The sequence below is a fragment of the Corapipo altera genome, unplaced genomic scaffold, assembly GCF_003945725.1.
Source record: "Corapipo altera isolate COAL_440 unplaced genomic scaffold, ASM394572v1 49, whole genome shotgun sequence".
In the NCBI taxonomy this organism is placed as follows: Eukaryota; Metazoa; Chordata; class Aves; order Passeriformes; family Pipridae; genus Corapipo; species Corapipo altera.
Window position 1 is genome coordinate 19653984 of NW_020884879.1, and position 144179 is coordinate 19798162.

Here is a 144179-nt window from a genome sequence, read left to right on the forward strand (position 1 = left end):
GGGATTGGGAAAGAAATCATTTCTCTCCAGCAAACAAAAAAGGGGAGAGTTTGCCTTACAGGGTGTTCATATGCTATTTTGATGGCAAGTAAAAATTTCTGAATTCACTGTGCAATTCAACAATGCAGAGCTCTTGTAAATTACTGTATCAAGTAGAATGCTGCATGCTGATTCATATCTCCATAGATATGAAACAGGGACCTCATCTTTTCTGCTGAAACTAAGAAATCTGTTATACACAAAAATAGCTACACAGTAATTGTAAGCCATCGGCAAGAAAAAAACAATTGCCTCAAAGAACATCAGTGGCAGCGTTTGCTTCTAATTTTTGTTTTTGTTTTCTGCAGAAATAATAATAATTTTGTTAGCAACAACCAGATGTTTATGCATCAAGCATATTAACTGAACTGGCACAGACACAACTATAGGATAACATACACAAAAGATGACTGATTAAGAAATTGGATGATTAAACACATAAGCTGATGGAAATTACATTTGAGATTTTTATAGAGGACTTAGAGGGAAGTACAGAACTTGGAAGAGCTAAAATGGAAATCTGAATCCAAGGTTCGAGGTCCAAAAAGTTTGGGGTCTGAATGTAGGAAAACTGAATGACCTGAGAGATATCTACTCATTCATAATACACTGTGGTCCTGACATGGAAATAATAGTGCAATGGGATTTTCAGGCTCTGTCAGGAACTGTTCTGAACTTTTATGTTTGAAATGAATTATAGAACCACGACATGGTTGAGGAGGGAAGGAACCTCTGGAAGTCATCTGCTCCAAACCCCCTGCTCAAGCAGGGCCACATGTAACAGACTGCCCCAGGACCATGTCCAGGTGAGTTTTGAATATCTCAAAGAATAGAGACTCCATAACCTCCATGGGCAACCTGTGCCAGTCCTCAGTCACCTTCACAGTGTAAAACTGTTTCCTGATGTTCAGAGGGAACCTCCTGTGTGTTGGTGTGCACCCACTGCCCCTTCTTCTGCCACTGGGCACCACTGAAATTAGCCTGGCTCTGTATCCTTTGCCCCCTCCCTTCAGGTATTTATACACATTGATGAGATGCCCCTGACTCTTCTCTTCTCCAGGCTGAACCATCCCAGCTCTCTCAACCTTTCTTTATTAGACAGATATTCCAATCCCTTCAGCATCTTGATGGCCCTCCACCGGAAGGCCCAGTATCTCTGTTGTACTGGGGAATCCGGAATGGGACCCAGTACTCCAGGTGTAGTGTAATACTCATCAGTACTGAGTACCAACACTGAGTGGAACAGCAGGATTCCCTCCCTTCACCTGCTGGCAATGCTTTGTCAGTGCAGTCCAGGACACCACTCTCTTTCTTTGCCGTAAGGGCAAAGGCACCAAGACTTGAGGTAACTTGATCTTGTAGGACTGGTCATTAGGGAGGTAATGTCTATCTTTAATATGGGCTAAAGGCTACATTCAGCAGGTATACAGAGTGCTGACTTGTAAGACACAAATGGACCTTGCTTTACAGTGACTCAGATACCATGCCCTAAGCAAAACTCTGCATTTGTCTACTTGCACTGCAGGCACTTTAAAACCCACTTAGTCACATATTTATCTGAAGTGCAAATAGCTCTAGCTCCCCAAGGCATGGCTGAACAGCCTTCATCTATCCCAACTGCACATGGTGATTTTATGTTGGACACTGGGTGGATGAGAGAACCTGGGGTACTTCAAGATGCCCAAGAATCTCCCTTCACAACATCAAATCACATTTGTATGGCACTTTAGCATAAGTTGGGTTTCAGGAAAAGGTAAGTACAAGCAGTCAAATCTCTACTGACTGTGCTCTCCCAAATTTTGTTTATGGTGCATAAAATGTATACATAAGATGCATAGACATAGTCATCCAAGCCAGATCAGAAATGCAAATGAGGAGCTGGCCTCATTTGTTTCTGCTTATAACACAGAAATCAGTGAGGGGAATAATAACCAGAGGAAAGCAAGGAACCTGAAGTTGCAGGAGGAATTCTTGAGAGCAAAGTTCTGGAAACATATTTGAAAACCTGCATACAGGACACAGGAAATAGCACAATCTGAAATATTGAGAGCAATTCAAGCCAAGAAAGTAACACAAGAGACTGACTTTAAGGCATTCAGAGAAGTAATAGAATTCAGTGGGGTTTCTACCTGAACTGCAGGTTGCAAGGCATTGCTAAGTCAGCTCTTTCTGTTTTATTGCTAATGAATTAGGTTCACAAAAAGCAAGAATTTCACACCAGTGGAAATTGAACAAAGTGGTCCCTAGAACCAGAGGAAGGTAGACAGAAATGCAGGTAAGAGGACACTGTGTTGCAAATTTTTCAGGAAGTCAAACCAGTCAGTAAAAGGTAAAAGGTTTGTGCTGGCATAGTGGCAGTTAGATGCACACAAAAAGCGTATTTGAAAATGCAAAACTGGGGTTGAAGCTCAGTTTAATTTCCTTGTTTCTCCTTTCAGTTCTAACTAGACTTTTCAAAGAATCAGTTCTCCTATAGTATTTAAAGAAAAATCAAAGAAAGGAATCAATAAGGAGGGGGGAAACCAGAAGTACCTGCTAGCAGAACACTTCTCTTTCATTACTGCCTATGTTTGATCTCTGACTAAATCCTTTACATTTTGACAATACTTAGCATCACTTGATACATTTATGATCTAAATGACCTTCCCAAATGGACATAAAAATCTACTGAACACTTAAAACGTGTTCATGAGTTAAAGACTAAGAAGAAGCACATAAGAGATACTGATGTACAGACATATGAAATAAAAAATGTTTATTTGAAGAATTTTGCCCTGCCCATTTTTTCTTAATCATATTTTATATATTATCTGTTAAAAAAAATAAAATTGAATCCCATTTAAAATCAACAAACTCCTCAGGAATAACATAAAAATGGCATAAGGAAAACAAAAGAAACACACAAAAACCCCCATCATAAAGTGTTATAATCAGTGTGGAATACTGTCTTCTCAAAATCTCCTTCACACCCAGTATTAAATGAAAACCAAAGTCCCATATTTCAGTTTATATTTTGCAAGTATTTAGCTTTCTTCAAGCAAGAGGAAGATGATTACGAGTAAGAGTCACGGGACAATCTCAACTCTTCATTCTGCTTGTGTTTTTTTGTGTGATTTCTTTTCCTCTTTCCTTGTCTTACTCTGCTAGTGTCAGTAACAGTTTGAGATCAAAAGCTCTCTGTAGTCGATGGCCATTATTTTCATAAGTAACAGATTCTATATCCAAACTGGGTTTTTTTACATGCAGTATCTTTGAGCAAATATCAGCTTAATTCAGGCTCTGAGTTCAAAGTGTGTTGGATAAAAACAGAAACCTTCACTCAGTTTCAGTTATGAGACCAATGTATGTAAATCCTTTAAACCAATATGAAATTTCACAGTAAACCAAAGAAGAGAACCAAAGAGAAGCTATGTCTAATCAAATACTATCCAGTGAATCAAATAATCAAAGATTTTTGCACCTCTAAATTCTACAGTTTGATCAAATGGCATGAAGTATTTAAGAATATATTGTGTAAATTATTCAGAAATAGCATGTGTCCCCTCTATTTCTGATTTCTATGATTAAAAATGGAACTATGTCACAGCCCAGTTGTTGATATAATCTAGTATGATGCCATCAGTGTGATGGGCCCATTCCTCAAAGTGAAAGCACTGACTCCTATTTCTGTGTTTCTTGTTGGAGCCTGTGTATATTTGGTGAGTTTTTATAAAGATGTGGAAAAGAAAACTTCTCACCAGATGGCAAATACAAATTAAAAAATAAAATGCAACATTTTGTTAGTTCTTTATATTAAAACTTACAGTAATCATTAAAGTCACTCATGAGCAACTATTCATCACCATGAATAATGTTTTACAATCTACTATGTGCCAAATGTGTGAAGACTCTTCCATAAGTACTCACATGAAGCTAGAAGGATTAGTGGAGTTGTATCATATGATGAAATTAATTTTTTATCCAAACATCTAACTACATAGAAAAGCCAGCTTATACAGAGAAAGCCATCTCAGAGGAGCTCAGACTGAGAGCCACCACATTTGCCATGGTAACTTTCATTTTGTTGATAACTTTCAGCATACTGATCTATACCTAAAAAAGCTATTTATTGCAATACCCTGTTGAGTTGGGTGTTAGAGAGGCTGAAGAGTCAATTTTTATCCCACACTCTAAGTAGATGTAATCACTGATATACCTTAATACTGGAAAACAACAAAGGGCATGCAGATATCTAGCATTTGGAAAAAAAATCACAAATCATTATGAGACAGAGGAAATTCTCTTCATGGCCGTGCACAACTGTTACCAGCAAGAGATAGAGGGAGAAAGGGCGAAGACACATGGAGTGAGGTTATGGCTTTGGAAGGAAAAATATTAAGAGACAATCACTGGGAGATCAGCTACAACTAGAACAGGCCTGGTTGGGCTCTTTGTTTAACTTAAGGAAAGTACATCCAACTTAATGACACTTGGATTAGACAAAACAATGTTCATCTAAAACTAGATGAAACTTAAATGTTTTCTCTCTTTGCAAAACTATTAGGTAAAAATTATTTGTTTTAAGAGGGACTTTTACCAGCATATCCATGGCTACGTATTCCCAAAGAGAAGAACTGCAAACGTGAAAATTTAGTCATATCTCACAACACAATAAGGGATGATATGCACTGCATAATCTGTCTAGATTTTTGTCAAAGAACAGAAGGATCACAAGATCACATTCTGAGAAAGAAAATGGCAGGAAGCTGAGTATGTTAGGTGGTAAATAAAAAAGGAAACTTTTCTTTCTATTCTTTGAGAATATTTGATTCTGAAACAAAATCTGAGTTCAGACAGAAATTTGAGTCTTATTATGATTTACTGTGATGTTTTCCTCTGAATAGTGGAGAAATACACTATCAAATTACAATATAAACATGGATTATTTTATAGTGCCATTTTAATTTCCCTTATTTAAAAAAAAATCCTAAAAGTGTGAAACAACCTCGTCCCATTGACAAGATCATGGTACATATGTAAAATTTTAATTTTATTTGCCCTGCAAGGCATTTAGAGAGTTCCAGAAGAGTAGAATACTTCACCAGCTGGGCAGTCAACTTGTTTGTACAATAGAGATACAGCCAGTTTTTACAAGCCTATCCAGCAAAGTCCGTCTTCTAAGTGAGCATTTAGGGAAGAGAAACACATAAACTGCTTTGTGCAACTCTCTCATATAAAATGGCTTTGCAAAATCAGCTTTTCAGCATTGCTTTGTTCTGCAGTAATCTCTCACTTTTGGCTTGTGCCATGTGTTAGGTTGTGTCCTAAACCAACAAGCTGAAGAGTGGAAGTATGTTGGAAATTAAACACAAACAGTGCAGGGGATTTGCTAGAAGTCAAATTGTTTGGTTTACATATTCTGTACTCTGAATTTCCCACTCATTTTTTAAGAACTAACCTGCAGTAGAACTGTAAAAAACTAGCATCCCAACATATGGAGACTGCTATACAGGTTGCAAAAGCCAATATACAGAAATAAGAGAACAGCAGGGGTACTACATCCAGTGACAAAGTCACAGTCCCTGGCCTCCTTCTGTTACTGGCTTCTTGGCTTGAGAAATTATACCTAACATCATGACATCCTAGAATTTAGACTATTATTTTCTTTGTCTTTTGTGCATTATTGTAACTCATTTGCTCCAATACTTCCAGTTTAGACTCAGCTTTATCAGTTGAGCAATTTATGTTTGGAGAGACCAAAAACTGTTCACTCCAGCACTGCTTACCAATTTTTATTGTGCTTTCTGGTCTTGTTCTGTCTAATTTAGGAGTACCACAGCAAACAAAACTATAAAACTGTTCTGAAAAAAGGACTTGGTAAAAAGATTGATAGCAAAATCACAATACTCCAATCCTGAATATAAATTGTGACTATAACCCACAAAAGAACAAAAGGCATTCTTGTAGTAATTTAATTGAGGAATTATTTTAGTAGGAGAGTAATCATTCTTGTCTGTAGTCCTCAATTAGCATTAACTGTAAGAAAAAGCTTATTAGGAATATTTAAATTTTAAAGTCCCCCTGTGCAAGCATATCTGAATTCCCAGAAGTTAGTTATAGTGCAAAATGTATTAATTAAAATACTGCTTTGGGAAATCCTTCTTTATCCAGTGTTCATTATTAAAATCAAAGATAGTGGAAAGGTTTTGATTTTTATAAAGATTTTAGTCATTGTGACAGGGATTCAAGTAGCGAAAGAGAGCATTTGAAATGTTAATGAAATTCTGATAATTTCACAGGACTTAGTCCTTTTATGACACTTCTGCCCCAAATGAAGGATCCTTGCAAATCTTAGACCACAATTCCACGTTTCTAGGCCCTTTTGAAAATGTTAACTTATGCAGCCAAAGATCCAGACTAATCTGTAACTTTTATCTATGCTCACAAACCACAGGAAAATAGGTTTTCCTAATTTATCACAAACTCCTAATTTGACACTCCCAACTTAACTCTGTGGGCAAACTCCTTTTTTTTACCAACAAGAACTGAAAAATTGTATTTTTACTGGCCAGCAGAAAAAGACCTGAGTCTTTTTGGAAACTGTCAATATTAGGCATTATTTTAGTATATCTATATAGTATTATCTACAGTATTATCTGTAACGCTGCTTAATGTTTGAGCATACCACAAATTAGCTTTTACCTCTTTTTTTTTTAATTCCTTCTGGGGTTTGGTCATAGGTAGTCATGTCTATGCCAGTTTTTGTATTTCAGTTCTTTAAAACAAGTGTGAGTGAGGAAGATGTGATTTCTGCATTTAGGGACGCATTTTCTTGCTGCTCCTCAGAGACACTGAAGGCTCCGAACAGAAGCAGTTTGGACTGCATTACTTTTTAGAGGCTAAAATTTCTGTCTCTGCAAAACAAGTGATAAAGGAAAGGAGTTAAATATATAAGAGTGCCTATAAGCTTACCATAACATAGCAAATGTAACCTAAGATGTATTAATAGAAATATTCCCAGCAGAGGCAAAGAACTCTAAGTGATGCAGTAAGATCACCTCTCAGAGACAGTTTAAGGTTGTGATCACATATGCAATATGAACTAACATGGAACAGGTGCAATAAGGGGTACCATGATGACTATGGAAATAGAAAGCAGAGTTTTTGAGGACAGTTCAAAAGAGCTCTACTTTGTTTAGGCTAACATAAGCCAAATACTGAAAACAGAATACATGCTAATTCCCTATAAATGCATCAAAGAGGTAAACAATAAAAATTTTAAGCCAGAAATAAATGTTGGCACAAGCATACACAGTGTAAACTAGCAATTAATAAATTTAGCATATGGTTTGGAAAGAAAAACCCTAAATGTTATAAGAATGTCATGGCAGAACATACTTGCCTTTGGCATAGTAGGTCTACAGAAGAAAAACAAAGACTTGGTTTTTTTTCAGTGTGAAGGTAAATTTATGAAGGCATTCATGTAGCACAGTGGCTATGATCATGAAGGACGAGTCCCTTGTTCCCCATATGGACACTACAATTAAAAGACAGCAACTTTTCAGCATCAGGAGTCCTTTAAGATACGCTGTCCATAGTCATAATTCCACAACAAATGTTCAGACACCATCCACAAGAGCCAGAAGAACCTTTTATCTTTGCAGTAGAATCCTACTCTGATGCAGGTGTTGACTATTTACTCGTCTCTCATCCTGAAGTAGATGTTACATTTGGCCAGGCAGATTGCACCCTCAATCCCATAGACTAAATCAACTACAGAGACAAATCTCTATAGACTCTACTAGGAAACCTGACAGGTAGCTCAGAGGTGAACACCTCACTGTAGACACTTAAAGGTGGGTGAGCTGAAGTTACCACGTGCCCCAGATTTTAACAAAAGTAACCTCCAATTTCAAAGAGAAAAAACAAACCAAACCAAACTAAATGCACCTCTAATACGAAACCTTTCACTAAACTGAGAACACCTACGCCTCTGGTTTTGAATTTGTAATCCACATATGGAAATACCATGAAAGGAAGTGCACTTGTGATACACTATCCTAATGGTTAGTTAAACAGCAAATGCTTGCTAGCTATGGGCTTATACAAGTTCTATGTCAAAGATTTAATGGATCATTTGCAAAGTTTAGAACTCTGCAACTTGGTAGTAAACTTGTTGCTTCTGGCCTGGCCTGTAATTTTATAAGCATAAACTCTATAAATCAAAAGCAACTCTGAAATGTATTTTTCTATGGTTCTAAACTAACTAGAAAAATTGCAGCTAGAATTACCATATATATTCAAGCTTTTGATCTCAAATGATGGTTTAATCATATATTAATCATGATTTACACACTGGCTGTTTGGCATGCAACATCTGGATCTATTTGTTCCATGCCAAGGGAATGCAGAGAAGACAACATGTTCAAAATCTCCAATTTAATGTAGTTTTTATGTATTTGGTTTGCTATCCTTGAGTTGCATTTGCAGATGAACTGTGATTGGGTCAGTAACTGTGACTCTATGGACAAGTAAATCTGTATCAACCAACTTGTCTAGCATAAGAAGAGAAATGATTTGCATGTGCCTGTCAAGACAGTAGTAATTTCTATGAGATTTATTATACTTTTTATAGAAAAACTTTAGGATTTGCTCATGGAATATTGCCACAGGAAAGACAAATGAAAGATCTCAAAAATTAGTTATAAAATAATGTCTTGAAGAAAAAAATCTTCAAATGCTTTTGTTGCTAAAAATGTGGAGAGGTTTTGTAAAACGAACAAAAGAATTTCAATATGTATCAAGCATTATTCATATTATTTAGCTAACAGCAATTTAATAGCACTATCTTCCAAAAACGTCTATTACTCAAATGTTATCCTGTAGCAGGAGATTCCCCCTCAAGACACTAATTTTATATAAGCATCTCTTTCAGTTAAGAAAATAAGAGGAAGAAGAAAGGGTGGAGGAATCCACTGTCTGCAACTATTTTCAGGATGTGAACCTGAAAACCACTTTTTTGTGTGTTTTTCCCGTGATTGTTCTGGTTTTCTCACAAGCAAGGGGACACCCATTACAGCCACACCTCAGCACCCGTCTGTTCGCGTCCTGGGCGCTGAGGGTGGAGAGCCCCTGGAACCATCCCAGCTGCCGCCCGTGTCCACACAGAGAAGGCTCAGATGCTTTGTCGACCGCACGGTCATTGCTCTTTGTATGTTTCACTTTAGTGTCCGGGGACGCCGTGGAGCCTCCCTCTGTGGAGACATTCAAAACCCACTCGGACACCTTGCTGTGTAACCTGCTCCAGGTGACCCTGCCTTGCTGGGAGGTTGGACTGGATAATCTCCAGCGGTCCCTTCCACCCGAACCATTCCGTGATTCATGTACAAGCGCTGCTCTTGGAAGAAGATCCCGATCGCAGCATAACCTCGACATATGGGCTATAGGACACGTCAGATCGCACCAGAGCCAGGATAAGCCTGTGTTTCACAGGGAGATGCCCAGATCCGGTGCCCTGCTCCCTTGGGAACACCCGACCAGGGCGCAGCCTGAGGGCGGGTGACACCACCTGGGCCCGGAGGGGCGCAGCGGGGCTTGGGATTCCCTTCGCCCGGCGGCTGCGAGAGGGCGGCGGGTTCGCGCTCCGGCGGGGTGGGGTCGGGAGCAGAGGCAGAGCTGGAGGTCGGGGCGGGGAGAGGCCGCCCCGGGGCTGTGGCTGTGCGGGGCCGCCCGGCCAATGAGAGCGGCGGTTGTTGCAGGGCCGGGAGGCGGCGTTGCCACAGCAGCGGCGGTCGGAGCGGAGCCGCAGCCGCAGCCCGAGCCCGAGCCGGCGGTCGGGGCGCGCCATGGAGGGGCTGGAAGGTGAGGGGCAGCGGCGGGGCCGGGGCAGCGGCGGGCGCCCGGGGCGAGGCGGGCTGGGCCGCGCCCCTGTGCTGTGGCGGGGCGCTATCGGGTGGTGGTGGCGACGGCGGGAGCCGGGCCCGGGCACCGCCTTCCCCGTTCGCGGAGCCCCCCGGCCGGCAATGCTGGGGCGGCGGGGCTGAGGCGGGGCAGTGCCACGGGAGGGGGCGGCGGACAAAGGCGAGGGGCTCGGTCCCGGCGCGGAGCCCGCGGGGCGGGGACGGCGGCAGGAGCGGGCTCCCCGCTTTGTCTCGGCTCCGCACCGAGCCCCGCCGGCCCCTCCCTGCGGCGGCCGCGCTCCGAGCCGCTCGGGGAGTGCCCCTTAGGCGGGGTACGGTACATCCTGCGCGCATCTTCGCCAGCAGCCCTTCCTTCTGCGAACAGATGGCTGAGGTGGGTGTTGGGATCCGCTTATCATGCTAGGCGAGCGTTGAGTGCGGTGAAGAAAACTAGGTATATGCTTGCTGACAGGGTGTTTGCAACTTTGTCCCGTGCTGCTTGAATTAATGGAAATATCCTTGCTTTCTGGAATATCTGTCCATAGATATCAGCCTGGAATTCATGAAGTTACAGGTTGCAATCTGAGCATTTTAGTAGGCCTGTCATTACTGTGTTTTGCAAGCAGCTTTTATCATACTACTTAAGAAAAAAGAAAGACCTGCTCTGAGAAACTGTCACAAAACAGTCATTAAGTCTTCCATGCTCTACTTCTCTAGAGGTAACTGAGTGCTTAAACAGGTGTAAGCACAAACTAGCCTTTGTTCTTTATCCCCTCTAGCACGGTTGGAGAACTGAACTAATTTTCACGGAATACTTGTGATCTTAGTAGATCTGTGTCTTTAGTAGATTTTACAGTAGTCAGACTCTTTTCTTGTGTTAGTGACTTCATCAAGATTATAAATATGGACAAAATTTGGCATTAAAATCCCAAGATTTTTTTCTTTTATTTGATTTACTCAACAATCTTTGCTAATGCCTGTGGAATCTGAAGGGTGGTGTCCAGCGTTCATAAATAATGCCTTATCAGGTGCTCCGACTCTCATGACAGTCGTATGTTATCTGTACAAAAGGGGAAAACTTGCTTTAATTTTGAGTAAGCTGTGTGTTTGACTGCATTTGAGACTGTACATCATGTGCAGCCCATCCATCAATTGATATAGCTTTGAGCTAATTTACCAAGGCCAGCTGTGCTAGCTGTGTTGTATAAGCTCTAGCACCTTCATAACACAGGGTAGAAGGAAAGTAGATCTACAGATAACAACAAAAACCTGAAAAAAACTTATGATTTTTTTTTTTTCAGTCGGATTTGTCCAGTTTCTGACTTTACTGGAAATGGTTTACATCTTGTTTGTATATCAGAAGGCACTGTGAGCAGTGGGAGGAAGAACTGCTAAATCATAGGTGAAATCTCACCTTTATACTGAACCTTCTTGTGAAAGTACTTTCAAAAGCAAGAGCTTGTCAAAGCATTTTTTTAACAAAATTTTTTTCAATGAAATAAAATACTCCCTTTCCTGTTTCAAAATATTTGAAGCAAGTGGGTTTGCTATTTTTTTACAGCTTTTCAACTTACCAACAGTTTAGACTGCCTCTCTTGATGCATATTAGCTTAGGCTCGGATTAAGTTTTTGTAGAAAGGTCACCCTAAGAAGGGAAAATGTAGGCAAAACCAATAACAATAAATTATTTCATTGGGTGTTATGCTTTTGTCCAGTCATTGCTCCATTGGCAACTCAGAAGAACATTACTGGTTGCCATTTTAGATTAAATTTGTGTTTGGATTTGTGGTTGCACAGTCATACCCATCTGACAAAGAAGTATGGGCAGCTTCTGAAATCTGGCTCAGCCTGCTGCATCAATATATTAGTGCTCAGGAAAATCATTTCCCAGAGCTGACTAGTGCAGGAGGTCCTTGCCAGTTGTGTGTAGGAGGGATGTGGTTATGGTGAAGGACAGGACTTCGTCTGTCGGCAGCACTCCTGATGTGTTTTTTATGACTGTGGAAGACCCCCTCAGGCTCAGGATGCTTGTCCTGGACTTAACATCTTCAGAAGCTGGTGCTTTGCTGAAGCTCAGCATTACAGATGCAAGATCTGTTTTATTTTGGTTTATATAAGCATGCTATTAATAAGAAAGAACTCTACCCAGTTTATAATGATTCTTTCCAAAAGGTGGAGAGTTGATGTGTAGTAGCTGGCATGTGGAGCTGCATTAGTGACATTTAAAAAGGTAAATAATATTTCCAGGGTTACAGTTGCATATTTTCACTATGTTCAAGTTTAAACTTCAGTGAAATGGCAAAATAAGTTTCTATGTAACATAAAAGTTTCTTCTAAAATTTACTTTTGTTGCTTCTTTAAGGCAGTTCCTCTATTATGCTATTTTTATCAGTATTGTTATATTACAAATTTAAAGCTACAGATTTGACTTGCAGTATCAAAGTTTTGTAAAAGGAATCAGTACATGCTTGTCATTATGGGTGACAAATCTGATGTTAAGTCTAAAGTTACTAGCTCAACATTTGCTACTTTGCAGCCTGTGTACTGTTTGGCTGTTTTTCAATTTTCATTTAATTTACTGGTGAAAATACTTAGAGCAATAGGCTGTCTCTGTCTGAAAATGTAGTGATCTCTAAGGTGAGCTTAAAAATCTGTGAGTGATTCACCATGTGCTGAATCTCAGGGCCATTTTTAATGGATTAAAATGTTCTTGTTGCTTTCAGTGTTGGATGGCAAGAAAAAAAGCTGTCACATTGGCATGTTTGTTGCTCTGTTTCGCTTGAGGGAGATGGAGGAGGGGATCCAAGCACTGAATTCCTGACTTCATTTAAACCAGAGCAGACCGATGGTGGTGTTTGATCGGCTTCTCTCCAGTCTGTTGTTTTTTCTGGGAGGATGCCGACAACAGCTGCTTGAGCCAACTGAACGCCGCTTCCCACACTTGTTCACAGCCCATCCCAGCCTAAGGAGTAAGGGGCAGAGGGGCAGCTGTGTCGGAGGGCAAAAGTCCAGCTCTGTGGTGGGTAATGGCAGCACTTACCCAGCCCCCAGCGTTCTCCTTCAGCCTGTGCTCTGGCAGCCGGGGAAGGCTGGTTGTGGTTGGAAGGGGACGGGTGGCTGCTTGCTCAGGAAATAGCCTGCACTCTCAAATGCTTTCCCTTGCAGATGCTGAGCAGGGACTCCTGTGATTAAGCATGTAGACTCTGAGCAGTCGGGGTGTGTCCCTGAGGTCTGGTAAGAATAAGGCTCAAGGCTCTCTGTATGGCATCTCCTGCTGGGAGCTGGGGTCTGCGCTGGAGTTGTCCCTGAATCCTTCCTGGCACGGATAATGTCTGAGCAGTGCAAGCATTCTCCTTTGGGCTTTTACATTAGTGATGTGACTCTTGAGAGCAAGTGCTTATGCTTGCTTTGACAGAATTTCTGAACAAGCAATTGCCCAGTCTTATTTTTTTTCCAAAATTATTGGGTTTTAAAACACAAAATAATATTAATTTGAGTCTTCTTTTCCCTTTAGAGTTCATCCTTGTCTTCCCTCACTGGATGCCTGTAGCAGCTTTCTTACTTTGGCAGCCATTTTCTTTAGCTCCATTGACTTCAAACTTCAGCTTTTTTTTTTTTTTCAATCTGTTCAACAGATGAAAGAATTAATTTTATTGTACACTATTCTCAAATCAGCAAGAAGGAGACTATTAAGGATTGAAATGAAAAACTAATATTAATGTATATTTTTTTTAAGAAGTTGTTTGTCTCTGGTAGCCATTAAAACAAAATGATAAATGTGACTTTGCATTGAACAGCTGTGTTTCACTAAGCATACTTGCAGCTCTGTTAAGTGATCTGATTTTCACATTTAACACAGTATAACTGTGGTCAATGTGTTTACTTTTTTAAAAGCAATTATGTTTCTATTTTTTGATTAACGTTTACATCTTGGGGAAAAACTGAAATTAAATATTTTACCTAAGGAACAATTCTGAAAGCTGAGTGTAGGCTGATACAGTAGGGGAAGAGCACTAGCAGAATATGTTTCACCTTTAAAGAGGAGGAAGTAATATGTGTAGACAGGAATGTTTCAGATTGGTTTCTTCAGCATCTTAGAACTAAGAGGTTTTATGCCCTTTTCTATAGTTTTTTAGAATTCTTGCAGTTTTAACTTAAATTGCAGAAACCAGAGTGACCTATTAATTGAATTCAGTTGGGTGAATATAGTGGAAAGATAAATATGTTTTACCTGCACACAGAAGTGATGTGGTTATCTTCAAAAGCAGTTGCTGGTTCCAGGAGTATATAAAGCTCTTGACTGGAGCAGGTCACATGCTTTTGACTGCCTCTAGTTGATCTTGAGCTTGTTAATAGAAGACCAGATGATGTATCTGAAATTCAAATTGATCAAATAGTGCTGCTTACATGCCTTTGGATTTGTTCCATGTGCATTATGGGAGAAGGTCTCACAGATTTTTTCTGAATGATTGTCATGACTCAGCACCACTGTAGAATGCCCACACATTAACGCTCATAGTATGGGAACAAATGGGAGGAATTTGAGGTCTGCACTCAGTTTCAGGGCTAGGATCTTGTTGGGGTCATGCATAAGTGATAGGACAGCTCATAGGGCTGCAGTGCTGTGGTGCATGAGTACAGGCTCTTCAGGAAGAACCAGCTGGACAGCAAAGGGGGAAGTTGTCCTTTATGTGGGAGAGCAGTGAGAATGCATGGTGCTTTGCTGTGGAGTCACCTAGGAGCGTATGAATCAGGGTTAGCAGGCAGACCAATGTGGGAAAAGCTGTTTTGGGTGTCTGCTACAAGCCACATGATCAGGAAGAAGATGAGGTCTCCCTCAGATAATTGGAAGGAGCCTCATATTCACAGACCCTGGTCCTCCTGAGAGACTTCACCACCTGATACCTGCTGGAGGGACAACTCAGGAAGGCATAAGCAGTCTAGAAGGCTTCTGGTGTGCATTGATGACAAATTCTTGACCCAGGTGATAAAGGAGCTGACAGGGAATTCCACTCCTGCTGGACTTCATACATACAGACATGTGAGATGTGAAGGTCAGGGGCAGCCTTTCCTCCAGTGACCATGGGATGACTGAATTCAGGATCCTGGAGGGAACTGGGTAAATAGCAGGATCTCAACACTGGAGTTCAGGAGAGCAGGCTTTGACATTAGGGATCTGCTTGGAAGAGTCCCATGAAATATGGCCATAGAGAGAAGTCCAGGAGAGCTGGTTACTTTACAACTGGCATGTTTTCGCACTAAAAGTTACGCTTCATATGAGGAAGGAAGGAAAGAAGGACAGACAGTACTGAATGATGTGAGTTGTGTGTGTGCTGCTGTTACAACCATTCTTGACTTCATGCAGTTCATTTCTCAGTCACTAAGAAAACCTTCTTTGTAGAATCCTCCTCCAGGTTGTCACTTTGAGGCAGTGGGTCTCTCCTTGATATGTTATTTTCAAGGAAGTAATAACAAACTCACTATCATCAGCCTCATGTTCAATGCAATAACAGTAATTTTGACAAATACAATGCATTTGCATTGTCAGGCAGAAGAACTGATATAGTAACATGGAGAGGTAGTATGAAAATCTTTTCAGCTCAAAGGAATGGAAGTTACGCTCCTTTTTTAGTTGTATTTTGGAAGGAGATGTGACAGGTTTATAAAAGATTGTCAGTACTGAAGTAGAGGAGAATTCATGAGCCTTTCCTCCAAAAGTAGGAGTAGATAGATAAAAGTAGTTTGATTTGCTATTTGTTACACAGTTGTGAATAACCTAATTGCATGAAAGTTTCAAAGTATATGAACTCTGTGAGACAGAGCTTTACTATGATTTCCTCATCCTTTCTCTGACACTTCCTGCAAACTGCTGAATAGCCGAGGTGAGAAGGGCTGTGCTCCGTGGGGTAAATCAGCCATGTTCTCAGTTACCAAGCAGACTTCACCAAAGTATGGCAAATACGACCTTGTTGTTAAGCAGTATGGTATATTTGTCTGGCTTTCATTTGCATTTCAGTATTCTTTTTGGAAAATAATGAAAACTTGAAAAACTTACACCTTCATTGGTATACTTTTTTCTTACTTTTTTATGTTCATATATCCATTATTTTATTTATTTCTCTTTTGTCTCAGTTTTAAGAGACTGGAATGTTTGCTAAAGAGGATGAGTTATGAGACAAACCAAACTCCTCTCTCTCAGCAATTGTAAATTCAAAATTAAGGGGCTTTAATCGAGGAGGTGTGGAAAAACAGAAGAAACAACCCTTTATTAAAAGATATATGTATGTTGGCAAAAACAGTAACAGAACACAAAAAAAACTAGACAATAGTCCTGTACCCAAAAGTCACCTTCAAACAAAAGTCTGAACACTTTTCTGTCTTTAGCTCAGTTCTAATCACGGTCGGCAGGGGGCGCTGTCGGGCTCTGGCGCTCACCGCGCAGGGAGGGGGGTCTGGGGGGTGGTCTCGGGTCGTGGGAGAAGCCGAAAAGAAAATGAGGACCCTTCCCCCAGTAGAAGAAAGGGGAAAGGAAAACAGTCCACACTCCGCCCCCCCGGAACTCACTGTTGTCCTCAGATGACGGTGTCTCAAGGCTTCTCTTTTTCTCCCAGTGAGCACGCGACTCTCCAGTGAAAACCCAGTAGGTCCCGGCTGGAGTCACGAGGCAGTGTGCGAGCCGACCGAGGCTGATGGTCAGGCCTCACCAGGATGAAAAGCCAGAAAGACCGGCTTCCAGGCCTTTTCTCCAAATTACCCGCACAAAAATAAACCCGTCTCTGTCTCAGAGAGAGAACCCAGCAAAACTGCCTTCTTCCCCCTGTGAGCCGGGCCAGTAGTCCAAAAAAAAAAAATCTCAAACTCCTCCCCCCCTCACTCCAGCGTTGGATGGGCCATTAGCCAGGAATCCGGCTTTGCTGGCTAGATCTTTTGTAAAGCTAATTGACTCTCTCCCCCCTTTCCATTCAAACTCCTACTTTCCTACAGTGGGGGCAGGGGAAAGAATAGCCTATAACATCCTTAAAACTACTTTTTAAAAAAGAATGCTGTAAATTGTATTTGGCAGTTCAAAGAAGTGTTCCCTACCTATGTCACTGCATTGGTATTATTTTTGGGTGACTCTTGTCATTAGCCTTTTCAGGCTATAGTTAATGTGTTGATTAAAAAATATAACCCAGTCATTACTGATTAGTGGACATATTTTAGAGACTGACAGTCCCCAGAGAGCTAGATGCTGTGGCTTGTTAATACTGATTCTAACTAATGTGGGGAATGTGCTGCTTTTTTTATCACGCCTTAAATATCTAGAACTCTTAAGTAGAAAATACCTTGCTTTTGAAGATGAGAGGGGAGTTACGCTAAAAGCAATAAATACAGTTTTGCAGAAGTATTTGGCAAGTGCTCTTTAAGAGATAACTTTGAACACTTGTAGATTACATGCTGGTTTCAAATAGGTAGTCTCAAGACAGGGAATTGTACTGGAGTGTTTCTGCAAGTTTGAATTTGGTGAGGCATTATGGTTCTGATTGTCACAGTTGTCTGGCCCAAGAGGTTTAGTACTGTCACTGTGGCAGAAAAAATAAAAGGTTTTTAAGGCAGTCAGATGAATTTTACAAAAAGGCAAAATACTGTTACTAAGTCTTGTTTGTTTGAAGCATTCTGCAGTTTATACCAAAGTGCACACACATTCTTGACTATATAAAGCTCTCCAAAAGAGAAAACTGCAATACTGAAGATTTATGCTCTCTCTAGGTGTGGAATCTGTTTCCACAACTGCTTTTTCTGTAAACATGACAGCAAGAACTAGTGTTAAGTCACGACTGTGTCGGATCAAACGTGTATGTATTGATGGATCATAGAATCATAGAATCAGCTGGGTTGGAAAGGACCTCTGAGATCATCAAGTCCAACCCTTGATCCACTACCACCACAGTTGCTAGACCATGGCACTAAGTGCCACGTCCAACCTTATCTTAAAAACCTCCAGGGACAGAGAATCCACCACTTCCCTGGGCAGCCCATTCCAATGGCTGATTCCCTCTCTGTAAAGAATTTCTTTCTAATGTCTAACCTAAACCTCCCCTGGCGCAGCTTAAGGCCATGCCCTCTTGTCCTACTGCTGATTGCCTGGGAGAAGAGACCAACCCCCACCTTGCTACAACCTCCTCTCAGGTAGTTGTAGAGAGCAATGAGGTCTCCCCTGAGCCTTCTCTTCTCAAGGCTAAACAACCCCAGCTCCTTCAACCTCTCCTCATAGGACTTGTGTTCAAGTCCCTTCACCAACCTCGTTGCCCTTCTCTGCACCTGCTCCAGCACCTCAACATCCAAGCATTGTACCAAGGTAAATCTGAGAACTGGCAGCTTGCACCTTCTGCCATAAATCAGTTGTGGTATTTGAACATGAGAGGAGATAAAGAAAAAAAGTTGTTCCCTGGAAATCCAGGTTTCAAGGAAGTCTGAGCTCATCTGTATACTGAAAGCACTGTGGTACATCTGGATACTGATGGTACAGCTGTGTACTTCAGTATGTACAGTATGTACTTCAAGATCAGAAAGTATAGGCAACTAAACTGTGGCCATATTCAGAGGAATGTGTGCAATAACTTACGTGTAGGTAGAAAAAAACTGGAAGTAGCTGGAGGAAGAGCTCTGACAGACAGTTTAGAAACACAAGTGATGAGATTATTGCTAATAAAACTTCCAATCTAGTTGTTTAGTTCAGATACCAGCTTCCTACTATGTTGAACTCAGTATTGAGACCTGGTCTCAGGCAAACGGTAGGAGAACAGGGTATAAAGCATTATGTCATAGTTCTGGCATCACTTCCACTGAAATACTGCTTCTGTAGTATTCACATAACAATGTTGAATGTATTCATCTTTTCCCTAGATATGTTTAGATTAGATGAACAGTAATAATGATGTCAATCTTTTTCCAAGTTAACAAGTTAATAGAAGCATCTAAACTGCTGGTGATTAGTGGTATTAAAATTGGTAAAAAGAAAACTGGATTTTGGGTGTTCCGTGAATGTATAACAAAAGTGATTTTTAAAAAATTCTGCATTGTTGCTAGGCTTAAAGAATGAAGAAAATTGCCATTACACTATCTTACTACCAATTTCTATTCTCAGACCAATTTGTCAAGCACATCCTTCTTCTGTTTCTTGATTTTAGTATGCCTTGTTTTTTTTAATCTCCTCCCCCCCAGTACGTCCCAATTTAACAACCATTTCTTTTAACTTTTCTTCAGAGATATCATGCACAAATGCCTTTTTAAAAAAAACAAACAAAACAAAGCCAAAATCAACTCTTTTACAACTTTCAAAATTCTCATGTTTTATTTTTAAATTCTATTCCCATGTTTTAATTTCTCAGATTTCTTGTTGATGACATTACTAACCCTTCTAAGAGAAGACTCATGGACTCCTAGAGGAAAGTGTTAAGATTTTGTGGTTTTGGTTTGTTGGGGATTTTTTTTTCTTTTAACCTTAAAGGTGGGGAAAATCACAGAGGAATGATTAAGAAGCTGAAGGGATAAGTGTGCAAATATAAAAGACACTAGGCTTCCTGTTTTCAACAAAACTTCAGGAACATTCTTTTTTTTTAAATAACTTCCTTTTGTGCTTTGAATCAGTTATTTGTGTTGCAGGGGAGGTGTTGGCAGTAGAAATAGCTCTGGGCAAATATGATTACCTGCCAGCAACAAAGGAGGCTAGGAATGCTGTAAGGAAATACAGCTCTGTAACTGTAGCTGCACTAAGTGGTAATTGGCATGCCTTATGCATTGGTATGTCCTATGTAAATACTGCTCAATCAGGTGAGCAGCTATCAAGTCTACTTCTTTTAATGGTGCATTTAAACACAAGCTCAGATTCCAGAGTTTAGTGAACAGTGAGGAAAATGGTGGGAAATACAGCTTTTCTTCTTTTACTAAGGCAGATGTTTGAAAGAATTCTTGTCTGTCAAATCTTCTATCTTAGATTATATACTTGATTTTAAGATCACTTATTCTAATTTATTTCAGCTAATTTCTGAAAGCTACAAACAGTGTCACTTTGTGTTGCCGTGAAGTGCCTTTCTCACTTGTTCCTACAAAGCTGAGGGTTGTATTAGAGTGATGTCATGGAAGGAAGTTGAACTCTTTAGCAGAAGTGAGTTTGTAGGTTATCGTTACTAAGAGTGCTGGGAACACTGAAGAATGAATTCATGAACCAAACAAACAAATCTGTGCATACCTTATATTTTTGAGTGGAATAACTGAGAAAAGCTTACAACCATTGCTATTTACCCTTGAGGTCAATGGTGAGGCACGTAGTGATCCCACAGCGCGGCCCTGGCTGAGCTCTTTGGGCTGGAAGTCAGCTTAAAGAAGACAGAAGTTCTCTATCAACCTGCACCTCAGGAAGTCTTCCATCATCCCCACATCACCATTGGCCAGTCAGAGCTCAGATCAGTCCAGCAGTTTAATTACCTGGGTAGCCTCATCTCCTCAGATGGTAAGATTGACGGAGAGATAGACAACAGGTTACCAAAGGCATATAGTGCCTTCGGAGAACTCCGTGAAAGAGTGTGGCAAAATTAACACGTGAAGAAAAGTACAAAGATCAGTGTTTACAGAGCCACAGTGCTGTCCACTCTCTTATATGGATCCGAATCATAGGTCGTTTACCGCCTGCATCTCTAGAACGCTTCCATCAACACTGTCTCCGTACAATCCTAAACATCCACTGGTCAGATTATGTGACCAATACATCTGTTCTAGAACAAGCAGCAGTCACAAGTATTGAGGCCATGTTGCTGAGAACACAGCTGCACTGGGCAGGGCACGTCTCCAGGATGAAGGACCACCGCCTCCCTAAGATCTTGCTTTATGGTGAACTTGCCACTGGCTGCCGCATGAGAGGAGCCCCGAAGAAAAGATACAAGGACTCCCTGAAACAACATCTCAGCCTTGGCCATATTGATCAAGATAACTGGTCTACTCTGGCCTCCAATCGGGAGGTCTGGAGACACACCATCTATAACGCAGCTGATGCTTTTGAGAACGCACACAGGATCACTCTCGAGGAGAAAAGACAACGCAGAAAGAATCGTACCTTGGAGAATATACCACCTAAGGAGTCTTTCTGCTGTGCCTTTTGCAACCGGACATATCTATCTCCTATTGACCTTTTTAGCCACCAGCGCGCTTGTAACAAACGTGGGTAGAGCCCTTCCCAAATCTTCGTTCGTGAAGCCCAGCCATGATGATGATGATGTCAATGGTGAGGGCAGGTTCCAGCCCTCTAAGCTATGTACAAACAGTGTGCATGTTATTGCTTGTGAATTTAGGAAAACAGACCTATGGGAAAATTTTTGGATATGATTGTTTAAAATTGAGATTGAAAAAATACGGTTAAAAAATCAGTTCCTGGTAAATCTTGATAACATTCAATTATAATTCAATGCAAGAATATAAGAAAAGCAAGATTTATCTGCATGTTTTGTATTTTTCTTACTTTTCCCTACTTGTGTACATCTAAACACAGACATTTAGATGGCAAAAAAAGGAAGCTTGATTAGGACTTTCAGTTTTAAAACTTGGTTACTGTCAGTGCAGTCCTGCTATGCTATGACAACGACGGGCCTATTCATGTCTACATGGAAAAGGCATATATATTAATTAAAGATATGAGCATAAATGTTTTAAACTGCACAACACTTCATATGATTATGATTCTTAAAATGCACTGTGCTCTGTAGTGTATGCATACAACTAATAATTATAGGTAGTTACATACTGCTAATGAATTTCCTTTAAGTAATTGAAAAAGAAATAGACAATAGTTACATATTGGTACAAAAATCTCTATCAGTTTTAATTTTTGGGGAAAAAAAAAGATTTTCAGTGGAACTCATGGTTCCTAGAATCTGTGTGTTTGCTGTGAAGCATTTTGTTAAATTATTCATTTTTTTATGACTGGTCATACACTTAATCAACAAGTGTATGTGTTTAGATGGAAAATAGTTTTCCACTGGGAAACTGGGGACAAAAGCTGATCAAATCATTGAACATTGCTGTTTATAACTTGGTTAGTTAAAGCCATTGCTTTGCCTAAAATACAAGTCAAGTCAAAGTGTTTTTTACTTTAATGTGGTATAAATAGAGCAGTTATGTTGTAATAGTCAGGTTGACTATAGAGAGGGCAACTAGTAAGTCTCAGTCCAGACTTAACACCTTTTTCTTGATGTATACATGATATAAAAATATCCCTGTATTCCTCTGATCAGTAGTAGGTATAATACATGCCTTTTATTGGGAAACTCTGGAGGTTTTCATCTCTACCATGTCTCCATTGCATAATGCATGCTGTATGAATATATTTGCTTGCATAGACCTGGATGATTTGATTTTTTGGTCTTTTGTCCTGTTCTGTGGATCTGCTGTATGTCAAGTATGGCATTTACATTTTTGTTACCAGTACTTGAATAGCAACATCAGAAATGCTTTTGTAAACCATCAATAATAATCTGAATAAAATATATAGTAAAAATAGCATCAAAGACTCTTTTCTTTACAAGAGAAAGTGGAATAGTTTAACTTAGTAGAGAAAAATAAGTGATAGGATGTGTCTTATGTTTGAAACTATTACAGATGATTCTCTTCCAAAGACAGAAATACCATGAAATATCATTATTCTTGGTGTGCGTTTGAGCTGTTATTGGGATTTAGAGTGGATTTGTCATTTGCATGTTGACATGTCTGTATCCTTTTAAGGGTGTGGAGTTACATATTGTAAATTATCAGAATTGCTGGTGTCATGTTACTGGACCTGACAACTTTCAAAAGCACCTAAGGACTTCTATATCTTATTTGCCTTTCTCATCTTCCTAGTCTCTGCACAGGTCAAAGGATGTATATTTACAGTAACATCTGTTACTTTTGCTAAGTATATATGAGGTTAGCATTTTTGAAAGCATGTTTTATCATTAATTTAACCAAATTTTCTTATAGAAGTATGTTGTTTTTTTAAGGTGAGGTTGCAGTGCAAACTGGAGATCTGTTGCCATGTAAGATTTGTGGAAGGACTTTCTTTCCAGCAGCACTGGTAAGTTCATAACAGTATGAGCACTGTTGGCTTTTAGATTTGATAAGTTGATATGAGAGTTAAACAGTAGTCACTATAGCTGAAAAAAGTAGATCAAGGTGCTTTGTTTTGGTGGGGGTTTTGGGGTTTTTTTTCCCCAAATAATTAATGATTCGAGTTGTCTCAGTTTGAAAGCTCCTTAAAGGGAGGTTAATTTTATTTTAAGATCCCATCACTTTCTGAATACATGGTTCTAAAAGCATCTTCTCTAGGGTTACAGAATCAGTCCTTGTCTCTGCAGCTTTATATCTTGGTTTATAGTCTCAGATAGTGAATGAAGTGTTTTGTCTTCAAAAGACTCTGTTCTCCCTTTTTAATAGAAATTGGTCTGTCCTTAAATGTGAATATGAATTTCAGGCACCTCTGATTTGTCTTGCCACTCAAGGCAAATACTGCCTACCTGTCATCAATTTTTTATGTGCAAGGAGCAAATATAGATGCCTCCTACTTTTTTTCATCATCACCCATGTTTTTGTGACCATGTATATGCATTCATGATTTCCTGTAGTTCTGTTTTAAAGGTAATAGCTGACATAAATGTTTGAGTGAAAACAGTCAGAGCTTTTTCATCAGGAGTTGGGCCTTTTTTGCTGACTGTTACATCAAGAGAGAGAGAAATAATGTGTTAATAGCTTCTATTTCAAAACTAAGTTGTGTATTCTCCTTTTATTTTGCTACTGCTTGTAGAAAAAGCACGGACCCATTTGCCAAAAAACTTCTGCCAAGAAAAGGAAGACATTCGATTCCAGCCGACAGAGAGCAGAAGGAACTGACATTCCCACAGTAAAACCTCTTAAGCCACGGGTATGTTATAATTGGCTCTGAATACAAATGTTTTAGGCAAACTATATATGCATTATAAGGCTTATTTCTGCTGGCAGTTCTTGATAATTAGATCAACTAGGATCTGGAAGAAATCTAACTATAATATCGTATACTGAAATAAGGCGTATACTGAAATAAGGCACATACTTAGCTTGAAGTAAAAACTTCAAACAGATAAAGCTTTCTTTTTTGCTTCTTAGCCAGAACCACCCAAAAAACCTTCCAACTGGCGACGAAAGCATGAAGAATTTATAGCAACTATACGAGCAGCCAAAGGACTTAATCTTAAAGATGGTGGAAAACTCCCTCCACCACCTCCGCCATCATATGACCCTGGTATGTGAAACAGTCAAATTCCATAGAGACTTTTTTTTTTAACTTAATTTGTAAAAATTTGAATTGGAAAGGAATTTGTTGGAATACAATATTCACAAGTTCTTGAAGATGACTTACCTTATTATATCTGTGCATGTGCTGGTTTGTGACCATGGGTCTGGCTGACTCGCATCCTGTGTAGCAGTCAAAGCCCATGACTTTGTTTTTAACGTGTCAAAGGGTGGTTGTGGCCAACTTCCAGCTTGCTTACCATCTTATAAGCCATAGGCTGGACAGCTTGTTTTAATACCTTGTTTGTGTGAACAACAGTGGAACAGCTGAGAAATAGCAGAGTATCTTTTTAATTAACTGGCACCCAAAACGTATTTACATTGTGGGAATGCACATCAACACTGTTCTTCAAATGTAGTCTCTCCCATTTCTTGCTGCATTCACATTTAGTTTCATGTATGCAGTGTATGCTTTAATGTGCATATGATCCTCATGTCATGGGAGTACTTGTGTTCTGGGTATGTGAGATGTGTGGAATTTGTATTATCAAGGGAGTGGCAGTCCTTGGGTACCTTCAGAACTGAGGCTGGGTAAAGTGTTGAAGCAGTCTGATGTGAGTGAGAAGGAAATATACTTTTCATGTAACTTCTAGAATGTGATAATAGGTTGGAGAGTATATTTCTTCCTCTTGTCCTCAGAGCTAAGCCATTTGATCAGCTCAATCAGCTATTTTCAGAAATATTAAGAAAAATGGAAAAAGGCATGTGTTTGCTTCTGCCTGTCTGTGATCAAGTGAGTATGTAAAGTGTTCCCTACCTTGTTTCTCTACAGGAAAGTGTTAGTGTAGTATGAGGATTGTAACTGTGTATTCACTATGAGAGGTTAAGTTGCATTGTTCAGTATTCTGTATGCAGGATCTTGAAAAGCTATATACATCTTAAAGTAAAGCCAGTAGCTAAAGCTGTGGATAAGAATCATGAGGCTTGATCATGGAAAGAATCATTAATCTTCTAGTTATATAGGTTCTGAATTAGAGGTGTAAAAGCCCAGAACTAAATCTAGCTTTAGAAAAAGCTACTAAAATGGTGCTCCCTTGGTTCCAGAGGCTGCAAATGAGTTTGAAGTGAAGGACATAACTCTATTCAGCCTTCTTGAGAACTGATAGGAGGTAAAGGGAAGATAATGTGTCTCTATTTCTCTTCCTTCCATTTTTTACGTTTTCCACGTTTTACTGTGTTTAGTCTCCTGGCTTCATCCTACTGCAGTGGGTAAGACTTAGGAGGAGGAAATCAGGAATGAAAAGATGCACAAAATGATAGTGGATTCTTGTCTTACAGAGCAGGAGCAGGTACTGTTGCTTCTTTTCCTCTTTAGGAAGGAGACCTGGAGGAGAGAGGGAATGTTGTGCGTGTTATCATGGAGTGTATCCATCCTCTCCTACTCAGCTCTATCTTTTGCACGCCTGCTTCTAACAAGCAGCTGTTCTTTTTCTTTTTAATGGAAAGAGCCTTGTATTCCTATTTCCTACTTAATTTAGTACTCTTAGTTCACAAACAAGCAGTACTTACTGTTGCTTTGATCTCTTACACTTTTTCCGCAAAGGTGTGGAATAGCCTCATGATGTTAAGAAGGACCTTAAATCGTCTTGAACTTGACTGCATATTTGTACTGCCCTCTTACTTTGATTAGTTTTTCTTTTATAAAGTGTACATTGAATCCTAAAAGTTCTTTCGGACAGTGTGAACAGTACTTGCAGATAGCCAGGTGTCTAACTGTTTTTCAGAAGGATGAAGATACAGTTCCTAATTCTTAAGAATTAGAAATTCATCCTCTACACTTTTCTGGGCTTTGAAAGTTTTCTGTAGGAACTGAGCTCTGCAGTGACCAGAAATGTCCTGCTATCTAGGGACTTTCATAGCTGCTTTATTCCTATTTTGCTTTTTTAACTTTATCTTTTTTTTTTTTTTTACTTTCTTGGTTTGACTAGATACTGTAGTTCTTTTTGTCTGAGCTTTTGTCTCTTAAGGTATAGTTGATGGTTGCTACAGTCAGAACACTCAGAGTATATGTAAAATAAATAAATAAAAAATTGTTGTTGTTACCCCATGAAACTCCTATTATGTTACTTCTCTCCGTTCCTTCTGTATCTTGTGTCCATGGTTTGGTGGTCATTACATCTTTTGACTTACTCAAAATTTTTTATTAATTTTTAAAGGGATAACAATTTAAGACAGATCTACTGCATTTGGAGTAGTAACATGGAATCCAAATCTTATTTTAGATTTGTATAATATCTAACTAATTTTGGGGGCAGTGACTGTTGAATCTCTGCTAACTTTCTACGATACATTTCTAAAATTACCTAATTTAACTTGCTCTGCTGGCGTCAGGCTTTTCTGAAGTTGATGTTTACATTGTTTTGAATACTGTAATCTGGAGAATACAGCATCACTATCTCTAAACACTAAAATATCTGTCTAAAACTACAGTCTGAACATTTTATTTTCCAGGGACACTGTATTTTAAGTTGTGTATTTCCAGCATACAGTTGATATATCTTTTAATATTTTAAATATTTGTGTAACCTTTCTTGTTTTTCCCCAGGGAGGGTGATACTATTTCCTGCATGTAGTACTGTTTGAAATTAATCTTGAAAAGTAATACAGCCACCAATTAGTCTCCTTTACATGTCTCTAGACATATCTCCTAATTTTGGCTGAATTTCTTCTGATTCTTTTTGTTTGTTAAGTTTATGATTTTTTTTTTAATGGTAATTTCCAGTATTGCAGTTAGTATTTCTCAGTCTTTCAAAATTGCCAGAGGAAACAGATTTTGTTGTCTTTTGCTATTTGTGTGTGAAAGGCTTTAATGTATTTTCGTATCTTGAACAAACTGAACTCTGTTTGTGATTTTTTAAATTATTATTATTTTTGTTTGTTTATTTGTTTAATCTCTTCTCCACTTCCTTCCAGCTGATATCCCTTCCATGTCCCTATACCTTTTAGGCTACCTTCTCTGCAGAATAGCACCTCTTAAAGTGTTTCTGATTTTGTTTAGGTTATTGCTGATCCTCAACCATTCTGATTCTTATCCATCAAATGAAAAACATCTTTTGTGTTACATGTGGACAATATTCTTTTCCCCAGCAATCCATATTTCATTTTCACATTCAAGAAACCATAATTTGCTCTGGGGGAGAGGCTGGTCTTTAAAAGACTTTAAAACACTCTCACCTTTAAAACACATTATTAATGTTAGATTTTTATGTTTTTAAGATTACATTCAGTGTCCATATTGTCAGAGGAGATTTAATGAAAATGCAGCTGACAGACACATCAATTTCTGTAAGGAGCAAGCTGCACGTATTACTAATAAGGGGAAATTGGCAGCTGATACCAAAGGGAAACTTCCTACTCGAACACAGGTGAGCTACAACATTTTTCTTAACTTGTAGCTTGCATTCAACATCAAACCAAGCTTTTTAAATAATGTGTTGCTTTTAAGTGGAGTTAACTATTTTGTTATGTAATTTTGTTGTTTGCGCTAGACCGAAACGCAACACTAAGCATGGACAAGGCTTTTGCTTTCTTACAAGAGCAAGAGATCCATAAATCAGATGGCAGCAGTTGCAAAGCCAAAAACAGTCATAAATGTAACTCAGAAATATGAAAATGACGTGTAAAGGTAGCAGCCGGAAGTAGAAATGCAGTTTTTATGAAGGAGGTTGAATTTCTGTTGTGCTAGTTTTCTGAATCCAATTCAAGACTGTTCCTTAAGGAGTCAAACAGAGGTACATGGCTACAGGACAACTGACAGCAATATTTTCCGTAATTAGAGGCTTTAGAGGGCTTCAGGTATATTAAGGAAAAAAGTGAAGGTTTAAAGTGTATATGTGTTTTCATTTGGTGTTAATGCTCTTTTTTTCTGGAAGCTGTGAAGAGTTAAACAGACACAAGCAGTTACTTAGTGATTCTTGTACTGCATTCTGAACTGGTGCTGGGACTGGTCCAGACTGCACAGGTGAATGTAAGATTTGGATTTTAAAGACAAAAATGATTCTGCCCTTCAGTAGTCTTTTTAAATTAACTAGTAATGAGGTCATAATTTTAATCTCGTGAGACAACTGTTGAAAAAGATGATAAAATCTGTAGAAAATTGAAAAATGCAGAACGATGTACTGTTGAACGACTAAAAACCACTGAGTTAGAGAATGTCTTCTACTGGTATCATTTGTATGTATAAGAAAGCAGACTAGCAGAAACCATTTGCACGTTCCCGTACCAGAAACAGTTTATGTAGTAGGAAATCACCTGTTCTCCCACAGTACCTGAAAGAACTACCTATTGTGTTTTATAGATAGTTTGATTTAATTGCTTACATTTCTAGGTTGTATTTTGTTACAGTACAAACCTGCTGCTGTTAAGAAGATGCCTTCTGTAGGATCAACACCATCACCATCGTCGCGCTTACCACAGCCGAGTGGCATTAGCAAAACTGTTGTAGGTATGAAATGAAGGTTATCAATTTTTCTATTTCCTTTCTAAATATTAGTTCTCAGATTATTCAGTGAAAGTTGATTGTTTATTTGCAGTAGTGGTTTGTAAAAGCTCATTTAAAATAAAATTGGAAGGGACACTGATTGGCATCTATCTAGAAAGACTCTTGAGCACAGAGGATACTCTTCTGGTTTATATATCAGGTCAAATTATTTTATTTTTCTGAATTGAATCTGCAAACCCAAATATATTCTGTTTGTATATACTTTGACGTTTCTTTCCTTTTTCTTTGTGGAAAAAAGTAATTGAGATCCAACATTTTTTATTAGAATAACACAGATCTCAATAGCATATTTCCTGTAAATTTCTGGAAAAATATTCGGTTTTCCTAGTATCTTGACACTTGCTCATATCTTTATATTTCTAAAACTTGTTTTGAATTTTACAATTAAAAATATGTAATAAATTATATCATTTCAGCAGCAAAATCTTATATTTTCTTATATTTTTATGCATGCTTCAACTGCAAGGTGCCTCTTCAAGTAAAGCACTGCCTTCGTCTGGATCCAGTGGAAGTAAAATTCAGACGTTATCACCAGCTCATAAAAACTCACTGGGAGTGGTGAACCCACAGGCAGGGTAAGTTTCCATGTAATGTTGTCATTTGTGCTTTATTTCATATTTATGTTGTGCTAGTTCTAGAAGTCTCTGTGGTCTGCTTCACTTGCTTTTTATTTTCTTTCTGCTGAGCTTCAGAATTTGAATTTATCCTTTATTTATAAATACAGTTAATGTTTAAGGAACATTGGAAAAGGCAAAGATGCATTTTCTCAAGTTAAAGTAACAACGAAGGAGGTCAAGTGATAAAAATAGATATAAAATATCTATGGATATGCAGAAGTGGTTGGAGCTGTAAAGTTTTTTCCTGGTAAATGTGAAGTGACTTAAAAAAAGAGAAGACATTAGGCATAATTTCCTGCAATTCGTGGAAATAAAAGAAAGAGGCTTCTGCCACAGACTACCAGTTGTGAGAGTATCTTCTCTCTTAGCACAGAAGGAGTGATGTTTTCCCTCTTCCCTTTCCTGTCTTGAGGCAACGAATGAGCAGAAATAAAGCAATGGAAACAGTGCACTTACAACAGCAAGGAGTGATAAATGTAGACTACAAGAGTTGAGTGTAAGTGCTGGTGTGATATCAAGACTGTTACTGATATTTTGCTAGAGGGGTAGACCGTTTACATTATCTCAAAGAGAAATTTATGGAAGGGATAGAAGAAAAGTGATGCAGTTCTACAGAAGTTTAAGGAACACCAAGGAGCACTGAGAGAACACAGAACATACAACAAAGTGTTTGCAGTTATAACATTGGTGATTGAAAAAGACTTGTTCCTATAAAAATGAGTATCTGATTGATGAAGGCTATAAGGTGGAGAAAAACAATGGCTTAAGTTCATGACGAAAAAAAAGGACATTCTGAAAGAACTCATGGGGATGGACAACAATTAGACAAAACTAGTGATTTTTAGTTTATTGCTTTTAGGTTTTACAAGTTACGCACAAATATGAATGACAGCTCTGTCATACCTCCCTCCTAATGCCTTGTAGCATGAGGATTCAGTTCTGATTATAACCAGTTAGGTGCTTTAAGTCTGGTTACATTCAATAAGAACTTTAAGAATCACAGATTCACAAATAGTTTAGCTTATTGAAGCAACAGGTTATTAATTCTTGTTAGATTGCTGGTGATAAATGCACTAGATCTACAAAATAAAGTGTATAGTGCTAGGTACAAGTGCTCCCAGCTATACTCTGACATAGTCAGAGACACAAATCTTACCAAAGAGGCATCACAGCTTTGAGGAGGAAGAGAGGAGCAAGCTCCTTGACTTTCCACAAAGTAAGATCATGTTCTCATCCCCAAAAATGGAGTATCTCAAATATCAATTTTATACTTTTTGGAAAAATGGAGGTGTGACTGTAGTTAATTGGTAGTAATTGGTTACCAGTTGCTGTGCTCCTAGATGGTGGGGGGGGAGGGGGCAACTCCTTTCTCATTTTCATATTTGTGGGTGTGTTTTTTAATATGATTATGGGAGATAATAAGGGTCTTTAGATACCTTTGGTTGAATTGAATTGACTTTCAGTTGAAATAAAATTTGCAGCGCAAATCCCTGACACTTCAGGCTTTAATCATCTCAACTTTGTCCTTTGTATTGGGGTGTGAGGGGGAAATACACTGGGTTTTATTGAAATACCTACAAAATTTTATCAGACCTGGAACTGAGACACTAGCAGTCAACATCTTATGTCAGAGAGTGAGAATAGTTAATACTGTAGTGACACAGATGTTAAACATTAAAACATCTTATAATTTGGGCTATAGCTAATTGCAACTGGAATTATTTCATTAGGGTGAAACAAGATATATTTCTTCTACTACATTTATGATTTAACCAATAAAATGACTAACCATGAGACCTAAGATTGTGTTGTACCTAAGTCAGACAGAGCTTATGCTGTAAGATGTCATGCTCTTCCTTCTGAGTTGTCAGTGAAATGATTTCATAGAATCATAGAATCATCTGGGTTGGAAAGGACCTCTGAGATCATCAAGTCCGACTCTTGATCCACTACCACCACAGTTGCTAGACCATGGCACTAAGTGCCATGTCCAGCCTCATCTTAAAAACCTCCAGGGACGGAGAATCCACCACTTCCCTGGGCAGCCCATTCCAATGGCTGATTCCCTCTCTGTAAAGAATTTCTTTCTAATGTCTAACCTAAACCTCCCCTGGCGCAGCTTAAGGCCATGCCCTCTTGTCCTACTGCTGATTGCCTGGGAGAAGAGACCAACCCCCACCTGGCTACAACCTCCTCTCAGGTAGTTGTAGAGAGCAATGAGGTCTTCCCTGAGCCTTTTCTTCTCAAGGCTAAACAACCCCAGCTCCCTCAGCCTCTCCTCACAGGACTTGTGCTCCAGACCCTTCACCAACCTCGTTGCCCTTCTCTGCACCTGCTCCAGCACCTCAATATCCTTCCTGAACTGAGGGACCCAGAACTGAACACAATACTCAAGGTGTGGCCTCACCAGTGCTGAGTACAGGGGAAGAATCACTTCCCTGGTCCTGCTGGCCACACTGTTCCTGATACAGGCCAGAATGCCATTGGCCTTCTTGGCCACCTGGTCACACTGCTGGCTCATGTTCAGCCTCCTATCAATCAGCACTCCCAGGTCCCTTTCTGCCTGGCTGCTCTCCAGCCACTCTGTCCCCAGCCTGTAGCGCTGCAGGGGGTTGTTGTGGCCAAAGTGCAGGACCTGGCACTTGGCCTTGTTGAACCTCATCCCGTTGGAACCAGCCCAACTCTCCAGCCTGTCCAGGTCCCTCTGCAGAGCCCTCCTGCCTTCCAGCAGGTCAACACTCCCTCCCAACAATGTCGTCTGCGAATTTGCTAATGATGGACTCAGTCCCCTCATCTAAATCATTGATAAAGATATTAAACAGGACTGGGCCCAACACTGATCCCTGGGGGACACCACTAGTGACCGGCTGCCAACTGGATGCAGCCCCGTTCACCAAAACTCTCTGGGCCCGGCCCTCCAGCCAGTTCCTAACCCAGCACAGAGTGCCCCTGTCCAAGCCATGGGCTGCCAGTTTTTTCAGGAGTATATTATGGGAGATGGTGTCAAAGGCTTTGCTGAAGTCCAGATAGACTGCATCCACAGCCTTCCCCTCATCCACCAGGCGGGTCACCTGATTGTAGAAGGAGATCAGGTTGGTCAGACAGGACCTGCCCCTCCTAAACCCGTACTGGCTGGGTCTGATCCCTTGTCCATCCTGTAGGTGCTGTGTGATTGCACCCAGGATGATCTGCTCCATAACCATACTGAGCAATGTTACACATAGATTGTCTTAAGGGCAATCCTTTAAATGGATTGTTAAGCAGTCACTGTCTCTTTTTTCCTTGACAAACATTTAAGAGTCTCCACTCGTTTTTTTTGACCAGGTTAAATTCAAGGTCTTGTTGTGAAAAACAGGCTCCTGCAATTTGCACTAAGGGAAACTGTACATTTTGGGTTTTTTTAAATCTATTACTTAAATGTGTAACCTTCCATTTTTGCCTGGATTATTTTAATTCTGGACTTGGCAAAGAGGTAATAGTAGAGAGGCTGAATAGTGGAATTACGATTATATTGTGCAGTATCAAGGAGGAACTATATGTGTGTTGGAGGGGGAAATTTATTTAGACACTGCTGCTTTCTGTGGAGTTGTGGTCCCTGTTCTCTGTGATGGATGGACGAGGGGCAGGATGATCCCACGGCTAGAGGGCAGGGACATATGTGAGCTGCAGTTCCCCTCTCGCCCTTCAGGTGGTGCTCTTGGGACGCTGCCCGAAACACCCGTGACAGGCACAGGGAGCTGCTCGTGCCGTGGTTTTAAAGGTCGAGGTTGAAACGGGCTGTGTGCAAGGTGTTTAGTTCTGTAAAGGAAAGAGTCTTGAACTTCATCTCATCTAAAGTTCAAACACAATATCCTTGTATAAATTTTTATTTTGTTCAAGCAGAAATGCAACCAAATTTTATGAACTGCCTTATTGTAAGTCATATTTACCATGTGGTTTCATTTTTTTAATTTGAATTCTCCTCTTCTGCTCCCCGAGTAAAGGACTACTGAGAGAGCACACCACAGCAACATCAGTAGGTTAGTGTCAGTGAGGCTTACTTTGTACGTGTAGATCAGAATGTGCCAGCTGAGTTCTGCTGTGAGTGTTTTCTTTTTCTACCTGGACACAGTAAGAACACAGCCAGTTATTCCAGTATGAATGAAAGTGCAGCATAAGGGCATCATCTCTGAGTCCTAGAGAATCAAGTAAGAGTGCAAGAGTAGCATGTCACTGTAGGAAAACCTTCAGTCACTTGGGTGAAAATAGGTTTTTATCTTTTTGATATTGAAGAACTGAGAAAAAGAAAATTAATTCTACATAAATTGTCACTAGGTTTATCGTTTGATAGTGAATCTTGTTATGAACCCAAGTTTGATATGCATTTTGTAATAGTGTAGAGGTTTGCACTGTTTTACATTTCTTGAGGGGTAGGACAATTCTAGTAAGCTGGCAGAAGTAATCAGATCTTCGGGAGAAAAAATTGGCTAGGTTCTTTGTAATCTAAAGGTTAGGCAAACAGGCAAACTCTGCACCCACACGCAAACTGTTTTGCCTAGCAGAGCTTGACCCCACTATTTGTGGTCAACCAGGGATCTTTTGCTTGTACAGGTTAATTTTCTGTGCATGTTTCATATATGAGCAGTTTAGTTTTGTTTCTTTTTTTAACCGAGACTTGAAAAATTATATGATATTTTTTAATAGGGCAAATGAACCTATAGAAATTAATTTGTAATTTATATTTTATTTTGGGGGTAAATTGTATTATTTAATGTCAAGCTGATCAAAGATACGCTTCCTGGGAATCATGTCTGCTAGTGGTACATCCAGTACTGTCTTACCACTGAAATACAGTACGAATGGAACGCTAAACCCATACCAGTAAATTTTAAATTCCACTTAATGTATTTTGCATACCACATTTGTAGCCTTTAAAAACATTATCTTTTAAAAATAGCTTGTTCCTTTCATTAAGACTGTAGCTTACAGAACTTTGTTCAATGAAATGAAGAAAAGTAAGGAGCTGTCTTGGGTTGCTTTTCAGAAGATTCTTACGATTGTATTTTTTTCATTAGAACGTGAAAGGGCTGTCTAAGTTTGAAAAAATACTGTATGTCTTTATTTTGACAATATTATGACTGCTTCTACATTGTTTCTTTGTTATTCTACTCTGTAGGTGCCTGATGTTCACAGATTATGCTGATAATATTTTAAGGGTTCAAAAATAACTAAGAAAATCACGTTAGGTTGCAGTATGAGTCTTACAGTGTCAAAGACCTCAATAAAGTTTCTCAGTTCCTTGGGAAGTATGTAAAGAGTATTTATTGAGTCAAACAGGAATTGATTAAGCATTTCCTGAGTTAATTAGTTTGAACTAGAACATCTATTTGGGAAGAGGAGTGAAAAGAGAAACTGTAGGGGAGGTTATCTTGCTGCCTGCATTATTGGGGCTAAATTGTCAAGACTAAAATCCTGGTGTTCCTTGCTGACTTTAGAATGAATATCACTTAGCGCTGTTGAATTTTTGTTCCTTATGGGGACATATCCTTTGAAGCGTAAGATCCGTGACGTGGATTGCAAGATTCACACCAGAATCCTCCCAAAAACATAAATTATATTGGAAGCTCTATAGGTTCTGTACCTTTTAACATGAGGAGTATGAAAAGTAGTATGATATGGATGTCACAGATACACAACAGCTGTTGTGTGGGTTTTTGGTTTTTTTCTTTTTAGTATGTATAAGAAGCTATATTGAAAATAATATGCTTCCTTGACAGCAGTTAACTCTTTTGTAATTTTCCTGGCATTGTAGTTTATTAGGGTTGTATGACAAGAATCAGAAAACTGCACAATAATTTTAATAAATTATTTCTTGGGACGTGAGAGTGTGTTTTGTTGGTTTTGCTTGTTTTTTCCTTATGACTTCCCTTTAGGGATGAGAAACAGAAGAGTGAAGCTTCAGCCTCTGATAGATGTCCATCAGTTTTGCTTGGTTTGTTTCCTTATAGTTCTTTAATCTCAGAAAAATTAATAAAATTACTCTTTAAGTGTTATAATTTTCCAGTTAAGGCTACGTTACCAGGCTTCTTTTGAGAAGAAACTTTGGTTACATTATTGAGGTAGGAATGGTGGTATAATGGGATTTTTGTAGCTTTTACTTAATGATTTAAGATTAGAAAAATGCAGAACTTTACTTGAAGATATAATTTTTCTAATATAAGTTGTGATTTCTGAAAAGCTACAATTTTCCTTATGATGATATGAATGAGGGATGGGGGTTTTTTTATTATTTGGTTGGTTACTTTTTTTTTCCAATGGTTTTAAAATTTTACTTTTGATTTATTCTTTTTGGTTTGGAAATGTTATCCATAATAGTAAAAAAAAGTATTAAAGTATTGCCTGTGCATATAGTACTGCCTATTGTGCATAGGTTTTTTTGTTATTTAAACAAAGTTGGGTTTCTTTCAGGCTTGCCTCTGTTCATCCTTTACAGAACAAAAAAAGAAGTGAAAAAGGAAAAAAATGTACTCCTTACCAATTTAAAGTTAAGAAGTCTTGTACTTACATATCTATTACTTTCTAATGCCTTAAACTTACAACGTGTAATTATGAGCCCCCTTTTCTAGGTGCAATGTGTGACATGAAAGTTATTCTTAAAGGAGACCAAATGTGCATACATTGTGCAGATTGTGAGAATACCTAATCCAGACATAAGTCTATGAAATCCTCTCCTCTTTAAAGCAAGAAAAACCCTTTTGTTTGCTGGATAATTAAAGTCTGTTTTATACATTCTTTTTTAAGTCAATGGGATTTCTTTGGTAATATAAGTATTTAACTGTGAGTACTTTATTTTTTTCTGCGATAACTTGAATAGCAATTTAGCAATCTCCTTATGAGTACCTGTTTATATATTTTAGTAGTAAGATGGACAAGTTAGGCCCACCACTGTGAACTGGAAGAGATGTACAAAGGTTTTAGGACACTGATACAAAACCAGACAGTAACAACAAAAGATCAAATGAGTTCTTGTCTATAAAGAAGTAAGTATTACAAATCAATATGGTTTATCTGTTTTGCAGAAATGTTCCTTTTAAGCAGAAAAGTGTGCCCTTGACAGACATGAGCTGCCCAGTATGTCTTCAGTATAAGTGCTGTGGGAGATGAGTAGGTGATATAATTAGTATCAGTGAGAGGTAAACAGCTTCAGAGTGGGACGGGAAGGATGCACATTTTCCTCAGATTTGATTTCTTCTGTCACTGATAGGTTATGGCTTAAGAGTGATAAACTTCTGTCTTTCTAAATCTGAGGTCAAACTGATTTGCATGATATAAAGCTGAAGTAAACATTTAAGCCTGATAACTGTACTATTTTAGTAATTTTATTCCCTTAAGGTCAAATGTTTATCTCTCTCCTATATCTGGTCCAAAAACATATGGAAGGCAGACTTTGTAATGAAAGGTAAAGTCTTTTGTTAAGTCCAGGTTATCTCATATAAAGACTTTTGAATATTCAGAAGTCTTCATAAGATCTGAGTTTGGAAGGAAGGGTGTTCCAGTTATTCTGATCTTTTAAAGAGGAAATAGATACTATATCGTAGTTAAACCTTTGATACAATTTGTAAGATCCCAAATTCAAATAGGCTGTTTTTTCATAAACTATACCTTAAAACTTACTGCAAAAGAGAAATTAGTACTGAATGATATGGCACATACATGAAATGGAAAGCTTTAAAGCATAGAAATGTGTCTGAATCTCTTAATGCTGTAACCAAAGCTGTAATATCTTTGAGACAGGGACAAAACATTTGAACTTGGGTTTCTATATGAAGAAGCAAAAAAGCAGTGAAAGGAGGGAAAGCTCTTTCTAGACAAACAAAATTTTCTTTCTTTATTTGTTGTTTTGCATATTTGGTTAGAGTTAAAAATCCTGTGAACCACCAAAAATCAGGTCAGTTTTTCATTTTGTAATACATTATTAAGATGTTGATAATTTGACTTAACAAGTTACTACAATTGCTTACAATATCCCCAGTCCGTACGGTGGTGATTTGATTTTTCTTGAGAAAATTTCTTTAAGAATATAGGCACTTGCTCTGTTCTTCGTAACACCTCTCTTGTTCTTACTGAAATATCCACTGAGTTGGTGAGTTAAATCTGCCTTCCTTGCAGGAGATGATTCAGTGTGTTGTATGCCAACAGCATTCAGCAAATGTGGATAGTTCCTAGCGATTCTTAAACTCAGCATAGCAGTGTGGACGGCAGAGGTTTCTGGACTTTGGGATGCATGCCATTAATCATCAGAAAATTATTTATGACTTTGCACAGAACCATGAGCTGTTGTGGGTGTTACGATGACAGCTGTCAAGAATATCTGAAAACACCCTGTCTAGGAAGCAAGCTTTATATATCAGTATTTTATGATAACATTCAACCAAATTGTGAATGCATGCATAGAAGAAGACAAGCTTCTTTACACATTTCTTTCAGATTTTTATTTTGCAAGCAGTGGTAATTCAATAAGATGTACAACATGAGCTGCTTTAGGAATGGAAGTCACCTTCAGTCTTATTTCTTTTAAAATTGAAAGTCGATAATAAATGTCTTTAATGGTATGTCCAGATTTTAGGAGTTCCAGGTGGTTGTGGTACACAGCCTCCTCTGCTGTCAGGCTGTATTAATACTTCATGTGATACAACTTACAGTGAGGATTTATATAGTTTTTCAAAATCAAAACAAAAAATCCAACCAAACATAAAAAAATAAGTGAGGAAATAGCAGAGATGGGACAGATCGAAAGAGACCTAAGCTGTTGTGGCAAAAGTTGAAATAATCAAGAATATCTGACTTCATTGGAAGACCTCTCTCTAGAGATCAGATTGCTACTTAAGGATGCAATTTCAAGGTTTTTCACCAAATATACATGAAACCTGATGCTAATTATGTGTCCAGATTTGAGCTGAATAAAGATAGACAGTGGCAACCTGCTACTTGTATTGATTTACTCATCAAAAAATGCAGAAATCACAGAATCACAGAGCGGGTAAGGTTGGAAGAGACCACAATGGACCATCTGGTCCAGCCTTCCTGTTCAAGCAGGTGAGGTTGCTGTTTATTGCAGTCAATGAGAATCATTGCAGACTCATATTAAAGTTTCTAGTCTGAAAATATATTTAGGGGTTTTTTTCTGTATATTTAGAAAACTAGTGACAAAAGACTGCAGAAATTATGCAGAAAGCTATGTTTAAACATTTTGGAATGAAGATGTCCTGTTAAATCTTTAATGAATGATGTTTTATCTGTTCATGGGACTTTGCCTCCCTTAATAGACAGGCTGGACAGTGCGCTTTGAATGTGGCTTTTCAGAATTTTGATTTCTTCCCACCCCTCCCTTGTTCAGTCACTGAATGCTGCACTAGACGCAATACAAATAATGTTTTTAAGACACTAATTTCTCTGAAATTTCTTTAATGTACACCTAGTATTAAAGCATCAGATTAATTTTCAGAGTACCTAGTGGGATGAGGGTATATGGTACATATCTTAGAAAACTGAACAGTTAAAATACAGGAAAGAATAGTGGCCTGTTTTTCATGTCAATTTATTTCAGATATCTAGGACTTCTAACATGATGTTCAAAGCCAATTGATTCAAAGTACACCCTGAAAAGACTTCAGTTTAAGAAATTATTGCTGTTAGTTTTGAAAAAGGATTATGTTAGTCCCAAGGTGAAAATCCAGAGAAAAATGAGTCAGTAATATTTTTGGAAAATTTGTTTTAAACTACTTCGAACTGTCTAAACAGAAATTGAGACACAATTCTATTCTTTGTGTCATTGTCTGACCATCCCTGATCCATGGTGGCCCATACTGTTTCTGTGTGTACAGCTGATTTTTTTCTTTAAATGCTTTTCTAGCTTCCTTAGCAGGTAAAGTAACAGTCTGATATGTTCTTTCCACTATTGAGCTCTAATGAATTTTACTCAGTTATAAGCAAAGGTCTCTCCTCATTGTAAAATGAGATGGAGGAAATAACAAAGATAGAGTATTTAACATCTGTACTGTTGTGCATACTTGTAGCAGTGTAATTTAGGTTACATTTAGACTTTTATCCCGGAATTCTATAACTTCTGAAAGACATAACTTTTAGTAAGTTTTAATTCTGATATAACTGACGTAGTGCTTTTCAGTCTCCACAGTGGTTTTTTTCAAGTAAATCCATCCTTAGGATCTCCTTGTTAAATAAGAGGGCAGGCAGGAAAACTAATGGAGAAGGTTAGTATTCTGCCCAGTGAGCAAGAATCTTTGATCATTCCACTCTACCTGTTCCATGTCAAAGGCATTCTTGTTAAACTTGAATACTTTAGTTAGGTTTTATTTCATTTTATTTAATCTTAAATTTAGTTCTGATTTCCACCTTTGTGCCTAATCATTTGATCATTTCACCACTGGTTTAAGTGATGGAAGGAGCTGAAAAGCCATCTTTAGCCTATGCTCATGAAATGATGGAAGAAATGTTTTATGCAACATGTCTATAATTCAGGAGTTATTACATGTTCCTCAGCTGTGTCAGTGTTGCATTTGAAGTTACTGGAGTTGAATGTATTTCCTTATATATGGTTTGAAAACCAAACCAAGACCAGCTTGTTTATAATTCTGAAAGGAACAGTTAGGGTCATCTGAGTGGAAGGGAAAAAAAAAATCACTTTTGGGTTTTTGTTGCTGAATGGGCTCTTGGCTCTTGATGGCTAAGCTTTTTTGATGGAGTCTTGTTTTAATTTTTTTTAATGTACATGAACCAGTCCCACCTAAATTTCATTTATGCATAGTTGTTCAAGAATGAGAACAGAAAAACTTGGTGGGTCATGCACAAGATGTCGTAGTAACTGAACACTTGCCAAAGAAGAAGAAATTCCAGTGAATGGTAATTCTTTTGAGCAGTGATGAAAACTTCTGTCCTCGGTCACTAATGCTAAAACAATGCCCCTTCCTATTTATTTTTCTTAGTGCCACTCAGATTTTTCAGGGGATTCTGATGTTTCTCTACTCATCAAAGCAAGCTGTGAGATGTTCTCTATGTTTGGGATGTGCTATTTGTTGTATACTGGCTTCTCATAAAACTCACAAATCTTGAGAAAAACAGCTTTTGCAACTATGTGGTCATACTGTTGAAGCCAACTTTAGGAACACTGTGACAGGCTGTTAAAAATGAGGCCCTAATGCCCAGCTGGATACACTTTTTTTCTCTCCTCCTTCTATTTATATTCCCAATATAATTATACTTTGAAGAAAGAGGATCTACAGCGTTATCTAAGAAGCATGCATCCTAAATAAAGTCTGTGGGTATGAAGAAAAAAGTCTTGTGACTTCATATTGGTCACAAAGTCTTGAGAATATGATGTCCTTTCTGCAGATCTTAAACTATTAAGACCTGCAGTCTATTTCTGTGAAAGCCCCGCCAGTTCTAAAAATTGATTTGTAATTTGTCAAGGTATACATTAAAATGTACTAAACAACCCCTAGTGCAGGGTCTGCCTGTATTTTGGTGGGTTAGCAACTGAGACACATAAACAGGAAAGGACTTGCTGTTCCATTTAGCTTGTCGTTGTAAGATTCAAGTCATATGAGTTCAAATCACGCAAGTTCATGCCAAAGCTCTTATCTGCTCTTGGTAGGAAAGGAGTTACTTTTCATACGATTAATTAATGTGTAGATTAACTTTTTTTTATGTATATTACTTGTAAATGCATATTCTTGTATGGATTTCTGTTTGTGTATATAAATCACCAGATATTTATTCTATTTTAGAGGCGCAGCAAAAGCCCGGACATCAACCCCTCCTAGTGTGGCAAGAACCATGAGCACGGGTGCTTTAACAAACAAAAGAAAAACTAGCAATTCAGACACTTACTCAAGGTAGCTTTTAACTTTGTGGATTTTGTCATCAATAGAACCTTCATGAAAGGAGATTACTTACTACAAAAGAAGTTGGGGAAAATATTCTTCTCTGCAGCAAATAGATAACTCATGGTCAATATTATTTGGCATGTTTAAGTTACTCAATATATTTTGCATATTTATCATCAGGCAGCATACCAGCACAGCTTTGTCATCAGCTGTCTCACATGTGCACAGAAGACCGTGTTAGAAATGTCAAAAACCTCTTAGGAGCTGTTGAAAAAATAGGCACATATTCTCTCAGTAGAAATTGAATGAAATCTTCATGCTAAGCACACAAATTCTCTGTTGCCTGCTCTTTCAAAGGGTAGGATGAAAATTGTATTGCTGTTTTAGCCTTTTTTTTTTTTTTTTGACAAGCTAAATTTTAAGTTTTAAAACACTCCAGTTAATCTAACTAGCAAATCAAATATTTGATCCTGCTCCTAGAACTTTGACATTTTTCATTTTCTTGCAGGGAAGGTGGGTATCTGGAGATCCATAGGGGAGCCGGGGTAGAGTTATAAGGTATACCACTGTAAACAGGAAGTGTATGCATGAAAATTACAGTAACAATAACTATAATTCACTGCAGAGGTTAGAATAATTTCACATCAAGTTATACTGAACTGACTTACAGAGAATGTTCTTTATCTGGGAATTTTCAGGTCTGACGGTAAAATTGGGTGTGACAGTGGAGACTGTGCATCCTCAGTCAATGGAGGAAGTTCAAAAAGCAGCGAAAGAATTTCACCTGTACACTTATCAAAGTTCTGCCATGAATGTGGAACAAGGTACCCAGTGGAGTGGGCAAAGTTTTGCTGTGAGTGTGGAATTCGAAGAATGGTTGTGTGAACATATCCTTAAAAGCAAAAAGAAAAAGAGAAATTGGAAGCATCTGCTATGTACTGTTGCATGGAAAGCTAGAGCACTCCAGCCAGTTTGACTTCATGCTGCAAACATGTCTAAACATCATTTTGTAATTTTCTGAGTGCAATCTTCTGGTTACACAGTTATTTATAAATGAATATATATACTGTATATAAAAATAGTAGCTACTAAGACTGTGCCATTCAAGGAAATACTCTTTACTCTCTGTTGGAGAAGTGTTAAGTAATCTAGGTAGCAGAAGTGGTTCAATGTTATTTTTTTTTTGTAAAGCCAAGTAGACAAAGGATTTTTTTAAATCACATATGCAGGGTAATACTTACCCATAGGGAACTAGCCATGAAGAACTTGGGCTTCAGAAGTTTCTCTGTGGAAGTATTTCCTTCATCTGTGACAGTAACTTAGATGCTGTGTTCTAAGTGAAAACAACACGAGCAACTCCTTATAAATTCCAAGTTAATAGTGTAAAATGTCTGGATCTTTAAACTCTCTAACAGTAATATCCTAATTGGACTTTCCAGTTACTTCCTAGGACTTTTTAAAGAATCAAAGTGAAAAGACTACCTGAAAATTTTCTTTGCATGTAAGAAGAAAGGCAAGATTTGGCTTTTCATGTTCTGTTTTTCAAGAACATGTTAATATTTTTATCTATTTATAAGGGCAAATATCTTCATTTTATTAAGTTCCTTTTGTTCAGAAATACTTGTCTTCCTCCTCCTGTGCTCCACTATGACTAGCCTATGTAAAAGTGTCGTGTTTCCTGTCTTTGTCTTGTTTCCAGAGGTCCTGCTTATTTTTTTCTCTTCCCTCATTTCCTGAAGGAAAGATGAAGTCTATGTTTATCCTACCTAAATGTTGAACTGTTATTTTGAAAACAGCCTTCTTGATGTATCCAATACCAAAAAAAATAGTTCCATAAAAATGTATGTTATTATAGCAGTAAAACTTGATGTAAATAGTGACTATTTTTATTCTTATTCCTGTGAAAATAACACAGCTTACATATGAGTGCATAGTGGAGTAGCTGTGCTTCATAGCTTTATGTGTCAATACCTGACATGGGTTTTACTGCAATTTTGTGTATTCTTGGGCTCTGAACAGCAGCCTCTTGAAATTAGTAACAGACTTCACATTAATTCTTGTGGAAGAAGGGTCAGACCTTGAAAGTTGTTGGGTTCACAAGCTGAATCATTTGTTTTGTATCTTAATGTAGTAATTTGTTTTGTGAAGTTTTGCTTTGAAGTACTTGCACCATCTTCATAATGCGTAAAAGAACAATCCGAAGCAACTCAACTGTGCCTTTCCTGCAGTAAATACACTCTTTTTGTTAGAAATGAATACTTTCAGCTCACAAACACCATTAACATCAATTCATGTAATTTCTTTGTAGCTTATGAAAAATAGAATGTAGTGTTCCATTATAGTATTATGGTCATTGTTTGCATTCTCAAAAACTGTGATTGTTATCAATGGGGCCAATTTAGAAGAAAACATTATTGAAGAAAAATATCTTCAAAGCACATACCAGTCTTGGAGGATGAGAGATTTAAGAATCTTGACGTAGTCACATTGCAGGCCGCAAACTATCGATATTTGAGAATTTTAGTTCAATGATTGTCTTACACTTCTTATACAAAATTATTTTTAGAAATTATCCTTAATTCAGTGTAGTGTTATAATTGGTGTAAGATGGCTGTTGAGCATGGTAGGATGGATGACTTGTAATGATAGTTAGAACTGACTAGGCCAGTTTATTTTCTAAGTAGTTTAGATTCTGGGATCTCTACTATGACATATTCATATCTGGACTTGGAAGAACTGGAATTCTGCATTCCTTTGCATAGATAAGCCTGCTTTGGAAAAGTTGCCCTGGACTTGGGCCATAGAGATCTACAGACTGAACTATTGCAAGCCGAGAGTCCATCAGCAAAGATACCAGTCCAGAATAGATTTGATCATTTAGGGAATCTACTCTGACTTGGTGAATTTTCAGTTGATTCCACTGGAAAATGCGTTTTACCACTTTCTACAAAGGGAATGTTTCATATGGCACTAATGTCTTTCAGCTTTTCCAGGAGTAATATGACTGTAGAAAAAACAAATTGTTTCTCTTTTGAATTGTAGGTGGCAGGTTTCCTAGTTTCAAATCAGTCCCCATACAGTTACTGTATTTTTTGCCTTTTGAGTTGTTAATGTAATTCTTTGCTTTCAGTGCAGCATTTAGTAAATTACTGGAGTAGCACATCATTTACTTCATTTACATTTCTATGATTTATCACAAGGACTACACAGGAGATTAACTTAAACTGAAGAAAAGATTTTTAAAACTGATAGTTTAATTTGGCCTTAAAAAGAAGGTCTATGAAGCATAATTGACTGTTCATAGTAACATTGGATAATGTGTGTGTGTGTTTGAATCTACAGTAAATATAAGCAGACAATGAAATTATATTTGACTGTGCAGTTGGCTACTGTATAGTGAGACTATCAGAGGCCCAGTATGTTTCCTGTTTATCAAGTGGTTTTGTTACTGAATGACATAGATATCTGAAGTCACTCATGTTACAGACCCTAGCCTGTATCAGCACAGGTTATTGTAATTCCATCTCGGTGAAATGTTTGTAGAAAACAGCAGATTTGTTTTCATACTGCCCCTGCAGAAGTGAGTGTGGGAAACAAATTTGTTATATTTAAAGAAAAAGAAATTTTAAGGGAGTTGGACTTTGAATTTTGAATCTTTAGTGTATTACACATGTCAAGAGTTCCCAAATTTAATTTATTAGTGATCTAAGTCCAAATCCTCTTACCCTAGTTTTTCCCACACCTTTATGCCTTGGTTTTCATGGGAGGAAAAAATATGAACTATGCACTGTCTATTTTGTAGTGAAATTTATTGATGTGATTCTTTTAATGATTCCTATACCATTGTCTAACCCTATGACGGACTTTTCTTTTACTGTCTGCCATTATATCTTCCTAATGTGCTTACTAAGGTTCTTCCATTCATTGAAGGGAAAAAAAAGTAAAATTCCATTTAAAGAAATGAGGAAAAGGCTGGTTTTGAGGTTTGGCCTGAAGGAGTTTGCATTCTCATTGTACTTCTGTGATTATCTCTTATACAAGGGACCTCTCTGTGCCAGGAGTGCAGGATCATTGGAACTATGCTGATAGAAGTGCAATGGAGTTACGAAAAATACTAGCTTCAGTAGTAAAAACAGCATAAGACTTAATCTCTATATGATGTGACCTACACAGGTTTATATTTATGCATGATACCCTAGGTAGTTTCAGAACTGGAATCCCTAAATATACATCAATTAAAGTATGTGTTTATATGGATGATTATACCATCAGTCTCACACAGCAATGCAGGGAAGTGGGCACAGGGAGGTGCTTCACTGCCATTTTGGGTTGTAACTATGAAATGAACATTTAGGCAGAATTTTTCAAATTCGCCGAAGAGACTCGAGGAGCCCTTGAACTCCCCAGGAAGTCTTTCAACTCCCCAGAGCAAATGGGAAAGCTCCACCCGAGGGTTCCCCGGACGGGAGGGTAGTGCGGCGGGGGAAGCTCTCCGTGATGCTCCAGCGTGGAGCCTCTCTCAAAGTGCCAGAGCAGCAGCTGCTCGAGTGCAGACACGCATCCTGCAGGTTTTCAGGATGGTAACTCCAAATTTTAAGACCTGACCCAGTTTTTGTGTCATGGAGATTCTCTGTCATCTACAAGAGACTACAAGCTCCGAGTTCACCACCACAGCTGAGGGTGTGTGCAAAGAGAGCGGTTTCGTGATGCGTGCTTACCAAATCAGTGGAAGGAAGAATGACGGCAGTATTTAAATGCTAATAAACAAGGTGTGTGTCAGTGCACACTAATGTAGGCTATGTAATTAGTCTACGTATAAAATTAAGTGTATTGCAAAGCTCACAAAAAGTGCTGGTTTCCATCACATAGACTTTGTATATGGGCAGAGAACAAATCCGTTACGAGTGTTTTTTAATCTTGGCTGACAAATTTGTGATTTGTAAGAGCACTTTTTGCAACTTTATTCTATCCAGTTTGACTAAGCTATGAATAATTATATGGGTTGTATGACAGGGTAGAATTTTTATCTTTGGTAAAATTGGTTTTAGTGACTCTGGTGAAAATAGTTTTTATTGCCTTTGAAGTACAGCTTATTCCAACTTGTGATCATTTTGCTGCTGGTTGGTTTGGTTGGGGCTTTTTTCCAACTTGCTGACTAAGATTTGAGTGACCTAATTGTGTTGTTGGAAGAAGTGCTAGGTAAAAGACTCTGTTAACTGTATTCAGTAGTTACTTGGTTGATATGTTCTTTGAAGTATTCACAGTATAAGAGATTACTCTTGCACGTTTTTGTTTTGGTTTGGGTTTGTTTTTTTGGTGTTATGTCATTCCAGAATGCACATTTCTGGAGGATCCTATTTAGGCCCATTCCACTTCATCTTGCCAGAAAACAGCTTCTTCAAACTCCTCTTAATTAGTGCTTTTTCTTCACAAAAATAATCACTAGGGAAATCACATTTCCCCAATTTGAACATAATACTTTGAGTCAGCGAATCAAATATTCAGTTTAATATAGCTGAATATTGAACCTAAGTTCTAAATAGGAGTGCATGGTTTACCATAGTTCTTTGTTTCTGTTTGGCTTTCTGGCAGAACCATGAATGGATTTGGGTGGGATTTGTAGAGTGCTGAGTATGCCATGACTGTTACAACACCTACTTTATATGATTGCTTTAATTCTTGGTGTTCATCCCTTATATGACACTTAATATGTTTATCTTTGTAAGTTTATTTATTGATGTTCCATGTTTTTAAACAATGTGTTCATTCATGTGTTTGAGGTGATTAATTTTGTCAGCATTGCATTTATTATGTTTGCCTTACCCCTCAGTGCATTAAATATTTGTGTATGCGACCGTCCGGGGTTTTTTTTTTTTGCCAGAATTCCTGGGTTTGTTTGCGTTTTATTCAGTACATTTTGTTTATTTTAAAGTGTCAGTTCTGTTTTAATTAATAAATGTAAATCAGCACCTAATGCTAATTTGCCACTTGTTAACAATAAAGCAAATATGCTCATAAAACCTTTTGTGATGCACAAATTTTTGTAGTGAAATGCGATATTGTCTTAAATGACATAACGTAGGGCTAGGTGATATAATTTCAGCCTTATTCAGGTACACCAGACCTGATATGAGGACCATCCACTGTCTTCTGCTGGCAGCTGGGAGTGAGCCGCTTAGTTGTTATTTTCAAAGAATAGGGGTTTTAAATTTACTGGTGAGATGAGACTTGGATGAATAGAAACAAATTCCTCTTTTCGTTACTCTCAGTAAGTTCCTCTTATTGAGCTCTTTTGTTTATTTGGAGAGAGATGGATTTGAAGCGTAGACTACTCAGTGGAAAAGGAAATATCTGGGTGGATGCAGCCTGGGAGTTGTGGTCAATGGCTCCCTATTCAGGTGGAAGCCAGTAACAAGTGGTGTCCCTCAGGACTCTTGCTTTGGGACTGGTGCTCTCTAATATGTTTGTCAATGGCACAGACAACGGGATCAAGTGCACCCTCAGCAAGTTTTCAGATGACACCAAGCTGAGTGGTGCAGTTGACACAAGAGGAGGAAGGGATGCCATCCAATGAAACCTGGGCAAACTTGAGAATTGGGCTCAGAAGAACCCAGTGAGGTTCAACAAGTCCAAATCCCAGACATAAGCAGAGACTGTGAGAAGAAGTCATTGAGAGCAGCCCTGCCAAGAAGCGCTTGGGGGTCCTTGTGGCTGAAAAGCTGGACATAAGCCAGCAATGTGTGCTTGCATTCCAGAAAGCCAGCCGCATGCTGGGCTGCATCAAAAGAAGTGTGGCCTGCCATTCAGTGTGGTGCAGAGTACTGCATCCAGCTCTGAGGCCCACAACATAAAAAGCACATGAACCTGTGCAGTGAGTCCAAAGGGCCACAGATATCATCAGAGGGCTGGAACACCTCTCCTTCGTAGACAAGCTGAAGGAGCTGGGTTGTTCAGCCTGGAGAAGGTTTTGGGGAGACCTCATTGTGGCCTTCCAGTACCTAAAGGGTGTTTACAAAAAAGGTGAAGAGGGACTTTTTGCAAGGGCCTGTGGCAGGACATAGGGGAATGGTTCTAAACAGAAAGGAGAGATTTAGATTAAATGTTAGGATGAAGTTCTTTACTGTGAGATTGGTAAGGCACCAGAACAGGTTGCCCAGAGAAGTTGTGGATACCCCATCCCTGGAAGTGTTCGAGGCCAGGCCAGGCTGGATGGGGCTTTAAGCAACCTAGTCTAGTGAGTACCATCCCTGCCCATGGCAGGGGGGATGGAACTAAATGATCTTTAGGGTCCCTTACAAACCTGTCAATGATTCTGTGATGTTCTGTGATTCACCATATCTGCTTTGGAGGAAGGCAGATACATTTTCCCTTCATTTTGTATGAAATTCATTTATGTGCCAGAAGTCAGCAAAATTTTTTGTCACTGCTGAGATTCTGTGATATTTGTCATGTTGCCTTCCTCTTTATTCTGGTTCACCATGAACATTTTAATCAGTAGGAAGAAAAAATCCCAATAAAAACCTAAATAGCTGTTGAATGAAGCATGTCATAAAGCTAACATACCTTTTGCTCAGCACAAAGCCAGAGAGGTGGAATTGGAAGGAAACAAAACCAGACAGAAGAGATTTACTCCTGCATCTTTTTGATTAAGAGCTACAGCTGTAAACACTTTTTTGATGGTGTAAAGTTAGTATTTGAATGTTCTCTTCCAGTGGCCTTCCTTGATTTGGCTTCCTAAGCACCAGAAATTCTTTCTTCTCATGAACCACAGAGCATGTATTTCATTCTTGCTGTTAGAAATGTGCAACCCCATCTTGCTCATGGGTTAATCATCCCTTGCTGCTTTCTTATAATCATATAAAATCATAGAATGGTTTAGGTTAGAAGGGACCTTAAAGAACATCTTGTTCCAATGCTGTAACCCTGTCATAGAAGGCCACCAAATTGGTCAGACATGATGCCAATCGCCTCCTTATTTTTCATATGCCTTAGCATACTTTCCAGGAGGATCTGCTCCACGATCTTTCTGGACACTGAGGTGAGACTGATTGACCTGTAATTCCCCAGGTCTTCCTTATTTCCCTTTTAAAAAATGGGAGTTATGCTTCCCTTTTTCCAGATACTGGGAACCAAATTGCCACAACTTCTCAAATATGATGTATAGTGACTTAGAGGCTTCCTCTGCCAGTCCCTTCAGAACTCACAAGATACATCACAACAGGTTCCATGAACTTGTGCACCTTCACATTCCTTAGATGGTCTCAAACTCGAATCTCCTGTAACAACAGTGCTCAAATTTTTTTTACTAATTGAAATACCTAAGTTTTTTCCCTTGATACCTAAAAAAAAAAACTCGGGGAGAAAAAAAACTCCGAGGCAACTTAATTTTGGAACTAAGGTGAGGGAAGGTTTAATGATGCCTCTAAGGCAATGGGGTTACAAGAGGCGTGCAGCTCCCTGATCCAGTGTTACAATTTTATAATACTGTCTGTCCAATCCCTGATTTTATCCACCCGTCGGCCTTTACCCCGGTCCACCCCTGACCCGCCCCTTGGGAATTGGGTCTGGGGTCGTCCTGGGACCCTTTTCTTCATCATCTTGGTCTTCTTTGGAGTACAGAGTACATACAGTCACCCAGTTCTTGGTTGTATCTTGCGGTTCACACTAGGGAGCAGATGTCCTTGAACAGAAGAAAACCTACCTTGAAAGAAGACTAAATATGCCAAATGGAATTTAAGGGGGAATTGATACGGGGAACATGGAATGGGGTAAGAGGGTTGGGTATCTGTGTTGCTACTGTGCTAAAGGGTGAGGGAATGAATGCAGCTGCTTCTAAAAATCTACATTTGCTACATAACTACTTCTAAAACTTATAAAAATTAGAAAAATCAAAAAAATCAAAAACCTTAAGGCAACAATAGCTTCCCATAAATTCTATGTATTTCTAAATCACGGTTTTGTTCTACTCATATTACTACTTTGCTGTGGCCAAATAAATAAAGAAACACATAAATGAAAGTGGTAGTGAGGTAGGTGTGGTGGTGATAATACCATGCAAGTTTTCCCTTTGCTCATTCCTGCAAAGCAGTTTATTGCCACATTTGTAATTCCAGGAGAGACCAGAGGAGGTTATCACTCTCTACAACTACCTGAAAGGAGGTTGTAGCCAGGTGGGGGTTGGTCTCTTTTCCCAGGCAACTATCAGGAAGACAAGAGGGCATGATCTCAAGTTGTGCCAGGGGAGGTTTAGGTTAGATATTAGAAAGAATTTCTTTACAGAGAGGGTGGTCAGACATTGGAATGGGCTGCCCAGTGGATTCTCCGTCCCTGGAGGATTTTAAAAAGAGACTGGATGTGGCACTTAGTGCCATGGTCTAGTAACTGCAGCGGTAGTGGGTCAAGGGTTGGACTTGATGATCTCTGAGGTCCCTTCCAACCCAGCTGATTCTATGATTCTATGATTCAAATAGAAGAGAACAAAGAGTACAAGTCAGTGCATTTAGCAGTTAGTGTTTGCATGTAAGTGGTGACTCAAGAAGTTTGGCAACAAGAATCAGACAGGCAGGATATTTATTAAGAGAAGTAATCACAAAAAAATCCATGATTTCTTAATCACTCAGTTTAAATTTCTTTCTGAATCTACCCTTGGTCTTTCCCCCACAGTAGTCCTGAAACTGCTTTATTTGCCTCAAGATTTAAGTTGTGGGCTGCTGCTTAAGTCATTTAAGCTGACTTAACTTTCGTTTTTGTTTTAATTCATGCTGCCGTTTCCTTGCCAAGTGGTTATTAGGAAATAAATCTTGGCTTTCAACTGTTCCTAAATTTCCAAAGAAAACCAAAACCACTGTTCTTCAGTCTCAGAGACCACTTGAATCCTCAGTCTCCTGGGTTGTCTTTCTGTCCCTTTAGAGGCAGGGATTTCCAGAGAAGTCCTTACAATAGGGGTTACATTCATTTATCTGCAGTATGATAGTTGGAAATGTTTCCATTCCCCATTACATAAAAGATTTATGGGTTGGCTTTGGATTTTTTAAGTGTTTGGAGTTAAAGTTGCAATCTCTTACATGAAGAGCTAAAGAGAATATGTGAAAGTCTCAATCACAGTTTTACAAAGTTATCACTCCTGCCTCATTCTCACCATAAATAGATGGGGGCTGGAGGGGGTTGTGATGAGTTGACCTTGGCTGGATGCCATGTGCCCACCAAGTCACTCTATCGCTCCCCTTCCTGGCTAGACAAGGGAGAGAAAATAAGATGAAAAATGACTGGTGGATTGAAATAAAGAAGTTTACTAAAACAGAAGCGAAAGTTTGCATGTGTACAAGCAAAGAAAGAAAAAAGATTTATTCAGCAAGTGATTTTCAGCCACTTCCCGGGAAGCAGGGCTTCAGCACCGTAGTGGTGCTCCAGAAGGCAAACCTCGTAAATAACAAATGCCCCCCCACCCTCCTCCTTCCCTTGGCTTTTATACCTGAGCTGATGCCATATGGTATGGAATATTGCTTTGGCTAATTTGGGTCAGCTGGCCTGGTTGTGTCCCCTCCCAGGATCTTGCCCACCCTCACCCCTTCATGGGCAGGGGAAATGTCAAAAGACAGCGCTGATGCTGTGCCAGCTCTACTCAGCAGCAGCCAAAACAATGGTGTGCTATCAGCATCTTTCTAGCTACCATTGCAGAGCACAGCACTGTGAGGGCTGCTATGGGAAAATGAAGCCCATCTCAGCCAGACCCAATAGAGGGGTGTATTGCAGGGAAGCATGACATGTTTGCTTTGCTCTTAACCTCTTCCCTCACGGATTCAGTACAGCAGTCTTATTCCAGTCAAATACATAAGGCTAAGTGCTGTTTCCAGTCAACTGAACAGTTTGAAGTATATCCCACCATTTTTTCAGGTGTTTATTCTGAATACCAAAATTTTCTCATAGTTCTGCAGAAAGATGCTTTTAGCACAGATAAAACAGTATTATATATTGGTTTACTGTGAAACAGGAAACAACAGGCTGGCTTAGCTAAAGCTTTCCCAAAGTATTTAGTCCAGGGCAGGTGGCTGGTATGGAAATGTTTGCCTAAACTGGCCAGGTTACAAGCAGCTAAGAAACAGGTATTTTAAGAGGGGAAGTACCCAACGGCTGGAAGTTACATTACCAGCTGTGCTTTAAATGACTGGCTGTGAAATAAAGCTAAAAATGGAGTAGTTACAGTCAAAAACTGAACAGCCCAATTCCATATAAGACAAATATTTTATTACCAAAGGAGTTATAATATCAAAGTAAGAAACTGCAAAAGAGTTATAAACAACTATAAAAATACTTATATTTATCCAAAATTAAATATGAACACTTTATTAGTTAAATGCCAATATATTATTCTCTGACAGTATTCACACATTTTAATTCATGGTTGTCTAACATCTTAAAACACGTTATATAAAATAATTGCATATAACAAATCTCAATCCGAAGCTAAGAAATTCTAGCTCCTCCTGCAGCTAACTATGGGTTAACCAAATTCATAGGGCTAGTGCTGCTAGTCAGCTGAACAAACTTACATTCAGGCCTCTCCTTTTTTGCCTTCCATAGGACTTGCTGTCTTACCTCTACTTCAGAGAGCAGAAGCATGCTACATCTCTCAGAAATCAGTACCCTTTCTAAGTTTTTCAAAAAGTTGACTTCTTCCCTGCTCTTTCCAAACCCAAATCAGTTAGCAGACCCATTTGACCTACACTGAAAACACTTCTATGTCAGCAGAACATACTCAAGATTAGCTGCTGCTTTGATAGATTGTTACTTTTGGATCTTGATGAGTTTTACATAGATATAAAGAAACCAGCTACTTTTCCATACTGTTTTCTTCACCCGCAGCTTCTAAGATGATTTTATAAATTGCAGTAAACATGCAAATAGATTGCTTTCATGTGATGGTATTATAAAGTTACTTGAAAAATCAGAATATTCAAAGTAGTTTCCAGAGCACAAAGGTGGGACACAGCCTTCTGTAGAGTTCTTTATTTCACATGCTGGTCTTTTATTTCCACTTCTTGGACTTCAGCAGCTTGTTCAGCTGTTTCTGCTTATTCCATCTCCAGGAACAAGGTACAGTAGCTTTCCATCAGAATTCTGGCATAAAGTGTTTATATAAGCGAGCAAGGTTACTTGAAGAATGCATATAAAATGCAAAGGTACCAAGTAATGCCACTTCAAAAGAAAAGAACAAGATTCACCTGGAGTCACCTGGAAATTATTTTTTCAAATTTATTCCAGCAGGATCTAAGGCTAGATATATTTTCTTTCAGTTCACAAACTTCTTGGCTACATTTCTTTCTGGACTGTTCACCTGTCTCTGTATCTTCTTTATCAAATACATTTACATGTGGACAAATCTGAAAAAGAACAGTTTGTATTGTTACTTGAGGACTGCTTATTCTCTTCCTACAGACATCTTTTAAAATAACCCATTCTGTTACATTTCAATAAATAATGCAGGTACCATGCATGGTAAGCCAGAAAGCTGGGCTGCTCACAAAGCAAGCCATGGCAGTACACAGCCTGCATCATCCTGATGTTCTCACTCTGAACAGAGCCCTGCTGCCACCCCTGCCCATGGGACTGGGAGAACATGGCTTTAATACACAGCAAACTAGGACAGCTGAAACCAGTGTGTCCAACTGAGATCATGTATGTCCTGTATCAGTGGTTTAAAACTTATCCTCCATTATCTGAAGGACTGGGAAAATAAAGCCAATTAAATTGTGAGCCAAACTTCAACTGCATGTGTTGAGACTTGTGGAACAAGACAGACTTGTTCTAGTGGCTGGTGCTGTGGCCTAGTATTCAGGATCTTAACCAGAAAAAACTGCTGTGGTTCCTTTTTCATATTCAATGGCTACTCATAATTTTTTACTAAATTATTTTAATTGATCTTCAAAATAAAAACAGGCATCCATGAGGTTAGGTCGAGTTGCAAGGGTGACACACTGACTTCTATGACTTTGACTGGGATACCTTTTAAAGTAAGGCAAACAGTGGATTCAGCACAGGTGACTAAGCAAATCATCCAACACTATTTTGAAGATCTGGTCCCAGATTATAAGGGTCTCTCCATTTCAATGAGTAAAAGAATGAGTTAAATGCAGCTTTCAATCCAACTATTTAAGCATTATATCCTATGGGGCCTATGTGGAGACTTTTTGATGTTGGTTAATATTTTTGTGTTCAATAAGTAACACTGAGCCACACTTAAAAGAACACTCTTCCTTTGCTAAGGTGGCCTGTAGATAATTGTGCTACGTTTGAGTGACACATTAAAAAGAAGATTCTGCCAATGGCTAAAAATCCAATTATTATCATGCCTAACTGTTCTTATTGAATTTGAGATACTGTAGTTAAAATAAAGACCAAAGAGATTATGGAAAAGAGACAAACTCCCCCCTAACTGTTAAAACAAACCAGATCAAACATTACTCTTAGGGTAGAACCCCAATGAGAAGTAACAACTACGATTTTATACACTGGAGAAGCTAAACACCTTCTTCCCACGAGTCTGGCCTTTGTCTTTTACTGGAGAATTAACTCAGGTATTTCAGTACTGAACCACAGTAGATATCTTCACCATAGAATTCCAAAGGATTGTTTTACTTAGTCTTTGCACTGGGCTTAATGTCTATGATAAGATATGTGCTATACAGAGCAAAATTCCTCTTGGATATAACGTGTATGATAGTTGTAAATTTGAGAGGTATATGTGAGAGTCTGTGTTGAATAGCTCTAAGCAATAAGTCAAATAGGTAAAATAAACTGTAGAACATCATTACCACTTACTTTTTCTTTTCTGTGTCCTTCACATTTGCACTTCAGAACCTGCAATGTCCCACATGAGACGAATGCTGCTTTCCATCTAAAGGCTTTGCTGATTCTTTGCTTATGAAAGAATCTGAGCATGTTGCATGCCATGCTCTGTAGTGATTCTATTTCCTGTAAAGGGAGAAAGAAAAATATGTCCTGAAAGGTCTGCACCATTGATTCTTTGCAATGGTTTGTCTTTAAAAAAAAAACCCTCCATCAATTACCATTAGTTTATTTTGCTTTCATAGTGCTAATCTTTTCCAATAAAACACATAAGTACTCTAATGTACCTGCCATGTCTTCAAAATATTTAAAGAAGTAATTTGTAGTAGTAATAATAATAGCATAAGGATGTTAGGGAGAAATCACAGCCATAATGTAATCAATTGATGCTGTTAGGAAAACAGGAAGTGATTTTGGAGTCAGTCCTTCTATCAAGTCATGATAAAATCTACAGCAACGGCTGACAATTGTGCTTTCTGCCATTTGAGATGTGCCCAAACTATTATTTAAAGCTTTCAGATCTGAAGTGGAAAGCTTAGCTAATAAAAGTTTCTGTAGAAAAATAAAAACAGCGGTTGGGAAATTTTAATGTTTAATTCCATTTCCATTGTACTATTTGTACAGAAAAATCTTTATAGTAGAAAAAAAAAATCTATATTTCTTGGATATGGAATTGCTTAATATTTTAATTTTAAAAATATCAGTTTTCTTGACAAATTCTATGATTCCAGAGTCATGAAAAAGAACAACCTTAAATATTATGATTTGACTATTAAAAGGCTATATTACTCTCTATCACAATATTTTTTTCAGGGACTGGAGTGTACAAATAACTCATTTGATTTTATATTCTCTAAATTCTGAGAAGTTAAATTTTACCTGAGTATCGTTGCAGAAAAACACTTTGATATTTTGGAGATTTTTGTTCCTGCAGCACCTGTCACGATTCTGAGCAGATATATTTACCTGTAAAATATCGTATATGTTTAGACATGGAAGTACTTTTAATCAAGTGAGGAAGTTTTCTGCCTAACAGCCAGTCATGTCAACAGTAAATCGTTCTGTAGCACCTCTTCAGTTAGGGTAGCAGTGTTAGTGTACAATTCTGAGCTCTTCTTCAACAAGCAGGAAAATAAAATCCCAATCCAGCTACACTATCTAAAGGTATTCACAGAATCACACAAAATCACAAAATGGCCAAGGCTGGAAAGAGCCCATATGGTCCCATGCCCCTGCTGAGACAGGGCCCCTAGAGCCGGTTGCCTAGGACCACGTCCAGATGGGGTTTGAATATCTCCAAGGATGTAGACTCCCTTGGAAACTTGTGCCAGTGCTCAGTCACCCTCACAATGAAAAAGTATTTCCTGATGTTCAGAGGGAACCACTTGTGTTTCTGTTTTTGCCCACTGCCCCTTGTCCTATTCCTGGGCACCACTGAGAAGAACCTGTCTCTGTACCGTTTGCCCCCTCTCTTCAGGTATTTATACACATTAATGAGATCACCCTAAGCCTTCTTTTCTCCAGGCTGAACAGTCCCAGCTCTCAGCCTTTCTTTATTAGGCAGATGCTCCACTCTGTTCATTGTCTTCATGGCTTTTTGCTGGACTCTCTCCAGTAGCTCCTTATTTCTCTTGTATGGGGAAGCCCAGAATTGGACATAAATCTGTTAAATTTAAATCTTCCTATTCTATCAAATTACTTTGTTCTTTGGCAATTTTGAAACATACAGAAATGTTTAAATCTTAAATCTCTTGAATTTTAACACTGAATACATTAAATACAATGTTTGTCAATGTTCATCTCCATAATACATGACCCAGGCTCTAAACAGCTACAGCACTCACTTTGCTATGTACTAACAGAATATGGCTTAAGCAATATCACTTGCTCCTTTGTGTGACTATAATCTTTATCAATGGTTTAATCTCTGTTCTTTTTTCTTTTACTTTCACACTTGTCATCAAGATGTCAGTGGAACCCAACTCAACAAAAGCTTTGTTTTCTTCTTCAGCCTGTATCCATATAGCCCAATGCAACCAGAAAGGCTTTGAAAAAGGCAGCGCATGACAATATTGTGTTAAATCTCCTCACTTAGGCGTCTATATGAACACATTAGACAACTTAATTCCTAAAGTTTTTATGTATATTTTCATGTAACAGTGTCTATATTTTAGAAGGTCACCCAAGATAAATAGAATTTCATCCAGGAAGTGTTTTCAAAACCAGGACTTTAGGGAGTCAAATATTGACTGGAAAAAAAAAAACAAACAACCAAAAAACCCCCAATAAAACCAAACAAAAAAAGTCAAACCAAAAACATTTGGAAGCTAATCTAATTTGGAAGCACGTCTTTGCTTGCACCACAACAGAATGAAGTTTTGCTGCAGTCACACAGCACCAAAAGTTATAAATAAATAATTAATTGCACAAATAAATAAATAACCAAATAAGTAATCACCCTGAAACCTATATATCTACAACTTCAGTTGCTAACTGCTATGGTATTTACCCATTCCCACTGGCTTCCTCAGATCACCTTTAGTATAACACACAGTAACCACTTATGAAGACAGTTTATTGGCTGTGACTAAACCAACCTAAGGGAAATCTGGACCTCAGAAAAGTCATTAGTGAAAATTAAATTACCTTACAGAGATCTACTATGTAACCCACGAGTAATCTCCATAACTGCTTCAAACATCAGGATGAGGGACTGAAAGCTATTGACTTTGGCTCTGCAATTGTAGGGAAGTGCCTAGTGGGCAGTTGCTATCACCCACACAAGCACTGATTTTACATATAAGACAAATGAATCTCTCTTAAACTGGGAAAAATAAAGATAGAAAAATGAAGAAACTTGGGCAGTAGTTACTGGTACATGCCTGTTCTAGGAAGTAAAAGCTTCAGAATTCAGTACATTCCCATTAGTTTCACAAACATTAATTCATTATTTATTTATTTATTTTCATAACTTTTCGTTTTCATACAGTCTGCTAAAAAACTCATTATCTTAAAAAAAGCCTCCATAATATTTATTAAAAAATTACAATTAAAAAAAAAAAGAAAAAAAAAAGATAAGTACTTTCAAAACGTACCTGGAAGAATGGCATTGTTCCATTCAAATCCTTGATGACATCATAAGGCACCAACTGCATCAAGCTCTGTCCTACAATTGGGCAGTGGCAAACCATTGCCACCTCCAGTCCAGGAAATTCCTCCAGCCTCCCTGACCCTGCAGTTTGAGTGGAACTGGGATGCACCTCATGCCTATCCACCACAGGAAGACAGCAAGATCTGCTTCCCAAAGGCTCTTATTTCTTTCATATTATTTTCTCTGATAGGTCAGCTATCCTGTAACTGCTCACCAAGAGGGTTTATTTTTGTTCTGTAGGAGATACTTGTTTTTTGTCAGCAATAAGACAACAAACTGAAGGGAAGAGTTGTCTATTCTAATATGACCATGAATATTTTCTCCAACTTTGGTGCCTTGTTCAGGGTAAGGTCCCTTATCTCTCTTCATAATCTCAACAAACACAACATGATCAGAATGTTAAATGATCATTCTCTGACCCTAGAAGTATTTTGTTTCCAGATGAGGGCTGATGTGTCTTGGTAGAGGAAGGTTGGAAACCACTGGCATAGTGCTCTGAAGAATAGTGGTGGATCATAGGTGTGAAGAAATACAGTGGCTTCAGATTTCACCTTTGGAAAAGCACTGTATACAATTTTGGATTTTGTGCAAACACATCCTTGTTTAAGACTGCAACAGAATGGTGAATTCTCATTGAGTGACAACCTGTCAGAAAAAATCCCATTTTCATGGAAATGCCTCTGCTAATCCAACTATGGTGTCTTCTCCCATGAAAATCTTGACAGATGAATTTAATTGTTAATAAATAATTCATGAAGAACACTTGGAAGGTAAGTTTTGGGCACAGATTGGTAAACTGTTGTGATACTGTTTTGCCAGCTTAGAAAAGTTCATTCTTTGTTGGCTAAATAAGATTATTAATAGGTAAAAGAAAAAGGAACTTTTATTTTCATATGAATTTTGTGCCTCTATGCATTTGTTTTCAATGGACAACACAAAACTTCAGTCAAGAAGTCTACAATTAGTAAAACAAATTACAAGTTGTGTAATGTTTTCTTCTTTTGATAAAAACATACAAACAGAAGTAGTCACGAAATTACTTTAGAAAAGAGTACCTTTTAATGCAATATATCATCCTATTTATTACCAAATGGTACATGTGTCTAACTACATGATGCACAGGCACAAATACCTGTATCACAGTATTTGTACATGCAAATAGGCAGCATCCACAGATTTCAGAGATTTTAGAGAGACTAAATTGTCACACCCCCTCAAATAAAGCCACTATTCCAGGATAACGTGTGGTTTTAAATTGGTCTTTTCTTGTGTGTTAATGTTAGAGCTTTTATTAATATTTTCTATCATCTAAAAATAATCAACATTTTTCTGAAAGCCCAAGAGCTATTACCTACCAGCTCATTGATGTCATGAATTAGTATGTTCTCATACTTCACATGGATTTCAGATGTTTTATTTTCCATTGCGCAACTAGATGAATTCACTGGAGACAGAACAAGGAGCAGTGGCAGAACTGGAAGAGTAGATCTAAAAAAGGCTGGATTACAAGAAGAACAGTTAAATATACATTAAATGCCCCAGAGTGTATGTTTTATTTACAAATACATTCTGTAATCTGTTGAAATAGTTTAAAAGGGATATTCATACCAACAAATGACTAATCCTTTCTTGAGAGAAGGATTCTGCTCCAGATTAAGACACTGTTTGGGTGTCCAAACTCCCTCATACTCAAAGATGATTCAGACAGCATTAGTAAGAGGATAAAACTACTGAGCTGACCAGCAACTTGGCGACTGCTTAGGCTGAATTCATCTCCAGGCTTCACTGCAAGCATTGACAAGGTCTCTCCATTGACCATAACCAGCCCATAACCAACCCATAACCACCTCAGGCATATGTAGACAAGTAAGTGTCTTGGTTGAATAAGTTTAGACGTCCAAGTGTCTTAACCTGCAGCTGAATCTCATCCTGACTGTCCATTTTTCATTCGATAAATTCTACAAATCCCCATGAACACATCTTTACATCAAAGGTGTGTTTAAAAACATTTTCAGGCTGACCAAATGTACAAAGCCATACTAATGGCGATAACATGAGATAAAGCAGAAGCACAACCTTCTCTTCAAGATTTTTGCAATGTTTTGGAACAAATCTCGCTGCCCCCCTCTTTGTTTCTCCCTTCAGTGTACTGTCTTGCTTTGCTCAGACCCCTGGTCTTCTGTCTTTGGATGATATCCAGGAAAATATGAGTTCTGTGAGGATAGGCTGAGAGAAAAGACCAAAATATCAAAAGACCCCAAAGCAACTGACAGGGTAACAGAAGGCTGCAGGTGACTGACCTGGTACTTGGAATGAAGGACTAGGTACATTAGGAAGCTCATAATTGGACTATGGTCTACAGCTCAACTAGCTAGGATGATGCTTAAATGGAAGGCTTTGAAAAAAAAGCAAAGCTAGAAATTTCTGATGGGGGACTAGTGAAGATCACAGCAGATTGCTGGACTAGTACGAGCTGTTTCTGCCCATCTCTGCTACTGAGTAAGAACTGCATAAGGAGTAACTATGGGGTAGGAGGCAGGAAAGGAAGAAGGGATGCCCTGACCCTAGCTGCTACTTTTCTTCCTCTATGGCGAGGATGGGCTGTTGGGTACAGCCAGCCCTGCACTCGAGAGATGGACACCTCTGGATCTGGACACCACTAGCAAATCACAGCCTCAGAGAGAAATCTTCCACAACTAAGAAGAAAGCAATGAAACTCGACCATAATTTTTGCTGACCCACCTAACCTCTGTAACGCAAGAACCCCAAGACACACCACATGCTCCCAGCCATTAAAACAAACACAACCCATCCCAGCCAACTCCAAACACAGAGCATATGCTTCAAAGAAGAAAGCATACCACTTTTCCTGACTACCAAAACCTTGTTTTTCTGATAGATTGCTTGTGAACACGCTGTGATGTACACCTCTGTCCCAGAAAAAGGACTGGAAAAGTTTTACATGTACGAGCTAAATCACAGAATTCTTCTTATGGCAAGCTGCCAAATTTTAATGGGAAATCGGATGGATTGAAAACCAAATTTTCTAACCTTTTCAATATACTGATCAATGGAGGTCTATTAGTTTCTCAAAAAAAAAACCTAGCCTGAAAAGCTAAGTGGATCTTAAATGGATCCTACATGTATAAATACAAAAACCATGTAAGGCGACTCTATTATGATCTTCAAGATCCAAGTGGACACTTTGTAAATCTCTATGCTAACTATAACTGTGTTAAGCAAATTATCAGTTTGAAGGACTAAGATTTAACATTTTAAAAGATGTTCAAAAACATGCAAGAACTCAATTACAGGACATTTTTCCAATCTCCATTGCACATCTTGATTCCAGTGCAAAAAAAAAGAACTGCAATGCTAGTTTGCATTGTAGCAGTAATACAAGCAACTTGTATATGCTGCTTCACAAACATGCTTCAAGAGACAAAAATAACAATTTTCTAATTTAAAACCAATCTAACTGACTCCATCACTTAAAATTTTTGGTTGTTCAGCAACAAGTGGAGACAACAGGTGAAAACTGCAAGGTCACTTTTATTTATTTTTACTTTCTCTGTATTGTACAGATTGTGGGCCTTTTTTAAAATGAGGAAATTACAGAATCAAGGCAGATAGTGAGTTGCACACTTGTGAAGTCCCTTAAGCCTTTGCAGGACCAGTATCGAATCTGTTCAGACATTTCTGAATGAGTCCTCTGAAAGAACCATTAGATGAGTGTCATAAAAAGTTCTGGGAGCTTTACACTGAAAATCGAAAGGGATTTTCTTAAAGTTAGGTAACTGCAAAAGAAGAAGAATTTATAGCACTCCATATGACCAGCACTTCAAAAGAAAGAGAATCTGTATTACTGGTAATACCCCATCTTTTCAGTAAACTCCCAGAAACTCCTAAGTCATACCTGGAAAGCCCCAAAAATTCTCCCAGAAAAGACAGGAAGACTTAGTATTCCAATATTTCCTAATAATTGGAAAAACCCTCTTGGATTTTTAATTTTAAAAAACCCTCCTGTGCATGCCGCCCGAGGCGCGCCCCCAGCCGCACGCAGCGGAATCCCCGCAGCAGCCCCGGTCCGCCACAACCCACCCTCGCCTCGGCGGGCGGCACCCTCTGCCCCTGGACCCGCTCCGCAGCCCGCAGTCCCCGGGCAGCGGGGTCGCTGCCAGCTGTTCTCCGTCTGCCCCCCGGGACCCGTGCTCAGGGCCGGGCGGGCGCTCCGCGAGGGAGACCCGAGGGCAAAGCACCGCCGGCGCTGCGCGGCACCTGCTTCGGGCGCGCCCACGGGGCGGCAGGTGCCCACAGCGAGGCAGGTGCCCACAGGGGAGCTGGTGCCTCCAGCGAAGCTGGTGCCCACAGGGTGGCAGATGCCCACAGCGAGGCAGGTGGCCACAGGGAAGCTGGTGCCCGCGGTGGGTGCAGCGATGACCGGCGCGGGGTAATGCTTCCCGCAGCTCCCCCGCCCCGCGCCGTCCCGCTGCCTCTGCCACTCCCGAGCTCCGCTTCCCGGCAGCAGGCGGGATGGGAACCGGACGCTTTTACTTTCATTCTACGGGGAAAACTGAAAAAAAAAGCAAAACTGGGAATTTCCCTGACCGTCACCGTGGGTTTAAAAGGCACCGGGCGGCACTGCGCCAGCAGAGCAGGCGAGACGGCGCGGAGACAGCGGAGCCGGTGAGGAGCCAGCGCGGCCCGGGGTGCGGAGCGGAGCGGCGGAGCCCAGCCCATCCCAGCCCAGCGCGGGAGGCAGGTGGAGCGGGGCGCCCGTGGAGCGGGCTCTTCCCGCCGCCGCCTTCGGAGCGGAGCGGTGCGGTGCGGGGCTCGCTCCTTACCATGGAACATGGTCCGCGGGGAGGATGTCAGGGAGCTGCGCCGACGGCTCCGCGGTCATGGTGGCGGCGCCGTGTCGCCCATGACGCCCGCAGCCCGCGGAGCGCCGCGCAGGGGCCGAGAGGGGCCGCGGCGGCCGGGCGGGGCTCAGCAGCCCCCGGCCGCCCGCCCGCCGAGCGGGGTCGCGGCGCTGTCAGAGGCGGCGGCGGGACGGCCGGGCTTTGCCTTTCCCATGGGGCTCCGCCGGCCGCAGGTACTTTCACTTTCTGCTCCGCCGCGGCGGAGCTGCCCGCGGCTCGGCGGGCGGCGGTCCGGCCGCCGGGGCTGGAGGCATCCCCGCTCCGCTGCCGCAGGGTCGGGAGCGCCCGGGACGGACGGCGCGGAGCGGCTATGGCGGGGCCGAGCCGTGCCGGCGGGGTTACATAGAGCCCCGGCTACACGCCCAGTGCCGTGTGTGCGGCCAGGGAGGGAAGGATGGACCTTGGCAGTGCGCGTGGAAAGATCCGCTCACACGCGGGGAGGATATCCTAAAAAAAAAAAGAAAAAAAAAAAGAAAAAAAACCAGAACACACAACACCACTCCGTGTTGTGGAGTCGCGCTTTTGTAGGAGAGGCTTGGTCTGAGAGGTGCTGCCCCGTCGCTCCCTCAGCTGCCCCTGCGTGGGTTGTGGGAGGCGCGACTGCCAAGAGGGCTCCGTGTCAGTTCAAGGGTTACTCCAGGCTTTTGGCACGGGGTCAGAAGCGGAAGGTGGATGTTTTTTTTCGGAGTTCTTCGTGTTGTTCCTCCCCCCCCCCCCCCCCCCCTACCGGCGGCAAAGTTCATCCTGAGAAATACGAAAGGATTAAGAAAGGATGGAGAATGGCTCAGGAAGGTGTTTTTCTTTTCCTGCTCTGCGTGAGCACAGAGAGCTAATTCCATAATCCTGCTCCCTTCTCATTAGAGTGCTTTTCTAAGGAGGGAAATAGATATTGGAGTGCGAATATCAAGTAGCAAATATATGGACTGCTCAGGATAGTTTCCTCCCATTCTCTCTCATTGAAGTTGTGCCACTTCATTCTTCTGTGAGGCGATACATAGTCCTCTTTATTGACTCTGAATTATACTCTGTTTTGGTTTGGCTATACAGTTCTCACGAGTTTTTCTGTGGCAAAATTAATGAATCCTTCTTCAGAAGTATTCTGTCAAGATTCAAAAAGGAGATGGTTTTTCCACCCCTTCAGCTTTGAGCTGGTTGACTTTACTAATAATTGCACATCACTACCATAATACTCAGGCAAAGAATAATGACTGATGTCAACACAGCTCCATACAAGGAGCAAGCACATGTCATTGCTTGTTCCCTTAATGAGTGTGAGGTTGGATGTGATAGATGGTTCAGATCTTGAATCTGGACAAAGATTTTGACTCACTAATAGGAAAATTATCTAGTTCTTACTGTGTCTTAAGTTGTCACTTTTTTTTTCATTGATTGTTTTCTTTTTTGTCTTCTGTCAAATATTGTCTGAAAACATTCCTCTATATATTTGAATTTGCTGCCATGTGCAGGTCAGAAAATGCCACAGGACTTTTGGAGGGGATTTGTACCCGGTGTAATCCAAGCAAATTTATCTGTTTCTAGGGTCCGGCACTTAGAGACTTGCACTTTCAATACTCAAATGTTTTGAAAAAGCTGCACTGTAAAGCTCCAGTCATGCAAAACCCCCCAAAATCAGCTTTCCTTCTGGCAAGTAGTTCTTTCAATTTCTTATGACAGTACATGTGTGCTCACAAAATGAGGTAGTTTATGCAGATGTTAGTAAATTGTCAAGGTGTAAAATATAAAGGAAAACTTCTTCAACTGCTTTACTTATGTTACTTTCCTGACTGAAACATCAGGAAGACTGATATTTGCTTCATTTTTTTTTTTTAAATATTGTGATTGATGCAAGAAGTCAGCGTAGCAGCTTTACACATTAATGGAAACATGACTCTGAAAGGTGCTGGAGTCTAAAAAGGAATTTTGCTCTCTTCTTCAGTAGTGGCAGAGTCTTATTTTTGGGGGGGGATGAAAAATCTGTTAAATGTATAGGAAACTTCTCCTTCAGTCAAAGTGACAGATAGTTGGTGTGATTTTTACTTTGCCCATATAGTGTATTTGGATCCCAGTCAATCCCTCTTGCATGACCTTACCCTGGACTGTGGCATAAACTTGTGATATAGACATTATTTAATATATTTGTATGTAGAGGGTGCTAAAATATTCAAGCTTTTTTGTGACTTTTATGTGTTTAAAAAATATTTTGAATCACTCTATGCACTTTGTTTTCAAAGCACTTCTTTTAGTGATTTAGCTATGTTTTTTTCCTGAAAAGGTTACCTGCAGAGCGATAAAATTCAAGTGTTTAGGAGAATATGTTACGCAGATGTAATTGCATATTTTTTAAAGGAAAAATAGACACCAACCAGATGTAATATTAGAAGAATTAAAATATAAACCCAGTTATGTGAATATCATCTTAACGATACGTTTTTATCAAGAAATCGTGAAAGAACTCCTGAAGATACAAAAGTTTGTCCCATCTGAGACTTACCGTGTTTAAATGACTGGTATCAATTTGCCCATTTTGGAAAACACAGTTGGTGCTGAGCTGTAAATAGAGACCTCTCCCTCTGGAGTTGAATTAAGCTGTGACTTGACTGTGGCTGGAGGTGAAACCTTCGGGGAGAGAATAAAACTGAAATATTTCTGTAGAATTTCTAAAATGTTAGGTCTCCCACTTCTCTATAATACCTTGACAATTTTTGGACCTGACCATTTTAATAAGAGATATATTGGCTTTACTATGTAAATAGTTTGACTAAGACTCCAAATAAGCGATCTCTGGAAAGATGTGGTCCAGTGCAGGTCACTGCTGTAAATGTGTGCATTTTTTTCTTTCACACTGTATTCAAAAATAACTTTTTAAACAATAAAAGAAGGTACTGCATAGCTAACAACTGAAAGGCACCAGTAATTTTATCTGTTCATGTATGAACATATTCCATGATTCTGTTCAGTACACTTCCTGAGGATAGTTTCTTTAAACAAGTTTAAATTTAGATATCCAGTTGTCTGCTGACCTGGTCAAATTTATTCTTAGAAAAGCAGGCATTACATATAAACCTCCAATAGAATACTAAAATTGTTGGGTAGCTACATGATTGCAAAGCACATAATTTCTTGTTAAGATTCAATTCTCTAAAGACTAAATACTTCTGAGAATGTTGCTGTCTTTCTGTAGCTGTTACTTGTCAGCTTGAAAAGGTCTTTTGATCATGACTTTAGATTTGACTTCAGGCTGCTTGGAAACTTACAGCACCATTGATTGTATTAGTTTATAACATTAGTTAAAAAGTTATAAATTTTTTATTTCATTTTGGAATAAAATGTACCTGCTGTAGTTGTCACAAACTAATGGGACTCAGGAAAATGTGACTGTTATTATGTTCTTATTTTTAGGAATAAATATGTCTGACACTTAAATTATTGTCAATTAACTATGGGGGATGGGAGAAGAAGAGACGTATTCTCCCCTACTCCTCCCTCTAAATAAATTAACTGGGGTTCGGAGTTACATTTATTGCGCACCCAAAACTCTGATTGATACTTGGGTCTGGGAAGTTCTGATCTTCTGTTGTATTTAGGCAAAACCAAGGGACCTAATCTTGTCATTGCACCAGAACACCCATGTTTTTGAATTACTGTTGCTACTTTTTTTTTCAGTGCTCACCTCAATGACAGGACAAATGACTTGTATGCAAAAACACATGAACTGACTGATAAACTGATTATAATGCAGAATTATATCTTACATTCACTCAAATATAATATATGTGTCTCTTTTTCTTTGGTGAGAATTAAATAAAAAGAAGAAAACAGTATTTCTGGAAAATTATTTAGATAAGAGTTGTGAAAGTGTGTGAAGCTCACAGGAAATTTTCGTTATCAAGCTGTGGAAAAGAAGGGGTCATTACGTTCTCTTCCTGCATTGCTGTACAGGAAGATGCTAATAAAGATTTCATCAAAAGCAATATGCCAAATAAAGGTATTTTGAGAAACCACCACCAGGAAGGGGCAGTTTCCTAAGAGCAGCACTACCAGTGTGGAGGACATGGTGTGGTGTGAGGCAGTAGTAGTGGGAATCAGGCTCCTCACTCCTGGCTGCCAGGGGCACTGCCCTAGTTCTCATCCCAGAGCCCGGCACATGAATCAGGCTTTCCCCTGGCTTCCCTCAGTCACGAGAATTTTTTCTGGTCTTTGTTTGCTGGCGCCTGGGGTGTGCCTGAAACCCAGCTGGTACTGTGCCCCTGGGTCACATCTGCTTGCATCAGCTCCGTGGCGGTGAGAGGCTCCAGCGGGGCAGTCCTCTCCACTGAGTGGAGGCTTTTGAGCTGGTTGTTGTCTGTTTTGGTGCCTCAGAGGAGCCTGAATGTGGGAGAAATTAATATTTCAGCCGGGACAAATTATGAAAATCCTGTTCCTTCTTAGTGAGGCACAGAAGAAACAAGGACTTGGGGGTGGGTTTCTGTCAATGCATATTCTTTTGCTTTTCCTACTTTAAAAAGTGCTATTTTAAGGAGGAGAGGAGGTTTGGTAGTGGACCAGCAGTGGTCCTTGCAGATATAAACCCCTATTGAAATTATGAAAATTTCATTGCATTTCAGGGTCTTGGAGTTTCCTTTGGTTTTGTCGTTGTGCTTTTAAAAGCTTCTTTTCCAAAATTATAATCAATTATATTTTATTATTTAAGTAAACCTATGTGTCTTCTAGTGGTCTCTCTTTTTTACAAAATTACATGTACAATACAAAAAAGCATTTATGGAACTTTTTAATTTTCCCCTCTCTTCTTCATTGCCCATTATTTGTCTTGAGAAAATGTGTTTAGTGAGTTGGTTTCAGGCAAACTGTTCCTGAAATATTACTCTATTTTTTTCCATTTCCTCAATTTCCTTTTCCTTTTTTTTCTTTTTCCTTTTTGATTTTTTTTTTTTAAGAGAACTGTAAGTCTTCCTCCTGGTTTTAAAGGCAGCCAGAGAGTCACCCTGAAAAGTTACAGCAAAGTCATTGGAGCCACTGTGCTGGGGAGTAAAATTAAATCTGCAATTTTTTAGAACCAGTGTCTACGTGAGGAGTTAGTTTCAGACATGAAATCTTGGAAATATACTACAAGGTGCTAAAGGGTTTTTTATCTTTGATTTGGATTAGTGAATGTGTGTGTCCTGTTACAACAATTCCATTGAAGAATTAGGTCTGTTACTAAATTAATTGAAAGACATTTTTTCTCCATCTGAAAGAAGTGTTTGGTTTTTTGGTTTGGTTTTTGTTTTTTTAATCCCTTCTCTGAATAAATGCTTATTTTAGGAAAGGATATTCTGTGTCCTTCAAACACAACATAAAGCTGACTAACTTCTCCAAGTGTGAAAACAAACTTAAATGTGATGAATTCTGTGAATGTCGGGGGTTTTTTATTTTGCTAACCATTTCTTCCCAGCCTTGGTATAGTTTTACTTGATCAACTTTTACTTGATTTGTTTAGTCCAGCAGTATGTTTAAATCCATGCACTTAAAAAACCTTATGAAATGTACTCTTTGCCACCAAGAAGCTGCATTTATTGCATGGTAGTAAATTATCTTGAAGAGGAAGTCTTCTTAAAACTGATTTAATAAAAAAACAATCAATAGAAAGAAATTACTTGAAGCAGAGAACTCTTGTTGTGTGGACTTTGTGGGTCCAATCCCACAAGCATGTGTCTCTTTAATCCAGTTTAAGCACAGCTCACTTACATGTTTATTTTTAAGCAAAATATTAGTTTGCAGATTTGAAGCTTGAATGAAAAAAGAATATTTTGCCTTTGAAGATTTGAGTTATCTCTGACATTTATTTTGCTACTGTCTGGAGTCACCCTAAAATAATTCCAAACACACATCTATCTTTGAAGGTTACAAATTACATTGTAATAGTAGTGTAAACCATTACAAATGTGTCTTTCTCCATTGTTTGAAGCGAGTATGAGATCTGTGCATGGTTATAGTGGGAGGAGATAGTTAAGAAAGAAGAAAAATTACAATTAAAATATGATGTGTTAATGCAGTTTGCTCAATAAGCATCACTTGGCAAATCAAAACAGTTGGTGCATGCTGAGACCTGAATTTCTTTTTTTAACAAAGTACACTTATATATTACATGAAGATCAAGCCAAAGCATTTTGTAAGAACAGTGTGCAGGTACTGTATTTTTTGTTTTATCATCTCCATTTTAAAGAGCTGACTTGGAAACAGTGAATGGATATGTGTGTGCTTGTTCTGTGGTGTTTGAGCCTTTTAGTATCTTTGATCTGTGTTTTCTCCTTCAGCAGGGTTAACAACACTGTCTTCAAAAGAGTGATCTGAAATTGTTCTAACCTACAGAAAAAGGATCAAATAACAACTTAAGCTTTAAAACTAAAGGGAATAAATGAGTGATTGGTTAATAGTAGCTTTTTTTAAATTGTTTTAAATTACTTTCAGAAATTATTCTCAAAATATTAAAGAGTGACTATTTTCAAAATGATGAAGAAGAACCAAAGCTAAATGTGACTGTCAAGACTCTCTTTGCCTCATGTCCACAATTACTATTGTCTGATTAATCAGTCTTTAATAGGCTGTTGTGATTCGGAAACATGTTCTAGAATGTCACACTTTGCATTGCAGATTTGAGTCTCTTTCAAGGTATTAAAAAGGCATGTAATTTTGCAGGAACAACAACAATAGGATGGGCAACTAATGACGGTTGGTATATCAATAGTAAAGGTTTCATGACTCAGCAATTTTTAACCCCTTTCTCTCTAGAATTGTTGAAGAAATGTACCATATATCTCTTATTTCTTATCCATGGCTTATTTGTTGGGATTCTGGGTCATACGGTTTTGGAAGGAAAAATAACTTGCCAATAATTCACAAGTTATTTCACAGGCAGAGTTCCTTTTTACCACCTGTTTTGTCTGATGTATTTTTACATAGGCACTGAGAAGCTGTGGCGTTTTCTGTGTGTGTCACACCCAGAGCTGTCTGTTATCTTTTCTACCCCAGATGATACAATTTAGTGCCTTTTTTCTGTGTATGGTTAAGATTAGGGCAAGGCTGTGAGCAAGGCAGCTGAAGATGTGTCTAGGTAAGACTGTGTGACTGGGACATTTAGGGAGGTGAATAAGGGTTTCGGCAGGGGGCTATGGGTCTCTTCAGGAGTGCTAGTCCATTAATGACAACCTGGGCCCCTAAATCAGGAGTGCTTTGTAAGGTGTTAGAACTGCCACATCTTCTTCCACAGAAGACAAACCTTGCAGACATCACGGCATCATATACACTGTCTTTAGTTGTTTCTGAGAAACACCCTTGAAAGGGATCCCTGTGCCACAGTGTTCTCACATTTGTCTTATGATCCCTTAAGGCACTTCTGGTACAGAAGTGTGGTACTAAGTATATACGTACTTGGGGTGCTCCTGGGGAAAATACCAGTCTCAAATCCATGTGACATTCTTCTTGCACTTATCCTGCCCCAACTCAATCTTCCTTATGCCCTTCTCTGCTTATAAGGGTCTTATTTGAATGCAGGTATTAGCCAGTGGTGCTTATGAGACAGCTTGTGAACCTGGACAGAAAGTCTTCCCCAGTGCTTATTGGTGGATATACTAGCAGGTCAATACATCAAAATTGCTTCCATGGATTTGGACTGAGGCATAAAGGAGATGTATGGACAGCTTCCACTAGTTGCAGATCCTGAGGCCCAAGCTAAAATTGCTGTTCCCTCCATTTTCCTGGAGGGAAATCCTGGGGAAGGATTCTGGAATAACCTTTAACCGGGTGCTGGAGTCAGGCTTAAGACACTAGAAGATTGCCTCTCTCTGACTCTGTCAAAAGATATGTTTTTAGCCATTGCCCTGCAAAGAAGCCCCCTATTGCCAGTAACTTCTGGTAAGCACATTACCTAGGAGCTTGGCCAAGAAAACTTACATCCTACAGTGACCTTTCAAGCTTTTCTAAATCTGAGATGGAGATCTACCCTGCTGTGGTCATAACAAGACAGGGCAGTCCCATTAGGGATGGGGAACAGGAGGATAGCCTTCTGCTCCCTGCCTGGGGAGATGTTTCCAACCCAAGCTTCAGAAAATGATCAAGGCATTTTCCACAAGACACATCTATAGAAAATTAAATGGGATGCCCACTTCCACTCCTTGGATGTCTGGATTCAGTGGGATACGTACCTCCTTTCTGGTGCCAATTAAAAATCTGTTCTTCGCCTTTTTCTAGAGGCTTTTCTAAAAGCTGCCAGGTCCAGAAAAGCAAAAAGTGCTTGGTATTGTCAAGGCTGGAGTCCCCACTACTAAGCCCTGGTGCACAGGTTGGATGAGTGCCTTAGGAAGAATCACGGGGAGTATCCAAAGACAGGCTAGGGCCAGACCACCTGGTAACCAACTTATTCAATACTCAGGGATTCCTTCCCTCTCTTTTCAGTCCTGTGCCCAGGATGCGCACCAGGGATGCACACCCTGGTGTGCCAACCTGAGAGTGCTGAGAAGGAACTGACTCCATAGGAATGATAAGGTGTACTGTGTTCACAGGGAGCTGTCAGTGCAGCTTCACAGATTTTCTGCACCATCTATGGATGCACAGGAGTAGAAGGTTACAGCATTTTCCTTTTCCCTCCAAAAACACTGTGTCAGGATACTTTGTGGTTATCTTGCCCCACCACAGGCAGGAACTGAAGATCATAAATATGGCATATTGATATTACTTTTACAATAGTGTTTAAAAAATGGCAAGAAGGTAAAGTGGACATGATTTTTGCAGTGCAACACCAGTTATGAAAATGTTGGAGATCCTCTTTGGATAAATTCAAGGACTAGCCTGGTTTTTTTCCCCTCTGCTCACCTGGGCCATATGTGTCTGCCAGGGACTGAGGCACTGCTCAGCACCTTGACCTCTTACAGTGTGTTGGCATCACTGCACTCAGAGCAAACAAGGAAAGAAGTTACTTAAGAGTAAAATGACAAAAACTTGCATATGTATGCAGTGCCAATTGGCATCACAGTGCTGGCCACAGCCAATATAGGTTTTTCCTTGTCAAATTACCATACCATATTTGGCTGGTCCTGTTCGAACATGGGCACCAAATAAATGGGAGGAGAAGGGGAAAACGTGAGTAGTCTGGAAATCACTCTCATCTTTCACTCAGGCAGCGCTCTGCATGCTGCTCTGAATGTGAGGCAGGCTGTGGTTGTGCTACATGTGAAATGACTGCCATGCACTGCATGTCAGTCCCACAGAGTCAGCAGCTAAACAAAATGGTAAGTCAGGTGAGAGATGTGCCTGAAACAGGTCAGGCTGGAAGGGCTTTAGCAGCATGTCTGGAGGTGTAGTTTGTGCTGCACTGTCCCATGGGCCACACAGCGATTTCTGGAACAAGACTATAAGCTCAACAGTGTGGAAAAGTTTCAGGTACAATCAGGATTGCAGAATACTTTGGCCCCATTTGTAAGTAAAGCAATCTGTAAAGCAAGGCAACATATAAGCTGTGTTGCCTTCCTTACTGGGGGAGATCTGCCTGCTCCAGCTCCCCACAGTGCTCATGCTTTTTAAAATTAAATTATCCATTGTTTACAAATTGAAAATACTCCTGAAAGTGAGGACTGGGATTCACATATGGGTTTTATTTTTTATTATCTCTGTAGTAAGTGCTGAAGTGTTAGGAGATTAAACAAAATTACACAATACAAGTGTGGGAAAAGTGAATAAAGCATGCTTCTCTAAGTAAGATGCCTTTAGCTTCTATTATTATAAGATTAACCCAAAAGTCATCCTTTACTAAGAATAACTTCACCAAAAAAAGGTTGAAGGACTTTGTTTCACTTCCAAGGCTACTTGGAGAGGAGGAGGTGGACCAGAATAGGATTTTTAAGCTAGCAAAAGCCCCTAGGATAACCTTAATGCTTAGCTTTAGTTAATGTAAAATTGTTTGTCTGATGGCTTTTTGGCTGCTGCTGTATTCTTGTGTTCCTTTAGTTTTAAACCAATAAAGGTGTGTCTGTTCTCAACCTGAAAATATTATTGATAGATTATTTTAGGAAAAGTTAAGTAAAAACTGGCTGGTTGACTTCTGAAAGGAGGACAGGCGCTGAAGGAAAATACTTGCTAAGATGTAACTTGTTCACTGTAGCTGCTCACAAATGAGAGAAAATTGGCATAGCTCACACAAAACATTTTTACTGTTCCAGTTAAAACTTGATATGATCTGTCAACTGTAGCAAATATTTGTGCTGGTTTTTGCAGGTATCTACCAGTGTGTGCCTGTGTGTGCAAATGTTAAAGGGTGCCCTTCCCTTGCTGTTTGAGGGTGCTTGCAACATGATGGGAAAGGAGGATGTCTGTTCTGGAGCAGCAGAGAAATAAGAAATAAGTGGCAAAGGCTCATGGAAAGTGCTTCATTGCTCCATACTGGTAGACCCAAAATTAAAAGTGTTGCATCTGATGGAAACATTTTCATGCTGTTGTCCTTTATCAAAAAGCAGTCTGATTTCTGATCCTCCTTTTCAATAACCTATGAAAATTTTGTTGGCTTTCTCCTGTCTGTACCATCTGCGAGATAATCAATATTTTGCCCTTGTAGGGGCATGAATACAGATTGATTTCAGAGATACATACTTCTGAATAGGTAGTATCAGTAGAAGTGTCAAGGCTGAAAGATAGTTTATTTGATTTGTAGAGTGATAACCAGATAAACTGGTAAGTGTATTGCTAACTGAACCCAGTGGCATGCACCACAATGATTATTATGCAGGTAACTGCTTCATCCAAGTGCCACTGTCACTTAGTGCTGTCATTAAGAATTAATGTGGTGGCTACACACTCAGAACTACCACAGCTAAGTGTCCTCCCAGTCGTTTCTCTGACATAGAACAAGAAGCATGCAGATATAATTATTTTTTTATCTCATAGGTCATTTGCCACTTACCCTGAAGAAAATGATCCATTAGGTAGAAGTAATGCTCCATGTTTTCACAAAGTAGAAGATAATTATGGGATATGAAGACCAGTTAGAAACCAGAAGAATTATTTCTGATATAAGTTTATTATCTCTAATGGAATTTCAAGTCAAACAGGTCAGTAAGCCAAAAAATTTCTGAAATCTGCCCTTAGGTATTGAGTGATAGTGGTGGTCATATAGTACCTGGTATTTTTTAGTTAAAATGAATAATTATATATCTCAAGATGCCATGTTATGTCAGACGGTTTTGTAAAACAAATAATGTTTAAGCTTAGAAAAAAAAAGATTTATTGAGCAAAAATGCTTTTTTGCTTTTGACTATCTCCCTTCTATGACAGAGATGAATACAGTTTTGATCTTACATTTTGATGAATACAGTTTTTGATCTCTGAAGTCACATTTGAGAATTCTGGATAGGTCTTTAACAAAAGAAAGTTGCCTAAATTCAGCAACTTGCCAAAAAGTGAGAATATATATTCAGTCTCATCTCCAAAGCCACTAATTCCCAAGCCATTCTGAGTTCCTGTCTTTTGCCTCCTAATTTAGGTGACCAGAGCACAGCTCAGAGGTTGGGAGAGACGTGTTATGCAATGCTTGTTTAGTGTGACAGATTTTGGCCAACACATAGCAACTGGAACTTAGCAGTCTAGCTAGTCTGCAAGTCAAATTCTGCATAGACATGTTTACCTTTTTGTTAGCTATAAAACGTGTTTGGGGGATTACATCAGATACTGTGCTCTGATAACAGGAGCTGTAGTCTCGCCAATTTGGAAACTTAAATGGCTGATGCTTTACACACTGAATTTGTACAGTACAGTGGGTATGAAATTTTCCCTGTAGCTCATTGCTGTTTTAGGCCATGTCCTTAATGGATGCCAGTTTAACAAGGTGTAATGTACTTTATTTGAGATTATAACAATCTGACCTTCTGTTGTATGCAGCTATCTGAAATTGTATGTGCTTCACAAATGGATTAGATGCCTTTTTACAGTAGCTTAACTTCTACTAATTCCTTCCAAATGCACCAAAATTTCTGTGCTATAGTTTACAGATGTCTCCTGGATCCATTCTCTGCATTCTTGGGAAGAATGCAATTAGAAAAAATAAACAAAACAACGTGTGCAGAAGTGGATTACTTTGTGGAATACCTATTGTCTTCCTAGTTAATCCTAAAATTCTGGACTACAAATCTGCTCAGGCCTACTCTCACCACTCAGAGAAGTAGTGTCATAGTGGTATGTGGATATATGAGGATGTGAAGTGCTGACAGTGGAGGACATGAAATCTTCCTTTATAAACTTCAGTGATTCATATATTAAGTAAGTGTCCTTGCAACACTAAGTCACACTATAATACAGGAGTTGTTGGACATAAATCTGTTGAGCTTCTTTCATAGTTAGACCACAACCAATACCTGCTGTCTGAATATTACAAAAGCGTCCTTCAGTGTCTCTTAAAAAGCACAGGTTTTACTTTCCTATTTGATAGAATCCTGCTGTGGATTTTATACATGTAATACATTCTTAAGTTATTGTACAGTTGGATTTTAACCAATTACCAGTATGCAAAAAACCCCTGTCATAGCACTAGTAACATTTTGTATGTAGTCAAAGACTACAAAACATCTATAATCTTTGGGTTTTTCCCTTAGAGCTTCTTCCTTTTTAGTAGAATGATTTTATAGGAATTGGAAAACCATCATATCAACCCTCTTCTCTGACAAAAATAAATGAGATTTTAGTTTTTGTATTCCTGAAAAAAAAAGTCTCTAAGGCTGAATAGAATAAATAAGATTGTTAAAACCAAGACTCCCAGACCTTAGGACTGTATTCAACTTAAGTCAATTTTGGAAATGTTTAATTGTTGTCAATATTTTACTGAAGAGAGCTTATTTAAAGCCAGTTAGTTCTTGGCTTATATGCAAATATATTGTGTAAAGAGTCCTTCTCTCCATACTGCATTGTCACTGCAGCGTCCTCTCCTTGTCAACCTAATGCTATCTTTTAAGCAGTGCTCTCACTGGATTTGTTCCTTCTTATCCTAAAATGCTGGTTTCATTGATTGTTATGAACAGCAAGTTGGCTATCATGAAGATACACAGTTCCTCCAAGCTTTGTGAAAATTGGCAGCTGGGTGAAGAAACTCAATGCCTTGACAGAAGGAGTGGCTGTAATATAAACTTGCGCTTTGTTGTAAATCAGATAATCAACATGAGAGAAGGAATTCTGAAACCTTGCAGTTTGCAGACAACCTGATAGGCAGAGCTAGAGAAAACCAAGCGTGGTTTGGTCCCCGTGGTTTTTTTTTGTTTGTTTTGGTTTGGTTTGGTTTGGTTTGGTTTGGTTTTGGTTTTTTTTTCTGTACATGGTGCTGGACTGCCACTGTGCAGGAGCAGGGCTTAGGAGTATGTCTGAAGTGTCCTAATGGAGCTCTGTCCTTCTTCATGAAAGTTTTTCCTAATGGAGCAGAACCGGAAATTGCTTGCCCTTTTCTAAGCAGCAAAGGTCAAAAGTGAATGACACTATAGTGTGCTCATAGTTCTGTCCCTAGCTTTGTGTTGCCCTGACAAATTATGATAGATTACATTCATGACCATGTGTGAGTTTGTATGAGAGTGCATGTATGAGTTTTGCAGAGCTTAAAAGAAGTAGAGACGTTGGAATGCTGTTTTCTAGAGACCTTTTGCTGCCTTTGTGCTCTGAAAATTATTCTGTGGGTTTGAAAAATGTAGCAAGAAAACATTTTTGCAGACATGGATGCTCTAAATATTTGTTCATTGAAGGGTTTTGAAATTCTTGCTGCCTTAAGACAGCTGGCTGATCATGTTGAGCAGGCACTGCTCCAGACACTATGTGCTTACAGGATGGTATCTCAGGCAGTTCTGCAGAGTAGATGGGGATCTTGTGTGACTGCAAAAGGAAGTAGTGTGTTTTGTATATCTGTTGTGATACAACCCCATCATAAAAGCACTTGAGAACTTCCATTAAATAAGGGTAATGACCCCTGCAATATAATTACAGCCAGCCAAGTCTACTCTCTCAATTGAAAAAAAAAAAGCAACTAAACAAACTTGAACAAACTTAATTTTACATGATTTTATTTGCTGTTTTTCATATGCACCCTACTCTCAGGATTTTTGGGGGGATCTGTGTGTGTGTGCTTATTAGGTTTCATCTTCTTCAACAGTATGACAGGGAACTGTGGTGGTCTAATACATGAGATATATTTTAAATAGATTTTTACCTAGCTTAATTTGTGAGGATTATATTATATGAGCAAAACTCCACTATGCTGGATATTTACCTTTATTGTCATGATTTTGGGTATAGCCATGTCTGAAAGATATGGACTTCTAAAACAACTTTTCAGGCTTTAAAATCCGTGACAGTATAACCCCAGAGTTTCTGTAGGCTAACCCTTCAAAGGTTTGACTGAGGCAGATGATCTTGAGTGCTCCCAAAATGTCTGAGACAAAGATACGTGTGAAAAATCCACACTACCTTCCTCCAATAGCAAAGACATATAAGTGTTTTGTATTTGTTAAATAATAAACATATTGTATCAGTGGTTAATCAGTTAATGCACTATCAAGGAGGAAGCCATATCAATTAATACCTCATATAAACATCACATAGAAAACTTAATGTGAAGGTGAAATATCAAGGTATTCTCTCACTAATCAAGATCAATGTCGGAGCCACTGGTAAGGATTTAAGTCTGGATGATGCCTTTTTTTTCCCACTAGTTCTTGTTTCACTTTGCATTTTCTTCTGCTTAATGAAGGAAATAAAGGACTTCAGATCATGAAGGACCATCAAATAAACATGAGCATTTAGTAAGATGATGTCATATTTTATGGATCCATGGAGACCTGAATTGAAATATGAAGGAAGGAAAAGAAAATCTATATTACTTCTGTATATGACATTAGCTATTCCCTTACCAGATTGCAGTGTCACTTTTTTATTTCACTCCTGTGAAAGAGGCACAGCAAAAAAAAAAAAAAAAAAAAAAAAGCAACATCTCAGAAAACAACTGCAAGAATGAAATATAAATATTGCCTTCAATATTGATTCTGTTTATTTTAGAGGTAGTCATGATTTTTGTGATGCTGAGTGCTGAGGGAGAGCTCTGGCAAGAAGAGCGTCTTTCATCTTCGGGTCTGGTGTATGGAGAAGCTAGAGGTTGGTGGCAAGGTGGATATCAGATAGGCAGAGTAATGGAAGTACTGAGGAGGGAAAGGAACCTTGTGAAACTTTGCTGAAGTTTAATGAAGAAATACAGTATTGTGCTGTTGAATGGGGTGGTTTAGTGTAGGAAGATAGTGCAGATGAAGGAACTACTTTTTTAGAAATCACAGCGTGAGGTCATTTTGATCGCTTTAATGAAATAGTTTGTCTTATTAGTATGCCAACTTTAGGGCCAGGAATATATAAACGTGTCACCGGTATGTCCTGTGCATAGGGAAAACGTTAACTGTGGCTCATCCTCCACGAGAGGGAGCCAGAACTGTCTTTAAAATGTCAGCAGTAAACCCTGCCAAACAATACATCCTAAACTCGACCTGAGGCTCTGACATTGTCTTCTGGCAAAGCCAATGTTTTGCTCAAACGCCGGTATACATCGAGGGGCTTCTGCACGGGCTGTGCCCACCCTCGCGTCAGGGCAGCCGAGGCTCCCGGTGCCGCACGGCAGCGGGAGAGATGCTCTGACCCACCCCGACTCCCACCACCTCCTCCTCTTTCTTCCTGTATACTCGATCCATACTGTGCCGAGAAATTATTAGCAGTGCAAAGAAATTCTGCTGTGGCTGTGCAAAGATGCAAATGTCTCGTTGTTATTAGCCCTGTTGGGATAATCAGCAAAGAATGCAGTCCCTTATTTGCAAGTGTAGTTTACTGTTCTGCATAGATAGCTGAGGCAATAAATGCAGGAGGCAAACTGGGGGGTGAAAATGGAATTAAAATATGCAGCATCTGGCTGTGCAATAGAAAGTAAGAACGGGGTTTGGATCATTGAGCTGGATGCATGAAGCTGTACTTCCTACTGACTCGAACGAACAAAGCCTCTATTTGCATTCCTTCTTCTAGGGATACATGTGCTATACAGAAAGAAAACAGACTTAGAAAATCAGGTAGTGGATGGTAATGGATTTCAGAACCTGGAGTTTTGAAATTGACTGCAATAAAAATTAACTGATCTGAAATAAGAATCAGTGATACTAGAAAATACCACTGCTAAAAAAAGGTTCTTTGGCAAGTAAGTGTCCCTTAAGGAGGTCAACTGGAACTGCTGGTTGAACACAGGAAGCATAAATTGAATCCCATGCTGGAAATGTGGAGCTAACTGAGCAAGTGTGTACACTGAGAAACCTGTCAAGACACTTTTTTCCAGGGAGGTTTCTGGGTCAACGAGTGTCCAAAATCTAAGGCAGAGTTCTGCAAGCAGGAAAACCTGTAGGTACATTAAAAAAATGAGAAGTTATGGAAAACTTTTAAATGAACAAAATAAATATGTAAGGTTGGAAGGGACCACGGCGGGTCATCTAGTCCAACTTCCCTGCTTAAGCAGGTTCATCTTAGACCATATGGCACAGGATTACATGCAGACAGTTCCTGAATATCTCCAGTGAGGGAGACTCCACAGCCTCTCTGGGCAGCCTTTCAAGTGCTCAGTCACCTGCACAGTAAAGAAGTTCTGCCTCATAATCAAGTGGAACTTCTTGTGCATCATTTTCTGCCCACTGCTTCTTGTCCTGTTGCTTGGCACCACTGAGAAGAGACTGGCTCCATCTTCTTGACACTCTCCCTTCAGATACTTCTAGACACTGATGAGGTCCCCTCTCAGTCAGCCTTGTGTCTGATGGACCCAGTTGCCAGCATTGAGGGACATTAAGGGCTGCTTAAAAGAATGAATGAAAAATTTTGACTTAAGGCAGGGGATATGTTCTGGATTGTAAAATATTGTTGTTATTTGTGGGGCGGTGTGTCGATGTACAAATATTTGCTGCATCTCACTCCAGGGTGGAATTGGTAACGTGCCTTCCTCTTACTTGTATTGTAATGGGGGCTGTGGGAGGAGGGTGAAGCACTAGGCAGTATCTTTTTTGACTCCTGAAAACTTCACTTGATACACGTAAAACCAACCTTATTGTAACCAGAGACTAAATTTGGTGACTTTGGTTTTGCCAAGGCCAAAACCTTTTTTTTTCCAAAGTCTTCTCGTACTATACATTGCTGCTGGTCTCTCCACCATCTTGCCCTTTGGTCTGCTAGAAGACCAAATTTTTGTGATTATCATTACCTCTGAAGGACCAGGAATCAGAATGGGGAAAATCTCAGAAGTGGAAAAAGATGTACAGTGATTGAAAGGACTTTATGATACAGACTTTACAGTTATTATGTATATACACATTGTATGCTTCCCCAGAATTTATATTTCCCGGGCATGTCCCAGCCTGTTCACCTCCCTGCTCCTCTGTTTCTCTGCCAATTGGCTGGAGAAGCTGCACAGAGGGGACAGCCTCCATTCGCCCCTTCTCTCCCCGGTTCCTCCCCCTTTTGCCCGTGTCCCTATCTTGGTTTGTCCCCCCGCTTGTCTGTCTCATGCTCCGCCCTGTGTTCTGGCCCTTTCCCCTCCCGAGCTGATAAAAGACCGGGTGCACACGTGCATAAAGCATTCTACCTGCATCCCACCTTTGTGTCCCAGACTCGTGCAATGCCACGGTCCTCCCCCGTTTTCGGACCATGGCAATTATCCTCATGATACTCTTGAGGATAATGCAAACAAAGGGAATATTATACATAAAGAATAATATTGACATTTCCATGTGGCTCACAGTGTCCCTCAAATTACACTGAGCAAGGTTATAATTCTGGCTTCTTTGTTGCATTTGCATGCTGTATGAATCATGACTGATTCTGAAAAATATAAAGTGCATTACTAGTAAGCTCAGACACAAAGTAATGTGTGGCTAAAACTTATAATCAGCTTACAATTAACGGTTAATGCAAACAACTAGAAGATTGTATACCACCAAAACGCATTTAAAAACCCAGAAATTGAATCTGTGCTCAGATTTTTATTCAACCAGCTTGTTTTATTGAAAACATCCCTTAAGATTCACTGCAGTACATTTATCCTCTTTTTTATGATAGCAGTCAGATGACAAAATAGTTGTGTGGGAAGAAATATTGTTGAGGAAGCATCTTAGCAAGCACCTTAATTGTTAGGTAAAAAAACTTTCTGTTTGACAGTGGAAGAAATACCAATATGAGAGTTTTTGAAGATTGGTGTTATATAAACCTTATGAAATCATAAAGGAAACATTTTCAATGAGAAATATATTTCTCTCATTTGTTCTTTCTTTTTTTAATTCTTTAAGAAACAAGGGCAAAAAATGCCCTAGGAACTCAGGGGTTAGCAAATATGCTGGTATACTTACTGAATTCTTTTTTTTTTAAAGTAACAAAGATGAAGCAGAGGCTGTGCTGACCTTTATGAAAGAACAGATCCATGGGAAAAGAAGTTTTCTGCCAGACAGGAAGCTATCCTACTCAACAGTTAAAGGTAGTGAAGGAGGATGTTTAAGTCATCTGTTATCCCAGTGACTGAAATGCAACTGCAGGGTTGCTGTTTCCCTAAGGTATAAAATGTACTGACAGAACATCTCATTTACAGAAACTATAAAATACTCTCCTGCACTTAGTTTAATCAAATAAGCTGGCTATCCGTTAGTGTTTCAAAGTAATCTTTCAGTTTAAAATATTTATTGTTTTTCTTTCAATATTTATTTTTCTCACTGTGCACATAAACCCAAATTTCATATTCTCATTATTATACTACATAAATCCTCATGTCTGCTCTATATTGCGAGGCTCCCTGTTAATCATTTGCTTATGCAAAAAGGTTTTCTTATTCCCAGTGCATGTCTGGATATCAAAAATAGTTATTGATAATCAATATTTAATAAACCAAAGAGTGACAATTCGAAATCTCTGGTGGATATAGGTGTAATCAGAGCACAGACAATAGTGCTATAGCAACTCCATGTAAACACAAATGATTTTACTGTATGATAGGTGATTAACCTATGAAATTAAGAACCCCAAACCCAGCATGGTGCATATTCATTTAGAGAAAAAGAAAATACATTTCATATAAAAAAGACATCCTGATTTTATGTGATGAGAGAAAAATTCCAGAGTAGTAGGTACCTGTTAGCACCTTGTCTCTCTTTGTCATTTTTTCTTGCAATAGGTTGCATTGCTACAAATTTTCTCTTTTGTTTATTAAAACTTACTTTATAAAGCCAGCCAAAACCCCATGGTTGCAAAAAGTAATTATTACAAGAAGTACTAATGAGCCCGTGGCTTCATTTGTGCTATACAGTGCTCTCATTCAATTTGAATTAAGCTCATGTGAAACTGAACAGAAAAGAAGAATGTTGCTACATAAGAAGTTGCAAGTTCCCAATAAAAGAGCTGAATCATTACAAAAATGAAATTGCAATGCCTAAATACCCAGCACAGTGGATAATGAACCACTTTCAGCTTTCCCACGCTGACTCTGAAATCTAACTAAACAGAGCATTCTATTGTGGAACTAAAGTGTAGAGTTAAAAATAAGTCCAGCTAAGCAATTTAGATGTTTTGGTGTAGATCATTCTGATGTCTATATGATCTCATATGTCACACATCCAGAAACTGAGAGCTCACTCTAGTTCAGACGTTGTGACTTCTCCATGCTGTCAGGCTTGGGACAGGGTAGGTGAGACACACTGTCCCTTCCTCTGAAGTGAGGTCCCTAAGTGGATGTATCTCCTGAGTGACCTTATGCAGCTCCTGGTCATGAGCAACTAGGGAGCTGCGACTGTCGGAGCCTGGGCACCACCAGTCAGTGTCACAGCCAGAGAAAACAAATTAGGCAGATATCAAAGAGGAGTCAGAGGCTGAGAATGTGGCCACTAAATACTGCAGAGTGCCGTGAATGTCCTGATGGCTGGATAGTATCCCTCAGCGATGGCAACCAGCAAGCAGGTCCTTGAACAAGTCCTTTGTTGCAGAGGTCAGTCTGCAACAAAAGCATAGTTTCCATCATGTTTATCACCAACTGTGCAGCAGAACTAAAATCCAGTTTGTGTAATGGGGCAGCTTTGTAATTTTGTAAGACAAATGGAAGTCTTCAAGTTATTAAGGGGTAAGTTGTTTTTCCATGTGTATAGGCTCCTCAGGATAGGCTATGCATTGTATTTAAATTAAAAGATTCCGATACAATGAAATATTGTTGAACTAAAGCCCTTAGTCCCTACAACAATATATTTCATATATTCATGAGTATAAAATGTCTTAGGTTCCCTCAGTGGTGCTGGATGTAGATAGTGTTGGGCAAACACTGATTCAGTGGTTGTCTCTGGATGGTTGCAGTTCATCATGATTTGCATGGCACAACAGCCACCACACCAGATGGTACTTAAAGTTTGGGCTGAACAGAAACAAGATTGCCTGCATTGGTTCTACACAGGCTTGCTTATGGTTGATGGTTGTTCAGAGAGCTCCAGGGCATTATCTGGTTAGGTGTCTGCTGAATTTACAGAACTAAACTTAATAAATTTGAAGAATCTTTGAATTACACTTGGTCATAATGGACTCTAGTTAAGACTGTGGCAGGGGCTGACAGCTAATACAAATCTGATGAACTGTTAATTGTAGAAATTTTAATTCAGATCAGGCTAACAGCATATATGGAAAAATGCATATTATTTTCCTTATTCTCAAGTTACTGTGATTTGACTTCTATTATAATTTCTGCTATAATGTATTGGCATATAGTGGAAGGCCAGTATAACTGCAGTGTAAATCTTGAGCAAACTCTTGATGGTGTTGCTGCATGGAATCTTTACATCATAGCCACCCCTGTGTCCCAAGCTCTGTTTCTGTACCTAATGCTGTGGTGGTATGGACTTGCAAAGAGCATAGGTAGCTGAAGCTCTGTGTTTCATAAAGAAAATAAATATATACTGTTGCAAATAGATTTCATGATGGTGCCTGGGGATGGTGTAAGTTCAATCCCTTTCAGCAATTGGAAGGTAGGAACTGACTGTTAAGAGCCCATATGCTTAGCTTATCACAAGGAAATTATTTATCAGGGAAAATATCATTGCTGTATAAAATAGATTAATTATTACAAAATAATTATTTCAGTTTCCCTTTGAGGGAAATAAACCTACTAACAAACAGTTGCAATTGTTGCAATACAGAGGTATATAGTTATGTGAAATAAAAAAAGTTCAGGATTTGAAGTAAAAGAATCTATCTTCTTTGTATGGCAGTAATAACTAAATACCAAGAAACTTCAGTGTATATTATTTATGAATGTGTATAGATATACCTACATCAAATCAGATGCTGAATCACAGAAAGTAAGGATGAAAGGGAGTTGAATATTTTGTCTGTACACTGAAACTGGTGAACTCCTCATAAACTTTCATTGATTTACAGTAGAAAACCCCTTTCTTTTCTCTGTGAATAAGAACAAAAGAATGTGGGCTCCTTCTATGAATTTTCAGAGGAAAAGAACAAACTAATAAGGATCATTGTGATAACAAATGGGACTTCAACACATGCCAATGGTGTTGATACAACCAGAAGCTTTCCAAAATTATTGGGGTTTGTCTGCATGAAAACTGAATACAGGTAATAATACTGAACACAAGTCGTCATCTGAAAATGATTATTGAAATGCAAAAAATTTTCCATGGAATATAAAAAGGGTAAGGAAAACAAGCTTTCATCTAAAAGGAGATAAATACAAGATATTTTGGAATGTATAAACGATGCCTCAAGATTGCTTTAATATATTCAGGAATAAAAGAGGATTAATAGGCAAAATTTAAAAACATAATCAAAATTGAAACTAAATATTCTTTGTTAGTCTTGAATTCATTGATGTACATATGAATAAGTGTTATTGAAAAGCATGGTTCTAAATAAATTTCCCAATAAACATTCCCCAGAAACTCTAAAGTACACATTTAGTGAAAAAAGTCTTATATAGAATGACATTTGTAAATGATTAATGAAAACAATCTAAAGGTAGAAAGTCATCTTTGCGAATGCATATAGCAAAAGGAGATAGCTGGTAAAGATACATAAAATTAATTCATCTGTTTATTTGGAAATATGGCTTTCTGCTTTGGATGCTTATTGCAAATTAGAAAAAATATCCAATGAAATGAAAATGAATGATGGGTCAACTGAATCCCTGATATAAAGCGCTACTAGAAATTCTTGATTGTGGGGCTGATGTTTGCAACCTGAAATTATTTTTGCAGAAGTTCAAAGATTAGGTGAATTCCTGGTATTCATGCAAAATTCAACTCCATTTTAATTGTATTTAATGGCACATAGTGTATATACATACATTTGTACATACTTTTTTTAAATAATGGAACATGTACCCTGTTTCAAGTATATGAAGTTTCAAGCTAACTGTAGCAGCAGTATATGTGGTAACCTGTAAGTCTGACACCTGCTGATTTATCAGTGTGTGCTGCACTGTTTTATATCTGTTGAATCAGAGAAAGTTATAGTGGCTCATGGGATTTTCATCTCCTACAGATATTATCCTGCTTGTGTTCTTAAATATTAACACGATATTTTAATTAAATGTTGAACAAGAGAATTTTTTCTACTCTTTTTGAAAGCAGTTGAAAGATGAAACATAGTTTCATGTTATTTTAGAGTATTCATGACTTATGATGTACTTTTTAAAAAAAGGAAACTATGAAAGTTAATTTATATGAAAAACATTGAAATACACATGGCATTTGCAGTAATAATTTGTTCAACACGCTCTGTACATGCCTGAGAAAGGGTTTACCTAATTACTGAAAACTAACATATTAAATCTGTGATTTTAACCTTATAACTTTGCATAATGAAAAGTGATACACCATTTAAAAGTCTGTTTTCGCAGAGTTTGCACAGTTCCTTTTTCACAATTACATTTTGCATTTTGGTCACAAGAAGTACTTAGGAACAAGGGCTTCTTTTACTTTTCAGAGGTGTGTGTCCACAACCGAATACTGTTGATTTTGGCATAAGTTATAGCACTTCTAAAACTTGCTAGAAAGCTACTGACTTGGAAAAAAAAAAAAAGAAGAAAAAAAAAAGGTGGAAGTATATAATTGGATCCCTTGATTAAAATCATGCTTCAGTGTCTTCTCCTTTCTGGAGCTTTTGTTCTCAAAGGCAACAGAAAAAAAAAAATGATTACTGGCAACACAAGACACTGATTGCTCCCTGTAGCACAGAGGATCCATATGTGTGTGCACCCCTACATAGTCTGTCACCCTGGATCACGACTTCTGGCCGCATTTAGAAATTGAAATGTAATCTCTTCCAGTTTCATATTTGTTTCACCTGTCGTGCATTGGAAAAGACTTTGGGTCACTGTCCCAATGGGCTGCCACAGTCCTTATTTCATGAGGAGACAGGAAGAAATTGCACAGCGTAAGCCAGACTGTTTACTCAGCAACACACGGAGAACTTTACCTGAAATAAAGCCTTGTTCTCTTGGAATAACTTTTGCCTCTTGCTCACCTCCTAAAGGTAGCAAACCCTGCTAGCTGCCCACAGCAAAGCATTTGACAGTCTTCCAGCAGCAGTGGGAACTGATGTGGAGGCACAGTGGGACCCTTCAGAGAGGAGCCAGCTGGGAGAGGCATCCCTGGAGAGATGGGGTATTCCCATGCTAAGGCAGCATTGCTGCCACCTGAACTGTGCCACCTTCTCCCTACTGTGACTGTCCCCCTTGCTGCAGAGTGGAGGGAAAGGCAAGGTGTTAGCATCCCTTGCAAAGCTGGAAAAGTCAGCACTGGTATATAAACCTAGGCACAAAGAATCAACCCTTTGGGGTAGGGTAGAACTTGTTTTCATGCTTCACCAGATTTTTGCACAATTGAACATTCCATCACCTTTGTTTTTTGTGATTTCTTTTTCCTTTTTCTTCTAAGCTAGAGAAAACCATCTTTTGTTTTTATTTCTTTTCAAGGGCAGTGGAAGTCAATCACATCCTCCAAAATTGCAGATGGCAGAAGATGGTAGTTGGTCATGGAGTAAAAGGCATGTCCTAAAAATCCTTCAACCCTCAGGAAAATTCATGTGTCATATTAAGAACTTTTCAAATTTTAGGTGTTGTTCTCAAGTATTTGACATAGATGACCAGAATGACACATAGTTTTTTTAACAGTGTCACAAAATTTAAACATGATTGTTTGAAAGTGGCCTGTCTGCACTTCAAAGGACTGGAAGGTGAAAAAATAGGGCCTTTTACTGTGATTATGGGAGATGCTTCTAGATCCTGAATGGGAGAGAAAGCATGTGTCCCCTCTGAACTTTTGAAACCATATTAAAATTCATATCTTTGTCTGGACTTTTGCTCTGTACGCCCCAAGATTTGTACATTTTCAGGTGGGTTTGCTTGCCAGGAGCAAGCTTCATTTAGGATGCTCTGCTCTCCCTAGTTGTTTAAAATGAGTCCCTGGTCAGAAGGGTGTTGGCACCAGAGTTCAGTTGCACAAAACCCACAGTGTCTTGTCCACAGGTTACTCTCAGCCTTTTGCTTTGGTTCTATAAAAGAGGATCCCACCAGCAGCACTGTTTAACTATACGGCTACACTCAAAAGCAGCACAAGATACTGTCCCATGCTGTACAACAATTGTTTTACTCAGTTGAGCTTCCAGAATATTTTCAAGTTCACAGGGTTTGAGAGGAATACTTAACAGGTGCACACTGCAGAAGAAGACAAGAACATGAATTTTTGTGTATTTATTTCTACAGTGTTGTTTGCATATGACTTTAATTCAGACCAGACAGTCTTTGCCTTAACATTCTCACCCAAATTCTAGCTCTCAGGAAAGAAACGGCAGCTTCAGCACTGAATATACAGGGGTTATAGACCATGGCTGGCAGCGCAGCCATTTCAGGAGTGGTAAACATAACTGGGAATATCTTGCCTTTTATACTCTTCAGCAGCAAATGCACTAATTGTTCCCAGAGCCCTCCTCAGAAACAAGCTTGTTTTCTTTTGTACCACAGAAGTAAGCTTTGACTGGAGGTATTTCAGAAGTGTTGTCCCATCTGTCAGTCCCGTGGCCTTGCCACAGATGCTGTTCTTCCTTGAGTGTCTGCTAGAAATAAGGAGTCATGGCTTCCAGCACATGCCCTACTAAAACCTGTAGCTCTCTAAGGAGGGGGCAACTTTGTTGACGTACTTGGCCATGTAATTGTGCCTCTGATCAGCTCAGCTCCTCCCATGTTAGCAGGCTGCTAGTGCCCTGGATGGGCAAGGAAGGTTTTTTTCTCTCCAGAGCTACCTCCTGGTAGGGTTGCTGCCCCTGGGGTCTGGCTGGACCCTGAGGTCAGGTCAGATAGCCTCATACTTCTGAAACCGGAGTCCTAACTGTTTCAGACTGCAGGGGTTTGCTGCAGGAAGAGGGCTGGCAAACTGTAATTTCATAGAATCGTGTAGTGGTTTGGGTTGGAAGGACCTTAAAGATCCATCTAGTTTCAACATCCCTGTTGTTCACATGATAAATCTTTTTCTTGTATCTGCTGCCAAAGAGTTGGTGATTTGGAGAATGTGCTTATTTCTATCAGTGCCTTAAAGCCTACTGAAAAAAACCAGAGTGGGAAACATATACTGGCAAGGTTTCTGGCTTATCTCGTTCTGTGATTCAGCATTTCATAGATGAATAATTATTGCCTGGTTTTTCTTTTGTGAGCAATACTGATGTTTTACCAGTAAGTTGTTCATTTGTCTTTTTTTTCTGTTGACTTTCAGTTAAGGCCAAGGAATTTGCATAAGTATTACTATTATTGGCACCCCTAGAGACTTTTCTGATATTGTCAAGAACAAAGTGCTTTAAAGAAAGATTGATCAAAGGTGATTGAAGATCTGTGCACATAATATGTGATAAATTTGTCAACACTTAATTTTTTAATAAAAGTAAAAATAAATAGAGGAATCTCCTTAAGATATGCTATTGGAAGTTGCATAAGAATTTCAATTTCTTGAACACTCTGTTCTGTGAACAGAAGTTTCATTAAATAGCATGTATTTTTGTGCCAGTAATTCAGTCTGAAAAGCAACCTGTTGGTATTTTTTCCTCCATTCATACATGCCCTTTAAGTATTTTTGGCAGCAATACCAGGAAGACAGTCACTCCACCAGTATCTGACTCTTTGTACTGCATGGGAGAGAATAAGAGGAGTTTATGGTGGCTTAATGGCAGCATTGGAGCCAGATGCTTTAGCATCACCCAGCTAAGGGAGCAAGTAATTCCTACCACTCACATGATCCCTCTGAATAAGTGTCTCTTGCTGCTTTCAGGAAACCATTTGCTGCCCTACAGTGTTGTGTGCATCTCCATTTAGTTTGTTGCTTCACCATTCAGCCTGCTGTGTACCATCATGTATGTGTGTATGGAAGAGCAGACTTAACCTCACAGTGATCTATTATGACCCTGTATTTTATGGACAGAGGCCAAGACTACTGCTGACTCTGATAACTTTAGTAACAAAATACTAAGGAAACATTACATAAATTTTTAGCTCTAGACTGATCTCAATTAGAAAAAGATAGTATGCTGTGATTAGAGTAGTTTTCAACCTTTTTTAGCACAGACAGGGTTAAATATTGAAGCGAAGGGACATACTTTTAATTTTCTATCATGGAAGTACAACTGGTAATTGTGATGACTGTGTATCTCAGGAGGTGAAAAATGACCAACCGATGATGAGCAAACACTGGCAGAAAACATAAAAGCAGACACATAATTCACAGACCAGACAGCAAGAGATAAGACGCTGCATACGAATAAGAGCATGTGGGTGTGAGAGCAAGCAAGTGCTGAAGGAAAGAATTTAACTGCTTCACTGAAAGTGCAATTACACAAACAGCTCTTCTGACTACATTTCATCAGTAGATACTACCCAGTGGCATAAAACTGCTAAAAAAAACCCAACAAGCCGTATGAAAATGGCAGGCTTGCTTCCAGGCAAAATAAATAGCGATCAGTTAAAAATACTGATATATAACATCTGCCTTAAAGAGAACCAGCTTGGTCCCTGTTTCTTCCCCAAAATGTAGGGTTTTTTGGCCCAGATTAGCTCAGTTGGTTAGACCATGGTGCTAATAACACCAAGGTTGTGGGCTTGATCCCCCATATGGGCCATTCACTTAAAGAACTGGTCTTGATGATTCTTGTGGGTCCCTTCCAACTCAGAATATTCTGTAATTCTATGATTCTGTGATTTTGTTCTGTTTTTAGCAGACCATTCGAACAAGACTGTGCATTCTGGGTAACAATCACCTAGATATGTTAACTGACTGAATATACCTTAAATTAGGTAAAAATAGTGCTTCTTCCATTAATTATTATTTTTCTTCCATTAATATCCTTTATAAAAATCACTGAAAAGTGGAATACTGATATTTCTTGATTTCAATGAATATCCTATGCTGTAATAAAAAATAAGACTCTGCTTAGCCATTTGGTAAAAGATATTTATGGGCTATCACTGCAGATATGACCAAAAATAAGAACAGTATTTCAGGTTCTGAGGACTTTTTTGGTGGTTGCAGAGAAGAAAATCAGGACATTCCTTCCAAAGCTGGTTGGACCCAAAATGAACCTGTGGTGTGTTTGTTCCACCAAGAAGGAGCTTCAAAATTTTAAGTTGATGCAAACATTTTTTTTCAATAAATTTTTCATATTTTCATCAAGCTCTTAACTTCAGCTCTGTGGTTCTGCGGCTTAGGATCAGCCTATTAAGGCTGTTGTGTACCTCAGCTCTCCTAAGAAACCTTTTCATGTAGGATCAACATTTAAGCCTAAAACAGCTCCTGATGGACTGAAGACCTGGACACGGGGAGGACCTCCTTCCTCTGCTGTTGAATTCTGACTGTTCCCAGCTCTGTCAGGTTCAAGGTGCAGACCACTCTTGTAGAGTAGACATGACTGGATTTTTAGAAGTGTCAAGCTCAAGTTGTACTTGATCCTCTTAGAAGAGGATTATAATCCAGACTAGGAAGAATTCAGTTTTTACCTCACTCAGTCCGTACTTCTACCACTGTTTTTTTTATTGCATGTCCGTACTGCCCTATTTGTTTCAGTAATGGCTGCTATTTCCTTGTTAATGTATTAAATTTTTTAAAGAACAGACTTTAAAACATATATTTATTATGAGAATACTTGCTCTCCCAAAGTCACAAATCTACAAGCAAAATATACCATGTCCCAAGCATTCAGTGAAGGACAATTTATGAGTAAAATGCATAAACATTTTTCATTGTTCAGATTGCTGAGCTCTGGGCCACTTTACTAAGTTTGTGGAAGTAGCTGATTGCACTGTTGATTTGTAAAACCAGACTGGATTTCCTGCTTATCTGTTTATTTTAACTGCCTTTAATGATCCAGCACATATGGCCTGATGCAGTAATACTGAGTTACAAGCCATCTAGTTTTTATGCTGGAGAAAGATACAATTACTGGGGCTGTTTCACTCAGCCATTATAAAACTTGGCTGGAGTTTTCTACTGTCTTTCAAAAGAAGTTGAACTCCTTCAGTGAAGGCTTCTCCATGCTCTTGCAAGTTTCAGGATGACCCTATAAGGATATTTAGTTCCACAGGTTTTATTTGAGTATTTAAGTATCAATACAGACCAGTGCATACTCAAATGTATTTCTCTGAAGGTTTTTTAAATTTATTTTTATTATAATAATACTTCCCAGCTGGTGATACTTACATTGTCTGGGTCTGATTTAGCCAAATGACAAACAAACACATTCTTCAGTGGCAAGCTCTCTGTTCAGTAGTCTTATACCTCAGTTTCCCAGATCATGTGTCTGAACCATTCAATTTTTAGTAGTATGACTAACATTAGATTTTAAAAATTATTTGTAAAAGAGACAAAAGTGCCTGAAAAAATATAATTATAGTTTAGAAACATAGGAGTCTCCACCAGGAGCTGCTATTCTAGTAAACAATAATAAAGTTCCTATCCTAATTTATTCTGCTCCAGTGGATTAATTTTAATATTGCATACCCTGAAATATTTGTCAAATTTTCACATAATTTTTGTAGTCTGTCCAATTTCACTCATGTTTTGAGGATGGGGTTTCATTAAATATTTTTAATATTTTGCTTTTGCGTGATATTTGTATGAAAAATATATCATCTATCAAAGTTACAGAGTTATACTTCATATTGAACTAGAAAACAGTGTGAGAATATAGATGGGAAGTGCATATCATGTGTCCAAACTACTGGGGTAAGGAACATTTATGACTTCATTTTCCTATACTTGCATAGGCAACATGAGAAGATAAGTAATCTTCTAAGTAGATTTATGACCATGTGATTAGGTGTTAGTAATTGCAGATATATTTAGAAAGGTACTTGTGTGCAGAACTGGTTATACAGTTAAATTTCTCTTTCTGCATATGGAATATCCAAGCTGTATGTGACCAGGCATGTTTTGCATCTGTAGAGGACTATTTGGAAATTCAGATCAGAATAAGTAACTGAAGTCCATATTGACACCAAAATATTGAGTGATACTATATTCTCTGTCCTCTTTTTCTTCCAGAACACTTGGTTCAATCCACCACAAATAAACACTTTCTTGGAAAGGATTGTCAGCATTGTAATCGTAACTCTATCATGAAATGACAGTCCTCAGATTAGAAAACCAAAACATTCTTTAAAATTAAAAGGAAACTTGATATGATGGCATAAAAAAGCCCCCTGTTAAACTAGTTGCAAACTGGAATATATTTTTGACAGTACAAAAATTATAAGTGAAATACAATTAATGATTGGAATAGTAACAATCCGATTTTCCTCACTATGCCAAGTTTAATTTCCTATCTTGTAAATAACAGATGAACCTCTTAAACAAACCAACTGCTAGATTTATGTGATTAATCAGTTTTTATAAATATACTGGTACTGGGTGACCAATTTTAAACAATGAACAGAGAAAATGTTGAGAATCGGAAATGAAAAGGCTCCATCTCATTCAATACGACTGAAGAGTGATTATTTTTTTTCCCCTGATAGGGTAAGAGCCTTGTGGAAGTCACTGTAGAGGAACTGCATTGCAATCAGTTCCTTCAATACTCCTGTGGCCAAAGTCATGATATCTAATACTCTGTCTGCAAAGCCTCTGATGCTGCTTCTTCAACTGTGCAGCATTTTACCAGGGAGTTTCAACCTGCCTCTGAACCCCATCAGCAGGGCTGCTGTGTCACAGTGCTGAGAGTGACCCTCCACTGATTCACAGTTGTCCTTGAAAAAAATTGTTCCACATGGATTGAATCCAAAAAGTGTTGTTTTGTTTTTTTGTTTTTTTTTTTTCACCCAAACCAAATAATCCCAACTGTGAACTCTGGTCAGAGTGAAATTCCATAAAGGAGTGTTTAGAATGGTTGCCTTTGAAAAGCCATTATGGCAGTGGAATCATAGAATCATTAGGTTGGAAAAGACCCTTAAGATCATCAAGTCTGTCTATTAACCCAGCACTGCCAAGTCCAGCACTAAACTATGTCCCAAAGTGCCACATCTACACATCTTTTAAATACCTCCAAGGGTAATAATATCATTGCACAGCCAATTGAAACATCACCTGAAAAATTAACGTACAAAGTGTTAACTCTACATATATTTATAAAAAGTGAGTGAGATGGCAACATCTAATCTCATGTAAAAGAGATATTGAATCAGTACTGTTGAATCTGTGATTAATGTTTTGTTGATGTGAAGCTTATTTTCACACAGTGAAATATGGTATTTAAAAAAGTATTGCCAAAATATTTTTGTTTGGAACAAACATGGGTAATTTTTTTGACTAATTGCTGATACGTAGTATAAAGAATATGGGTTTCTATAATTATGATTAAATTGATTTTTACACTTAAGTCTTCTGCAAATCTCTGAGATCTCATATTTATTTCTAATTCTGTGTTTGATAAAGTGGTGGGGTTTTTTTCTCTGCTGTTGGACTATTGATGTATTTTAAGAGGAAATGCATCCCCAGGATTTACCATGCTGGAACCTTGAACAACAAAGTATCATATTGTGGGACACAGACAATTATGGTATTAGCCGTACAGATACAAGTTATGATTCCCACAGACTCTTAAAGGCTTTTCAACAAAACATATTGTCATTGAACTTGCAAGTGCCCCAAAATTTTCTGACAGCTCTCCTAGAATGCCATGATAAACTTAAGATACTGTAGTACAAGCATTTAACCTAAGAACAAAAACTGTTGCAAGTAAAAGGCTGCAAGCCCACAAAACAACAAAAAAGCTTCATAAAGACTGGTGCCTTTCATTATCAGGGAAGGCTGAAGTTAGTGTGAGGCTTTAATTAATATTCGAAGTAATCTTGGAACATTTCATGGTGTTTCACCCGCTCTATTCCCAAACCCTGGTGCTGATCCATCACTGCATATGAATTTCAGTCCAAGCTATCTTCACCAAAATGCCAATTAATCATTTTACTCTATTAAATACCACTTCAGAAAAGTTATACACTCCCTATAACATACTTCCACGTAAATAAAGCCCTAACAAACAAAGGCAGCTAACAAGATTCAGGATGCAGTTTTGATTTGCTTTCTGGTGCCTATGGGTCTGACAGCACTCTTGTATAACTGATTTTATGGACTCGTGGGCTAAATGTAGGACCTGCCCATATCTAATGAACCTTAGAGTGTAATCAAAAAGACAAATATGATATGTCTGAAAATATTAATATCTTCTTTGAAGACCTTTGGGGACTCCTTTGCAGTCTTTGGAGTCATCTTCTCCATCTTGATAAAATCACTTGTTTTTATACAACAGTGTTTCTTATATATTGTCTACCACCAAAATTGTTCCAACCTAACCTTGAAACTGCAAGAGTTTGAGTAATCACCCTGTTTTATTCTTTACATTGACCAGCTTCTATACAATGGCATCACTGAGGGAAAAGAAAGCCATATTCCAAAGACACTAACATAGGTTAGTTTAACTTAATCTCTTGCTTCAGCCTACAGAACTTGTCAGAAAAATACATTATTGTGGGACTTTACTGCTCTCAGAGTAGTCTTTGTCAGGAGTTTGAGATGTCTAAAACAAGATAATTAAAGAATTCTTAAAGGTGTTCTTCAGTGTTCTGATCTTTCTTCATATTTTATAGTTTTTCTGAAAAAATGTCAGCATATCCTCCTGAAAAATACCTGAGAAACCAGCCACATTAAACTATATTTCTTCTACTGTAAGCTATCCCCCTGGCTATAGTTAATGCTATGCTGAATTTTGCAGCTGAATTTTGCAGCTTTGGCTCTGAAGCAGTGATCAGTTCTTCACTACTATACTACTGTGGTAGAGATCTATTTATAGACATATTTTCAAATTTAATTTCAGGAAAGAAATATTTGGATTTAAAAATACCTATTACATTCTTTCCTGTTCCACCTACTACAAATGCAAGTTCATTTCTACAGTACACTGTCTGCTTGCTCTGTAATTTGTTGCTTAAAAATCTAGGGCTTTACGTCTCTGAGAAAACTTTACATCTCTGAGCAACACTTTTTCCTCCCACTCTTGAGACATTTTCCTGACTCAAAAATTCTTCCTAATCAGCTGTGCGCAATGAGATGCTGTCATACCATACTAACTTCCATTTCTATTCTTCACAAGGAGCAATAGTTTTTTTACCAAACTTTTCTCATTAGTAACTATTTTCAGCTCTTACCTATGTGCTTCCCAAAGACAGTTAAAATGTGAACTACATTTTTCATCTACTTTTCATACCTTTTTTTCTCTATTTTTTTTAAGAGAGACAGCGTAACTATGCTTTCGTATTCACAAAAATGTCGGAAATATGACATGCAACTCTTATGACCTCAACTTTTCAAACAACTCACTTGTACATACATATTCCAGTTCTTTTGTATGAAGAAATGCTTGGTTATGCCAAACTATGCATTCTTTGCCTAATGAAACACTGATGCTTTCATAGAGTGGCTCATCCAGCTTTCTCCGATCACTCTCACATGTCCATTAATATATACTTGCCCCAAATGCTGTTCTTGAGGTCCATCATGTCTGGGTTCACACATGTTGGTAACAAACTAGAATTTTACTGCTTCTGGAGACTTAGATCAGATTTTGTAGTAATTTGCTGTGATCTTCCCTCTGTAGGCATATGGAAGCACTGAGAGCATGGCTCTGCAAATAGTCTTTTTAATCAAATGGATTGTTGGTTTATCAATTTGGAAATATAGATGGTTGTAAGTATGCAGCTATTCATGCCAACATAAGAACAACAATGAAAATCGTGACAAAGATGTGATCTTTTGAAAATGTCAGCACAGTAATTTCTGTTAGACATATCCTCATATACAAATGGAAAATGGTCTTAAAATTTTAAGAGATTAAAAAATCCCCCAATTTCTGCCTTCACTGGTCTCAACTATAGTCTCTCTCTCACGTGCTTTGAAATCCTGACCTGCAGCATTTGGAGAGTAATTTTTTCACAGGAAAAGCACTCACTGTACCTGATTTCCCAGGATGGCTGTAGGCAGAAGTCTTTCTTATTTGAACAAATAGATTTCATGATTGTGTGCACAAACTGTATCCCAATGCAGCCATAGAGGCAAAATTCATAGTGGCAATCAGGATAGCACTACAGAAGCATTTGGAGAGCAAATGAATGTGTGCTAAGGTCTGACATTTATACCGTATACATTTTAGGGGAAGTTTACTTTACAGCTTTACGGGCTGTGGACTAAATATTTTAGGGTTTGGATGAGCATACTTTGGGAGCACATTTCCTGGTTTGGTTTAATTTGAAAGGAATTGAGCTGTGCACTCAGAGCTTGTGTGAATCTAACTAGTAAGTGAGGATGATCAGAAGATTTATCTCAGAAATATATTCCTGAATTGAAATAAGACTGAAATTCAGCACACCCAGAGTTAGTCAAGCATCCAATTGTTCTGTTTAGCATACTTGTCACAATTCAGGAACATAATGAGTCACAAAAGGAAAATATTTCAAAGTCTGTTTGCTTTTCTTTGCCATTGGTAGGGTTTGGGGTTTTTTGTTGTTTTTTGGCTAGTGTTTTAATTTTTGTGTGTTTGTTTGTTTGTTTGTTTGTTTAGGGTTTGATTGTTTTTGTTGATAGTTTTGGGGTTTTTTTATTGTTGCTCTTGGTTTTGTTTTTTTTTTGATCACATGTTCTCCAGTGTCTTGTCTTTTCTAGAAGAAAAGAGAAATGCCCTAAGGGACCTATAGTGTTATTGTGATCAGGCCTCTCTCAGCCAAATTTCTGGATGAGTGCTTTGAATAATATTTCTTCCTTTTTTAAAACAAAGATTATACTCCTCAGCAATATTGTGCAATCCATCAATTCTGAATAGGTTTATGGATTGAAAGGAAGGTTAGAGGGAGGGAGAAAACAGAAGAAGAGGACTTTAATGGGTAATAAATGCTATTAAATCCCTTTAGTTCTCACATATGTACTGTCAGAGTGATCTCAGGGAACATTAGTCTGGCATTGAAAGTTAACTTAGTGATTCTGCTGTGAGACAGGAACAAAAGGCTGAACCAGATGGGGAACTCAAAGCCATTGCCAAATCATCACCAACCTCAAAGGACTTTTTTAAAAGCAAAATGGAGAGGAGAGCAAGGCAGAACAAGAAAGTTGTAGTGGTTCTTTGTATGGTTTAGAGTGGATTATGTATTGTAAATTAAGCTTTTATTTTTATTTGTAGTTAATATGAACTAGGAGAATCCTAGTTTCTACCTGGTTTCTCTTGCATTCAGCTACAGGAATAGAAAATAATTTTCATAGCACAGTTCTTGAATTTGAAAAAGAAAAAGCAGACTACGGTTTCCCCCAAATTTAATGAAATGCCAATCAGTAAAACATTCAACCTTTGTCCTGGTAAATATATGCTTCAGTCTTACCCTAAATCAAGGCCAATTAATTGTGGTGTTCAAAACTGCTTCATGTCATTACATGTGCTTTTTTATGTTAATAATAGACCTCCCCAATGACATGGTATCTTATTTATGTGGGAAGTTCATAATATTAGAATTTGATGTTAATATTAACAGCATAAAACATTTTAAATTCCTTAGCATTTTTTTAAAGCTAGACAGCTATCTGTTGCACACAGAGTTAACTTATTATTTTTTTTATCTTCAGAACTTTTTAGAAGTACAAGAAAATTCAGCAAAAAAAGTCCTAAAAAACCGGTCTTGCTGACAACACAATAAATCTGGGCTCATTCATGAGCCATCTTTTTGAGTACTCCGTTTTGCAAAGAGTACACAGTGTCCAAAGGGATCTCTACTGAGTTTCTCAGCTCTTCTGTAGTTGATCCTATAGGACAAATAGAAGTTTCTGAAAATGTCCTGATTTTTTTTCCTTATGAAGATCAGAGTATAAAATAGAAAATTAGTTTTATCTGAGCTTGCGTATTCTGTTTGGCAAGTAACACTTGAACTTCAAATTTTTAAAAATTATTTTTAAAAGGAAAAAATCTGTCATTACTAAAAGAAATACAATAAATATGGAAAGCCTTACTGCCTTCTGTGATACAATGTGTTGATCAGGAATTACTGGGTTAAGAAATAAAGATAATATTCTGTTTTTTCTGTGACCTGTCTCCTCTGAAGGACACTGGGTCATTTGTCTGTTTTGCTACCATTTAGTCCAGTTATAACACCTCTACTGATTCCTTCAAACACCAAGAAGTGATGACAGAAAAAAATGCAGATTATAAAAGATTGATAGAATTGTTTCTGGGTCTAGATTTACAGAGGATGTGAGGCACTGAGGTTTTACCTTAAGTCCCTTTGACTTTAAGGTACTTTTAGATCTTGATCCAGTTCTGTCATGTCTTGAACATATGCTCACTGTGTCTTTCTCAAACTTTCAACAGTAAACTGTAGAACAAACAAATATGCATAAAACCAAAGCAACTCCACTGTCTCGTCTCTCCAGAACGACAGAGGATACAAGTTGGATGATTCATTGTATTTTGCATGAAGTAAACTGTGTTTAGAAACCTGTTATCTGGAGCTCTGATGATCTTTGTCATTCATCATTGACACTAAGAAAGTAATATGGAATTTAGATTTGTGTATATGCTGCAGTTCTTCTTGAGATGATAATTTTAGTTCTACAATACTCCTACTATTTTCAGTAACATGTCTAGAAATTGTCTTGTCTAAACTTTAGAAATTATAGTCTGGATGTTTTATGTCATGGCAATGCACAAACCTGCATGTTCACTGGATCCAAATCAGGACCTTTTCTTTTCAGAAGCAAGCAAAATCTTGGTGCAAATAAGACAAAGGGATAAAAATAAAAAAAAAAGAAATATAAATATATGTATACCCTACCTCAGTATATGTTTACTGCTCTAGTGTCTCTCTTTTGCCAGTCCAGTCTAAAGCATACAGGCTTCTTGCTTTCAGCCTCAGCTACCATCAGGAATAAAGTCAGTTTCTGTGACAACTTTATCATACTCATTAAAAATGTTAGGAGTGAAGACACACACAGGAAAGAGAACTGAGTTTGGAATCTGGGACTACCTCTCTTATCAGCACATTAGCATGGCCCATGCTTGTGCTTATGGATTATCCAGTATCATTTACTGTCTTAAATTGTTAGCATTTTAGACCATATCCATGCCAAAAACTCTCTGTTCAGGGACGGAAAGGAATAGCACAGGAAATGGGAGGGAAAAAAAGAGTTCAGTGATTTGATGTAGGCCATGGTGCTGCTTGCACTTCACATTATTTACTGATGTAGTTGTAGCCTCAGTCCTTATATTCAGCCCCCTGAGTGTTGTGTGCTACTGAGTTAGATATGAGATATTGACAGATGTGATTGCTTTTAATCATAGATTTGATAGGGAGGGAGCTACAAGAAGAAAAATATTAAGGTTCATAAATAGCAATTTATAAAATCCATTAATTCTTGCTGGTTGCACTAAGGAAATATATAGCAGAGCCCTCCTGGGGAATGGAAATTATATTGGTTTTGAACACAAGACCAGAGGAAAAGTGTTGATGTTTTTCCATAATTGTGGAATACTTTTAGGTTGCCCACTATGCTCCACCAGGATAGAGCTTGACTACCTTTTTCTTAAGACAAATTGATTTGCCCATGTTTTCCAATAAGTTTGTGAATATGAAATTGCTTCTATGGAAAAGACAAAACCAAATATAATTAATTTTATATTATAATACTGTGGGTTAGCTTGATCTTGTTAACATACACTGTAGTCATAGAATCATAGGATAGTTGGGGTTGGAAGGGACCTTTGAAAGTCGTCTAATTGGAATGCACTGCAATGAGCAGTATGTTAGTTAGTCACTAATATACAAATCACTAACATACCAGCTCTAACAACATGCTTTGGATGCTTCTAATTTTTTATAATTAGCAAGGTGTGTGTACCTCTTTTATCAATAACCAAAAGATACATGACTTATTTTCCCTGATTAAATTCTCTAACAGTAATAATACACATTGAACAAACACATTCAAAGAATATTCACAGTGCACATAGGTTTCAGCAAAGTATCCCTAAATATTTCTTAACAGAAGTCATTGATTTGTGTTCTTGATCAAGATAAAGAGCATGATGTTTCCTTTCAAATTGAAAAACCCCAGATATCATTACAATATTTTCATATAGGACCAAATAGCAGGGTTTTTTTTCTCCCAGTCTCATTCTCAGAAATGGTTGAAATATTCAAACAGTAACGGGGGGGGGGGGGACAGGGACGGTACAATTCAGTTAATAGATGGAATACGAAAGTTTCCTTTGAAACTGCTAACATTAAGAAAACTTCTAAGCAATTGGAAGTAAAGCCTTTGCACAGTAAATGGAGTTCTCTTTAAGTTTGCCATAGACAGCTTTACCTATAGTTAGCAATGCATGAGGTGTTTTTATTTTTGTGAAATATTTTATATTGAATGCTTGCTGAATTGTTTGTGTGAATGATTCCCATCTGCAGGTTGTTTAGAAACTGCCTAGTGCTATTTGTTCTCTTGGGTTATATGACTAATTTTATCATGCATTACTTAAAATAAAAACAATTAAGCCCCAAGCCAGGATCAGGGTACTGTAGGTGTGGCCAAGTACACACATGCTTTGCCCATAGCAACTTGCATTCTAATATGAAACAGGTCCCAGCAAGCCATGGGAACAACAGTAGACAGTGAAGAATATGCTACATGTGTCAAGGAACATAACAGTACTAGGAATATGGTTTCATGCTGCCCTGACTCTGTCCCTCTGCCAGTAATTGATTTCAGTGACTCAAGTCCAGGGTAAGTGGGAGTACTAATTCTTTGAAGATTGTTTTAGAGGCAAATAAATCAAATGTGTGTGTTCATAAATAGATACACATGCATACTTCTATTTCAGTTGCTTTCTGACACTCCCCTTTGGTGTCTCAGTCTGAGTCTGGTTTTGTTCCCCTGGCTGCAGCAGTGCTGGCAAGAGTGAAGGCATCAGCCGCAGCTCCTTAGCTGCAGACAGAGGAGGGCAAGTCTGCAAACACTCTGCCATCAGCACTTCCCAGGGTTCGGATGTAACTCAGTAACAGAGACTTGTTCATAGTCAAGGCTTAAGAGCATTTATACAGACTGTCTGAAGTTGCTGAGGATTAACAGACTGTCCTGCAATAGCTGTTGTTACAATGACTGCAAGTAAAATCATCCCACGGGTAGTAGCCAGATACTCATTCCTGAAAATGTTTGAAATACATGTATCTATGTATTCAGCTACCTTAAAATAACTTGTGCAATGAGTAAACTATTAACTTTTATGTCGAGAAATTAATAAACCAATGTGTTCCTTCAGTGATGTTGCAATCTACTTGCCCTGTAATTAAGATTCAGAACAACAGTGATTACTACTAAGAGAAATCAGTTTGCTGAGGACTAAAGTAAAGACAAAATTGTTCTTTTGGCTTGTGGCCCTGATGTTACACATGAACTTTGTCCTCTTGGAAGGTTCATACTTTTTCTGACAACACCCATGCTGCTTGATCAAAGGTGACTCTTGAATTCAGTGAATAACATCTGCTTTGCTGGCTCATGATTTGTCATGTTGGCTATGGTCCTGCTCTGATAAGATCAGAATTCCTGGGAGAAATAGTAGTAACAGAGATTTGAAATAGCATTTGTCAAATCCTCCAAATGAAGAAAGCCTGGGAGGGACCAGAATACTGAAGAGAATATCTTCAAAGCTTACTTAAGCGGTTCGCTCAGTGGAAGGCAGTAATCATCCCTGTATGGTCTTGTTACCGTGATTCCTAGATACTTGTGATTGTACGTCAGTCGCATTGACTCACCTAAGTCCTTTCAAGTATCAGAACTAAAGTTAGTGTAGATGTTATGGTGTAAAGTAAGGGAAATGTTGCTGCTGCAGATTCCTTTCTTAATGACAGACAAAACAGAGCCATTTCTGCTCATTGCCACTATTGTAACCCAGAGTGCTCCAACCTACAGGTTCTAAAACTGTGTTATTTCACTTTCTGCAGACGTATTTTCTTCCCCAGGTCTATAAGAAAATCTAAGTAGTGTGTTACTTCTTTGTTTTTATTGCCTGTGGACCATCAGGTTTAGGAAAAACCATCGTAGAAACAGAGTATGTTTTAGTGCCAGTTAGAGCTATACAATAGCTTTTATTGGAGCAGGCATACTGAGCACTAGAGATTGCCAAATACTAAATCAGGAAGTAATGTGATTTCATGGAATCACAGAATGGGACCACATGTAAGTCATCTGGTCCAACCTTCCTGTTGAAGCAGGGTCTTCCTGAAGCACCTTGTACGGGATTGTGTCCTGACAATTCTTGAATATCTCCAGTGATGGAGGCTCTACAACCTCTCTGGGTAATCTGTTCCAGTGCATGGTCACTTCCAGAGTAAAGGAGTTCTTTCTCATATTTAGGTTGAACTTCAGTTTCTGCCCATTGCCTCTTGTCCAATTGCTTGGCACCATCTCGACACCCTCACTTTGGACACCTACATACATCAGTGAGGTCCCCTCTCAGTTGTGTCTTCTCGAGGCTGAACAGACCCAGCTCTCTTAGCCTTTCCTTGTAAGAGAGACGCTTCAGTCCCCCAGTCATCTTTGTTGCCCTCCCCTGGACTTACTCCAGGAGCAACCTGTTTCTCTTGCACTGGGGAGCCCAGAACTGGACACAGCACTACAGATGAGGCCTCACTAGCACTTCCCTCTTCCTAATGCTTCCCAGGAGACAATTGGCCTTATTGGCCACAAGAGCACACTGCTGGCTCATGGACAGCTTGTTGTCCACCAGGATCCCTCGGTCCTCTCCACAGAGCTGCTTTCCAGTAGGTCAGCCCGCAGCCTATACTGGAGCATGGGGTAATTCCTCCCCAGGTGAAGAACCCAGTACTTACCTTTGTTGAACTTCATTATGTTCTTCTCTACTCAACTCTCCGGCCTGTCCAGATCTCACTGAATGGCAGCACTGAACTTGGGTATTGACCACTCCTCTCAGCTTTATATCATCACCCAACTTGTTGAGGAGGCACTCTGTCCCTTTGTCCAAGGCATTGAAGAACATGTTAAACAATTTTACCTTCTTTCTGTGTGATGCCTCAATCAGCTACCACATTCCCTGTCTTCAATCACAAAATATCATGCATTATCATCATATGTAAATTACCCATATATATATATACATATAATCATTTTTATATATCTAAATATATATTCACATATATACTATTTGCATGTTAATTTGAGTTTGTGAAGCATGAAAGGTGCTAAAAAGTGTTAATTGTCATTGTATCAGGTGGCCCTGGGTCTGTCAGATCTGTTGAGACATTGTGCTCCATTTGGTGAAATACTAGGGGTCCTGAGCCATAGAAGGAGGTGAGAGGGCAATGAAGTTTATAAGAACATCTGATTTTTATTGATCCATGAATAATTCAGTCTCTTCTTTGGCCCTCATTTAAAGATGCAATAGACTGTGGTCACCACACCAAGCCTGCAGGAATGTGTTTTAACCTACTCCACCTCCTCTTCTTATGAAGGGGTTGTGATGGACTGAAAGGTTGGTAATGCCTTAAACATTGTCAAAATCGTAGAAAGACTTTTTGTCAAACTGCAAGAAAGCAACAGTCTGTCTGTTGCCACCGAAGCACCCCCCCTCTTCCCAATGCCTCCCAACTGGAATTTGGACTGTGTCTGGGGACTTGAGATAAGACTGTTGTCTAATCATCTCAAATCTGAGAAGAATTAAACAAGGCTCAGGAAAGAAGAATGTATCTGTGTTAAGAATAAGCCCTAGCTGGGCTCAGGGGGTGGTGAGGAGAAGGGTTTTCGGTGTGTGATGGTGAAATCTCTTCACAGCAAACCAATGGAGTAACTCCCTGCCCCTCCCAAGAAGACCACGTGCACATGGGACATTCATCTGAGAGGCAGCTAAGAAGTCATAAACCACCAAAGACCCCCAAAGTGCACCCCTAATTCATTCCTGAGGCCTTCCACTACCAAAAGATTGCACATGATCCAAGTGAGGCAACAAATCTGTTACAAGAGACTGCAAAATTCTCCCCCAAGGGGAGGTGCTGGGCATTTCCTGAACATATATTAATCCATTGGACTCTATGTTTTTTGGAAAACCCTCACCACCAAGAAGACCGGAAGAGCTGGACCGACAGGACGCCACCAGGTTACACGGAGTGGTGATACTTTTTCTCTCTCTGTCATTCTCTTTCTTCTACACCCCCTACCCCCTTTTCCCTACTTCTTTCTATGTCTCTGTCTCACATTTACCTTTAAATAAACCCCATACTATTGACTTTGGCATTTGGTCTCATTTGTACCTTGAGTCGGGCAGAGGCATTTCTAATAATTTTAATATCAGATCATAACAGGGGTCTGTTCCTTTCTCACAGAAATTGTTCATTTCCTTAGTTCTGAGGACAGTAAAAAACCCTCAAAAATAGAGTGTTCTGTTTCCAACCCCCTGTTCTGCCTGGCTTGGATATAGCAGTTTTCTACTTAAAGAAGGAGATTACATTTTTGGAATTAATTCATTCTTAGCTAAATAAGGCTTGAAAATGCGACAGACTGGCATCCATTGTCTTCTACTCTCAGCGTGTGGTGGAAAAAGGCATTTGCAGCCTTTGCAGATGTCTTGCTTTGTTTGGCTGCCCCATGTTGCTTACAATATACCTGTTAGCCAAAAAGACCCCAAAAAGTATGATTTGGTTTTGCAATTGTCTACAGAAAGCTTTACAAATATTTAATAACTAAACTCATAGGAGTGCCACAAGGAAGTAGTACTACGGGATCTAGATAAGAAAGTCTGGAGGATTTATATGCAAATACATGCTAATGTCACTTGGTCAAAATTATCAAGACAGAGAGTGATGAAAGCATAGCCAAAACACAGACAGGTCTGGGCTTTATTTCAAATGCAAATCTCTAGATTCCTGTGAATTTTTTTCTTATTATTAAAGCAAGGCAAAAAAGTTCCAAGAAAGAAAAAAGGGAATTAATTATTTTTCTTTTAATTGTTTGTTAATTATATTTCTTTTAATTGTTTGTCTAGTGAACCTTTGTAACCATTAATGATCTCTACACTGATCTCATTTACACCTAATCACAAATACTAGATATCAGTTCTTTCAAAAATAATTCCTTTTTCTCAGTTTAAAAAGAAGTCTCCTGTGGATAATAGCCTGGATGAACAGTGGAGGAATCACAGGTAACTGTAGGGGAAAATACCATTATATTACAGTGAAAAATTGAAAATAGATTACCAGTATTATTCAGCCTGAAGCACAGAAGAATTAGAGAGCACTTACCTGAGGAACTGCATGTGATGAAGTTCTCAGAGAATTTTTTTTCTTTTCACTTTTTCTTATTTTAATGAAACTCATATTTAATGAAACTAATATATTAAAGGGCACTAAATTGAAGATCAATAAGTGGAGTTTTATGAACCATACATGCTCGTGTCTGTGGTTGGATGTTTGTGTACATGGGGGGAGAGAGAGAGAGACCAAAGTCCAGCCACATTTTCCACAACAAAGAAATAAACAGGTTGTGAGTCTATTAAAGACAAATATTTCATTAATGTGTACTGTTTTCTGATGTATTTTCTCCTTTTCACTGGCATTTAGCATCTAAAAATCTTAGCGTATCCAATTATATGGTGTTAAAGCAACCCCTCTTGCCCTGTAGTACAGAAATGCAGGATAACTTTGGATTTCCTTAATAAACCCTAATGGCCATTATTAGTTTATGATTTAAGGCATGTGAATTCAGCACATCAGAGTAAATGAAAGGGAAACAACAGACTTCACTTTAATGCACATTACTAATGTATCTCATGACAATTATGAATCATGTAACTGCTGATTTGGCAACTAGCTATATAGAAGGAAAAGTTTCGACAGCCAAATATTTTTCTTTGCTTTTCTTATGTAAACAGAAGATGAAAAGAAACATTTTGACTGCTAAGAAAGACTAGTCTTAGTACGGCTATTCATTATCAAAGGATTTGGGCTCAGATCTTCAAAGAACTTATCTGTCATTTTGGTTTTTTATTGCAATATCTATCTTTTAAAATGGTTTTAGTAATTTTTTTAATGAATGAAGAGTTTCCTGCTTGTGAAAATAACTTCAATATTGACACAAAGTTACTTTGATATAGAATATATAGTATTTCAATCACTCTTAGGTAGCAACTGTCTTAAGGTTTGTAATTTTTTTTAATAACAAAATCATTGAATACTTTAGCCATTTTATCTGTTCTAAATAAAAAGCCTGCAATAGCCTTGGGTGCTTAATGTGCATAAGAGAGGCATGCTGTCAAATAATGGAAAAATAATAAGAAAATGCAAAATGAATGTGCAGAGCTCTGTAATAAATCTCTTTCCCCCCAGTATTTTTTGGAGATTCATTTCAGAGGGAGAGCAGATGATAATTTCTTTCATTCCACAGCATTACAAGACCATGTTTTACAATCTTGGACATTGTCCTGCGTGTAAAAGGGGAGGTTAAATTCATTCTACTCTAGAGAGAGAATTCAGAGCCGGCAGTGAACTATGACACAGCCTGAGCACCTCTCTCATTTTGGCACTGCTGATGATAGAAAGATAGTTGTTAGAGCATCAGTAACGCTCAGATGATGACAGTGGGTATCTTAGGATTTTTCATAGCATCATAGAATTTTTTAGGTTAAAAAGGACCTCTAAAACTATAAAATCCAACTGTTAACTCAGCACTTCCATCTTCACCACTAAACCATGTCCCTAAGTGCTACAACCACTCTTTTTTTGAACTTTTTCAGGGATGGTGAGTCAACCGCTTTCCTGGGCAGCCGTTCCATTAACCCTTCCTTCATAGCTCTTTCAGTGAAGTTTTTCCTAATAGTAAATCTAAATCTTCCCTAGCACAACTTGGGGCCATTTCCTTCCACCCTATCATTTTTTGCTTGGGAGAAGTAACCTTGCTACAACCTCCTTTCAGGTAGCTGTAGAGAGCAATAAGGTCCCCCCAAGCCTTCTTTACTCCAGGATAAACAACCCCAGTTCCCTCAGCTGCTCCTCGTAAGACTTGTGTTCCAGACCTTCACTAGCTTTGTTGCCCTTTCCTGGACATGCTCCAGCATTTCAATGTCCTTCTTGTAGTGAGGGGCCCAAACTGAATTCAGTGCTTGAGACACATCCCTTTTTCTAGATGGGCGTTATATTTGCCAGCCTCTAGTCAGCTGGGACCTTCTCAGTTAACCAGGACTGGTGGTAAATGATTGAATGTGGCTCAGTGAGCACTTCCACCAGCTCTCTCACTACCCTTTAGTGGATTCCATCTGGCTCCATAGACTTGTGATTGTCTAAGTGGTGTAGCAAGTACCTGGCCACCTCTTCTTGGATTATGGGGGCTTCATTGTGCTCCCTGTCCCTGTATTCCAGCTCAGGGGACTGGATACACAGAGAACAACTGGTCTCACTACTAAAGAGTCCTACCATGATATCTGCCTTGTTAGTCTTTCCTCTGGTTCTTATGCACACTCAACCCTATTGTTGCCATCATTAAGTTCTAGACAATCAAAACACTCCCTAATATACAGGGCTACCCCACCACCTCTCCTTCCTTTCCTTTTGCTTCTGAAAAGCTTACAGTCATCTGTTTAAGCTCTCCAGACAAGTGAGTTGTCCCATCATGTCTCTATGATGGCAACTATGTCATAATTTTCCTGATGCACAAAAAAAGCTCTTACCTTTCCTAGGAATAGAGTGTATTTTGTAAGAAATCCCTAATTCTATAATTAGGTTTGCTATTTTGCAGTTTTCATCCTTCTGTTGTTTTTGCTGGTCTCACTCTGAGCATTCAGTATTTATTAATTATGAATATGCCGAGGACTGAAGTGCAGTATGGAGTCAGTAAACTGGCCGACCAGTTCAGTGATTCAGCTAAAAATGCTCTGTTGAAACCTACAGCCAAATAGTTTTTCTAAGCTACTCTGTAATTTCAAACTTGTTTCCTAAAAAGTGCTATTGACAGAACATTTTCAGCTACAGATGGCTTGCAGTCAGAAATAGTTTCCTTATGAATTGTCATTATCCTGAGAGATTCATGTCATTTTGCCAGCTGGGTGCAGCAAAGAACATTTAGTAACCCACTGCTCTTTACCTTTCTAAACCGCTGACTGTGGGACAGTTCTCCTTTTGTTAGCAATGATGGAGAGTAAACAGTGGTCATTTGGACCCCATTTGCATGCCTATCTTTTTATACTGGGTAACGGTTTGGGTTAGTGCCTGTTTGTTTGCTAATGTAGCTCTTTGCACTCACACTCACTCTGCCAGTTTTGTGGTGCCTGTAGCCAAGCACTTGTGACTCTACATTATGCAAAGACAGCTGTAGCATGCACTGGCCATAAATCCCACCACTCTGGCAGTTTACAGAATTGGGCAATTCTGGAAAAGCTTACATGACCAAATGGCTGTTCATCATCAGCAACACAACAAGGGCAGAGGAGATGAATAATGCCAATCTTCCCCCACTCAACTATATATGCCTGCATGCCTTGAGTAGCAAGAACAAACGTTTTCTCCTTAGTTGTCTCCAATTATCAGCTAAAGATTCCATCATGGAGTGCTAGAGATACATTTGGCTTCAAGAACGTGCTGACAATTTTTTAAATCACAGCCTAGATGTACTTGCTTGAGAGCTTTAGTGTATCTCCTGCCATTGCCTCTGTCCAGTAATGAGTTGTCATGCTACACAACTATCTATACCTACCTGTGTTATCTGGTGCAGGATATCCTCCTAATCCAGGCAGGCAATATGCACTGTGTGGTCTTCAGTTGTTATTCCATGACCTGCAAACAGGTTGGAAACACAACTTAAAAAGTGTACAGGTGCATTAGCTATATTCTCAGTGTTTAATGTGGGATAAAGGAAGTAGGCTATGGCTGTTACAACTGATAATATGTACGAAAACGTCAACCACAATTATCAGATGAATTTTATATACACTTAGAACTTTTTATAAGTAATACAACCATAAATCATGGGATGGTTTTTCTATTCCTTGACTCGGTATGTATTATAGGAGATTGTTGATAAGTTAATGAGTAGCTAGTTTGTGTATTTTTTTCATTAGAACCCACAAACATAAATTGTGACTAATGAAAAACAAGATTTAGAAGCCATAGCAAATTGAAATAGAAGATTTTATTGCAATAGTGTATTTTTAAGCAGAAATTGGTTATAATTTGAGCCACTTCCATGGGAAAGCAATTTTTCCCAGGAATCTAACAAATATACAAATAAAAATATAAAAGGTTTTTAATTACATGCAAAACTGAAAAATGCAGTAGCTGCAGTAAACCCAGGTTAACTCATAACAGTGAACTAATTCAAAATCTAAGCAATCTTTTCTGATAATTGGTTCTATTTAAATGTAATATATTTGTTAATGCTAAATTAGCACAATCGCAAAATTCCAAATCACAACAGCTACATCTCAATCAAAGCTATCTTGTTGTAGAAGGCCTGGATATGGAGCTGACCCATGCAGTGAAGTCCAGATAATCTACCACTGTGTGGACTTTAAAGCTTAGATCCAAGCTAATGTTCGTATTGCAGTATCTGTAAGCGGACTAGTTCGGCCATTCACTACATGGGTCCGTAGGCATTTCCATGTGGTGAAGTTGTGTGTCTTTGCACTACTTCTAGTTCTGGAGTAAGCTCAGGAGGAATTGGTTTGTCCTTGCCTGTAGCATGTTCTTAAAATTACTGTTGCTACCACATCTTCTCTTTGCAGAGCTGTTGCTGCTGCTGACCTTTCGTGCAGCCACCTTTGAGACTTATAGTGGGAGGAAGCAGAACAGTACGAGCCCCCACAGTTCAGTTTTAGCTCACGTGATTTCACAGAAAGAAGAAAAGACTTGAGAGAAGTCATGTCAAAAACAAGCAGTGTGCCTGTAGTGGTTGCTGGAAGTCTTTAGATGCTCTTTGCTCCCTGCTCTTTTCCTACCTGAATAGTACACGTTATGAAAATTGAAGTTGAGAGAACCTTGTCAAAAATAGATTCTATCTTGAAAATTTTTCTGAACCTGGACTTGAACAGTCTTTCTGCTGAATATCAGAGGTGCCAGATTTCCTTTTATTTCATACCTTTAAATACAGTCAAGATATTTTTGTGAGAGTTCTGGTTTCACTGTGAAATGTTGTGCAGTGCGGGGTTCTTCATCGCATTTGTAATCTCCTTCTGTCTTGGACTATCTGTAAAGTCCCTTGACAACTAAGGATCAGAAGGAAATTATGAGTTTCAGGTGTTAGCAGCTGTCTTTTTTTGTGTGTGTGAATGCTAATAACTTTCTACCCCAGTGGCTGGATGACTCTGTACTCCCAAAATTGACAAAGGTTTTCATACACCTAGCACAGAAACAGAACATTCTTTCTTCCCCCCACTTCACAGGGGAGATTTTTCATGTGAATCATCCAGCTATTATTTCACTGAGACAGTTGGAATATTTTCACTAAGTAACTTTTTATTTCTTCAGTTTTTCCAGTATGATTTTCTTTGCTTATTCATAGTCTGTGGACTGGCTGATTCTCATTACTGATGGATTAGTGTGCATTCCAGCTCAACATGAAATAGCTGGGTGGAGAGAACAGCTGTTGATACTTTAATAATAATTTAGAAAGTCAGTGGGTTGTAGCTGCAAAACAAATGAGCCAGATTGTGCCCTTTCACCATGTTGAGTTTGAATTTACATGTAACCAGTTTTGTTCTATTGCACAAAGAACATCACCACATGAATAGTCCCACGGATCAATGGAAGTAGTTACAGAACGCAGGACTGCCAATAGGAAGCCAGCAGAACCTGATTATTTTCTCCAAAATTTCCACCTGCTTCTACTGAGCTAGTTTTTCTCCCTTCAGGAAAGGTACTTTGAACTACTAGAGCTGTGCTCCAGTTCAGGTGATAACAGTAGGCATTCTTTTGCAAGTAATGTGTTATATGGCAAAGAGCACCATTCTTGGTCTGTAGGTATCTGTGTTAATCCGTAGCATTGGCCTCACTCAGTAAATCACTCAGAAAGATACATTAAATTTATGAGTTGCTGTGCCCGTCGCTGGAACTGTTAATAATTGCAGATGTGGGTGGGTGGAATTCTATTACACTTCCTGACATTTTTAAAAGTTGAACTTGTTCTTTGTCTGCCTGTGCCCCATGCCTGACCAGTGCAGTTGGTTCTGTCTTCTTATTAAAATCCTTCCTAACTCATTCCTGGGAACTTCTGTGTGCATCTGTGTTTCTGAGGGTCTGAGTGCTGCAACAGGAACCAGACCTGGGACCTCCCAGGACCTGGGAGGGCACTGCTCCATGCCTATTTGGTGGTAATCTTCAACAGGACAGGAGGGATTGTGCCTTGGCACACACTCCCAGGAGGTGACCTGGAGCCCAGAGCTGCTGCTCTGCACAGATAAGACTCTCGGAGATGGCCTGTCGTGGTACAAGGCAGTGAATCCCAAGCTTAGAACTGCACACTACCTCTTTCTCCTTCCCTATTTCCAGTACTAAATACAGTAGAGAATTCCTGGTGCCCTAAGACTGTGATTAGCAGCATGTGTGTCTTTCATGTACATGTTCACTTTTTTCCCCTGGGTATACTTCCACCTGAGCCCTAAGGAAACATAACTTCTCCTTTGAAGAGCAAATCACAGGTCTTCCCCAAATAGATTCATTTATTGGTCCGTGGAAACACTGAAAATAAAAACAGAGGGGAAGCATTATGGAAACTTTTTCATCAGCAGCAATGAAGGATTTTTTAGCCTGAGCTCTTCTTTTGTTTTGGTTTGGTTTCGATTTTTTAAAATTTTTTTGGTTCTTGTGTGAGAAGAAACATCTTATGGGGTTATAATGACTTCTAGGGCAGAGCATTCCACAGTGCAACACTCCTCACTGTTCATGACAACTGGTCTTCATTACCTTGAAAATTATTATACCATTAGTAAACCTGTCTGCAGCTCACTTTGTCGCCATTAAATTTTCTTTTCTTACCTCTCCACACATTCCCATATTTCTAAAGAATGTGACAAGAAGAAATGGAATCAAATAGACAAAATAGATAACATTTTGACAGAAACAAAAGATCTGTGTTGCTAATCTAAATTGATGGATTTCTTTGAAATTATGTTTTGGTAAGAATCTTGTTTTTATAGAAACAGGTTTACTAGAATAGGTATTCATGACATTTAAAAACATTTCTTAAACTAGTGGCAGCTAGTGGAGCAGCACGGCATCCCACAATAGAGTGTATTTACAGACCCCATTGCCTTAGAACAATTTCTTGATGAAATATCATGACTTTTCCATATCAATTTGTCATTGTTAACTTTCTGATACACTGAAACTAGCCTTTAAGAACAAGAGGTTACAGTGACTGGTAGTTCTAAAACATTTAGTCTTGCCTACAAAAGCTTAAATGGTCCTAAAAGATCAAGAATAAAATTTTCCAAAATTTTCTTTTACTACCCTCAGCTCCTGGTCACTGTTTTATGTAGAGTTACCTCTGTCAAAAATTCCATTTCTAGCAGATCTTGCTCTCTAGCCTGAGATGATTAATGGTACTATTCAAATTGACACCCGAATGGTTGTGGCAGTGTAAATGATAATATGTTAATTTTATTCCATTACTTTCATTGCTCTTGATTCAGTTAGTTTTTCTGCTGTGTTGGTATAAAGAAGCTCTATTTCAATATATGACAATCATGTACCCATATGAATTCACTTCATGCATTTTTCTTTTGATGAAAGATTTGTAACATTTTCAGAAGCAACATCCTTTAATAAAACAAAAGTCTTCCTAACTGGTTGTACAGGGAAATATAATTCAGACTAGTTTAATCTTTTATGAGCTGGTGTATGGCCCCTTTTTAATATAAGTTTCTGCAATTTTTATCATGTCTGATTCATAAATGTGTTACTTCACATTAGGCTACAGTGAATTATCATCAGCACATTTTATTCATGTAGACTATAGCCATTTAAATATAATTTATGTACCTGATGACAAAGGTAGGTCTTTCTAGAACCCTGAAGCACTACCCTTTAATCCAGCTTTTTGTTGTCTTTCTGTTGTTGAATCTGTTCCTCTATGCATATCTATGTCTCTCTTCTATCTTATCTGTCACCTTTGTAGACCCTCCTTTTGGCAGGGCAGTGTTTCTTACAAATGTTTACACTTTGTTCTATCCTTTGTCTCCTAATTTCAAATAAATGCAAAAAATCTCTAGCATTATATTGCTTTGTTTTTTCATTCATACTTGCCTGTTATTCTGCATATTTCTAGACAGTGTATTATCTTTCCACTGTACACACATTCACCTGTTTTGCCTTCAGGAAAGTCAGTATGACACCGAAATTGTGCAGTAGCATACATACATTCCTTTGATTCATTCTTCAGCTTCATTCATATTTCCTCCTTCCTTGTCAGCAATTAAAAAGCTGTTGGTGCCAAAGGATTCCATCTGCATGTGTGAGCTTTTTTTAATATTAAAAAAAAGTCCTGATATCTATTTAATTTGGTTCAGGTACTGCATCTGCTTTAGGCATTGCATCTAACTAACTTTCCAGATAGGGAAATACCACCAGTGTGAGATGAGACCTGATGGAAATTTTTGTCTCCTTTGACCCAAATAAAAGCTAATTCTTTTCTAAAAGTAATAATTAGCTCAGAACTTAGGTAACAATCTTCCATCAGTGCTTAATAATAATTTAAGATAGAAGTTATGGGCAATGAATACCTATACATAGGACTAGAAAACTAATGATGTAAGACCATAGAATTTTAAGACTAAGCTACTGTGAAAGTAGCATGTTTCTTGATCTCCCTAAATATTGTCTTCTGTATGTGAAAATTTTAGTTATATTTTAAAAACCTTCTTGGTTGAGATTCTTCTTTCCTTTTGCAACTTTACTTTCTCATTTTCTCTTCTTTATAGAGAGATTTAGGAAAGAAAAAAAGAAATAAAAATCCCCTCCACAAAATGTGATGTGAACATGATAGAGCTCTTAGGGTTTGCTTCTAACACTAATAATTTACATTCTTCATTTGTTTCCCTTTTAAGCTTTTCTTCTCCTAGTGATTACAAGAAAGCATTCATGATTAAAAATATTCTATAGTGTACCTCTTGAGAAAATGGACATAAAAGGTGTAAAAACCTCGAGTGGATGAAAAATAAATTTTAGGATGTGGATCTTTCTTTTGGAACTTAAAATAAATGTCTGAAAGGAAGTTTTGAGAGGAAGAGATAGAAAGAAACTTAAGAATAACTCATGTTGACTCTCACATGTGATGCATGATATTATAATTTCAGGGCAGCCAATAAAGATTTGTCATTATTTAGAACTTTGGAAACTATTTTTCTGTGGATGTCAGAGCATGCAGGGGTGTTACAAGGAAGGCTAAGATCCACTTGAAATTAAATCTGGCAAGGGATGTCAAGGACAATAAACAGAGTTCCTTGAAGTACATTGGTAGCAAAAGGAAGACTAGGGAAAATTTAAGCCCACTGCTGAATGAGGTGGGTGCCCTGGTGTGAAGGTGGGGTTACTGAATGACTTTGCTTCAGCCTTTATTGCTCAGCTCTGCTGAGAAGAGTCTGGGGGTCCTGGTGGACAACGAGCCATCCATGAGTCAGCAGTCCACATGACCAAGAAGACCAGTGGTATCCAGGATTATATTAGGAAGACCATCGCCAGCAGGTCGAGGGAGGTGATGCTACCTGTCTACTCAGCCCTGCTGAGATCACGTCTGGAGTAACGTGTCCAGTTCTTGAATCCTCAGTTCAAGAAAAACCAGGAACCACTGGAGAGAGTCCAGCAGAGGGCTGTGAAGATCATTAGGCATCCCTTATGAGGAAAAGCTGAGTGAACTGGGACTGTTTAGCCTGGAGAAAACATGGCATCTTGTCAATACATGCAAATATATTAAGGGTGAGTGTCAAAGGGTGGGGCCAGACTCTTTCCAGTGGAACCCAGCAACAGGATAAGGGACAACAGGCATAAACTGAAACGCAGGAAGTTTCTTCCAAAAAATGAAAAAAAACTTTACTGTGAGTGTGACAGAGCACTGAAACAGGCTACTCAGAGAGGCTGTAGAGTCTCCTTCTCTGGAGAGATTCAAAACCTGCCTGGACATGATCCTGCGCAACCTGCTCCAGTTAAACCTGATTGAGCAGTGACATTGGACTAGATAATCTCCAGAGGTCCCTTACAACATCAACTCTTTCATTCTTCTGTGATTCTGCAAATCTATTCACAAGCTGATAAAAAACTGACAAATTGTTTATTGTCACTAAAGTAGATCTAAAAGTTGGTTAACCACAGCAGTTGTCACAACTGGGGATTAATTTTTCACACTAGTGCAGTGTATTGGTAGCAATGGTGGTATGTTCATATCTTTGTATGGAGATGTTTTTGTTTCCTTGTAAATCAGGATTGGAGATGAATACAAAATAAACCACTTGCTAATATATACTATCAAGAGCAAAATAGATGAAAGGTGGACAGGGAGGCAAACTTTTCTAGTAGCTGGAGGATATTGTCTAGGCATGTTCTGATGATGACATCATCTGTTACATGGTATGGGAATGACCAGGAGAAATTCTCTGCTTGGGAGCACTGACACAGAACCCTGACTTCCACAGGGTGATAGAAGGAGTTTTGCTCCGTAAGGATGTCAGGGAGTCTTGTGCATAGCACTAAGTGCTTACAGTCAGAAATGGTGTTAGCCAATGTTAAAACATATTAGGACTTGCAGGAATATTATAAAAGATGTCAAAACAAAACAACAACAAAGAAATTACCTTCTCTGCAAAATTTTGTGTCTTATTTGTGTGAACAAAGCACTTTTTTACTTTTTTTTCCCCAGAAAGTGTGTCATTGGTAGTTTTGTATGGCTGCAAACCCATAGACTTTTAAAATGAAAATGGTAACTGGAACACATTTAGCAGGAAAAAAAACATACAGAGAAATGAACTCTACTAGTGGAAAAAACAGTATATACAAATTATAGTCAATAAATCTAAAAAAGAACAAGAATGCATTTCAATGCAATTTACTTTACATTCCATAATCAATGCAAATAATTCCTACTTCTACCATTATGTATTACAGATATTTCTTATTCTGTAGATTTCTGTTGGACTGGAAAGTGAAGTGAATTAAACCCAAACTATTTCTTTTAGCTTCCCCTAATCTACGTCTTAAGCATAAGGGTAATTTATATCATTTGACATGGGTCTTAAGACAGTTATAAGATTGAGAGGTTATAAAGATCATTAAAACCAACGGGTTACTCTCAATGAAAGTTCAGTGATAAAGCCTGTGTCATTTTGTTTCCTTTGGGAGAGCAAGTATATTGAGTGATAATCTTACAACAGCATCTCATGTTGTTTACAATATAAATGACACTGAAATTCAGGCAATTAATAGAAACTCTTTACAGAACCAGAGATGCAAACAGAAAGATGAAGCAGCATAAAATCCATCAGTGCTGCCAGTCATTTTTTTGCTACCTTTCTGAGTGGAGTCTCACTTTCCAAGAGGCTGTGAAAACATTCCAATAAAAAGTTTTAAAAATGTGTGAAGCTTTTAGGAGTTTAGCACTGAAAGGTGCTATCTGAATCTTTGAATTCAATTCCCCCAGTCACAAATAGCTTGAGAACATAAGGCATGTGAGAAGACACCAAACCCTTTTCTGGATCTCATAGAAAATATCTGATCTCCAGCATACATGACTTCAAAATGGTGCATGGTGAGTCAACTCTGTGATATAGATGAAAACAAATTCCTCTTAGTCCTTTTAGAACTTAGGGCTCTGCACTGTAAGACTGTTGCATTATTTTTTCTTATGTCAGATGGAAACTGTAGGAAAAAACAGCACTTTCACTGGTTGTTTTTATTTTAAGATTGCAATAATAATAGTAAGTATTGTAGAAAGTAATGGGATACTGTATTTCGGAGGTGTGAGAAGCTGTATCCTTCAGTTTTTTCTGTTTTATAGCTGTCTCATGTGTCAAAAAAACTGAACCAAAAATATGTAAGGCCAAGAATTTTGCAGCCTGATAGCTAACCAAGTGTATACATGACTCATAATCCATTATTTGTCCTAGTAGAATACTGTTCCAGTAAATAGACAAGCTTTAAGAAGAGCATCTGAATGTGGCCCAGGACGGGACAATCCACTAACCCAGGGCTTAACTCCCTGCTCTGACAAGTAGGAGATTTTAGTTTAGTTTGCTGTTATCTTAGCAAAAGTAGGAGAAAAATTGTATTTCTACTTGTGAATGAACATTTGGGTTGCTGAACAACTGGCATCGTTCTTTCTTTGGAGCTGTAGTCAAAAAGGAGAAAGTGATTATCTCAATGAGAAGGTCCATGCCTTCAAATCCTCGTCAGGAGAAGACGACTCCTTCCTGTACAGAGATTTGCATTCAAAACCTGGAGAAAAGCAGGGTCTCCAAATCCCCCATCTGCTACAATGAGCATCCATGTACAGTGCAGTGGCCTTTGTGGATCCCATGCTCAGGCTTGAAAACATTAACATTTTTCAAGTGTTAATGCTAGTTAAAAAAAAAAAAAGTCATTACTACTTACTTCCAGCTAGTCATTACTTTTTACTTACTCATTTTGTAGCCCTCTTCAGCTATGTTTATGTCACTCTCTGTATGAAAGTGTAAATGGTTAAAAGAATGGGAAATGCTTAGATGGGTTTTGCCCCTAATGAATTACCATGAACAGGAACCATAGGCACCTTGTTCTTCCTTTGTCACAGAGAAAGCCAGGAATGATGTGAGAAGGTGGGGCTGACATTGTGAAGCTGAGTCTCATTTCTGCACGGAGAATGAGAACTATAAGTAATAATAATCATCCTGGGAGAGGGAACTTTTACCTCTACTCACTTTTGTAGCAGTGTCATGATCTAGCTTAGCACACTTTGTAGTGAATATGTAAAGAAGCCTGGAATATCTTCTGTTGTACAAAAAGCAAAAATATTTAATATGAAGAACTTGATTCTGCATTCAGCTCCATGCAAACTGAAATCTCTACTGCAAACCCGTTGTCTTGATGTGATGTGAATCATGTAGGTAGGACTCTCATGTGACTTCTGGCCTGAATACATAAGTTACCATCTAAGACCTTGTTCTATAGCATTACATTAATTTATATAGGAGAAAAAATAAGAACATCTTCTTTTAAGTCTGTATAGAACTATAAATAAACTAAATAAAGTTACATGTCATAGTGTCTTGGCAGGATCCATGCATCTTTATGACTAAAGCCAAAGCAGGCATGCTGTGGCTTGTCTTATGAGTCATACTTTAAACAATTATAATTTCTAACTTATTTTGGAACTTGAAATCTAAACACTGAGATTTAGGAATCCCAATTCTGTTGTCCAGTCTTTTAAATTCTAAGTAATTGGAGTAAGTAAAGAAATTTGTTTTATCCTGTTTTTAAGTTTATTTTCTTTACTGGTTATGTACTTTATAAATTAAATTTTTAAAGTTTCAGTTATTTCATAATTTTACATTTCAAGTTTTAAAATGCTGACATTTATGAGATAATTGTACTAGAACTTGACTGTGATAAAAAAGAAGTAGAATGATACTCCCATATGATAAATGAATACTTTGGTTTCATCTTTTAAATCTCAGTAAAGGTCTGTTGCTCTGAATGCCAATCTACAGTATTTCATGTACATGTCAAATTATGCTGCATGGATAAAGTCTGGGGATTAGAAACACTGAAGGACTTTTTATAGATGCTGTTTCACATTCTCTAATCCAAACCATTTTATCACATCTCCTACTGTTTTTTCTTGTCTTTAAAACTCTTAGAATATGCTTTTGCACATCCTTTTTGTTGAAAAATTACCTACAACGTGTAAATAATGCATTTATTCTTTGTGAGAGAAATAATGCTTCTATGTGTGTTATATGGGCAATAGTGAGTTTAACAAAATTCCATACTAGTAAGGACTTGAATTGAGGCTTCCAAAATTGGATGAAGTTCTACACAAGCTCTATGTCTACACTTTTGGTCAGAGTAATTAATAAATCACCATTTGCTTCTGTAGTGACATCTTTATTTTTATTTATGCCGTGTTTTATATTTATTCTATTGTTAGAAAAAAAAGGAGGAGGAGATAGTGAGATAGACTACAATTGTTTGCCTTTGTTATTAACAATGTGGGAGCATGGTTACATCAGGGTAATATATCAGTGTGGGAATTCACACTAGAGTGGTTAAACAGTGAGGTGAAAAACAAAGTTGCCAGTTGAAAACACCTTCAGGCTTTTTTTTGAGTTCTAAATTTAAGACAGAAAAATATTACAAAAATAACCTTCCATACCACTGTTGTCGTTTCCGGTCTTGACAGCTTAATTTGCAAAGGTATCAAAGACTGAAGTGTCTTGCCAGAAGACTCTGCTAAGTGAAATTCATGGCAGACTTCTGGCATGGCATCCAAGTTGACTCCATGACGTGACATGATTCTGCAGCCTCAGCTGTAACCATGCTCCACAGAGTCTGGGCAGCAGACCATTGTGAAGAGAACTGGCCATCTGTGGGGAAAAAAGATAACCTTTTGTCCAGAAACTTTGCCTTTTGTAAGTTGTAGGATGAGCTGTGTCCTGACAGCATCCACTTCCAAAAAGGGGGAGAGAGCCCTTCTAATAAGCAGTCAGCACCAGTCCAATGTCCAGCTACTTAGGCTTGGAGCAGATGTTTGTGTAACCAGACAACCATATGCTCAATGACCACTGTTCTGATACGTTTTGGGGTTGTTATTTTTTTTAATGGGACATTAAAGAATCTCCAGAGATAAATATTGCTGTGATTCAGGAAGTGTGGAAGTAAAGAAAAATTGAACCAGGCTATAAAATTCTGGCTCTGAGAAATAGGCATAAATGTGCATATAAAGGGAACACATTCTAGAAGATGTATTTACTTTTTAAGTGTTTTACTTAAGCAAACCATAAGCTTAAAATAAAGCAAAGAAAGATTAGAATATTGGCTGAGGTTTATTCAGTCAAAACTGTATCAAAAACCTAATTTTTACCAGCCTTCTATTTGATATTATTTTCTTCCCTGGAGTTTTCTCTTAGAAAACCTTCCAAAAATCTGAAGAAACAGTAAGATGCATAGCAGCAGCTAACAATGTCCCCAGTGAGAATCCTTCCTTCACTGTCAGTTTGATATCAGGAAAATTATTCTTCATTTATGATTATACTATTTACCTTCTGTTGTTTGCAGTCAGTCATTATTCCTTGTGATAGAGACAAACAAGTAGCTGATGTTTCTGCCTTTGATATTATGTCATTACTAATGTTCATCACATTTTCTAATATTCGTGTGTCTTTTATAATATGAAATTTCAAATGCTGAATATTATGCCTACATCTAGCTTGTTTGGAGGAAGGCTACTCACTCTGAAGGATAGACTCTAGCTGGACTTTGACCGTATAGATTTGGATGGAATGATGGCCATTGTGAATCCAGACTGAAATACAGATTCCAAGGAATTAGCAAGTACCTTTCCTAAGTTTTATTCATAAGTGATGCCTAAAAAATCAGGAGAAAAAACTCTCCGGGCAAATTAAATAAGATAGAGAACAGCTCTTTTAATAAATGCCTTCTGGCCACGGAGTACAAAGGCGCGCATCTGTCCAGTGGTTCTACAATTTTGTAGTATTATCCATCCAATCTGAGAACTCTCTACCCCCCAGATCCTCCCCAAATCTGCCCCCCTGGCATGCCTCCCCTGAATTGAGTCAGAGCTCCCAAGACCTCTTTCTTCCTCATCTTCCTCTTCTTCACAGCACGTACTGTCTTTGGAGCTTCTCCAAGGTTCTGGGCTTGAAGGTTGCTTTGACTATGAAGGTATCTTGTTGCTCATCCCTGGGGTACATATATTCTTAAACAGAATGTGTTTACTATAGTTCTGCCTTGAAAGGAGCCTAAACAAGCCTGAAGAATTTAGCAAATTCGATGTGAAATGGGTGAATAGGGTTTGGTAAGTTTTAACTACTATTCTGAAGTGTGAGAGACTATACAATTACGCTAAAAATCTATATTTACTGCAGAGCTGCCTTAAAATCTACAAAAAGCTAAAAATCCTAAAAATTCTGAGGCATTGTAAGCTTCTGCAAAAGCAGTACTAGAAATTTAATTGTTTCCTGAAAGAGCTTGTCCTCTTCCCCTCACCCCGAAACTTCTGCTTCCAGTGGATTAAGTGCAATCTTCATCCAAGATTCTGCATATGTGAATTGGAGTGTTTGTGAGAGGAAGAATAATTATATCATTTGTTATTTGTAAAAATGAGTATAAATTTAGTCTAGTAAAGAGACATCAAATCTTATTTTTTAAGGCATGTATGTTAGGAATGTTTATTTGGAAAAAACACCCATTTATGACAAAGAATTATGTTTCCAAGGAAAATAATCTGACTCTGAAAGCTTCCGGAATATAGGGCCTATATACCCAGCTAAGCTCTATTTCAAACAATGAGAAAAATTGACTGAAGCAAATTGTTAATATGAAGGTGCTAGAATTGCTTTGACATTCCTCTAAGATGTTGCCAGAAGAGACTCAGTATATGCACTATTATTAAAATCACCATTATAAAAAAGCAAAACTGTATAAACCAAGAGTATAGTGTTTTTAAAAAAGTCAGTGAAGGACTAGGTGACCTAATAGCATAGCAGATGTTGAGATGTCTTGTCTACAGTACTTGTTTACAAAGAAAACACTGCTTTTGGCAATAAACAGTCCCAATTTAGAATGGGCGATAAAAGTAATATTTTTAAAAGTTGTATTTCTTTAGCAAAGAACAAAATGTGTCTTTCAAAATACTCAGGAGCTGCTTTTTCAAAGGCTTTTGCAAAGGCTTGACTTTCTTAGGAGCTGCATTATTTAGGTCCTTTGAAAATCAGCCTCTAAGTTATCCATTTAAAGTGAAAGAAGGGTAATATACTGCCAAGTGTTTTTATGTTGGTCATAATACCCTGTTCTCACTCTCTTGAGACATGGTGCATTCTGAAAGTAAAGTCTCTATTTAAAAAGAATTCCTCTCTGATAGAATTTAAACAGATAAAGTGAATATGGTATACTCATAAAGAGCATGAAGAAGGAATTCAGAGGAAATCTTAAGGAAAGCATCTGTCACTACACTAGACAGCATGATTCACTCTGTTGTTGCTATTCTATCACAATTTTTACCTAATTTTAAAATGTCTGATTAGAGCATAATCTGTAGGAGTGAAAACACCAGTATCCTTTTGCTGTTACTACCAAGACACCAACTTCCAGCGCTTGTCTGGCTCGTGCCGACGCCTAAAATCTATTCTGACACAGGCTGGTACAGTTAAAATCCTGAGAAACCAAGATATTTATAAGCTGTCTTCAATGTTAATATGAGTGAAAATGTGGCATGATTGTCAGAAATATTTCTTGCTGAGATACATTAAATGAAAGGAATGGATAAACTGTTGTTAGTGTTGATGATTTTGAACTATTGTGTATAGCAAATACATTTTTTGGTTTACGTAGTTTGTCCATACCCAGGAAACATTTCCTGAAAAAAACCTGCTTGGTTTCTGCTTCTGAAGCCTGAAGAAAGCAAGCAAGCAGCAATCTTGGCTTCTAGCTTTAATTAGCAATTGAACATATGAGAAGTGTAACCCTAGGTGACAGAATGTATTTAGGTATTCCAGAAACATATACGTAGTCAAGTCTTAATTAGTTGAAATAATATGTGAAAACAGTCATGTGAATAAATATAGGCTGTATTTAAACTGAAGTAAATATTCCATCCATGAGGCTGTCAAAAAAAAAAAAAAAAAAGAGAACCAATGTTAGCTTCAGGAGCTGACCTGACCTGCAAGGATGATTGCACTTCTTTTGGACTTTGAAGTCAATGCAAGTGCTTGTTTATAGGCAGTGCAATTAAGCCTTGATTTGCTTCTGGGCAACTGCCTTACCTCGTGGGAAGGCTACTGTGGCTGAATTTTAAAGAATTGAAAAACACTAATAAATGTTCTTCAGGAGTACAGGCATCATCACTGGTCAAAGTCCAACAAAATCCTATGAGGACTCTGTGTGTAAGAATAGATTCTACCTCCCATTGCACTTGATGCAAATGAAACCAGAATCTTCCCTTCTCAAAGATGCCCATGGCTTGAATGAGCAAGTTATTCTTTGGGTAAAAAACTGGCTGCATGGCCAGTCCCAGAGAGTGAATGGAGTTATATGCAGCTGACAGCCAGTCACAAATGGTGTTTCCCAGGGCTCAATATTGGGACCAGTTCTGTTTAATATATTTATTACTGATCCGGGTGAGGGCATTGAAGGTACCCTTAGTTAGTTCTCAGACCCCACCAAGTTGGGCTGGAGTGTTGATATCCTGGAGGGCAGAAGGGCTCCGCAGAGGGATCTGGACAGGCTGGAATGATGGTCTGAGGCCAACTGTATGAGGTACAAAAAGACCAAATCCTGCACTTGGGTCACAACATCTCCAGGCAGTGCTACAGTCTTGGGGCAGAGTGGCTGGGAAGCTGCTCAGTACAAAAGGACCTGGGGGTGCTGATCAACAGCCAGCTGAACATGAGCTGACAGTGTGCCCAGGTGACCAAGAAGAGATCAATGGCATTCTGACTTTTTCCAGAAATAGTGTCGCCAGCGGGAGGAAATGGCCTTAAGTTGCACCAGGAGAGGATATTATGAAAATTAATGGATATTATGAAAATTTTCTTCACTGAAAGGGCTGTTGAGCACTGGAACAGTCTACCCAGGAAAGTGGTTTAGTCTCCATCCCTGGGCTGTTTAAAATACTCATAAATGTGGCACTTAGGGACATAGTTTAGTGATGGACTTGGGAGTGTAATATTAATGGTTGTATTCAATCATCTCAGAGGTCTTTTCCAAGCTAAATTATTCTATAATTCTATAAGATGGTCGCTTCTGCCATCCAGCATCTTCACACAAGACAGGCCATCACCTCAAGGGATGTTAAGTTTGGCTGTCAAGTAGTTGCTTTGGAAGCAGCAGCAAAAGCAACTATTCTCCTTGCATATTTATTTTCCACTAGTGCAGGTATAATTTACATACATGTTTAAACAAATATACCTGTGGGCAATGATGTGTGTAACAGGAAGACAAAGAAAAGGAATGCATACAGGGCAGCCCTTATTGCAAAAGATAAAAGTAATGCATGGTCTAGCTGCTTGGTGAACCCCAGTATTTCTTGTTAGCCTGCTCTGGTTCCATTTAACTACTCCTAAGTGATTATGAATAGTGTAGTTCAAAAATAAAGTAAAAGTAATGTGTCCTTAGATTTCTTAATAATTTTATTATTATTGCAAAATTTTAATAGAAAGAAAAAGAAATTCCTAAACAAAGATTAAAATGGAATTGAGAGATGACACCTTTCTACAGGTCAGATTAAATGTCATTGTCAGCATGAAAACATTTAGAAAGTGGAAGCACATTGTTACATATCTTCTGCCCTGTAGGGATAGCACATAGAGAAAATTCAAATGTAGCTTCAAAAGCCAGGGATTAAAAATTTAAATTACCTTAGCCTTCTGGTGTTAATTGTGTGGTTGTTCATAGTACAGTGTTCTGGGCACTCCACTTACAGTTGTTTAGCAAGTTGTGATAGAAATGACTCATTGGAGAAAGCTTCTTCATTCAGCAGAGAATAATTCAGTGAAAACATCTCATAGTGGGCAGATGTTTGATGAAGCTATGGCATGCCCTGAGGGAGCTTTCAGTGGTTTCCCTCCCTAGGGCAAAGGCTGCAATGCTGTCAGTGCTGGCAGCTCTGTAAAGGGTGTGTGCGGATTATCTCATGGCCATGAAAATGAAAACATCTCAATTTCCTATTGATAGGGAAATGTGAATTGTTTGACTTCAATTATACAGACCCAAAGGGCTCCTGTTTCTTCTTCTCTGTGTAAATGAGCAAAAAGGATAGTTGGTAAGTGGAGCACATTACAATTGTCCTTGAAAGAAAAGAAATGGAAGCTAGCACAGGGCTCCTGCAGTATAAGTGGAAAGCTGCGAACTTCACTATGAATTTATGAATTAAAATGTACATTTCTTGGCCCATGATTTATCTGAAGTTGTAAAATTATGTACTTCCCCTTCCAGGACTGCGTACAAAATACAGTTAATTCAAAAAACTAGTTTGCTATTTCTTTTTGCGAAGAAATATAGATAAAAATTAAGCAAATTAGCTGGATATTCCTGTTGGGTAGAAATAGATACATTAGGCATCAGCTGGAGATATTTTAGGGAATACAGAAAGTTTCAAACCTTGTATGTGCGTATTGTTATCAGTGTAATTAAAACCTTAATTATGTTGCTACCAATTCATTTGCTGGCCCACAGACAGAATGTGGTGTTGTGCTTATTCTGAACATGCCTAGTTTGGAACACTAAATCTTCTGTCGGATTGCAGAACTGCAAAATTTCTAGATCTTGGACCAATGTTAGAAAAATTGCCCTGAAATGCAGTTTTCTACTCCCTCATCTCTCTTCCTCGAATCAGTAACAGATTTTCAGTTTTTTGTCTAGAAAGTAAATATGAAGCCTTCCCACATTCACACTGTGATGCCATTTAAGATTCAAATCTCAGAAGAGAATTCTATGTCTGGTAAATCAAAATTTATATAATTGACTCAGTGGCTGAACCAAGTGATTGGCTTCATGCTCACTGTCTTCCACATGAATAGGGTAATAAACCTGGAAATATTACTGGAGTATGAAGGTTGCACATTTTGTTAGAAAGCTGTATACTACGAAGTATAAGCTGTGTACTACAGAGTCCTGAATGATTCTAGTTTTTATCACTCAGGAAAGTACCCTTCCTTGTATTCCCTCACACTTAGTTGGGGAATATAAACCACTGACCAGACTTTCTCACAATCAAAGAATTTAATACAGTAAAAAACAGGTAGGATTTATATTGCACTGTGGATTTGAGAGAAACATTTGGAATTTAGCATACTGCATCAGCTTCTAAGACTTGGCTAATCTTGCTGTAACATTTATTTATATGACAATTCTTAATTATTACTTCTCTTGTTGGCTCTGAAAATGGAAGGCAAGTGCTAACAGACCATTAAAATACTGGGAAAGAGATGCTGGAAACCTAATCTCAATTGATGTGAAAGGACAGGGAGTTGAAAGATATTTTTCATAATTTATTATTGTAAATTACTTTAGTTCAAACTCTTTAAATAAAATATACAAAACTATCTTAATTAAAAGAACACTATTTCCAGGGTAGGCTGAAATACAGATATATTTTTGGGTTCAGAATCTTGGACTGCTCTCTCAGTAACCTTTTTGTTGCTGTGCCACTAAACCACACAATAAAAAAGAAAGATAGCTTTATATAGCAAGGTTCTTGCTCAACTTCTGAGGTAATAAAAATGGAGGTCATAGGTGACACTTCCATTAGTGTTGCCTTGTTTAGGTCATGAATCAATATTTTTTTTATTTCATGTAAAATCACTAATTAAAAACATCAAACCCAATCAATTTAGCTTGCATTCAAGGGATTGTAATAAAATGCAGTCTTCTGCTTTCTCTAGGGTTGGTCAACTCTAACATGAACTGAGCAAAACATTTAAATACCTCTTTTTTATAAGAACAATTTTTTTCAGAGAAACTCTAAAGTATCCATTTTTTCCATTCTTTTGCTCTTCATTGCACAGATGGTAATAAACTTAGATAGGTATGAAGGAACATTGAAGAGCTGTTCTACTGGAGAAGGTTTCGTGTGCCTTTGAGTCTTTGAGAGCCCTTTGTCCTGTTCTCAAGGGAAACAGCTATAATACCTGGCATAGCACTCTAACTGTGCTCATATTTGACAGGTTTTTTTCACTTCAGCAGGGAAGTGAGAGAAAATACTGATTCCTAACACAACAATACCTTTCATTTCCAGAATAAGGGGACAATGTGGACATATATGAGATGATTTCTTAACAGTTTCAATAATACAAATGTCTTCTCTACGGTGGAAGTTTCAATACTCTGGTCCAGAAAATCAGATACACCCGAGACTAAAATGCCAATTTATTTGTGAATTTTACTAGGGAATTTCTGACTTTTTAAAATAGAAATTGTTACCTGCCTATGGGGTATTTTTTTGCCTATAAATATAACTTTTATAAGCTATAATAAAATTTTGATCTAGCTTAAGGACAAGACCGGTATTCTCAAACAATACCTGGATGTCTGCCAGATCCAGAGGAGCTCTGTGATCCTGAGACATCATCCCTTGTTTTATCTAAACCTGTTCCCTCATCCTCGGATATAATATAAATAAAAGCTTTATTAAGGCCAATAGAAAATCACAGGCTACTGTTGCTGAAGATGACAGTATTCTCTTGTAACACCTCCATGATTTTTTTTCTTTTCTATGCTCTCCTGGTACAAGAGTAATGCTCACACTGTGGTCAGGTGCCACATTCAGCTTCTTTTCCCAGCAACAAAGTAAAAATAGCAAGTAACATGAAGCCAGAGAGAAAGATGGTTTTGTTTAAAAAGGGAGATATTTCTGACACATTTACACTGTATGCCTGCTCTACTTTCTTAAGTAGAATGTATGTTTGTCAAAAAGCCCAACTTATACATAGGAGGCAATAGAGCAGAAAAACAGGGTAACCTAAAATCCTACAGAAATTATACCCTGCTTGGCCTAAACTGGAGTCCTCTGACTTTTTTCACTGTGGACTGATAATACCTCTGTAACATAAAAAATGCTACATAGGATCAGAGGAGCAATTTTGGAATAGCAGTATTTAAACTGAGGGGCTATGAGGAAACTTGACTCCTCAGAACAAAACTGCTACAGAGAAGTGTTTTTCACCACAGTGCAGTACAGCTTATCACAGATTACTTTCTTGCTTTATGTGCCTTTATGATCTTGTTTCCTGAGCCTTTTTCCCCTTCAGTATATGATAACATCTTTCTATGATCCTTGGTGAGAGTTTTAATTCACATTTTGTATCAAGCAGAATTACACAGTCTGGAAAGTGCCTCCAAAGCAGCATAAATATCAGCTCTTTCTTGTCCCACAGGTGGGTGTTTGAACCCCTTAAATCCAGTTTTAAAGTATCTTTGATTCTTCCTGCAGTAGTGCTAAATTCTCCTTCTCTCCAATGGTAGTCTGAAAACTTGTCTTGCTAGTTCACAGTAAAATTGCATTTGATTCAAATAAATATGAAATTTGATTCAAATAAACATGAAGTTTGATTCAAATAAATATGAAGTAAGAACAAAGTTCAATCCTTTCCTACAGAAAAAGAGTATTTCATATAGTTATTTTCCCATAGCATGTTACTTTGTTTAAAAACAAGTGATATGTTTGTTATACAGTGTATCAATAAGCTAAGATTGGATTGCTTCTTTTAATGTACGAAATTATTTATTTATTTTATTTTATATTACTTTCAGGGACTTATTTATTGAGAAGTTTCTTGTTCAGTTAATGAAGAGGATCTTTTAAACTGTTAATACCTTCCCCCTTCCCCTCTTATTATTTTCATTGCTTAAGCTAGCTAGTCATGATGTCCAAATATCAACTTCACCTGTCAGTCTCTGCAGATAGATTATTCAGTATACTGCAGTAAAAGCAAATGTGCACCACTCACTGGGCTATTCTTAGCAAGACAAAACTAAAATGTCCTTGGAGATTGTCACAGTCGTTTCTACAATTTCTTTATGTTAATGTGGAAAATTACTAAAAATAGTCAAAAGAGAGAGGCTAAATCTACTCCTCTTTTTCCTTGGAGCTTATTACAGTTTAACGTTATTTGTATGGTTATTTCTTGTAACTCCTTCACAGTCCCTAGAGACACCACAGCCACGATCCAGAGCACACTAGCAAATTGCTAGCTAACACTGTAGAGAGAACAGGCTAATCATTTTCTGTTTTTCCATGAAATGTGATTTTGGGACAAAAGAGGGAGAAGTTATACCAATAATTTCAGGCAACATTGAATTCTATTTATGCTGATTTGGCTCAAAACGCCAGGAGAAAAAAGAGAAATAATGGGTCAGAGGGCTTGCAGACAAACAGCCATTTAGTCTAAAGGGAAAAAGCAGCAGGTGTATAGTGAAAAATGTTAGCATCTAATAAGACACCATTGTCCTGATACTGAACAAAATTAGTTTGTACTTCTTTTACAGTGGTGAGTTCGAGGATAAGGGAAACAAATGTCACTCTTACCTTTCCTGTAGGCAACTGGAGCTGCTACATATCTGGTACCTTCTCATTACACTGACGTCCAAAGTGGGAGACAAAAAGGCATAGGAGGATTTTTCCTAATGTTTTTCAGGTTAGGATATCACATAATCAAGGCCTGGAATACGGATGGGAATTTCCAGGCTGGGAGCAGTGAAGAGCCCTATGGATCCTGTAGAGGCCTTATTTGCCCCATTCCTGGTTTTGATACTGTGCTACCATGTTTTTGGGAGCTATTCTACACAGCAACAACAACAACAATAAAACCACAGCCCAAAACTCATAAACTACAGTCTCCTGTACAAGGACAAAATCACTTCATATAACTCCAGGTGTTGACAGGCAGACAGGCAGATTTTATGTAATTTTTTTTGATTGAAAAAGATGTAAATCAGATAACAAATATAATGTATTACAGTCATTTATATGTTCTAAAGTGTCCTTCACTCATGGTATCTCAAATGGTTCAGAGAAAGAGATTCGGAGGTAAACTAACTAATAGGTTTTTTTCAGCAGAGAGTTCTGGAACTCTCCTGTTCCCTGTAAAACAGTAATCCTGGGAGTGGTACAAATTCTTCAGTTACCCAGCTGCCTTTCAGCAAACAGAGATGAATCCTCCCTTGCAGCACTCAAAACAACATCAGGTTTTTCCCTGGCCAGGCCAGCATTGTAGCTTCCGATTTCTGGAAATCTTAGGAATAGACTCAATTTTCTGAAATTCTTTGGAACACTGTCATTTTCATGGTAGGAAATGGACTGTGGGAGGTGGGCATGAGCACGCCCTTACAAACTTTCTGCCTTTGGGAAGCCCTCTAGCTACTGTACAAATAAAATATAGATATGGGGTCTAGTTTTTTTGTGAGGGGATTTGCTTTTGTATGGCTCATTCTATGTATGCCTGGAATGAATAACATATCTGTCCTTTCTACTTTTAATTGCAAACCAAAATCCATTTGATGTCTTTCCATTGCATTTAATTTGCAATTTCTGATTAAATTTTGTAATGTTCTGGTCTGCAGAAATTGGCACCTGAGTCACTGAGTACTAACACTAAAGTTTTAACAACCATGGTAAGGAGTGTCAAAATTAAAATATCTCCTTTGTGCCCACTTCCTACACCTGCAGCCTCTCAGACAACAAAAGGATGCTGAGAAGGACTTGGGGATGTTGGTGGATGAGAGACTGGATGTGAGCCGGCAATGTGAACTTGCAGCCCAGAAAGCAAAGTATATCCTGGGTTGGATCAAAAGCAGCATAGCCAGCAGGTCAAGGGAGGTGATTTTGCCCCTCCACCCTGTTCTGGTAAGACTCCACCTCAAGTACTGCATCCAGTACTGCATCTGGGTTTCCCAGCACAGGAAGGATCTGTGGAGCAAGTCCAGAGGAGAGCCACCAAGATAATTATAGGGATGGAGCACCTCCTACAAGGAGAGGATTGCTCAGCCTGGAGAACAGAAGGCTTCAGGATGACCTAATTATGGCCTTCCATACCTGAAGGGACACTACAAGAAGTCTGGAGAGGGACTATTTACAAGGGCATGTAATGACAGGACAAAGGTTAGTGGCTTTAAACTGGAGGGTAGATTTAGATTAGATATTAGGAGGAAATTCTTTCCTGTGAGCACAGTGGAGCACTGGCATAGGTTGCCTAGAGAAGTTGTGGATGCCCCATCCCTGGGAGTGTTCAAGGGTAGGTTGGATGGGGCTTTGAGCAACCTGATCTGGTGGAAACTGTCCCTGACCATAGCAGGGGATTGAAACTAGATAATCTTTAAGGACTCTTCCAACCAAAGCCATTCTATGAGTCTATGATAAAGTAGCCATAGAAACAGCTTTGATAAAAGTGATAGATAGCAATTAAAAAGTGGGCTAGGTTTTATGTGCAAAATATATGGGGTTTGTCTATTTTGCCCAAAAAAACATTGTGAATCACCTAAAAATGGAGGCAAAAGTCGCTAATTTCTACTTAAAGCCACTCTATATTGCTGAAGTGGGGTAAAAAGGTCTCATATAGAAAAAATGTGATCTACCAGGAACGTGTATAATCCTCTGTTACGGGAAGGCACATGTCCTGATGTTGCATCCACTTGCATTGTGACTGTGCTTCCAGAAATTCACTTTTACAACTGAATCAAATGTTTGGTAAATGTGTTCAGTCTGTAAACATATTGTGTTGACAAAGATAACATAAATTTGCATCAAAACAGCTCAATCATAAGCTGTGTGTAAAACCAACCAGTCTAAAGCCAATCCTTTTTCACATTTTTAGTTTTCTGGACAATGTTTACAGCTTTTAACAGCTGTTCTTTTGTTTTTTAAGATTCTGAAGTATACCACAGTACATGGGGTAAAACACCATAATAACATTTTTCTCAGAGTTTTCTCATGGGTCACCTTCGTCTTTTCCTATGAATGAACAATGTTTTTCAAGTATTGTTCCTCTGAACAATCCTATTTTATACATGTGTTTATTGACACATTCCTGTCTTTGGAAGAAAAATGGGATATAACCGCAATTGTGCACTATCTGGAAAATATACTACCTCGGTAAACCGGCAACAGATTTCTTCTCCTTGCAGCTGCAGAAGTCCGTGAAATTTAGGCTCCCTCCTTGCAGCCCAGCTCCTCCCAGTGTTTGCCAGATGCTGGACACCCTCAGGAGGCACAAAAGAAGTTCAAGGGAAGGCAGCCTGCTTGTAGAGACATAGGCATGTGTGACCTCTTTCAGAAGGTCTTCAAGGCACCTGTGTGGTCTCACTGTATGTTAAAAACTAGCAATGGAGCAGCCTGGTAAAATAAAGGTGTGTCAAATACTTCTCATAGCAGGTAATGTGATGAAAAGTTTAGACCTCCAAAGATTTCTAAATATGCATCAGGTCCCTGAACACAAAGTTGTAAGAAAGCAAAAATACAATAGCTTCTATTTAAAACAGGTGTAAAGCAGATGGTCATATTCAGGGGATGTAAACAGCGGGAGAACCAGCTTAAGGTCTAAGTTGTCATGTGCATGGGACCTCGCAGGAATGCACACATTGTCCAGGGTAAGCAGGGATCCTGGACTGCCCACAAAGCCTGGTCAAGGGACTCACTGAGGATTAAATGGAGGATGGGATGCAGCACAGCAGAACAGAGCTTGTCACTGCAGCCTCAACTGCACCTTATGCTTTTGTCTTGCCTGTTACTCTTTACCTCTGTCCACACGCTTAGTCCTGTCTAACAGGACTGGGTCATCAGCAAATGAATTCCACCTTTGCTGTATATTTAAAAGCCTGTCTATTATCATGCATCCCTGTTATGCGGGACACAAATATCCCCAGTGGAGACTGGCCTTGGGTGATTGGCATCATGGTTGGATGGGAAGCCAAGTACCATCCTCAGAAGTTCCCCAGGCTGCCAAAGATGTGTTTTCATCATACAGTGAACAGACAGTACTTTATTACTCTGCTGAAATATTCCTAGATATATTATCATGTCTAATGTTCCCTTTCTGACCTCAAGGTCTTCTAATTATGCCTGACTTCTGTGGAAGTAAAATATTGTAATATCTGCATTTATAATGATTCCAATCGTGTCTTGGAGAACAAAATAGACAGTCTGTTTGGATTGCCCGCGTATAAATTTTTGGGCAAACAGGATTGTGTTGTGAGTAGCAAACCTTGTCTCCAGTGACGTTGATGTAAGATCCAGAAAAAAAAGGTAGTTCTTGCATCATCAATTATCCCACCTGCCCTGGAAAAATGTAGCTAAGGCTTTGCATTTCCTAAAAAAAACAAATTACATCATGTGCAGTGAAGTCAGAGTTTGTAAGCAAACAACTTGCAAGACTTCTCAGAGACAGGTCTCAGTCCGTCCTGGTCCCAGGTCCCGGCAACATCTTTGGGTTTGCCACAGGAGGCAGAGCTGTAGCCTGTAAGCCTTGACCTTCATCTGCAGGAGTTACAGACTACAGTCACAGACCTATAGTTTCTGAGGGCATAGACCTCTTTTAATAATAACAAACCCCTGAAGAGTTGAGGAAAATAGAAAGTAATATTTAATCAATGAAACCAGATGGTTACTTATGGGGTCACAGAGAAGGTAGAAAGTGCTTATTGTGCCTGTAGGGCTGCTCCAAGAAGTACCTTCAGAGCTTCTGACTCAGAAAAATGCTGAACCCAAACATACATCTTGTTCTGACCCTTCTAATGAGATGTTTATTCATGAAATTAAACAGAGTAATTAAACCCTTCAAAGCAATAGCAATCCACAGTAATGCTTCGTTCACTGCATCTCATATTAAGTAGAGCATTGCTGCCTTTTGGGGGGAAGGGCTGGACATCATTCAGTGAACTCAGAATATAACCCTACTTTTTTCATGTCTGCTCTAGAGCAGCTTGCCTGTCTATGATGTGTGTGTGATGCCACCAAACTTTTTGCAGTACTACAAATAGCACACTGGTCACCAATCAACAGAAGCATCTACCCAGCTGTATGGAGTTGGAGAAATTCTTTAAGACTGCCCCTTAGGATCTCAGTTGCTCCTTTACCCCCTCTTCCACCCACTCCCCTGTGTCTAATGCCTCTCCGCACCAGCCTGGTCTTAGTACCTGCCCTTGGTGATGCCACTCAATTTCACAGTGGAGGCTGCACTTTGAAGTGCTCCAGAAATGCCCTGACAGCACCTGGTCAGGCAATACCACACCATTTTCTCTTCTGGATGTGGAGAGCCTTGTTTACCCCCCACACTTTGAGCAGTTATGCCCTGCTCCAGCGCTTAGAAGAGGAAGCCTAGCAAAATTACCACTGACTGCAGAAAACCCACCTCCAGCCTTTCCATGTCTTCACTTCTGGGACAGGACCAAGAAAGCAGTAAAGACTACGAGATTGCAGTTGGTAATTTTGGTATCAGTGAGTGTTGGGGACCTGCATAAATATACTGTTGATAATACTGACCCTAACAAGATACTATTGGAGTAGAAATATGTACCCATCACTACTTAGTCTTGAGCAAGTGACTGATGCCAGGAATGAGGGAAGGAGCACGTGGCTGTGGAAAGTTCTGCTAAATCTTTAACTGGAATGGGAACCAGTTTCTTTTAGGGAAACACAGCACTCACAGGATTCTTGAAAACTGCCTGAGGGAAGAGCCTAAACAGTACAGTTCACTTTGTCATTTTTCATGAAGACAGTTGGTACAGATGATTTATAATTTACTGATCTGAGCTCACCTATGTTACCCCAGAACCACAGATCACAGAAACAAAAATGCTTGAACTCCCATCCCCTGGGCATAGCTTTCCAGACTACTGTGGAACTCAATAGTCTCCACAGAAATAATCCAGTTATTTTGTTGTATCTGACAGTTTTACAACCATCGTAAACAACATGAAATGACCTTACTATGAGCCGTTCTGGCACTCTGACCTCTCCTGCCTCAGGTCAGATTGAAGATGGGATGAAGTTTAGCATAGCTGAAGAAAACACTCATGTGAACATGCTCACAGCTTAAAAGCAGTCAAGATTAAGAATCCTTTGTTTGTTGGGGATTCTTTAAAACCACATTTTCCAGTACAAAAATAGCTTCTTTGTAAGTAAAAACCATTTACACAACTTAGAAAAAAAAGAAAGAAAAGAAAAAGAAACATGTTCTGAAATTTCCTTATACAGATATCTTTTAAAGAACAAATTTCTCTTTCTTTCTCTGCAATTGTATTTTCTGTGGAAATTTAAGTTCACTATGGTAAAGCTACACCAAGCAGAGGAAATCCAGTCAGAAAGCAATGCTTTAATAGTTCAGATTTTTTTTTATTTGGTTTTGTTGATTTATGGAATATTTTTTAAATATCTTCATCTTGATTTTCACAAGACGTCTTCCCACTACTTTAGATGTTTTTTAGCTAGAGAACTGAAGCACAGAATCACAGCATAGTTGAGGTTGGAGGGCAATTCTAGAGGTCCCACCAGGCAAACCCTCTCCTCAAAGCAGGGTCAATTCAAGCAGGTTGCTTGGATCTTTATTCTTGTCTATGGTAAATAACTTTGCTTAAATTATCTCCTTTTTAATATATTAAGGTAACTGGGGGAAAAAACTCAAGCCAGAATAGATTCTCATAACAATGAAGTAGAAAACAGTCAATATCCAGCTTTCATACATTTTCTCCTTCAAGCACAAGGTGAACAGAACCTGGCATTTTACCATGTACGGTGCAGTTGCAGTTACAGAAAGATTTATTTTATTTGGACTGAAGATTTAAAAATCCTGTAACACCAGCATTTGCTGGTCAGTTTCCTTAGATATATGGGCTGCAATTTCAGTCAATTTCTGGGTTGCTAGTGTTGAACAAGAAAGGATACTAGGCCATGCATTGCACACACATGTTAAAGGGCTGACTCCAGTCAGACATGTAGAGAATGAGAGAGTAGATTTCCACTATCTCTCTGGGCAATACATCATTCTACAGTCCACCCTAAACTGTGGGCTCACACAATCTCTCTGACCTGAGGCAACCCAGATACTGCAGAACATGCCAAAATGGGGGACTAGAAAGGCAATGAAATCTAGTTTCGATTCTAAGTTCTGTGGTGAAACTTTAAAGTTTCAGAATATCGAAGTGCCAAATTTAAATAAATCTGCTGAAAACTGCTATGTTTATACTCCAACATGTCCTGAAAACACTGGAATTCTGCCACCAACTTCACTAGGAACGGAAACTGTGACTTTAGAGGTTATATTAGAGGCTCTTGTTTATCTAATGCCACCACGCATATTGGGAGAGGGATTATTTCTATAAAATCCATTGAAAATTTGATTGAAGGAGAAAGAAGGGATTGTTTGGATATCGATGAGGATTTTAATTTGTCTAAATTGTAATGCAGGGGGAATCCAAAATGTCAGCTTGCAGTGCTTCAGATCTATCCTTGTAATTGCACCTGCTAAGATCATTCTTCTAATTCTGTTTACTAAGACAACTCTGAATTATTAAATAGTATTAATTCATTGTTATGCCATATCTCTTGAACTTCCTTAATTTGTGTTGATTATGTTTCAAAAATACTGAAATAAAACAAAATAAAAGATCTCCCAGTGTTATTCACTTTCATATTGTCTATTTTATTATTTATTTTACTGTCATTATTCTAATATCGCAAACTTCAGAATAAAAAGTTTTAAGGGCAATTGAAATTTTTAGAATGTTGTCAACAGTATTTGTCTCTGGAAATAGCTAGAGAGAAATCATAATTGTGAAAGTTTTACTTTCTTTTAGCCTAGAGCTTTGCCATTTGTATAATTTGTTTTGTATACATTTTTCATAGCATATTTATCTTCAGAAAATCAAGAAATGGGTTTCTGACATAATCATAACATAGCAACAGATCAGAGCAGGGGCACATTGATATAGCACCTTGTAAATATAAAATAAATACATTCCCTGTGCTCAAAACATAGGAAGAAAGCCTAAAGGGAAATAAATCTGCAGAAGCCAAAAGTTTTCTTTCAATAACTATTTTAGAACAACAGTTTTGGCAGTATCCTAGCCCCTGAAGAAAAGGGACAACCTGAATTTCTTATGGATGGCCCCAAATCTGCCTTCAGCCCACAGAAAGGAGAACCTGAGCCTACCTGATGTAGTGTCCTTGAACTCCATTAGGACTGAAGGTCTGAAGGATCACCTCTGGGATGAACTTGTATCCACTTGCTGTCAAGTAAATGATGTTCACACCAAAGGGAGATTTGGTCTCATGTTAGATCAGGCATAAAACACAGAATGGAAAAATGTGAAGGTGAGGTGACAGGTGAGAAAATGTTTGGGGTCCAAGCCACTGAAATAGCCAAGAGGAAAAAGTTATACATAGATTAAGAGCGGGAAAGAACACGAGATTGGTGAACAAATTGCTTACCATCTGCAATGCAGAGATACAAATAACTCACAGAAAAATAGCGTGGTCTAAGAAATAAACTTCTAAGTAGATTCTGGAAGTACAGTTTCACCAATTGTAAGCAGGATTTTGCAGGACTGAAGTGATTTTCCATTTAGTACTAAGAAGAATAACAGCTAGGGAGGATGGCAGAGCTGGTGCTCTGGCTGGCTGCAGAGACACTATTGGACAATGTTGAACAGACAGCTACATCTACCCCCCTCAGCAGGAGGAAAGCCATGGCTATGAGGATCTCTGCAGCATTTAGTTTGAAGTGGTAAAATGAAAAGCTTCAGGAAGGACCTCTGAAACATTACAGGAAAGTCAGTGTGTACTACAGTTCAGGATCAAATAAAAAGTCACACTGGCAAGGGAAGACAATGTTCTGTTGAAGTAAATGTTAAAACACAGAAATGCATATTACCTGGCAGCTTGCCCCATTTCTCTGAAGTATCTGGGTGGGCAAGCGAGTTCATAGCACAAGCTGAAAGGACTCCTACCCTCATATCTGACTTGATGGCAATAGTAGAGGCTGGATGAGGTTGCAGATCCTTACGGAGAGACTGTAGGCACACTTATTCCTCACTCTTTAATCCTAGAGAGAAAAAAGGAGGATGAAAAGTCAAGAAAATGAATGAGAGGTAAAAGAAATGGAAGATAAAAAGATAAAGCCTTGAGGTAGCAAATAAACCTCTGAGCAAGCATTGAACAGCTGCACATATGCTTTACACAGAGCCAAATCTAGAGTGAAGAAGAAAATTAAGGGAAATAGCCCATGTTTTTTAGTGGAAGTTTGTTGGACTGCAAATAGCATTTGAGGATAATGCATAACAGATGGTAACTTAATGGGAAGGGAGACAGAAAGCAATTTACAGTATATAAACTGTTCTATGAAATAGCAGGGCAAAAGAAAGTGCTGAAAGGATTAGGAGTAACTAGTAAACGATACAGAAAGTGAAGAAGATGTGGCCTTCTTGAGGTAAATGAGGACCTGCAGCTGTGGGTTACATTATGGGCAAGAGATAAGAGAAGAAAATATGCACTCAAAATAACATATATGAGAAAAGGGACAAAGGGGGCAGAGGACATTAGTAGAGGTGAAAAGTCAATACACAGCTGACCAATAAAAACATAACTAAAGGAGGGTTTGTAGGAGCGCTCCAGGGTCCTGAATCTGAATCCCAGCAAAGGGAAGGTTAGAAATCAGAAGAAAAATTATATGGGGCTGCACCTATGAACTAAAGAAAAGGAATGAAATCTTATTTCTCTTTCTTTCAAATAGCCAGTGTAAAGGAGAAAACGAGAAAAGGATAGTACTATAGTTTCACTTGTGGGCCCCCTTCACCTACCCCTTGATACTACGATGTTTTGGCTGTTGGGCACATGTGAAACCACATGAAGCACAAAATTACAGTGGTACTTGGAGCATGTAGACACACTTGACTCTTGATAGGATCACCAGACCAGGACCTCCACTAATCTTACTTGTAGATCCAGTCTCTTGAGGGAAAGAAAAAAGGACCTCTCTGGTTTCCCAACAAGGTGTTTTTAGCACAGAGATAAGGTGTGCTTAGGTAGGGAACTTTGCTATTAGGACTTCTCTGTTTGCCTGAATACTTGAATCTGTATTCACTGCACCAGGGAGGGCAACCCATTTATTAAGGCACTGAAGTGGGAGTAAGCATTAGCAAATGAACATTTGAACATTAAAAAAAAACCCAGAAATCTTCCTGGGGTAGCCTAATTCAAGGATTGGGTTCTAATAAGAGAAAGTGTATGTAGGAGTTTTGAGATTAAGTAAGCACCACTGTAATGCCTAATGCCTGAAGACTGCAAAGGAAACCTGAGTAACACCAAACTAGAGTGACAGTGTCCAACCATGAGCATTCCTCTCCCCGAAATCCATAACTGAGCAACATCCATGCTCTATATGTAACATATGAGGGGAGTGTGTTGGGACACAAAGCCAGAAGGACTGGTTGATAGACCAAAGTGCTATGCTGCCTTTCAGAAGGACCTGGACAGGTTGGAGAGATGGGCAGAGAAGAACTGTCTGAAATTTAACAAAGCCAAATGCAGTGTCCTGTACATGAGGAGGAATAACCCCCCAGGCACCAGCACAGACTGGGGGCTGACCTGCTGGAAAGCAGCTCTGTGGAGAAGCACAGGGTGGGTGTGGGAGGGGGGAGTGGTGGTCCTTGTGGACAACAAGCTGTCCATGAGCCAGCAGTGTGCCCTTGTGGCCAAGAAGGCCAGTGGTATCCTGGGGTGTATTAGGAAGAGCATTGCCAGCAGGTCTAAGGAGGTGTTCCTGCCCCTCTACTCAGCTCTGGTGAGGCACGTCTGGAGTGTCTAGTTCTGGACTTCTCAGTACGAGAGACAGGGAGCTCTGGAACAGGTCCAGTGGAGAGGAACAAAGATGAATGGAGTATCACTCTTGCAAGGAAAGGTTGAGAGAGCTGGGCCTGTCCATCTTCGGGAATAGATGACTGACAGGCAACCTCATCAATATATTTAAGTATCCAAAGGGAAGGTGTCATGAGGATGGAACCAGGCTCTTCTCAGCAGTGCCAAGCAGTAGGACTATACCAAGGGAAATACAGTTTTGTAAGTATTACATCTTGGTGTGTATCTTGCCCAGGATGGGAGAGCAGCAACTTGAATCCAGAGTTCACACCTCTGATTCTTCCCCTGAAGTCATGTTTTTTTCAGGCCACGCAGGAAGGAAAACAAGGAACTCATTTTTTAATTTAGAGTCCAGAGGTTAAGATAGTTAATTATGATGTGAGAGCCTGCCTCGTTTCCTTTCTGCAAGACAGCATTTTAAGCGTCTGAAGAAGAATGGAAAAGGAAATGAATATGAAAAAGGAAATGGATAAAACACAGAATTCTTGAGGAAAAGAGGCCAGTTTTATTTAACTTTTAAAAACAGAAATAAATATCTGGAAGACTATTTATTGGCAAAGTAAAAAATAATTAAATTAATTAGAATGACTAAAAGCAGCAAGAATCGTCAATCTGGAGTCAAGCTGAAAATGCAAAAAATTAAAATATAAGCATTTTATAAAATTAATTCCTTATGTCTGTAGTTAAGAATATCTTCCTGCATCTGTTGTATTCTCTTCAGCATTTATTTATATAAATGTAGAAGGAAATTAGTAAGCCCTAGCATGTGTTAATATCCAACTCATATATTTTAATGGGTCTGTACTCACTTCACTACATTTGCAAATCTCTGGCTAATAGCAAGTAGTATTGTGTTATTGAGGTAGTGCAAACAAATTAAGGGACCATACAGACATGTGACAAAAAAGCCTTGATAATGACACAACTGAGATTAACAGTGTCCTATAGATTCTCCTAAAACCTAGAACTAACTCATTCCGTTTAAAATGCCAAATGCAATTACTACAGCAATTTAAATTACAGTGGCAGTCTGAAAAAGACCAAGAAATGGTCTTTCTTAACAGATCTACTTCTCAGCACTGACTTGTTTCTATTCACCTGGATACTGAAAACCTCTTACTAAAATTCTTTTTCTCCTTTGACTCTTCAGTTCCCTAGCAGTCAAGCAGATTAAGTGGATCCCACTTTGTCATGAGCATCTTCAGCAGAATTGTTGTGAGCAATGGATGCACAGTTGCAAGTACTGTCCTAATTTAGCCTACTGACACTTTGCAAATACTGGAGGTGAACTGGAACAATGTATGAAAATAAAGTACAGTTTGCGACTGAGAAAGACTATAAAAAAACCCTTACACACAAGATGTAAGGGAATAGAAGTGCTGGTGGAGGCTGTATGTCCCGAGGATCAATTGAAGGCTAGACAGCCTGGCATAACCCAGCTGAGGATAGGCTGCTTCTCTGGGAGTGGAGCCTTCACTTGTCTTTTCTCATTGTGCCACACAATCCTGAGGACTCAGAGACTGATGTCTAACCCCATTACATGTTCCCCTCATAAGTAATTTTTCTCATTTTTCTTCACTCTCTATGTTATGCTTTGTTGTATTGTGTTTCATTCAATGCCAGTTTATTGCTTTAGGTTTTTGGACCTAAAAATTTTGCATGGAAAGAAGGCATCATGGTGTTCTTGGACAAACAATTAGTCTATCTTGCCTTTCAGAATAGTAGAGTATTTAAGATAAAAATGACTTTGAAATAAATATTGAATAATGAGGTATTCATATCAATCCTATTTTATATTTTGCGGAGGCAAATAAATCAATATCTTATAATCCTGCATCACAATAACAGATAAAGCTGGTAGATAGTGAATGCAGAAGGACTTACTTTCCATTTACGCCAAAAGTAGTTTATGACAGTAATAAATTATTGATGCCCTGTGTACCCGTAAGATTCAGATACTCTCAAAAACAGCTGAGTCCATATGTCCCATAAGTAATTTCCTATTGTTCACAGTGCCCTTGTCAGGCTTTCTGAAATTCTGGCTGACCAGCAAAATGGTAGAGTAAAAATATCTGTGGAGTGGAAATCAGGTTAGTTGCATTGCTCCAGAATCACACGAAAGAGTTAAAATTTTCGATTTCTTAGTTATGCCACAAAATCAGTCCTTTCCAATCTCCTTCTCCAGCCTGAATGTACCTTCTGAGGTTTTCTAGAATTTCTCCTATTGCTTAGATGGCCCTGTGTACTGTTTTTTCTGCACGAAACCTCCACATATCTAGTATTGTCTCTGTTTCTTTCCTTCCCTTCCACTGGACTTTATCATAACTGTTTCTAATTTGTTCATTACCTTGGGCTGCTGACAATTGCCACTTAAAAAATTATGTCCTGATCCACATATTTCTATGCAGAGTAGATTGCTAAAGCACTCGCGTGAGCCTGCTGCTCTGGATTCCCTATACTCACTGCCCTGTGTGCTATATGCAGACTCCTGAACCAGACGGCCGCAGTGGCAGGGAAGAGAGAGATGAGAGCACTGACAGCAGGTGGGAAGTGGGCTTTCTCCTGGCTCCTCTTCCTCTGCTTGTCCCAAGTGCACAACTACTGCCCCGGCCTTACTGATTCAGCTGCATTGCACCAGCAACCTTCTCCTGGGGTGAAAAGCAGGCACTCCACATGCTGCCTGAGGTGGCCACAGAGAAATCAGCAGTAAGAATTGTAGATCACTTCAGGAAAATATTTCCCATCTCAACATTCTAATCATCACAGGTGAAACTTTCTGTAGAGGATACCCGAGGTCTCAGGTATAAGCTATAATGTTGACCTGTCCTGTTCTTGCATTAAAAGGCTTTCACCAAATTAAATTTGAACTTTAAGACACGCAAGTCCCACAAGAGTTGGATTGTAATTTTAGTATGCAAAATTTTCAATTTGAAGTTACATAACCAGAAATAAGCAGGTTATAAAAGTTATAAATTGTAGATTACTTGGATTTTAGTAAGCTTGGGAAAGATTGTTGTGGTATTGTGGAATGTCGTGGATACCAAAGAATCTTCTGATAGTGTAATTCTTCCTGAATGAAAAAGAACTACTTTGAATCCAATCTGATTCAATGCAAAAATGCAATAAGAAATTGGCACTATGAGAAGAACCAAGGTTCACTGAGAATAAAACATCAAATGTAAACTCAGCCCTTGGTAGATATTTTAAGTAGGGTGAATGTGTACCTTTATTATGAGGATAAAGTTTGACCAAAGTAGTGGTGAAGAACAGTGATTGTTAGAAAGAAGTGAGAGATGACTGCATAGGTGTTATCAGTAAACAACAAAAACCTACCAAAAAAACCCTTAAGAAGCAACCAAGCAAACCTGGCTTGAGTTAGGTGTGATTTAACACAACTTAAATATACTTAAAAGTAACAAATGAGGGTGATGAATCTAGTAACTTTTTCAAGAAGCCAGAACATCATCCACAGTATTCAACAAGTGCCTGCCTTGGTTAAGCGGACAACTGGTCCTGCAATGATCAAGGGAAATAAAACCATTTTCCAGTGTTTTCTTATGAACTTGAAAGCTTCTAGTTTCAATAATATCTGGAGTTACATACCTGAGACCCCAGGTTGAAACTATTTACTAAGAGTTACTTTTTATTTTTCACATGCTTTGGAGTTTTTAGAATTCTTCAAGAAAAAAAAATACTTGAAGGGGAAGGCTGTCATTCACAGGGAGCTTGACAGAAGCATCCTGAATTCCAGCAAAGATGAACACAAAGTCCTGCACTGCTAGACTCAGATGCCTAGGCACAATGCTGCAAAACCTGATGGGCAAAAGATT

At 38.7% G+C, this 144179-nt stretch overlaps 2 protein-coding genes across 6 annotated transcripts; one reads left to right on the forward strand and one right to left on the reverse strand.

The window, feature by feature from the left end:
* Nucleotides 1-9777: 9777 nt before the first annotated feature.
* Nucleotides 9778-79325, forward strand: ZC2HC1A (zinc finger C2HC-type containing 1A). 4 transcript variants are annotated; one of them, XR_003526897.1, is made up of 11 exons: nucleotides 9778-9879; nucleotides 22928-23001; nucleotides 23728-23844; nucleotides 24066-24201; nucleotides 27468-27616; nucleotides 28596-28695; nucleotides 29219-29327; nucleotides 41153-41260; nucleotides 41950-42075; nucleotides 74081-74244; nucleotides 79220-79325. XR_003526897.1 is itself a non-coding variant. In XM_027638668.1 (10 exons), exons 1-10 carry the CDS (start codon nucleotides 9864-9866, stop codon nucleotides 59684-59686), a joined length of 939 nt encoding a protein of 312 aa, XP_027494469.1. In that variant the 5' UTR covers nucleotides 9778-9863; the 3' UTR covers nucleotides 59687-59701. The 4 variants fall into 4 exon arrangements, 2 of the variants coding, with proteins under 2 accessions (XP_027494469.1, XP_027494468.1); XR_003526898.1 differs by lacking the exons at nucleotides 74081-74244; nucleotides 79220-79325 and adding an exon at nucleotides 54634-54645 and having other exon boundaries at nucleotides 41950-42389; XM_027638668.1 differs by lacking the exons at nucleotides 74081-74244; nucleotides 79220-79325 and adding an exon at nucleotides 59683-59701.
* IL7 (interleukin 7) lies at nucleotides 52458-63184 on the reverse strand. 2 transcript variants are annotated; one of them, XM_027638669.1, is made up of 6 exons: nucleotides 63092-63184; nucleotides 59603-59745; nucleotides 55976-56062; nucleotides 55068-55222; nucleotides 53473-53632; nucleotides 52458-53368 (listed from the first exon to the last, which is right to left on the reverse strand). In XM_027638669.1, exons 1-5 carry the CDS (start codon nucleotides 63099-63101, stop codon nucleotides 53479-53481), a joined length of 549 nt encoding a protein of 182 aa, XP_027494470.1. In that variant the 5' UTR covers nucleotides 63102-63184; the 3' UTR covers nucleotides 52458-53368; nucleotides 53473-53478. The 2 variants fall into 2 exon arrangements, with proteins under 2 accessions (XP_027494470.1, XP_027494471.1); XM_027638670.1 differs by having other exon boundaries at nucleotides 52465-53631; nucleotides 55070-55222.
* Nucleotides 79326-144179: the final 64854 nt, after the last annotated feature.

Bases quoted from the DNA above. Each gene is read 5' to 3' on its own strand.
- ZC2HC1A (XM_027638667.1), top strand. The intron at 23,845-24,065 runs GTATGTTATAAT...TTTGCTTCTTAG, and splicing joins TAAAACCTCTTAAGCCACGG to CCAGAACCACCCAAAAAACC. The intron at 28,696-29,218 runs GTATGAAATGAA...TTCAACTGCAAG, and splicing joins CATTAGCAAAACTGTTGTAG to GTGCCTCTTCAAGTAAAGCA.
- IL7 (XM_027638669.1), bottom strand. The intron at 56,063-59,602 runs GTAGGTAATAGC...GATATTTTACAG, and splicing joins TTCATGACATCAATGAGCTG to GTAAATATATCTGCTCAGAA. The intron at 53,633-55,067 runs AAGTGGTAATGA...TGTTCTTTTTCA, and splicing joins GGACACAGAAAAGAAAAAGT to GATTTGTCCACATGTAAATG.